The sequence below is a fragment of the Lepidochelys kempii genome, chromosome 15 (assembly GCF_965140285.1).
Source record: "Lepidochelys kempii isolate rLepKem1 chromosome 15, rLepKem1.hap1, whole genome shotgun sequence".
Classification (NCBI taxonomy): Eukaryota; Metazoa; Chordata; order Testudines; family Cheloniidae; genus Lepidochelys; species Lepidochelys kempii.
This window is the reverse complement of record NC_136394.1, coordinates 3,729,864-3,874,042: the sequence shown is the minus strand read 5'-3', so window position 1 is coordinate 3,874,042 and position 144,179 is coordinate 3,729,864. Positions and strand designations below refer to the sequence as shown.

Genomic DNA, 144,179 nt, shown 5'->3' with positions numbered 1-144,179 from the left:
TAAAAAAATCCCCCTGCCTTTTTTTTTCTTAAAAAAGGAAAACAAAAAAGCTCTGATGCCATCTTCGCACATTACGAAGGGGGGAGAGGATGGAAAGAAAATACCAGTAGAGTAAGGCAGAACAAATGGCGGGAATCTGAAGCCAGATAAATTCAAATTAGAAAGAAGATGCAAACTTGTGCCAGGGAGGATGATCAACCATTGGAACAAACTCCCTAGGGAAGTGGTAGATTTCCCAGCTCTTGATGTTTCAAATCAAGACTTGCTGATGCCTTTCTGGGAGATATGCTCACAAGTTATTGGGCTCAACATGGGAATAACTGGGTGAAATGAAAACCCATAATGGCCTGTGCAGTACTGGAGGTCAGACTAGCTGATCTAATGGTGCTTTCTGGCCTGAAACTCTATGAATTTATGAATACTGTGGGTGGCGCAGGTAGAGACACTGTACTGAAGGGTGCCCACCATTTTCTATTATAAGACCATGTTTCAGTGGCTTATAACTTTGCCAAACATGAACCATTTAGGCTGAAATCTTCCGTATGAGGTGTGTGTCTCAGGCTCACTTTAAATGTCAGATAAAGTGGTTCAGGCATTTCAACTAACAAGGGGGGAAATGCATTGTTTTGTCCATGTTAATTGTTTTTTTTACAATCATTGGGTTGAAAAACTCTAGTGCCACTCTGCTTTGGACCAGGGACATGAAATTGGCAGGAGGAAATGCAATGGTGCCAGGGATGTGTCTTTTGCCGCTCCTGTGACAAACCACCCAAATTTGGTCAAATTTTAAGTCTTTGAAAAATCTGTTTGCCCATACTCAGTTGAGACCAGTTAGATTTGTGCAGCTAAATTCTCCAAAGATTCAACGTGCACTGAGCATGCTCCATCCCCTCCCTGCTCCTATGTACACCCAGACTGTGAATGAACCATTCTCACAAAGTGATGGAGTGTGCTCCACCCTGGCCCGCAGAGGCCAAGCAGGACTTTCCCTGTGATTTCCTGTCCTGGCTTCCAGAGATTGTTGTGATGTCAGACACTGGACCAGAGGAAATCAGGGACACCATCTCTCCTGTGCTCTCAATGCCTCCCTGCTGGTGTCCGGACAGTGAGGAGGAAGAGGGGAAGGAAGAAAGCCCCTTATTCAAATGCAGCGGGGTGAGGGGGGTTTGGGTTGATAAGGGTGGGAACAGGAACCAGAAGGCGGGACAGAGGCAAGAACAAGGGGGAAGAGTCAGAGACAGAGGAGGGAAGAAGATCAGAAGGGGGACAGGAGCAAGATTGAGGAATGGGGGAAGGAGAAGACTGGGGGAAAGACAGAGACAGGGGTTAGGGGAACCATGGGCTCCACCCCAGAAGGGGGAAACATGCACAGTGACCTGGCAGAAGGGCCAAGTCACAGAGAGGGAACACCCTGTGCCACAGAGAGTGAGAGAGAGCGCAGCAGCAGGGTGTGCAGTGAGCAGCAGAAGATGGTCTTGGGCCTGGAAAGAACTAATCCCCAGAGCAGCCAGGAAGAGGCACCACCTGTGATGAGTGGACCCCGTGGCAGGGATCAATCTGTTTCCATGTGATATTTTTTTTTAAAATGTTAAAGTTTTATAAAAACCTTAGGTTTCAGAGTAGCATCCGTGTTAGTCTGTATCCGAACAAATGACTGGAAAGCTTATGCTCTAATAAAAACCTCAGAAAACTACATCCAAAAAATTTACATTAAAAGAACATTAAGGTTTCAAAGTCAAACATGCAAAAGTTAGTTAATACCAGAATTAAGGTTTGCCCATTCATATCCCTCCATCTTCCTTCATTTTCCACCTCTGTCCCATCAAAAGAATCTTTTGGTGACCATTCCCTTTGGTCACAATCTGATTGGGGTTCCTGAATCTCTCTTTCAGTGACTTCAATTTCCCTTCCACCTTTCCTCCAGAACAAATACCACTCACATGTTGTATTTATGAAGCCCTCAATCTTTGCTCATAAACAGAATACTACACACATACTACCCAATCAGATTGCCTTGGGTTTCTTCAGGAGTGTCACATTGTGAGCTCTTACATACCCAAAATAAAGAGCTGCCCTTCCAGGAAACAAATCTCAAAATACTCAGTCTGAACAGCCCACTCTCCCCTCTGGCCACGGTAGCGTCTTCCTCACTCCGCTGCTGTCTTCCTCCTTAGCAAATGAAGCAGCTGGGCCTGGTAGACTGACATATTCCAGCTGCCTTGATTTTCCAGGCCTTTAACTCTTCCTTGCCTGGCCCATAAATAGGGCAGACAAGCCCAGGAAAGATCGTGAATCTGACTTCTCCCAGGTGGTCTTAGCTCAAGGTCATCACACAGGGCCATTCCACATAGCAAGCACTTTGCAGAAGAGTGAACTCCCCGTTGGTGTGTCCACCCATGGCAGGGTGTGGTGTAGCAGATTTGCCTCATCTAGCACTCCCCTGCCAACAGCCACTCCGATTGTGCAGTGGTCTGTCTCTTCTCATGACTCAGCCTTCCCATCAGGTCACTGGAAAGTCTCAGCCCTTCTGATGTAACAATAAATGCCAATAAACAGAAGTCCAACGACGTTGTGTCAGGTCTTTGGTCCCTGACTCTGGGCCCAGATTCTCAGGTACCCCCTTGTCTCAGGGCTTCATGACTATCCTCCCAGGCTCCAAGGTCTGTCTAGGTTCATCCTTCTTTCAGGGATCCTGGAATACCCCAATAAATCCCGAATGAAAATATAAATTTTAAACCATGACTACCCTTCCTCAGTCTTGAGCCTTCATCCCTCTTGCATTTCTCCCATGCTCTGCTCCTCAGATGAACCGCTCCCATGGGTTCTTGCCTGGAGGCCTGGCCCCTGCCCTTTAATCAGGGCTCACCACCAAAGGTTGCTTCATCTCAGTGGCTTTTCCCTGTCTACCCTGGCTCCACTCTCTACTGCCAAGGGAAGCACTGAAGAGTTCTTTCCCCCTCTCCCTGCAGCTCCCTTCTGTTCCAGGCTTCCTCTCTTTATAGTAACCACCCAGCTCCCCCCACAGCTGGGATTCATCTTTAATTGGGCCTTATCCCCTAGGTGTAGAGTTGCCAGTTTTGGTTGGACGTATTCCTGGAGGTTTCATCACATGATATAATCTTTAAGTAAAGATTAATCTTTAATTCCTGGAGAATCCAGAACAATCCCGGAGTGTTGGCAACCCTATCTAGGTGCCAACAGGAGTGCTAATGGAGCTCTGTAATGATGCTGGTTCTGGCAGGATCCAACTGAGAGTGCCAATTCAGGACAAATTGCTTAAAGCAGGGCAGTTACAGCCCAACGCTGGGGTTTCTATGCACACCAAGGCAAACCAAACCAGCCAGACAGGGAAGACTTTGGTTTTACCCCACTGGCTAACCACAAGTCGCACAAGCAATTCCCCCAGACACTCCAGTTTCCCAGTATCACCACCAGTGCCACTTGTTATGGGGATGACGGGTTATAAAAACCAATACCCCAGTAAAAGCAAAAAGGTTTTCTAGATCCCAAAGGACTAAGCCCCAGACCCAGGTCAATATACAAATCAGATCTTTCCCACAAATCACGCTGTTGCCAATCCTTTAAAATCTAAAATCTAAAAGTTTATTCATAAAAGGAAAAACATAGAGATGAGAGCTAGAATCGGTTAAATGGAATCCATGACATACAGTGATGGCAAAGTTCTTGGTTCAGGCTTGCAGCACTGATGGAATAAACTGCAGGTTCAAATCCAGACTCTGGAGAACATCCACAGCTGGGATGGGTCATTCAGTCCTTTATTTAGAGCTTCCATTTCTAGTGAAGTCCCTCCAGAGGTAAGAAGCAGGATTGAAAACAAGATGGAGGAGCTGCAGCAGCTTTTTATAGTCTCTTGCCATGTGGTCCGTCTTTCTTTGTTCCAAAGACAAGCCGTCCAGCACGTGGCCTGGAAACACCTCAGAGTTCTGTCCATAGGCATGTCCTCGTGTCTGCCTTCTCTCAGTGGGTCAGTTGAATAGCTGACGGTCCTTAATGGGCCATCAAGCAGGCTAGGCAGAGCTGACACCAACTTGTCTGGGGTGTCACCAGGGGTGAAAGGAAGGTGGTACGGGCCAGTACGGCGTCCCGATAAAAAGTAGCCGCCAGTACTGACCCGTACCGTGACTTTAAAGCACTGTCACAGCAGCGCTTTAAGGACTGTGGCAGCGCTCTAACGCTTTAACTGGGTTCCTACCGGCAGGGCCACCGACATGGGGCGCAAAAGGCGCAGCGACGTTAAAGCGCTGCCATGGCAAAGGACCCCGCTGAAAGCGCTGCTGTCGCTTTAATGTCGTTGCCCCTTTCAAAAGAAGTAGCTGCCCCAGGCCCACAATTTAAAAGGGTGCGGGGCTCCAGGCCCTTTAAATCACCACTGGAGCCCTAGGTGGCGTGGGCCAGATGGGCTGGCTGGGGGACGCTGACCCCAACCCTGCCCCTTCCACCTGAGGCCCCGCACCTTCCAGGGAGGGCGGGGGGCACAGAGCCGGCCCCATATCAGTAAGAGCTCAATTTTACTTTCACCCCTGGGTGTCACCCAGAATCATAGCATACATTTGAAATACAGACAGTATAGAGCCAATATTCATAACTTTAACTACAAAAACGATGCACACATATAGATAGCATAGTCATAAGCAGCAAACCATAACCTTGTCTGAGACACCTTATTTGACCCCCTTTATACAAGTTTTGGTGCCATTACAGGACCTTGGTTGCAACAATGATCTATATGGTCCCAGATTATGTCAATGTCACAAGCTCTCTCAGCCTTTTGTGCAACCCTCTCACTCTCTCAGCTAGTTCAGATTAGCTCGAGATCAGTGGTCACTGGCAAAGCTGAGCCTCATTCCCCTTAAAGGGCCAGCCAGCGACACACTTCTTGTCTCTTACTACATGATGTTGCTTTGCTTTATTGGGGTCTACAAAGTGTACTAAGTTAACCTGCCTAAAGGCACTTTTACTATGCAGTGAATGTCCACACAGGAACTTGTAACAGGGTGGGACTCACCTCTTGCAGTGTGTACGTGAAGCACAAACCAAAACACCACTTCTGGGATAAACAGTCCAAGTTCCCAGATAAACAGTCCCAGTTCTGGGGCCTATCCTAGTACCCCTCAGTTGGTGTTGGCCAGCAACCCTCTCTGGGCTCAGGTTCTTAAATAGTCCAACAAGGGCCTGTCCCAGTACCCCTCTTCCATTGGTGTCTTCCTGAAGCCCTCCCTCGGCTCAGTCCTTATTCAGTCCTGCAGCCCCTTCTGGGCTAACCTTCTAATAGTCCCTTGACTTTGGTATGGGCTATGCCCACAGGGCTTCCTCCCTGGAGACTCTTCACCCTTTCTGGGCCTTTCTGGCCCCAGCTCTCCAGGTAGGACAATAAATAGTTCAGGGCCCCTTCCCCACGGCCCCAGCACCTTCACAAACACTTCACCTTTACCGTAGGGCTGATGTCTTGTACTCAGTCCCAGCAGCCAGCCAGAAGCTCCTTCTTGCTCCCCGGTCCCTGCCAGCAACTGCTCTATTCACAGTCCTGCCACTTCTTCAGACAGCCAGCCAGGAACACCATCCTTGCTCCTCTGGCTCTAGGCAACAACTGATTATCTCTCGCCCTGCAGCTCCTTTTATGTGAGTTTGCTGGGCCCTGACTGGCTGCTCCTCACAGCCTCTCTCTGATTGGCTGTTTCTCCTGCAACCTCTCTATGCAGCTTGGAGGACTTACCTCCACTGCTCCTTTCTGAGACAAGGTGTGGCAAGACCAGAAAGCTTTCAGCAGACGGCTTCAGAGGGCCTGGTTCACCCCATCACAGGAGTTCACGTGGAGAAACTAGTGTGCTGTAAATTCACACCCTAGCCTGCTCTGCACTAACTTCCCTGTGAAGACAAGCCCTAAGTGTCCAGATTCTACTCCACACCTACAGCTCTTATCTGCATTCCCCTGTTGACTTCCATACAAACTTCAGAATACTCTGCATTTCCTAACACTCACTTTTGGCAGCCTCTATCTCAATTTTCCATTCCTAGACCAACACTTTCCAACCTGGCTGAATAAAGTTAGGCACTTACATACCTCTTTAGGGACCAAAATCAGTGACCTGACTTTCAGAGGAACTGAGCACCTCTAGCTCCTAACTAAGTCCACACTCAACACTGTGGAAAAGGCCCTCAGGCTTTTATTTAGCTGCTCAGATATGGATTTAGCCATCAAGTTTGTACATTTTGAGCTCAGTGTCTCATGGAGAGAGGTTCTCTTACCTCTTTGTTAAATCAGGCTGTTCTAGAGAGTAGTAAAGCACAGGAAAGAAGCTCCCTGAGTAAGAGAAAAGAAGACAGTTCCATAAAAAGGGGGTTCATGGTATTTCCCCTTTGAACTAACCTGCAAATATAAACTGCTGCCTGAGGCAGGTGAGGGCAGCAATGAGCAATGTTCTTTAGGGAGTGGCTGGGCAGACATGCCTACAGATAAAAGGAATGGGTCCACATTCACCCAGCTGGGGCAAAACACCCCATTAGCAACAATTAGGGGGAAAATACTTGACTCTTCAAAATTTCTGGGCTCACATGCAGCAAATCAAACAAATCCTCAGAGATTCCACATATGTCATGTAAACTACAGAGTGTTTTCACTGAATGCTGTGGTTCATTTATGGGCAGGAGGGATGAGCACTGCCCATTTAAATAATACAAGGCAATCTGGGGTGCTTTGTGGAGTACAGAGAGCTGAGTTGCATGTTCCACTCTAGAGAAGAGTCAGATTCCAAGAGGAAAGCACCCAGAGGGAATCTTTCAGTGAAGAGCCTGGAGTGTGGCATGACATCACTGGAACAAGTACAGCCAGAGCACTGTGAACCAACACAAGGCTCTCAGTCTTTAATTATGCTCCTTATGGGAGACTCTTTGAAGTTCCTTGTAAAAAATCAGGGCAATGGAAAAACAGAGCCCTACTACTGAGTTGCCTGTGGCTGTGCTATAATTTCTCATGGGAAGGACCTTGTAAATGAGGTCAGCACAAAAACAGTATGGGACCGTAACTCTTGCAACACCTACCCAGGTTCTTCCAGGGGCTCTTACGCCCAAAGCCAGAGGCAGAGTATTGCTCAATAATCACACTTGTGGAGAATGTTAAGTAATGTGTTTACCTAATGTTATTTTACATAGGGGGTGCGGGATGTAAAACCTGTGGTTGGCTACGAGATGGTGATTTAACATCGGGGGATTCTGTAAAGGCCCATTTGGTTGCTAGGAGCCACCATGGAATGTCTGTTCAAATGCCAGCAGCTGAGTGAGGATTGTTGGAGGGGAGAGTTGAAGCCAGCTGGCTGGAGGTGGGTTGTTCCAGCATCTCAGTGAAGGTGCCAGGAATGGGGTCTCAAGACACCAGAGATCATCCAGTGGCATTGGGGACTGTATGAGTCCAGGCTACTGGGAAAGTGGCTTTGAAATTAGTCCAGAGGAAGCAGGACTCAGCAGCTTCTGCGAAGGAAGTCTGAATTAGGATCTGCAATAAAACATTCCTGTGCTTGAGAGGGTAAAGAAGGCACCTCTAGATGAACAATAACTGATGTCATTCATGGGTTTATCTGTAAGTAACAAAGTAAAGAGTTTGTTAACCAAGTCTTGCTTTTCCTGCAGTGGAAGAGCACCTATCATATGTACCAGTGAACACACACTTCTGGGGACCAGCTCCTTGGAAGAAGTGCATAGAGTGAGTGGGGACATGATATAAAATTTCAAAATATGAAGCTTAGTGGTGGCAGCAGCTACCCAAGCCTGGGACACTAGATACCTGGAGTTGTGACCACACTGTGTTCTCTTTCTGGAGAAGTTGTGGGTCACTTGCCAGGGAGGTGTTCCAAGACATTTTTACTTTCCTAACCATGCTGCAGGTTTCTGAGTGTGTTCGTCTGTGCACATACACAGCACAACAGCATCTGTAAACAACTCAGGAAACACTGTACCAGGGTTGGACACACTTTTCTCAAGATTAAATATGAGTCTCTTAAGAGGGTCTGGTTACTCACTTGCAGGCTGAGACTTCTACCTCCATGGGATTCCCACTTGAAATAGCTCCTCTGGGAGATACCTAACAGAGGGTCAGCTGTGACAGGTTCAACCCCCTCATTGGTTTGGCTCACCAGCCTACAAGTAGTAACATAAGGTGAAAAACTAAAGTGCTGGTGAATCTAAACTAAATCTAAACTAAACTAAATCTCCGTTACCTGAAATTGCCTTTGTCAAGTGGCAATGAAGCCAACCTTGCCTACTCCAATACTAGGCCTTGGGATAGGGCCTCCATCACGCAACCAACCCCCTTGACTGCTTAGGCAAAGCCACTCATATCAGTGGCACTCAGATGGAGTGCCCTGACGTTACCAAAGGCGAGGGGTGTCCCACCATGGGGACCCGGCAGACAATGAACACTGCAGGGCCAGGCAGTAGTGCTACTATAACACAGACTAAGGCTGTGTAGTTCATCCCAGTCTCTTTCATGGCGATTTACAGCTAGGGGTTTGGTGAGTCTGCGAGGCTCAGCATATATCCTAAATCTTGTGTCCAAACAACTCCTGCCATGGAGAAGGAGGGAGCTATGGGCTGTCCTGTAACTGTGGCAGACAGAATTGATGACAGTATCCCCACAAATTTTAGCAGTCCCTGTTCCACCCTCATGGTGACAGGAGAGGAACATGAGAAAAGGGCACAGCCAAAGGTTCTGGTGCATTTGCCTGATCATAACTGAGTGTGCCCCTTCTGTGGAGAACACATGGAAAGACAGCTGCTCTGAACAGCCACCTCAAAGTAAACATGGTAAGGAGGGTGTGGAATTTCAATGCTCCCTGACTGAGATGACTAATAGAAATGTTCACATCAGCCTCTGTAACATCCTAAAATACCATGGGGTGACACCACAGGTGCCAGCCAGCAACTGGATCTGAGAGGTATGTGCAAACAATTTGGTACCAAATCTAGTCTTTCCCAACATAAGAGATGGCCCATCCAGAGGCAGAGCACATCGAAGCCAGTCATCCTAAACGAAATTCGCAATGTGGAATGCACAAAGTGGTCAGCTGAGGAAGTTTCCTGATCTCAACAAAAGGCTGCAGTGTCAGAGTAACATTAGTATCTTGATTTCAAAAGAAATCAAAGGCAAGATGCCAAAACAAGTTAGTGACAAATGAAGGGAGCTGAGCCTGGTGAACAACAAGGACCAACCTGGAGCTCATCGACACGGGATTCAGAGGGAACACGCACGCAGCCGACTGTTATCATCATTGAACAAGAGCAGAGCACCACACCGGTAGCTACTGACAACAAGGAAGATCACCTCTGAAGGACTGGGAGCATCTAGAGTTTGAAAGTGAGGTCCTGCCCACGTGGGTTCAGGGAGAGCCAAATATCAGGTTTAAGGAGCCTGAGTCCACACAGGGACTCAGGAATGCTCTAAAGTGAAAAGGGGTGTAGTAAGAGGAGGCCCTGAAACAAACTGTTGTATCAGAGGCCCAGTCTGACGCCTGAAGCCTGAACCAAAGTACTTCCAGGCAGTGATAAGCAAAGCTGGGCTGTGAGCCAGAGGCAGGTCCCACCCACAGAAGTTGGCAAGAAAAGGTTGTTAGAAGCACGTGCACACACACATAAGGGCTAATGAGAGGAACTTGCACCTAGACGGCATCAGAACACTCCACAGACATAACAAGGAACAGGCAGGTGCATCTTAAAGACAGGGTCAAAAGGACAACATGATGGATAGATTCGTTTGAAGTATGATGAGTAATCTGTCCTGCAACGGTATAAACGTAGGTCCAGGAGTGCACATCCTTGTCCAGCCTAGGGGGCAGTGAAGTGTCCCACCACTGACTGAGCTGTGTCCATTGCCAGGGAGCACAAATTCGTAGTATGCCCTGTAGAGTCTATATGGAACTATCACTGTGCTTCATTTGACAATAAACCTAGCCGGGTGCCTTCATACCTTACTAGAGTCTGTGGTCATTGGGGGTTCTCTCAGAGTCTGCTGTGCCAGTGATCTGCGAAGAGCCGGGGGAGCACACAAAGGGAACACGCATGCAGCCAACTGTTATCATCATTGAACAAGAGCAGAGCACCACACCGGTAGCTACCGACAACAAGGGAGATCACCTCTGAAGGACTGGGAGCATCTAGAGTTTGAAAGTGAGGTCCTGCCCATGTGGGTTCAGGGAGAGCCAAATGTCAGAAACTTTGATGACACTGTTTCCATTTCCTCTCAAAAGATCCCAAGCCAGCTAAGAGACTGAATGAGAGAGCCAGCAGGGTCAAGGGTGGAAAGGAAAAATCTTGGATGAGAAAAATACCAACCAAGAGGGGCACTTACCTGCTACTGTGAAGGAGCATGACCTCCCACTGGCCAGGAAGGAGGCTAATGAGCTCCTCTGGGCCTGTGCTGCACTAACTGCACCTTCACAGCTTGTTCAGCCTGGAGGGGTATAAAAAGGAAAGCTTACCATAGAAAGGGTGGTGACCAGGAAGAAGACTGCTCCACACAGAGACTGCTAATAACAGAGGTAGGCCAGTCGAACAGGAGATAGCTGTCATAAATATAAAGGGAAGGGTAAACCCCACAAAGGGGCATTGACTTTCAGAGGCTGAGCCTGTGAAGTCCTATCCAGGGGCTGTCTGAGAGGCAGACCCCTGTTCCAGCCAGACTCTCCTCTCCCGCAAGAAGGAAGGAAGAACCAGTCCTCTGCCAGGGTGCAACTGCTCCAGAGAACTCCCCCAAGTGCAGACACTGGGGAAGTAGAGGGTAAAGGGCAGACAGTGGGACCTAGGGACAAGTGGCCATCTCTGTCTGTACAGTTAATGACAGTGGTCACCAGACAAAACACTTAAGAGTGGACAAGACACGTATGGGTCAGACAAGCCACCCAAGACAACCAGCCACAAATAACTCAAAACACCAATTTGCAGAAACAGGGACCTGCTATCTATTATATCAGTTATCTCAACAGAGCCACACGTCTGACTGTCCCACATTCCAGACATTTGGGAAGTTATTCTGCCTTAACGCTGCTGAGGGTACTGCTAAGGATTTGCGTTAAGAGTGCAAGTTGGATGAAGCTGGGGTAAATATTGCTATTGGGTATCTGTTGGAGATGGAAGTACAAACCCTGCAGAGTGCTCGAGTGCGAAGTCAGTACATAAGAACAAACATAAGAGCAGCCATACTGGGTCAGACCAAAGGTCCATCTAATCCTGTATCCTGTCTTTCGACAGTGGCCAATGCCAGCTGCCCCAGAGGGAAAGAACAGAACAGGTAATCATCAAGTGATCCACTCCTTGTTGCCCATTTCCAGCTTCTGGCAAACAGAGGCTAGGGACACCATTCCTGCCCATCCTGGCTAATAGCCATTGATTTTATATGAATTTATACAGTTCTTTTTTTAACCCTGCTATAGTCTTGGCCTTCACAAAATCCTCTGGCAAGGAATTCCACAGGTTGACTGGACGTTGTGTGAAAAAATACTTCCTTTTGTTTGTTTTAAACCTGCTGCCTATTAATTTCATTTAGTGACCCCTAGTTCTTGTGTTATGAGAAATAATTAACACTTTCTTATTTACTTTCTCCACACTAGTCATGATTCTATAGACCCCTTAGTCATCTCTTTTTCAAGCTAAAAAGTCCCACTCTTATTAATCTCTCCTCATATGGCAGCCATTCCATACCCCTAATAATTTTTGTTGCCCTTTTCTGAACCTTTTCCAATTCCAACATATCTTTTTTGAGATGGGGGAACCCTAGCTGCACACAGTATTCAAGAAGTGGGCATACGATGGATTTATGTAGCGGCAATATGAACGTAAGAACGGGTCAGACCAAAGGTCCACCAAGCCCAGTATCCTGTCCTCTGACAGTGGCCAATGACAGGTGCCCCAAAGGGAATGAACAGACAGGTTATCATCAAGTGATCCATGCCCTGTCACCCATTCCCAGCTTCTGGCATCAGAGGCTAGGGACAGCATCCCTGCCCATCCTGGCTAATAGCCACTGATTGACCTATCATCCATGAACCTATCTAGCTCCCTTTTGAACCCTGTTATAGTATTGGCCTTCACAACACCCTCTGGTAAGGAGTTCCAGAGGTTGACAATATGATATTTCCTGTCTTATCTATCCCTTTCTTAATGATTCCTAACATTCTTTTTGCTTTTTTGACTGCCGCTGCACATTGAGTGAATGTTTTCAGAAAACTATCCACAATGACTCCAAGATCTGTTTCTTCAGTGTGTAACAGCTAATTTTGACCCTGTCATTTTATATTGTGACGGGGCAAGGCCAGATGCCTATAGTAAAGTAGTGGGAGAAAGATATATTAGCCACAGTCTAAACAAATCCCTGTTACCAGAATAAGCAAATGGCAGCTTTCCAGGTCAATTAAGACACCTAGGGCCAATTATGATCTTTCCAGAAGGCAGGAAAGACAGCTGATTGGGACACCTGAAGCCAATCAGGGGCTGGCTGAAACTATTTAAAAGCCTCCCAGTTAGGTGGATGCGCATGTCAGGAGCTGTAGGAGGAAGCCGCGCTGTGGGAGAAACTGAGCAGTACCAGCCATGGCAGCCCAGCAGGTTCAGGTAATGGCGCAACAGGAGTCTATGAGGCTACAGCAGGAAACCAATCAATTATTAATGGGCCAGGAGACCCAAGATCATGCCCCCTTTGAAGAGGTGATGGACCAGCTGAAGATCCTCACCAGTCAGGCCCGGGGGTCCGGCGAGATGTGCACCCTGAGGGCCACTGGCTATCTGCCAAAGATGACATTGGAAGATGACGTAGAAGCATACCTCCTCTCATTCGAAAGGACTGTTCAGTGTGAGGCATGGTCCCAGGAGCAGTGGGCCAGCATTCTCACCCCTTTTTGGTGCAGAGAGGCCCAGAAGGCCTACTTTGACTTGCCTGCCACAGATGCCACTGACTATAGAATCACAGAATATCAGGGTTGGAAGGGACCTCAGAAGGTCATCTAGTCCAATCCCCTGCTCAAAGCAGGACCAATCCCCAATTAAATCATCCCAGCCAGGGCTTTGTCAAGCCTGACCTTAAAAATATCAAAGGAAGGAGATTCCACCACCTCCCTAGGTAACGCATTCCAGTGCTTCACCACCCTCCCAGTGAACAAGTTTTTCCTAATATCCAACCTAAACCTCCCCCACTGCAACTTGAGACCATTACTCCTTGTTCTGTCATCAGCTACCACTGAGAACAGTCTAGATCCATCCTCTTTGGAACCCCCTTTCGGGTAGTTGAAAGCAGCTATCAAATCCCCCCTCATTCTTCTCTTCTGCAGACTAAACAATCCCAGTTCCCTCAGCCTCTCCTCATAACTCATGTGTTCCAGTCCCCTAATCATTTTTGTTGCCCTCCGCTGGACTCTGTCCAATTTCTCCACATTCTTCTTGTAGTGTGCGGCCCAAAACTGGACACAGTACTCCAGATGAGGCCTCACCAATGTTGAATACAGGGGAACGATCACGTCCCTCGATCTGCTGGCAATGCCCCTACATATACATCCCAAAATGCCATTGGCCTTCTTGGCAATGGCACACTGTTGACTCATATCCAGCTTCTCATCCACTGTAACCCCTAGGTCCTTTTCTGCAGAACTGCTGCTGAGCCATTTGGTCCCTAGTCTGTAGCGGTGCATGGGGTTCTTCCATCCTAAGTGCAGGACTCTGCACTTGGCCTTGTTGAACCTCATCAGATTTCTTTTGGCCCAATCCTCTAATTTGTCTAGGTCCCTCTGTATCCTATCCCTACTGAAGGCAGAGATCCTAGCATGATCAGGGGTGAGAGCAGCAGTATGGGCCCAGAGGTTCAATGAGTGGAAATACCAGGAGAAGAAACCCCCAAGCTCCCATCTATTCGACCTCATACACCTTGTGTGAAAGTGGTTACAGCCTGAGGTATGCAGCCTGGAGGAGATTTTGGAGACCCTGGTCATGGTCCATTACATGCGGGAACTACCACCAGATCTCCAAAAATGGGTAGGCCAGAACGAATCGTCCACCTACGACGAGATGATCACGCTGGTACAAAGATGCATGACAGCCAGGGAACTGACCCGACTACCCAAGGAAGGCCCCTTTCGAAGTAAGCACCCGACCCTAGTCCTAGAAGGTCCTAGAAGGCAGCCAAACGCCCGAGGAGTCCTAGGTGGAAAAAGGGAGAGGGGAGGGAAACCAGCGGGGACCCCAGAAGGAAGGGATTGGCCTGAGTGGGGGGAACCCTGGGACTAAACCCCCTAACCCCCGTGATAGGGGAGTAATTAGAAGCAGTTATAGAGGTTATGCACCTGGGGAGTGGGTACACATAGCAGCACAGTGTCCCAGCACCGAGGAGCCTATGCAATGTAACTTGGGGTATTGGGGGGTCCCATGCTCCCTTATCCACCTTGCGGGGGTCGCATTAGCCCCGCATAACTACACCAGGCCAGTGAGAATACAGGGAGCAGAGACTACAGCACTTTTGGACTATGGGAGTGCTATCACCCTCATATTGGGTAAGCTGGGAAAAAGTAGCCAGCTTCTACAAGCCAAACACGTAGCAGTGACGTGCATGCATGGGGCCATGAGCCATTACCCCACAATCCCGATGGAGACAGAGGTTCAGGGGAACTCCATTGACGTGACCGTGGGTGTAGTTCCTAAACTCCCATATCCTGTAGTCATTGGGAGGGACTATCCAGGATTTGATTGTTTACTCCCCCCCGGAAAGGCTGGAGGGAGGTGAGGACCCTGAGGGGAGCAACTCATTGCCGGGGGAATGTCAACCCCTGATGTTCGCTGAGATTTCTCAGGAACTGTTCTCAGCCCCCCGAAAGACAAAAAAAAGAGACGAAGGCCACAAAAGCCTTGGGAACCCAGATCCTGGCCCAGGGCCAGAAGGCTGCCCTAGTAGGCAGATGGATACAAGCAGCCATCAGAGAAACCACCACAACAGAAGGTGAATCAGAGACTGGCCCCAGCTGTGACAGTGGCGAGCCGTTGGAAGGAGAAGCTGACCCCTGGGAGCTCGGGCAGGTTAGTCCCAGAAGAGAGATTTTCAGGTAGGACCAGGCGGAGGACCCCAGATATGATAACTCCAGGAAAGAGGTGGCTGAGATAGATGGGATACCCGTGGATGGGAAGGTCCGGGGTCCCGGACCTTACTTTATAGTGAAGAAAGATCTGTACCGCATGGTGCAAATGCAGGAGCAAGAGATACATCAACTCCTGGTGCTAGGAAAACATCAAAAAGCCATATTGAGCCTCGCCCACAGTCACCTATTTGGAGGACACCTAGGGGTAGAGAAAACCGAGGCACGGATCCTGCGGAGGTTCTTCCAGCCAGGAGTACATGAAGATGTCGAGCGATACTGCACCTCTTGTCCGGAGTGTCAGCTACATAGCTGTCGCCTGCACTTGCAGGCCCCTTTGATAGCTGTTCCAATAATAGAGCTATCATTTGAACGCATAGCCATGGATCTGGTAGGGCCCGTAGAGAAGAAAGCTCGGGGCCACCACCATGTGCTTGTTGTACTAGATTATGCAACCCGACCCCCGGAAGCTGTTCCCCTACGCAACACAGCTTCCAAGACAATAGCTCAGGAGCTAGCACAGATCTTTGCCTGGGCTGGGCTACCCAAGGAGATATTGACTGATCAAGGGACACCTTTCGTGTCCAAGTTGATGAAAGATCTGTGTTCGCTACTCCACATACAAGCCCTACGGACCTCTGTATATCACGCACAAACAGATGGCCTTGTGGAAAGATTAAATAGGCCATGATCAGAAAAGTGGTGAGCCGGGATGGGAAAGATTGGGATACCCTATTGCCTTCCCTCATGTTCGCCCTCCGGGAGGTTCCGCAAGCCTCCATGGGTTTCTCTCCATTTGAACTACTATACAGGTACCACCCTCGGGGCATATCGGATATAGCCAGAGAAGCCTGGGAGGAGGAGCCAAATCCCGAAAGGAACATAGTCGAGCATGTACTGCAGAGGAGGGATCGGATAGCCCGAGTTACGCCCATTGTATGGGAACACTTGGAGAGAGCACAGGACACTCAACAAACCCGTAATAAGCACTAAGCAAAGCTCTGATTATTCCAACCAGGGGATAGAGTGATGGTACTGGTTCTCACAGCAGAAAGTAAACTGTTGGCCCAGTGGCAGGGTCCCTATAAGTGATCAAAGCCGTAAAACAGATGAATTATAAGCTGCGGCAGTCACGCCGCAGGAAACCGGAGCAAATTTACCACATCAGTCTTCTAAAACCTTGGCACGTTGAGAGGCAAGCTTAGTCACCTAGGAGACCCTTCCCCAGGAGAATAATTTACACGAGCAAATGAGGATATCACCCGACTTGATGCCGATCCAAAAGATCGAGGCAGCCGACATGATTAGTTGCAACCAAGATATGTTCTCCACAAAACCGGGGCGGACAACTGAGACCTATCATCATATCTGCATGATCCCCGGAGCCAAGGTAACACTGAGACCCTACCGAATCCCAGCAGCCAAAAGAGAAGAAATCAAGGCCAAAGTAAAGAAAATGTTAGAATTAGGGGTTATTGAAGAATCTTACAATCAGTGGTCCAGTCCAATTGTTCTAGTGACTAAACCTGACGGTACCATGAGATTTTGTAATGACTTTCAGTGATTGAATGAAGTATCCCAATTCGTTGCATACCCCATACCACGCATCAACGAACTGGTTGACCGACTGGGTAGAGCCCGATTCTTGACTACACTGGATCTGACAAAAGGGTATTGGCAGATTCCCCTGACCAAAGAAGCTAAAGAAAAGACAGCATTCTCCACCCCGGACTCGCTATTCCAGTACTCCGTCCTCCCTTTTGGACTACATGGGACCCCAGCCACATTCCAGTGCCTCATGGATAAGCTGCTGTACCCCCATTCTAGTTATGCAGCCGCGTACCTAGATGATGTCATCATCCATATGCCAGACTGGGGAACCCACTTGGAGAAAGTTGAAGCAGTACTGCACACCTTAAGGCAGCGTGGTCTCACCGCTAATCCTGCTAAATGTGCCATAGGGCTAGCAGAGGCTAGGTACCTGGGATATATTGTAGGAACGGGCATAGTGAAACCCCAAACCAATAAGCTAGAGGCGATTCAAAACTGGCCCTAGCCGATCCGAAAGAAGCAGGTTTGCGCATTCCTAGGCGTGGTAGGCTATTACCAACGTTTTAGTCCCCATTTTGCCACTAAGGCAAGTCCCCTAATGGACCTGGTGAAGGCCCGACGGCCAGACATGGTGAAGTGGACCGACGCAGCAGAGGGGGTGTTCACAGACCTTCGGACGGCCCTCTGTAATGACCCTGTACTCATAGCCCCACACTTTAACAAGGAATTTATTTTACAAACAGACGCTTCCAAGGGGAGGTTGGGGGTGGTTCTATCACAAATGGTGGGAGAAGAGGAACACCTGATCCTCTACCTAAGCAGAAAGCTGCTCCCAAGAGAACAGAAGTATGCAGTAGTTGAGAGAGAATGCCTTGCCGTCAAATGGGCCATGGAAACACTGCATTATTATCTCTTAGGCCGGCGATTTACTCTTGTGACATACTGTCAAGGTTCCTTCCCCACTCTGAACTCCAGGGTACAGATGTGGGGACCTGCATGAAAGATCCCCTAAGCTTATTCTTACCAGCTTAGGTTAAAAGCTGCCACCACCAAAGTGATACACAAAGAACAGGGGACATGCCCACTTGGAAACATCTCCCCCCCAAAAATATCCCCCCAAGCACTACAGCCCCTTTCCTGGGGAAGGCTTGATAAAAATCCTTACCAATTTGCATAGGTGAACACAGACCCAAACCCTTGGATCTTAAGAACAATGAAAAAAACCAATCAGGTTCTTAAAAGATAATTTTAATTAAAGAAAAAGTAAAAGAAAAACCTCTGTAAAATCAGGATGGTAAATACCTAACAGGGTAATCAGATTCAAAACATAGAGAATCCCTCTAGGCAAAACCTTAAGTTACAAAAAGACACAAAAACAGGAATATACGTTCCATTCAGCACAACTTAACACAAGCACTGCCTTCCAGGCCTCCACAGGCTCTCTCCACAGGCTCTATATAGCGAGCATTTAATGCAGCATCCAGCCCCTTATCCACTGAATACTCACAGAATTACCAGATTTGCCATTCCCAAATGAACAGTACACACCAGTTTGTAAGATTCAACTCAGGCCAGCACTTAACACCACAGCACTGAGGTATATTTATAGTGAAAACAAGAGTAAGTTTATTATCAAAGAACAGAGAGTCAAGTGATAGTGAATAAGGATATTGGAAACAAAAGGTTACATATAAAACAAAATCATCAACACACTTCGTAGAGAGTAACTTTAACTAACAGGTTAACCTCCTGTCTAAGGAAATGTATCTCACCCAAAGTTCTCTTCAGTATGTTCAAACAAGGTTGGCTGAGGCCCCACTTTCATGAATGCAAACACACTGTTTACTTCCTAGATGCTGGGTGCCAGGATGTCTGCCTTCTAGAAATATCTCCAAAGTTCATTGTCTACTTACAGACAGGATAACCTCCCATGGATTGTTTTTTTTCCTGTGTTCCTTTCCTGTTAATTCACATCTCTACATTAACATTTGACTTTGTATGTAAATGGATCTCTATTGTGTAAGCTTACCATGCGTAATTTACATATCGACAGAGATCAGTAAACATTTTTGTCTGACAGAATACCTGTTTTTCACCTCCGTTCGTAACTAGTACCATGATACAGACTCTAAGCACATATTTTAGTCTCTTTCTCTCTCTCTCTCTTCTTACTTGGTACCTGTATGTACATTTCACAATTATATTCATAATCAGCATGAGCCTGGCTTTCATTTGCGACCTCACATGACATTCTGTGGTGAACCGGAATGTACATGCCAGCATCAGCATATTCCTGTAACCCCCTTGTCAACTGGTATTAAGAGATTCTTAAATTACACAACCTTTGGACAAGTGTTAGTATCAGTGAATGAGACTCCACTAGAACCTGCTAAGACCATTGACAGACTCCTGCCTTGGCACTGCCTGTGTGTAAACTGAAAGGCAATAAGTATCAGATCTTAGCAAAAAATTCAGAATTTTTCTCATCCCACCTGCCACCAAATTCTTTAGTTGTGCAAATGGTTAACGAATGTGGCAGGCCACACCATGCAAAATCTGTGCCTTACTATAAAGGCCAGAAATGAATTGATCTCTTTGGGTGTAAGATCTACTCCTCAGCAATGCTGTAATTCAGGATTGCAAATTATCAAGTTCTGATGGTGAAGTAAAACCACACTAATTATAGTAAATTCAATAATTTTATTGAACAACTTCCCAGGAACTTCAAGAGCAGTTCAAGTATATCATAGCTGAGAGTCAGCTCTTAGCGAGGATATCATTGCAAGCTTTCCTATATAAAGTTGACCGTGCAGCTCAATCAATTTCCACTGTCAACATCATAGATTCATAGATATTAAAGTCAGAAGAGACCATTATGATCATCTAGTCTGACCTCCTGCACAACGCAGGCCACACCCACCCACTCCTACGAAAACCCTCTCACCCATGTCTGAGCTACTGAAGTCCTCAAATCGTGGTTTAAAGACTTCAAGGAGCAGAGAATTGTCCAGCAAGTGACCTGCGCCCCATGCTACAGAGGAAGGCGAAAAACCTCCAGGGCCTCTTCCAATCTGCCCTGGAGGAAAATTCCTTCCCGACTCCAAATATGGCGATCAGATGAACCCTGAGCATATGGGCAAGATTCACCAGCCAGATACCCAGCAAAGAACTCTCTTTAGTAACTCAGATCCCACCGCATCTAACATCCCATCACAGGCCATTGGGCCTATTTACCATGAATATTTAAAGATCAATTAATTGCCAAAATCATGTTATCCCATTGAGTACATTAAGTGTCATGGCTGCAGCTGTCTGGTTTTCCTAGGGAGCTCCAAAATACCGTGGAAGAATTCCCCTTCAATGGACTTGAATTTTTTTTCAGTGTACAGACAAATCTCTTTGTAAAGCTTTAAGGACTCAAGGGACACACTCAGGTTGCTCAGTATCTACATACCTGCAAATAAGAGTAAATGTAGTAGATCTCAAACTGGACAGAGATCCTGACTGGTTTGGTTCTCTAACTATCATAGATCTATTGAACCATGTAAAGAAAAGCTGAGGTTTCAAAGGAAAAAACTTCCTATCCATGCGTGCTACCACCACCCAACCATCATTTGTGACCAACTATCAATTTTGATGGTTTAGTCAAGGGCCTAGAACATATCTGCTTTAGGAATCTTCAGCTGCAGTCTACCCACCTTCCACCCTTTGGAGATCAATTTTCCCATGGGAACAGATTATGTCTGATAAATGGTTTCTGGAAGTTATAACATCAGGTTACTCTGTCCATTTTACCTCTATCCTTCCTCCAGGACCCATCTTGCATAGAAGGGCAGACGTAGGAAGTCATCGCCCTTCTATGCAAGGGGGTCATAGAACCAGTTCCAGTACAGCACCAGGGGAAGCGATTCTATTCCCAGTATTTTCTGGTCCTCCAAAAGAACAGGGAATAGAGACCGCTATTAGAGCTCAGATGCCTAAACACCTTTGTGAGATCACAGAAATTTAGGACGGTAACTCTTGCAGCTGTAATTCCTACATTATATTCTGGAAATTGGTTCATGACCCTCGCCCTTTGGGATGTGTATTTTCATGTTGCAATTTACTGGTCTTATAGGAGGTTTCTTAATTTTACTGTTAACAGGATCACTTTCAGTATCGATGCCTTTTGGCATCTCCTCTGCCCCCTAAGGGTGTTCTCAAGGGTCATGGCAGTGGTATCTGCTCACCTACACAAGCTATAATCATCTTCCCTTACCTCAACAACTGGCTGCTCAACAGCCGGTCGTAAGATGAAGTTCCTTCCGCAGTACAGACATCCATGTCCCTATTCTACAGGTTAAGTCTTCAATTTAGTATAACGGATAGATTTCATAGGGGGCTTCTCTGCAACCAAGGCTTACCTACCTGTGGACAAACTTCTAACAAACTTCATTTCCAAGGTTCAAATAAGCACCCAGATGTTGACAAATTGTCTTCAACTCCTAGAACATATAGTAGCTTGTACTTTCATAACACAACATACCAGGTTTCATCCTTGCTGCTTCCAGGGAGGGCTCAGAACAGTCTATCACAAACAAACAGACTGGACAAGCTGGTGTCTGATTCAGGCTGAGTACTGAACTCACTCAAGTAGTGGACAGACTTGTCTAAAGTCTGTGTTTTTCACACCCTCCCCCCATTCGTTTCACCCAACCTCTTCCTACCATAGCTATAATGTGGGATGGGGAGCACACCTAGCCATGCACAACGTTCAGGGCAAACTAACTGCCCAAAAGCCTGTTCTGCGAACCAACCCCCTGAAACTAAGAGCAGTCAGGAACACATAAACCTATATATATATATCTTTCTTCCATTAATCAGGGGAAAATTTGTCAAAGTCATGACAGAAAATATAGCCTGCATGTTCTACATAAATCATTTGGGGGCGAGGGGGCAGGCAAGATCCTCCTCCATTTGTACTGAAGGAATACAACTATGGAACTGGTGTACAGCCAGTTACATCCTCATCTCAGTTTCTTACCTTCCAGGCGTACAAATCACCATAGCTAATGATGTTAGCAGATGCTTCTCCCAGGATTATATGTGGAAGCTGGACCCTTGCATTCTGAAACCTATTTTCCTGACCTGGGAACTTCCAGAAATTAATCTCTTTGCCACCACCATCAATAGGAAATGAAGGAAATTCTACCTGAGAAGAGGGCTGGATTGCCAGTCCATGCCTTCCTCATTCCTTAAACAGTCTTCTTTATGCATATCCACTGACATCATTGGTCCTCAGAGTGTTGAACAAGATCAAACAAGATAAAGCCAGGGTCATTCTCGTTGTATCAACTTGGTCAAGACATGTATGATATCCTTACCTGATTCATCTACTTCTCGTCCACCATTAAGACTTCCACCCATTTCCTATCTCCTGTCTTAGGACCCTGGTCGGATTCTTCACCCCAACCTGAGAATTCTTCAGCTCAGAGGTTGGCTCCTCAATGATTCTCACGGACACAGACTTCATATTCAGCAGAAGTGTAACAGGTACAGTTAAACATCAGGAATATATCTATGCAAAACACCCTAACAAATGGAAGCAATTCCACCACCGGTGTGTCAGGCAACAGTTTTTGCCTGTTGGGATTTCTCTCTCTTTGCTGTTCTTGATTGCATGTTGGAATTAAAAAAATCAGGTCTTTCCATGAGTGCCGTCAAGGTTCATCTGGCCACTATCAACACTCTTCATTCACAAGTAGAAAGATCCTCAGTGTTTGCCCACTCCACGACAAGAAAGATTCGTCAAGGGAATGACAACCTTCTTTCCTCAAATTAAAGAGCCCACCCCAGTATAGAACTTCAACTTGGTTCTTAATTGCCTCCTTTTGAGCTATTGGCTATGTATTCCCTGCTTCCACCTATCTGTGACTTTCTGGATGGCCATCATTTCTGTCTGGAGAGTCGGAGAAAAGCGGGCTTTAATGGCAGATCCTCTCTTTACAGTATTCTTCATGGAAAAAATTTCATTGCAGCCACATCCTAAATGTCTACCTGAAGTATCTTCTGAATTTCATATTAACCAGGTTATTCATCATCCCCCAAGCCACACCCACACCTGGGAGGAAGCTGCTTGCCATACCCTGGATGTCAGAAGGACATTAGACTTTTGTGTGGATAGAACCAAATGCTTTAGAAAGTTTCCCAGATCTTTTCCACCCAAAGACTCTCAAGGTAGATCTCTAGTTGAAAATCTCTTATTATGAGGCTGCCAATGTTCAACCTCCTTCTAGAGTACTAGCCCATTCTACAAGGTCACAGTCTACTTCAATGACACTATTGAAAGATGTTCCAGTTGTTGAAATTTGCAGAGCTGCAACCTGGACCTCAATACATACTTTCTCTAAACTTGATTATCTTGATTCATACTTTCAGATCAGATCCTATGGCTGGCAATTCAGTTCTCTCTTCTGTGTTAGATACAACTCTGAAGCTCCCTCCTCCTCCTGGGGATACTGCTCGGGAGTCACCCAAAGTGGAGCACCCACAGAAACACTTCTTGAAGGAGGAGAAATTAATAATCTTGTGCGGTAACTGGAGTTCTTTGAAACATTATGGGTCCCTATGGGTGCTCCACTACCAGTCCTCATTCCCCTGAGCTTTGGAGTTTCGGCCTATGGGACTTTGAAGTAGAGAAGGAAATGATGGTGGTTTGCTGGTGCACCAGTATATATATATATATATATATATATTCTGTACTGGGCACAAGGATATCTGGAGTACAGACGTGGGCCAAAAAGGCATTGCTACTGAAAATCTCCGAACAAAGGTACATGGGGTGCATGCGCACTTGAAGTGGGGCACCCAGAGAGCCACATAACTCAAAGAACTCCAGTTACTGCACCAGGTTAGTAGCCTCTCCTTTCAAAAACTTATTATTTGTCTTGGGATCCGTTTATTTTTTTTATCAAACCACCATGAAAAACTCAAATAATGCTCAACATATGGTATAATTTGCTTTTTGCCCTTTTGGTGAGATATTTACAAAACTGTGAAAACTGAACTCTGTGACAATATTAACTATAGTTAGGCTTGGCAGAATTCAATTTTTTTTTTTTTACAATTTTGATGGATGTTTATTTTTAGGCTTTTTTCAAATTTTTATCAATTTAAATTTTCACAGTTGAACAAAATTATGGGCTTTAAGCATTTTTAATTTTTAAATCTTCAGTTGTGAGAAATGATGGGCGATCAGACAATTATTTAACAGCAGACACTGAGATTCAAAAAGGTAAAGCTTTATAACCATTAAAACACAAATTGTCAACTAAACATCACATCAAAATATACAAAGTAAACCTCCTTACATAAAACGCTAATAAGTTCTCAAGCAGCATTCTTCTTACTTTGCCTAAAATATGATTTATTGGTGGAAATATTTTTTCATCAGTTTGGTACATACAGCAAATTTGACATTTACTGACAGAAAAATTGAATCCTTCCAGACCTAATTATAGAGCAGGTACCAGTAAGGAGTCACCTTTGTCTGGCAAAATTTGTTCTTCATACATCTATGCTGGCCAGAGTTCCTTTACTCTCCAAAGGTTTAGTGATTGTTTTTATGATTTTACTAGAAGTAAGCAGTTACAGGAAGAGAACGGCCAGAATCACCCTGCCAAAGGTCATTACGTTTGACTTTCTCTTATCTTCTTGTCCCTTTCCAGTTTCCTACCACTTTTCAAAAAATTATTAGTAGGGCAGTAGTGTTAATATCTTCAGATTCCTGTCATGGGGCTGATCCATGTATGCTTAATTTCTTCAATTATGTCCTTACCATCTCTTTCTCAGTAGTTTTTTTTAATAAAAGGGATCTTTCACTTCCTAAATTATCCAAACTCTTCATTTCTTGTTGCAGACTGAATGACAGGAGCCATGGGGTAGGGGGTGATGCAAGTGAAAATGTTTTGTAGCAAAAGTTGATCTCTTCCATCAAAGATGACAAATAAATGAAAACTTGGTTCCTTGACTAGTCTGGACCAAGCTCTTTTCTGTCCTTTGGCATCTCTCTCCTATTTGAATGGCTGTTAAAATCTGTTTTTACAGCAGTAGATTCATTAAGCGATAAGGCCCAAAACTTTTGCCATTAGATCCATGGTAGCTTTGTCCTGGACTTCAACAGTTGGTAAGAGCCATATAGAGAAGAGACACTGCAGCCGATGAAGTGAGCTGTAGGTCACGAAAGCTTATGCCCGAATAAATTGGTTAGTCTCTAAGGTGCCACAAGTCCTCCTGTTCTTTTTACTGTTTTTAGGATCAAGTTTGCACATTGTAGCCTGCAGAAATTACTATAGTGAGGGTGGCAGCATAGCACCAGGGGTGGGAGGCATTTGCAGAGGCAGCAACACACAGCAAGGCACATGGGTGTGTGTGTGTGTGTGTAGGGGCACCAGCATATTGCCAAGCGTTGGGGGGGGGGGGGAAGTTGCAAGGGCAGCAGCGAGTAGCCACGCATGTGTGTGTGTATGGGGGGGGGGGTGTTGCAGGATACCAGCATACAGCCAGCCACGTCATGGGAGGTTGTAGGGGCAACAGACTTTGGAGGCAGATGCAGAGAGGGTGTTGCAGGGGCAGCAGCTCGCAGCCAGACACGCGGCGGGGGGGTGGGGGCAGCCAGACACGCGGTGGGGGGGGCAGCCAGACACGCGGCGGGGGGGGGGGGAGATGGCGGGGGCAGCCAGACACACAGGGAGGGGGGGGGCAGCAGCGCGCAGCCAGACACGCGGGGGGGGGCAGCCAGACACGCGGCGGGGGGGGGCAGCCAGACACGCGGCGGGGGGGGGAGATGGCGGGGGCAGCCAGACACACAGGGAGGGGGAGGGGCAGCAGCGCGCAGCCAGACACGCGGGGGGGGGCAGCCAGACACGCGGCGGGGGGGGGCAGCCAGACACGCAGCGGGGGGGGGGGGGAGATGGCGGGGGCAGCCAGACACGCGGCGGGGGGGGAGGGGCAGCAGCGCGCAGCCAGACACACGAGGGTTGCAGGGGCACGCGCTGGGGCGGACGGTATACGGGCGGGGGGGGGCACCTGCGGTGGCTGGCGCTTGATCCCAGCCAATCAGAGTGCAGGAGCGGGTGTCCCCCCAAGCAGAGGCTCCGCTGCCGCTGCTACGCCCCACAGCCCCGTGCGCGCGCCAGGCGGCCAGCCCCGCCGCCGCGCTGTCTCGAAAGGACGGGTTCGTCACGTGACGTGAGCGAAGCCGTTACGGCTGGCGCCATGCCTCACCTGTCACGTGCTTCCGGGCCCGGCCAATCATTGCCGAGCGGCGAGGCCCCTCCCAAGGGGGAGGCGGGGCCGGTGCGGGCGCAGCCTGCGAGCGCGGCGCGCGCGAGCGAGCCAGCCCAGAGCAGACAAAGCGGGACCGGCGGCGGTGGCAGCAGGGCCTGGCCCGCTCGGCGAGGAGCAGGCGGAGGCCGCGGGGAGGGGCGGCGGGGGACTCGGGCACGTGCTGCCGGGGGCGGCGAGCGGGAGCGGGAGCGGGGCTCCTACGCGGCGGCGGGGGCAGGGGGGGCCTGCCGGGGCGTTGGCCCCAATCGGCGGCGAGGCGCGGGCTCGGGGTCCGCAGCGGCGTTGGCGTGGGCGGACCCTCCCCGCATGGCGGCTCCGCCCGGGGCAGGTGGCGCCCCCTGCGACGGGCCGTGACGGGCGGCGGGGGAGGGGCGGGCGCGGAGGCCTCGAGGTTCCCGCCGAGGTGCGTTGATCGGGGAGCGGGAGTGGGGCCTCGCCGCGGCGGCCGGCGCAGGGAAGCCCCGCAGCTCGCCCCGGCTGGGAGGCCGTGCCAGCGGGCTGGGGGCCCGGAAGAGCCCGCTGGGCGCTGCGCTGTGCCCGCCTGAGGTGGGGACCTGGGGCAGGGGCTGCCGGGCAGCCCGGGCCAGCCATGGCTTTTACCAATTATAGCAGCCTGAACCGGGCCCAGCTGACCTTCGAGTACCTGCATACCAACTCGTGAGTATCCTGGCGAGGGCAGAGCCCTTCCTGCCATTGACCAGCTTGGGCCTGGAGGTTTCTTTTCGCCTCTCGGTTGCCCTGTGGCGGCCCACCCACAGCCACTCGCGGCCAGTCTTGAACTTTGGACACTCATTTTACAAAGAACCGATGCCAAATTGCCTTGCTAATCCAGAAAGGGTCCCCAGAGTCTTCCCGTCTCCAGGCTACTCTACAGTGTTTGAACACAGGCTTCAGCTACATAAGCATGATTTGTATCTTCAGTATAATTCAAGTCAGCTGGAGCCATTTATATCAAAACCAGATGAAACTCGACGGTGGATCTTAAGGAATGAAATATTTATGCTGCTGCCGGTTACTCTTCTTGATCAAAGAATCTTAACAGCAACAGAAAGGCAGAATCCTTTAAAGGTGTCTTCAGGAAAGGAAACCAAACAGTTGAAGGCAGTTTGCAAGAAGGATGTTCTTTGTGTTTGGTTTTCTCCCAAAAATAACTTGTCTGCTGAGGAAACTGATATTTGTCTTTTCCCTGAAGGATCTGTAGATCACAGGGTAAGGAAGACGTGCAATAATTTTTGCACATGCATTGTGCCTTTCACTCAAGGATCACAAAGCACTTACCAATATTAAGTATTACAACACCTCTAAGAGGTAGGTAGGTATTCTACCCATTGTAAAGATGAGCAGACCGAGAGATGACATGACATGTCTGAGATCATACGTCAGTAGCAAAACTGGGAATAGAATCCAAGAGCCTTAACACCTAGGCCCCTGCTTTAAATACAATATGCACTCTCTCACTGGAGCATTTATTAACAAAGGGACTCTTTTTGTGTATCTGCTCATGTGTGCATTGTTTTAGAAAAATATAAGCACTTTACCTAAATATCTGATATTGTAGGATAGCTGTTGGAAAGTGTAATACGTGGAGAGAGATTGGAAAAAAGTGGACTTCCTAGAGTTTATAGAATGTGCTTTTGTGTAGAGTAATTTGAATATGAGAAGTCATTCTCTTGTTGCCTCTTTCTTGATAATGGCAGTTTTTCCTTTAGAACGTTTTGTTTGGTTAACACTTGCATGTTTTATTCAGTTGTATTTTTGAATATGCTAAGTTTCCTTTCTGCCCCCAATTGGCTTTCAGGGATTGTTGTGTTTTGGTACAGTGTATTGGAAGTCCACAAAAAGGAAAATGTTCTGATAGAGCTGATTCAGCTATTTTGAGTTTGGCTATTTTCATCTAAGTGTCAGAACAGTGGTTCTCAACCTGTTTACCATTGTGTGCTGCAACCAAATACTACCTCAATGGCCCTGAGGATGTCACATGGGTCGCAGCTCTGTGCTGATTGGGCCGCATGTTGAGAACCACTGGTCTAGAACTGGTTCTCAAAGCTGGTCTGCCGCTTGTTCAGGGAAAGCTCTTGGTGGGCTGGACCGGTTTGTTTACTTGCTGCATCTGCAGGTTTGGCTAATCGCGGCTCCCACTGGCACGGGCCAAGGGACGTGCTGGCCGCCCTTCCTGCAGCCCCCATTGGCCTGGAGCAGCAAACAGCAGCAAGTGGGAGCTGCGATCAGCCGAACCTACTAATGTGGCAGGTAAACAAACCAGTCCGGCCCACCAGGGGCTTTCCCTGAACAAGCAGTGGACCGGCTTTGAGAACCACTTGTCTAGAACATACGCAGTGTTGCTCCTGGAGTCAAAGTGACATTGGTATTTTAGGAAAATCAAATTTGGTATACTGACACCTGTCAGAAATCTGCAGATTGCAAGTAATCAGCTGTGTAATGCTGTCTAGGAGGGAGGGAATTCCATAAAGCACGAGGTTTTGTTATCCTTACAGTAATGTTTGGGCATAACAATACAAACTAGTGATGGATTCTCTGCATTTTGGTCAGTTGGCCATTGGAGGAACCATACCTCTTTGTCTTTATGGCCGCTTTGTAGAAGGGGGAACAAGTAGAAGAATTGGCTATGTCTGCTTGTGTTAATAGGAGAAATATAGTGCAAACGTAGGTTTTGATGGTTTGTCTCATCTGTTACCTTTTTTCAAATACTGAGGCAAAATGGGAGTGAGGGAGCCTCAATGGTATGCTATGGCATCATCTGGCTCCTTTAGACGTCTACGGATAGAGCCAGAGCACAGAACCTTGACTGACTTTTACCTTAAGTTTAGTTCTAAATTAAATTGTGAAGTTTTTTATTAATAGTACTAGATATAGAAGAGAGATGGATTACTTGGCAAAGTTTTGAGTCTCTATAATGATTGCTCTTGGCAAACGGTAATTATTTCCAACCCATGGATTGAAAAAAATAGCAGTTATACCTCTTGGGCACAGGAGAAGATAGTGCCACTATGTCATTTGAGGGACAATGGTGCTGTGGTTCCAGTCATTGCTTTGCCCTATAAGTGGTACAGTTACTTTAAATGTTGTGTTAGGTCTTCTGGTTGGTGTATGAAGACCGGGAGTTGAGACTCTTGAGTTCAGTTCCTGGTGCTGACATTGACTGACCAAGTGACCATGATGTCAAGTCGCTCTACCTCTATGGCTCAAGTCTTAAATATCCAACTCCATGGCAAACTGGATCTAAATTGTGCTTTGAGGTCCCAAGATTCTGCAGTGCTCCAGTATGGCAGATTGGAAAGTCTGCAGCATCTGCATTTCAGCTACAAAATGTAGATTTCTAATAAATGAGATAAACTAGTACAGTCATTATAGTGATGCATGTTTATTTTTATATTAAAGTAATTTTATGTTGTCATCACAGTTTCAGTTCTTCATGGATTTTGCATCGCATAATTGCATGATAGAAGTTGTTTGGAGGGAAGATGGAGGTTTTGGAAAATAGGTGAGGCACAACTAGGGCGTTTGACATCCAACAAGTGATGAGAAGCATTTTGAGATTGTGGAATAAGTACCTTAGTTGGTTGTTTCTCTTCAAATGATCAGTAGTAAAATTAAGAAGTGACATTTTAAATTTTAATCTGTTTCAGAATTAACTCTGAGATGAGTGAAGTATTCATCTTTCAGAACCATAGTCTCAGGCAATTGCAGATTAAGGAAGACACTGTCATGTTTTCATGGTTGTTTTCACAGTCATGAGAGCTAGAAACTTTTTAAATGACAGATTACGTTTTGAAGCACAATCTCTGGCTGTGGAACTGAAAAATACATAGTTCCTGATTATAGCTGTTTACTTCTTAGGTTTTGTCTACTGGGAAAATGAGCTGTGGTTTTAAAAAAAACCTCAACCCGGCATGAACTAGTATGTTTTAGTTAGCACGTTGCTAAACACTATTTACCAGTTCAGGTAGATTCATGTTTTTTAAAAGGGTTAGCTGGTCGCCATTAGTCATGACACTAAAGGTCAACCTTAGGGGTCATGGCTAATGGACGAACTTGTTTTCAGACATTATCTGGTGTGTTTGACAGCTTGCTAATTAAAGCATTTAAATATAACTCATTTTCCTAGTATAGACAACCTAAGAGTTGTATTAAGGCATGTAAAAGCCCTTTGTGATCCTTTCATGAAAAGCTCAATGTAAGGTTAAAGTATGGTTATTATTAACACTTAATTATGGATCCCTAATACAACAGATGCTTTAAAATTAGCTGGTCTTTTTTCCTTTTTGAGAAAAAGTTAAACTGTATTAACTGTTAAAAGCTATTGAGTAACCTGGTACAAAATTATATTTTAAAATGCTTGAAAACTTTTTAAAAAGAGATGAACACAAAAATGCACATGGATCTGGCTAACTTGTCTCTCTGTATGCTTGAATGTGTTTGCTTCAACCAACTATGCATTACAATTTGTTAAAATTTGTACCACTAAATTTATCTTTGGAAATAAATCTTCTAATGACAGCCTGCGGTCAAGAGTTAATATTTGTGGCCAAGTTAAAACGAAAGCTGGCCCTTTAACTAGAACTGACCTGTTAGACACAGGTAGAATGACAGATGTATATTTAATTGGAACAGAAGTTTTATTTTTTTTCTCCGATAGCTGCTCAATAGATTTGAGAAATTAAAAAAAAAAAAGCAGCTTCTTTACGTGTTAAAAATATTTTCTGCCTACAAGTGAAGGATACAATAAGCCAATGGATGAAGGTTTTGTTACAGTAATAACAAGAGAAGACAGCTCTGTTTGCTAACAGGATGCCAAACTTCCAAAGTAGAATTTGGTGCATTGCTGGGACCTCCTTTGCTACAGAGAAGATGACTTATCATGATTCTGTGGTATTAATTAGGTGTCCATTGCTTTTACATACCTGTAGGATCAGGAGTCAGATTGGTTGTTGGGTAGGATAGGCTACCCTTCCAAGCTCCACTCACAAAATAAGTCCTGTTCACTTCAGATGTTGCTCTCAATAGACTGTGCAGATGTTCAGAATATAATCACACCCGCTTTCCGGGTTGCTTGAATTTGGCTTCCGTTCAGTGTGGTCTGAATACATCACACCCATGGCATTGTTGTGTTCCTTAGGGCTTGGCTCCCTCTTGGTGGTGCTCATTTTTGAGTGGGAGGTTGTAGTAATAGTACTTTCCCAAGCCCACCTATTCGTGCTGTCAAAATGAACTATGCCTCAGAGTAGATTTTGTAGATCTTCACAATATATTTCCTCTTCTTACGTGATTTGACTGAGCAGTGAAATAGCAAATAATGAAGACACTTAAAGTAGAGACATCTGAGTAAATATATACACTGAAATGAAAGGGAGAGTTTACACCTCTCAGAGCTACTGTTTCAGACTCTTATTGCAAACTTGGGCAGATATTACTGCATTAGTTAGATTTGATTCATGTTTTTTGACATGTTTACAACCGAAACAGCTCATGGGCTTTTTTCTGTACAACAAGAAAGCATCTTGTGAGAGAACCATTACACTGTCAGGCCTTGCATAGGATAGATGGAAGTTAAGTACTTATTTGTCAGGTAGTTTTGACATGGAGGAAGTAGGTGTGTTGTTGCTATGAATGAAGATACTTAACAACAATGCAAATCAGCTTCTTGGCTTGGTTTTTGAGTTAACATTCGACTCTGATGATCTTTAAGATCATTTTGAGAAGATGCCATTTCTGAGAGTAAACTTTTTGATACATACTCCAAAGAAACATACATGTTAATATGCCCTAACTAGGGATAAATATTTTTGGATTTCATTTCACCTCAGTTTTAGCGAGGTTTCGTCTCTTTGCCTCAGTTGATATGAGGGGACTACATTGTTGATAGGCATTCAGATACCACTGTGATGAGTGCAGTGGGAAAAAGTTATTTAGAAAAGGGTTAATCATTTTGTCGCTCCTTAGATTATGGTGTGATGGATCTGTTTTTTCAGCCCTTTCATTCCTGTGATCGTTTTGTTTCTAAATCCATATTTATCTTTTTTCATAACACAGCAAAGCATATTCTTAAATATTTGATTCACTAAGTTTTAGTTTGAAGTGTTTTGGGATGTAGTGTCAAAGGTGCAGAAGTATAACGTATATTAATTCTGACTCATCCGTTTGCTTGCGACTATCCACTCTGTGGAACATTCTCCAGATACATTTTCAGTGGACTGTGTTTGTGGGTTTTTGTAATTGTCTTTAAACTGATTGGAGTACTAGAAATCTGTGCATGAGGGAATTTCCACACTTTCTGTGGATTTAGCGATTGTGGTACTGGTATTCCTGTGTTCTGTGCAAATTTTAAGCTTTCATTCTAAAAGAAAATAAAGTTTCTAGCTCTTCTGGTTATGAAGAGAACCTTCGAAATGTAAACTGATACAGGGCTCTCTCATCCTTAGCCTGCAGGTGAACTGAAACAGTGTCTGAAAGATGTGAAGGGCTGCATTCGTATAAATGGAGTGATTCCTGAAAGCTAATGTCAGCTTCTTCATTGCTGATTACTTTACCAGAAACATCCCATCCTTCTGAACCTATGGGTGCAGCCTGAATACTACTACTTTTATTTTAATCAGAGTTCAGATGATAGGTCCGTTCTAATGATTTTTGTAGTGGATATGAAAGTTTAATTATAGTTATATATCTGACAGGCTCATTTGGACAAAGTACCTTTATAATTAGGTGTTAGTATTAGGGCTGTCGTTTTAATCGCAGTTGACTCATGTGATTAACTGAAAAAAATCGTGATTAAAAAATTAATTGCGATTAAGTGCACTGTTGAACAATAGAATACCAATTGAAATGTATTAAATATTTTGGGATGTTTTTCTACTTTTTCAAATATGTTGATTTCAATTACAACACGTACTCACTTCGTATTTTTTTATTACAAATATTTGCACTGTAAAAATAAACAAATAGTATTTTTTTAATTCACCTCATACAAGTACTGTAGTACTGTAACAAAAAAAGTGACATTTGTAAGTTGCACTTTTACGATAAACATATTGCACTACAAGTACTGTAGTGCAATATGTTTATCGTAAAAGTGCAACTTACAAATGTCACTTTTTTTGTTACATAGCTGCACTCAAAAACAAAACAACAACGCAAAACTCTAGAGCCTGTAAATCCACTCAGTTCTACTTCTTGTTCAGTCAATCACTAAGACACACAATGCTGCCCACTTATTATTTACAGTGTCACCAGAAAGTGAGAACAGGCATTTGCATGGGACTTTTGTAGCTGGCAGTGCAAGGTATTTATATCCCAGATATGCTAAACATTCATATGCCCCTTCATGCGTGGGCCACTATTCCAGAGGACATGCTTCCATGCTGATGACACTCCTTGAAAAAAAATGTTAATTAAACTTGTGACTGAACTTGTTGGTGGAGAATTGTATGTCTCTGGCTCTATTTTACCCACATTCTGCCATATGTTTCATATGTTAGTAGTCGCAGATGATGAGTCAGCACATGTTCAATTTAAGACTGCTTTCGCTCCAGATTTGACAAAATGCAAAGAAGATACCAATGTGAGATTTCTAAAGAGAGCTACCGCTCTTGATCCAAGGTTTAAGAATCTGAGGTGCCTTCCAAACTCTGAGAGGGATGAAGTGTGGAGCATGCTTTCAGAAGTCTTAAAAGAGCAACACTCCGATGCAGAAACTACAGAACCCGAACCACCAAAAAAGAAAATCAACCTTCTGTTGGTGGCATCTGACTCAGATGATGAAAATGAACTTGTGATGCTCCACACTGCTTTGGATTGTTATCGAGGAGAACCTGTTGTCCGCATGGACGCATGTCCTCTGGAATGGTGGTTGAAGCATGAAGGGATATATGAATCTTTAGAGCACTTGTCATGTAAATATCTTGCGAAGCTGGCTACTAAGAGTGCCATGTGAACATCTGTTCTCACTTTCAGGTGACGTGAACAAGAAGCGGGCAGCATTATCTCTTGCAAATGTAAACAAACTTTTCTGAGCGTTTGGCTGAACAAGGAAATAGGACTGAGTGGACTTGTAGGCTCTGAAGTTTTACATTGTTTTGAGTGCAGTTATTTTTGTACATAATTCTACATTTGTAAATTCGACTTTCATGATAGAGATTGCACTACAGTACTTGTATGAGGTGAATTTAAAAATACTATTTATTTTTTACAGTGCAAATATTTGTAATAAAAAATAAATATAAAGTGAGCACTGTACACTTTGTATTCTGTTATAACTGAAATCAAGATATTTGAAAATGTAGAAAGCATCCAAAATATTTTAAAAAATTAATCACAATTAATCACACTGTTAAGTGATTAAATTATATTCGATTATTGTTTAACAGCCCTACTTAATGTTCTTGTAAAGTTCAGAGTCAATAAACGTGCATTTTTAGCTCTAGATGTGGCCCAATCTATACTGGTCATTTAATTTAACCTGGGAAGGAACACCATTCATCCAGTTTCTGCATTTCCCATAGTTTAGCTGAAGTTATCACAGGGTCATAGCTAGTCTGCATTTGAAAACCGATTAGCTTTTGAAGATGCAACACCATGTTGGATGTACAGCAGAAATTTTACATCTATTGGTCTTTGACAAAAAAAGAAACGAAGGTTTTAAAGAAAACGGAACAAGAGCCAGTAAAAGGTTTTGCTGGAAAAGAGTACCGCAGAGCAACCACGTGGAATGTTACAATTTTGGATTGGGCACCTCTTACGAATTATGACAATTAAGAACTTTGGACTCAAATATTCTTCAGGATTATAGTGAACTGGGATTCAGTCAGAGAAATTTTGACATTGAATTCCTAAGATCATACGATTAAACATACCATGCTGGCTCATGAGCATCTTTTTCTGGATTAGCAACAGCTGCAGCTACTGATTTCTCTGGCAAATATCACCTGATTTGTGCAACAGTAGTAAGCATATGAATGCATACCAAGTTCATATTTATCAGAAATTTAAATCTTGGAATTTGAAGAGATGCTTTTAAGGAAAAGAAACCTCCAATTCTGTGCAGTGTAGTCATTGCCAGGGCATCTTTTATTAGTTAAAATGATTTAATTAGTTAATTTAAAAGAACCAGTCAGTATAGTAAGTAATCAAGGATTCACATGTATTGATTACTTCTTGCTAGAAGAGTGCCAGTCAGTGATTCACTGTTTTGACACCTCGTAATAAGGGGAACTGGAATATAATTTTCCCCTTAGCTAATACTCTTAATGCCACTACACAAAGATCACAGTTTGAATCAAGAAAATCTAAACTTAATATTATTTAATCAGTAGCTGTTTTATTTGTCCCCTGTTTTTGACAGTACTAGATGACCTCCTGAGGTCTCTTCCAACCCTAATCTTCTATGAATAGTGCACCACTAATTTCTAGTTTTGTTATATTGATTGGCGAGGAAGTATGTTACAAATTAGTTAGAAACTTGATAAAAATTAGTTTGACATACATATTAAATTGAGAGATATAGTCTCCTTCAATATTGCAGTAACCTTCCTGACTCTCAGTGTTTGACATTTCAGAACCACTCATGAGTTCTTGTTTGGTGCCCTTGCTGAGCTTGTAGATAATGCCAGGTATGTATTTGAGATTGTGTTTGTATTGGGAGCTAATTAAGTTGCTGTGGTTTATCTAGCCTACATATTTAGGGTAAGCAGCTGAGTGACCTTCACTACCAGTAGATCTTAAGAAGAAAGATGTAATGCAGAAGCTTATAGCTGAATGGTGATGGTGCACCTGTGTCCTACATAAGATACAGGCCCTGCCCAAGAGGAGGACAGGGTCCCATCTTGAAAAACTGATAGTATAAACAGCTAGAAAACACGAAGTGTGTTGGGAGACCAAGAAGGATCAATCTTACATCCTTTTTTTCCTTAGTCTTTTGATGTGGTTTTGCATTCTTGTGCTTTGTAAAAGTGAATTTTATGGCAGTTTGAAGAATAGGAAGGGCATCTGGTGCATTGGGATAGGGAGGGGGGTTCCAGACATGAAGGGGAGCACAGACTCTGAAGAACTCTTGCTTGAGTAGAAGGTAAGTGATGTCTTTCAAAAGCTGAAAGAATCTTGAAGTTGCAGGCTTATTCCATCATGATATACAAAGATATTTTTTTTCTTCATGTACTTGTTTCTCTCATGAAATGAGTGTCTGTTACAGAATAGGTATTTGCATTGTAACCAGGTTTAATTAGTATGCAGCATCAGTGTCTTGTGGTGGAGTTTGGATCTGAACAAGGGAAGGCCAAAAATGCAATGGTACACCAAAGTCTCTTCGATTTCTTTTAGGGGTGCTGATGCTTAGCCTTAGAGAGACATGGTGTGTGAGGTAATATCTTTTATTGGATCAATTTCTGTTGAGAGACAAGCTTTCGAGCTTACACACAGCTCTTGAAGAAAAGCTTTGTGTAAGCTCGTCTCTCACCAACGGAATTTGGTCCAATAAAAGATACTACCTAACTTGCTTTTTCTCTCTAATGTCTTGGGACTGATGCGGCTACAACAACACTGCATACTTAGAGAATTACACAGTTTTTGATCCATAATGATCGCTCCTGTTGAAATTCCCACTCATACATGCAGAATCCTCTCGGGCTCCTAGAATGTTTCACCTTCATTCGCTCTTTGGACGCTGATTGTGTTTTTGTTACTTTGTAGAGATGCTGATGCCACGAGAATAGATATTTATATAGGTAAGTCAGACTTGTCTTTCCTTCGATGCCAGCAGGACTGCAAAATACACCCAGCAAATTACGGATTTACAAGTAGATAAAATGGTACTGGACACACTCCCTAAGGTCAAGTGTCCCATTAGTAATGCCTTCAAATCTATTACATTTCTAATATCAAAAAATCATTCAGAAGGAGAGGTGAGGTGTAGGAGGGTGGTGAGGGGAGCCTTGCATTGTCTTTAGATGGGTCTTGAATTGAATCTACTAGAATCCTGTACCAGAGTAAGGGAATCTTATAGAATTTAAGGCCAGAAGGGACCAATAGATCATCCAGTGTGACCTCATGTAGCACTGGGTACCAACACCACCCAGCACCCGCCCACTAACCCAACAACTGAAATGAGACCAAAGTATTACAACCCACAGGAGACCAGAGTATTATGTGATATAGGCAGAGAATAGGAGGGACCAAGATGTACCAGTGCCAGAGCCCTCTGCACTGGCAGGGAAATGATTCCTTGAGATAAACCCAGATAATCCTGGCAAGTGACCTGCACCCACATGCAGAGGAAAGTGAATAACCTCCAAGCTCACTGCCAGCTCTGACGTAGGGTAGAATTCCCTCCTGACCCCACATATGGTGATCAGTTAGACCCTGAGCATGTGGGCAAGAACCAGCCAGTCAAGCACCTGAGAGAATGCGCAGTGTCACCTCTGAGCCCAGGGCCTCTCCCAAGGTCTCATTTCCAGCTCATTTCAAGGTCTCATCTCTTAATGTTGTTTGCCCCCACAATTTCTGTTTGGAGACTGTTCCAGAACCTCATCCCTCTGATGGTTAGATACCTACTTCTAATTTCCAGCCTGGATTTGTTCATGGCCAGTTTATATCCATTTGTTCTTCTGCCTATGTTGTCATTTAGCTTAAGTAGCTATTCACCCTTCCTGGTATTTATCCCCCTAATGTATTTACAGAGAGCAGAAAACCCCCTGCAGCCTTCTGTTAGCTTTACTAAACAATCCAAGCTCTGGGCCCTTCATTCCCCTGATCATCCTAGTAGCTCTTTTTTGCACCTGTTTCAGTTTCTCATTTTGGAACATAGGTGACCACAATTATACACAGCTTGATTATTTACTTCTCAGAAATTTAAGATGTAAGCTTCCTCTGCTTGCCTTGATTTAGCATGTGAGCTTAGACTACCTTTCTTTCCTGATGAAAGAGAGTAATAATTTTTCTGTAATAAAAACACCCACAATGTCATCTGCTCCTGTTTTCTCTACTAAGAGATGTTATTGATGGTGACTAACCATTTTGTAGTTGTACCACACAAAAGTCAGCTTGAAGTTTGAGTCCTACTTGCTGTACTACTCCAGTCATGAAAACTGTTTGGACGCTTTCAAATAATTTTTAATTCCCCTTCCTATTTGCGTGTAATGGTTCTGTTAATTCTTCTCTTGTTGTAGAAAGACGAGAGGACCTGAGAGGTGGCTTCATGCTATGTTTTTTGGATGATGGAGCAGGAATGGATTCAAGTAAGTGACAGGAAGTTGTATTTGCAGTGTCAGGCTGAGGAAAAATAACTTTAATCCTTACAAGTATTCTGCCAGTGTCACATCCCTATGGTTTTGGTGGGCGCAATGAGTGATGCATGTGGTATAAAAACTTAGGTCAGACAATTAAATCAGCAGTGGCACAAGACAGAAATTGAAACTGATTGTCACACGGAGTCTATACAAATCCATGTCACATCTGCAAGGGAGACTAAGAGCCACCTTTGCCTCTGCCATGGAATCAGCGAAACGGTGACGAGAATAATTAAACCACACTTCCTTCAGTCTGTCTTGGACCCAAATATGTCCTGCTGAGGAGTTCTCTGCCTGCTTTGCAGAAAAGTCTGGCTAAACTCAGGAAGCTTTTCCAGGACCAAGCAGATGGATTCTGAAGACCCTCTTTCACAAGTTTGACTCAGGCACATCACTACTGGACCTCTAAGAACTATGGGAAGTCCATGCCACCAGATAAATGAATCCTTTACTCTCATGATTAGTGACACCCACCTAGATCATCTGCTGATCCGAAGCATATGAATACCTTATCCCAGAATGGTATTGGCTGCCATAAAATTTGCAATAGTTTAACATGGGTTGCAGAAGATCTTACCAATCAAAGCCCTGTCTGTCTTCCCTTCTTTGAGTAAGGTTATTAAGAAAGTGGGGCAAAAAAGATTCCAGGAGCACCTGATATATCAATAACTTAGAAGTTTCTCAGTCATTTATTTGATTAATTGAGGTTTGTACTAACTACATAAGGGCATCTATCCCAGGCTCTGGGTACTCTTGGCAAACTATACAGTTAATAGCAGACTCAGCAGTTGATTTAGTGAGAGCACAGTTACAGCAGCAACCTATCAGCATAACTACCTCTGAAGTGCCAGCCTCAGCCTTTCCCTCAACTTCCTGTGGGCCAGGGAGACAATTTGGGTCTTACAGTGTGTCCTGAAGGTTAACACATGTTCGTCTTTTGGTCTTGGACAGAAGGCAGACATCCATCTTAATATTTTAAGACTTACCAGCAACTTTTGACACTGCCTCTCTGTATTACAGCCTTGTCGGGGTGACCTGGCAGGATGGGTGGAGTCACACTGAATTGGCTAAGTGTCATTTCTTGTGGACCTATCCGACAGGGTTATGGTGATTGGTTTCTAGTCTTCCCTGAGCGCTCTCATCTGTGGAATCTTGCAGTATTCAGACCTGTGTCTATCTTTCAGCATGTATATTGAATTACTAGAAGATATTAGAGGATGATATGGGCTTCAGTAGTAACAGTTCATGACAACGCTGTGCATCAGAGATGAATTATGTCCTTTGCCAATTGACTTGGTGCTTGAGTGAAAGTGTTGGTTCATCCTTGGTCTGGGAAGGATAAATGCGATGCTTGTAGGAAGGGGGAGGGGAGGTGCTTTGAAGAATTGGATGGAACCAGGTCTTTGCTCTTTCAGATCATCTGCCATTTAAGTTGATATGCAGCTCTTACTGACTCCTCAGCAGGCCAGAAGAGTGATTCTTTGTGATGCAGACCTAATCACAGTGATCTGTGTCTTCATTGCCTCCAGGCTGGATGACCACAATGGGTTCTGCCAGTAATGAAGGCCACATAGGAGCCATGTGGAAGCTCTACCTCGTTCATTATGCAGCACCAAACTTGAACGGAACTGCTGAAAAGAGCATGTCGCTGTGCATGCTGCACTGGATCCCCATCCAATTCCAGATCTTCCTGAAGGTCTCAGCTCTTGTATGTGATGGTTTAGGATCTAGCAATCTCAGAGATGATCTCTCTCTGATACCCGCTCAGGGCAGATGTTGCAGCCAACTGACTTCAGGATGAAACTTGCAAGGGCCTGTAGAAGGTCATCTACCAGACTTTTCTACCACCAGAAATCAGGCTGAGCCTTGTGTTCAGTGTAAAACACTTCTCTGTACAAGCCTCCCCTCCAAAAATGTGGTCTTAGAATGGCTTGGCAATGTTTGCCCTGTAGACAGACCAGAACAATCTCACTTAAACATGGAACTCAACAAAGGAAGGATGAAATATATGAAGTGTTGGAACAAATGTTTGCTTTCCCTGGCTGTTCATGTGGCTCTTTGCTACAAAAGAGATGAGCATGTTAGAAATACCTTCATAACTCTCCATACTTATGGCATTGCAGCCCAGATATACTCATAGTATCTTCTAGTAGCTTCATGTACACATTGAACAGAACAGAACCCTATGGTACTCTTGTTCTCAGCTTGAGCTCTGGCTTCAAGTGCCATTGTGGGAAGGCATTGGTCTTGGAAAACCGTTCTTGAATCCAGTGAGCTTGCAACATCGTAATACCTGGCAGATGTTTGGTGAACACTTGGCTAAGGCAGTGGCAGATGCATCAAAAAAAGGGCCAAGAAATCTTGCCTCCCTTTAAACAGACAAGAGAATACAGGACATTCCAAAAGAAGAGTCTGTTCCTCTAGAGCCTGTTCTTTTCCAGGTACCATAGACAGTGTGGCAGTTCTCAAGAAAGATTAAATAAACCTGATAGGTGAGGTAGAGGTTAGGGGAGACTTCAAACCAGCTCCCTCCTCCAGAAGATGTCAAACACCTAGTTTTGACGCTCAGTGTCTGAGGCCCAAAGCCAATTTGAGGAGAGACTTCTCTTTATGGATTGGTGGGTGCAAATGTCTTTGACAGAGCAACCTCAGAGAATGAACCAATTACTCTCTATCTTAGAGCCGTGTTTAATCTTTCCTTATGGCTAGGAACATCCAAGACAGTCAGGATATGCACAGGTTTGTTACCTATCTTTTTAAAATTGAGCTATAGAAGGAGTTTCCCAAAAGAGGCTCTACTCAATTTTATTCTTAATCACTGGATGTTTAGTGGCATCTGGGTGGTGGTGGACCTCAAAGACATGAAGCAATACCTGCAGAGACAAAGGGCTAGTCTACACTGAAAACTTTTATCGACATTACTGTGTCTCAAGGATGTGAAAAATCTACACCCCTGAGAGACATAGCTATGCTGATTTAATCCTTGGTGTGGACAATGCTAGTCCAATGGAAGAATTCTTCCATCTGTCTAATTACTGCCTCTCAAGGAGGTGGAGTCACTACAGTGACGGGAGAACCCCTCTCATTGCTGTCGTGTCTACAGTGAAGCGCTACAGTGGTGCAGTTGCAGTGCTGCTGCTATGCCACTGTAGTGTTTAAGTAGACATTCCATATGTAAACCCAGAACCCACTCTCCTTGCAATCTCTGAAGAAGGCATATTTACATATTCCAATCAGGGCCTCCGACAGAAAATGCTTGAGATTTGCAGGGCTCAACCCACTCATATTGCTACCTCCCTTTAAGTCTGTTCAGAAATTTTCCAGTGTATTGATACCTGCCTGGACACAAAATGGTATATATGTGTCTGTCCTTTCTCAGATAACTATTGATCTGTGCTCCTTTAAAAGAGAGAGCCTTCAGGACACCCTTGTAACTGTTCATCACTTGGTGCATCGTGGTATCTTAGTTGAGAGTTGGTCAGCCAAGAACAGGTTCTTGCAAGGGCAGGCGAGCTCCGATCTAGTATTGACAGAGGAGACCACAGATGGCAGCCTATATGGCTGGGAGCTAACTTCTAACAAGACCTGTACCAGTATTTAGAAAGCCATAACACTGATTACAAACACAACAGCTGATCCACACATTAACAGACAGTGCTCTTCTACACAAAGAAGCTCATTCCCTCGTAGTTTGGGTGGGAAAGTTGCCTGTCCTTGTGTAGCCTCTGTCAGGGGTTCTCGAACTGGGGGTCGTGACCCCTCGGGGGTTTTGAGGTTATAAAGTGGGGGGTTGTGAGCTGTCAGCTGCTACCCCCAAATCCTGCTTTGCCTCCAGCATTTATAATAGTGTTAAGTTAAAAACACTTTTTTTTTTAAATATTTATCAGGGGAGGGGGGTCACACTCAGAGGCTTGCTGTGTGAAAGGGATCATCAATACAAAAGTTTGAGAACCACTGCTCTATTTGAAGGGTAATCTCAATTTCCTGGCTAAGCTGGTAGCAAGTAGATCCTGTAGAGTGAAGCCTTCACCTATTCCTCTTCTCAACAAGAAAATATGGAGAGCCAAGGAGAGGGGCAGGTAGCTGTTTCACCCCCCCCCACCAAAAAAAAAGAAACAACTTTGTTCCCAAGAGACCCATATTTTTTGCTCACCTATAAGGTTTTAGAAGCAGCAGACATGGGTGGTCATATGCAAAATATCACCTTTAAGTCTGTCGTCTCTTCCTGCTCATGAACTAGGGTTCTCCGTAAGCTCAGGGGAGATTGGGTCTAATCATTCTCATCTCATTATGGCTGAGAAAGCTGTAGTTCTATGACATAACAGACTAGGCCATGGAACATCTAGTGTGCTTAACATACAGAAAAGCTCCTCTGGCTTATCCAGACCTCAGAGGGCTCAGATTTCAGAGGAAATGGTTACAGAAAAGAATATTCTGAATAATTTCTGTTCTTCTCAAGGAACCATTCTACCAATAGACAATATTCTCTGCATGTCTTGACATTTAAACACTGAGGCAGAAATAAGCAAACCTTAGACTAATGCATGCCTCTCAATGGGCCTGAAAATTCCTCAATAGGCATGTGTCCTGAGAATTTGTAGACCAGGCAAGATTTACTCCCATACAGTCATCCAGAAGGTTTAGAATCATTCATACTTAAGATGGTCACAGACCTCCATAATAAACTGTTATCAAACTGTTAACTTTACCAGATGCCTAGTTAAGCCATTCCATTGGTCCCTCCTGTCATCTAAGGTTATGTTCATGTCTTCCATGCTGAGGCCTTATTCAAAGAATGCTGATAGAAGCACTTGCCACACCAAAGAAGCGATACTTTAATTTTGGAATGGATCTGATTTTTTTTTTATTCGAACATCAATTTAAAGGAAGGGTTTAGACATCTAAATCCTTCATGACCACATGGCTATGGTGTTGTGTGTTGGAAGCATGTAAAGCTAAGGTTTCCCTCTGAAGGCTAATTTGTTTATCCTTCATCTTATGATTCATGAGGTTGTATCTCTTTTATGAAGAAATCGGCAAGGTGACTACATGGTCCGGAGTTGTACCTTTGCTACACTTGAAATTAGACATCCAAGTGTGTTCCAGTTTGGTCTTGGCAGGAAAGTGCTGGATGCCATAGCATCACAATGAACTCAAGCCTCTGTTGTGCCTAGTTCTTTTTTCTGTGCGTAGATACCAATGAGCCTTAGAAATACCATGGATCAATGGGTAAATTCTGGCTCCAAACTAATACCTTCCCTGTACAACTGCATTTCTGATTAAAATCCCGTTATCGGGATCAGTGGACCTGAATATGAAGAATGGGAAAAGGCGTCTATCTGAAAATTTTCCTTTCTTCAATAATTCAAGTCCACTAACTCAACCACTTGCTATGTGGTTCTAGGTACTGGGATATTTGTTCAGTGGTTCTTTGCTCTGTGCCCTGTGGACAACAAAACAACAACTAAGCTACAAATAATATAGCTAAAGTTATAGTATAAACAAGTTCTATCGTTACTGCTCACTCCAACTAGTTTGTGCTTCAGTGCCAAAGTTACAGCACTCACCCTGTGATGTGTAGGTCTGTCTGTCTCTTCCCTCAATGCTTCATGGAATCCAAAAGCCTATTGAGGATTAGTAGACAAAACAAGGAGCCTTGTTAGGTTTTTCAGACGTGATTCAAACACTCTGCCCGTTTGCTTTGGCTAATGAGGACCAATTAGTGGACTGGTAGCTGGTCCCTAGAGGTAGATCCCTGAGCAACTTCCTTTAGAATACAGTGCGGTCAGAAAGCAATGCAGCTATACCATTTATTCACCAAAAACTTGCATGAAAAGGAACATGAACATAAAGCTTAACTAAAGATATTTGTCATGCAGGCTGGAAACTTAATTTAAAAGGACAGGCAAAGAACCATACACACAGATGGGGTCTCTACTGCTATGACCACAATAAAGCATCAGTCTGTTTTCTTTGGTCACGCATTTAGAGATTTCAGGGTTCCTGGCAGGTTGTTAGGGGCAGGGAGATGAAGGCACTCTTTAGCCCCCTCTCCCAGAGGAGAGAGATCACTGCAGCTCTTAAAAGCTGCTCTGAAGTGTCTTCCCCTATTTAGTTTGACTTGACACAAGATGGAATTTCCATGAGTAATTAGACCTTTAGAGCCAGTCATATTGATCCCCTTGGCATTCCAGTCGTCTTGTCTGAACTAAGGAATTTCACATAGTCTTTGCATTTGTAGATTTTCTTCCCAATAGATTCTTTGTGATAACTCTGTTCTTCTTTGAGTGATGGTTCCTATATGTATTCCAAACACAGGTGCACATATGCGCTGGAGCTGGAAGTTTTTTTCAGCAGTGTCAGTTGGCCCGCATGTGCATTGTACATAGCCTCATGGTGCAGGCAAGGTTATATGAGACTGTGCGGGACAATGCCCCCTCAGTTCCCTCTTACCGCTGCATGGTTGGAGTTGGAATCCTTGTTCCTCCATACTCGTAGCTTGCCTGCAAACATGCTTGTTCGTTGTACAGTGTTAGTATTTCTGTCTTTTTTCTATAGTTTTAATCCTCACCACATCTGGGGCCAGGCTATTCCCCTGCTTCTCCCCGGGACTATGCCCCACGTTCGGCAGTTCAAAAACTGTTCGTCGTGCCCTTGCTCATACTCCATGAGTCATGAGTACTACCACTCCCTTTATTGCCTTGGGGAAGCCCATCTAGCTGCCCATTGCTAAATCTGCCACCCCTTCCTGCTGTGGGGCTCAACTGTTCCGCCTCCATATGTTCCTCATGGAAGAGACTCCCTGGCTGCGTGCCCAGTCTGACCAGGAACTGTCAGTTCTGATGGTGCAACACCCTTCACCAGTGGTGAGCCCCCCACCTAGCACTTCTCGCGCCTCGGATCCAAAGTTGCCGCCGGTGCCAGAGAAGTCCCAGTGGGAGTCGCAAACACTCTCATGGGCATTGTAGCAGCCCCTGTCACAGACTGCTGCCAAGCTCAGTGTTCCCTCTCCAAGCAGCGCCCGGTCAGGTGAGATATCCTGTGCAGACACATGGTGAGCTTCCCCAATCTGAGAGCAAAGCTAAAAAGAAGCGTGAGGTGTCAGTAACATCGAATGCACCACTGGCCTTATTTACCTTCTCAGGGCACCTAACCTTCGGTCTGGGCCCCTGCACCCCAGACCCAGACAGCTCAGACTCAGAAGTGGAGCCGGTATTGATGGGTTCCAACAGTCCCTACCATCACCTGCTCCTTGCTGGATGATACCCTGATTTCCCCCCACCCTCTCGCCTCCTGACAGTCATAAGTAGTATCAGGAGCTGCTGCAGAGGGTTGCTAGTAACTTGGGCATACCCCTGGAGGAGCTCCAGGACCACTACCACCACCAGTTGCTGGATATCTTCCAGTCCCAGGGACTGGCTTGCACTGTGGTGCCCATCAACGATGCTGTCCTGCGGCCAGTGTGGATGGTCTGGCACATGCCGCCTCCCATGCCCAAATGGGCAGATAGCCGGTTCTTTGTTCTGTCTTAGGAAACAGACTTTCTCTTCTTCGCCCCCCCACCCCACCCCTTTCCTTGGTGGTTCACACGGCGACCAAATGCTTGAGGCATCATATGCATGGCCAGCACACAGGGTGGCCAAACGCCTGGCCCTTCTGGGCCAGAAGGTCTACTTTTCCATGGTGTTGCGGTTTTGCATTGCTAATTACCAGGCTTTGCTAGCAAAGTATGGCTTTAACAATTATGCCAAGCTAGCAGAGAGTTCCTGGATGACTTGCCATTGGACAAATGGCAAGGCTTCCAGGCCCTTGTGTAAGAAGATCACCTGACTGACCAGATGAGCCGCCAAGATGTGGTCGATGTCGCAGATGCATCCTCCTGCTCCCTTGCGACTGGCGTAGGCATGCACAGGGAGTCGTGGCTGCCATCCTCTCGCTTCCAACAGGAGGTCAGGACCTCCCCTTTGATGAAGACAAGCTGGTCTCATCAGTCTTTGCCAAGTCCCTTCGCTCCCTGAAGGACTCAAGGGTGACGCTTTGGCCTCTAGGCATTTACATCCCAGCACCCTGGTGGAGACCAGCAATAACAACCCTCCCAGCCCCAGTCCTGTGCACCATACCAGACCACTATCTCCACTGTGAGGATGCTCCACCTTGAAGACACTGATCCCAGTGGCCCCAGACCTCTGCTCCTGCCACAGCCACCTCTTCCTTGCCTCATCAATCACATTTTTTTTTACGCACAAGTTTGACGCTGAGAGTCCCCTGCATCACCACCCTCGTCCTCCCATCTCCCCCGTTACCTTTGGGGCTGTCTTTCCCCTTTTCCCCACAACAGGAGCAAGATCACCATGGACTGTTGGGTGCTGGGGGTTGTACAGCATGGTTACTCTATCAGGTTTCTCACCTCCCGACTTCACTGGGCTCCCACAAGGGAATCCCTGCCACAAAACGAGGCAAATGCCGTCATCACCAAGGGCATGATAGAACCGGTGCTCCACCCCTTCATTAGCTAGGATTTCTACTCTCCGTATTTCTCATCCCGAAGAAGGGTGGAGGGCTCCGCCCTATACTCAATGTCCAGATTCTCAACACCTTCATCTGCAAGACAAAGTTCTATACGTTCATTTCACATTGATTATTCCCTCCCTTCTCTGAGGAGTCTGGTTCACAGCTCTCAGTATGAAAGATGCGTACTTTCATATCAACATCCACCTGGCTGACCACACATTTTTTCGCTTCCGTGAGGGCCCTAACACTACCAGTTCAGGGCCCTCCCTTCGGCATTGCGACAGCCCCCCACGGTCCTCACAGAAGAGTTTGCAGTAGTGGCAGCACAGCTCCGGAGTCTGGGATGCTCCATGTTCCTGTATTTGGACAGCTGGCTTCTCGTCACGCCTTCCTGCACCAGGCTACATCCGCCATTCACGCTCTGCGCTCTCTCCTCGCCACTCTGTGTCTGCATTAATGAGGAGAAATCGGTGCTCATCCTGACGCAGACGATCCACTTCCTTGATGCTCCTCTCGAGTCCATGGCAGTTGGGGCCTTTCTCCTGGCAGGCCGCCTTGCCGCCTTGATGGCTGTAGCTGTGGACCTTCACCGCAACCCCCGCACCACAGTTCACCTACGTAACGATGTATACCCAATTACACATGTGCTATCTACAGCTGTAGCTCCTGTCAGTTGCCTGACGTCATGCAACCCACTTGGATGACACACTGCTTGTTCCCTGCTCGGTTTGGGCCTCCCTGATCTGGTGGATCGACTCTCCAAGGTGTTCTTCAGCACTCCCTTCACCACACCTGTCCCAGCTGTCACCTTGACCACAGATGTCTTCCTCACCGGTTGGGGCATTCTCTGAGTGAGCACATTGCCCAGGGGTTTTGGATTCAGCATGAGGCACACGAGTGCATCAATGTCCTCCAGCTTCGAGCAGTCCGCTTGGCTTGCCGCATGTTCCTGCTGCTCATCTGTCAGGTCAAATCCTCTGACAAGATCACGGTGGTGGCTTACATAAACAGGCATGGTGGCACCAAGTCTCTGTCTCTTTGTACAGAATCCATCCACCTCTGGAACTGGTGCATCCGCCATCATGTCACGCTGAACGCAGCATATCTCTCAGGCACGCAGAACTCCATGGCCCATGTGCTCAGCCAGCACAGATATCTCAATCACGAGTGGGAACTCCATGACCCCACTCTCCATTCACTCTGCTATGCCTGGGATACCCCTTGCTGGGATCTTTTTGCCATGTGTGAGACCCACAAATTCCTCCTTTACTGTTCCTGGGGGGCCACGGAGCCCAGCTTCCAAAGTGGTGCTCTCCTGCCTTGGGGTGGCAAACTCCACTATGCCTCTCGCCCCATTTCCCTCCTTCCCAAGGTGCTACAGAAGATCTGCCAGGACACAAGCCACAATACTGCTGATCGCTCCATTTTGGCCCGGTCAGTTGTGGTTTCCCAACCTCCTCTGGCTTTCTGCCTGATCCTGGACCTCACCCCAGACCAGGGTACTGTCCACCACCTCAATCCTGGCCCCCTTACTCTCATGGCCTGGTTTTTGGATGGGGCTTGTGTGTGGTTAACACCTGGTTGGCACCAGTGTGCCTCATCCTTACCCACAGCAGGCGGGCCTCCACCAGAGTGTGCTATATAGTGAAATAGGCCTGTTCCATCTTCTGAGCTTGGCGCCATAACCTTTCCCTGGATGCTTTCTCCATCACCTCCTTGAACCTTAGGCCTTGGGCCTTTCCCTTAGCTCTGTCCTGGTCCACCTGGCAGTCTTCCATAAGGACGAGGTCTCCTTATACCTTCAGGAGAAATTTGGTGAAGGTGGTTTCAGATTTCCACATCAGGCAGTCGATTTACCTACCAGTCTTACATCCTAAGCCACATGCCAGTCTGGGAGATAGAACTTGCACTCACTTGATGTCTGTTGCAACCTCACCTTCTACCTCGACAGGACCCGTGACTTCCGTGCTTCTCCACGCCTTTGCAGACAGATCCCGAGGTCAGGCCCTCTCCTTCTAGTGTGTCTCGAAGTGGGTCTTGGCCTGCATACGTGCATGCTCTCTAATGCCATGCCGCCCAGCTGGATTATGGCACACTTGACATGGACATAGGCGGCCACTTCCACCTCCTTGGCAGATGTATCCTGGCATAACATCTGCCAGGCAGTGACATGGCATCCTGTCCTTACCTTCATGGCCTGCTATGCCATAGCCCAGGGGGCAGTAGCAGATACAGCCGTGGGTTGTGCCTTCCTTCAGACTGCAGTACCTCTTGCATCCTTGCAACCTTCTCCACATTGATCACTGCTTGGTACTCAACTGCATTTGGAATACATATAGAGACCATCACTTGAAGAAGAGGAGGAGGTTACTTATCTGTAACTGAAGGTTCTTCAAGATGTATAGTCCCTATTTGTATTCCAATACTCACCCTCCGTCCCCTCTGTTGTGGTCCATGTTGCTCGATGGTGAGAGGGTGACTGTGGTGGGGTGTCATCCCTCACAGCTTCATATAACTTCGCCTGCGGCATGTGCAGGCCAATGGATACTGATACAACAATCTTCTGTCTCTGGTGCACGGCGCACATGCACACTCGTGTTTTGGAATACAAATAAGGACCATGCATCTCAAAGAATCCCCTGTTACAGGTAAGTAACCTCTTATCTCAGTAAAGAATTTATTGAGGATTCAGTTACCTCACAAAGGAATCATTTGCTGAGCCATTATCCCTTGGACTTACAGAAGCTTAACACTTTGCGTGTAGTTTCAAATGCTGGCTTCCCATCTCACATATAATGGAAGACCTGAATTAATGTGGTGGAAAGCAAATAAAAAAATAGTCCCCAAAACCTACAACCTCAGAATAATCATATTCTCTTATCACGTCACATCCTTTCCATTGTGATTGCACCATGTATCTAATGCTAATACAACTGTAATATTTAATACTCTTTGTTTACATATTGGAATGATACTACTTTAATACCATTTAAGCATTCTTGAGCCAATGCTCTAGAAACCTGCCAGTGAATTTACAATTGTTTTATCAGCATATCTCTGGTTAGTAGTGCTATTTTGTTAAAATGATCATTGTTTCATTAGAGGAAAGACTTGGAAATGGGTGCAAAGACTTATGTGGAGTTTTATGCTTTTGTATTTTACAAAATGTTGATGATATTGAATAATGTTTGCAGCAGAATCTTTGCTGTAGGTGTCCTGCTGGGTTCTTTTAACCTGAAGGTATTTGGAATTGTTTTGGACCTAAGAACAGAAGAAGATTTCCCTATTTTGTGAGAGAAGAACAGTATCTCTGTGGAATTCTGAAGGGTCCTGGGTCTAGTCTACACTAGAAAAGGTTTGCTTGTATAACTATATGAGCAAACCATTTTAAAGTAAATGCAGCTTCAACTAGCAGAATAGTTTATACTGTTTCACCGAATGAAGTAAGCGTTACTCGCAAAGGTTCTTTTGCCATTATGATTGAATCTGCATTATTCCTTTTGCTGGTATTAAAATATCTTTTAAAAAATCACAGCCATAACCAACCTTTTTTCTGGCCTCCAGTGTTTGGACTGTGTAATGTAATCTGTCACTGTGTAATGTAATCATGATAGTCTTGTAAAAAAACTGTGTGTGTGAGAGAGAATATATGTATAAAATATTTTTTACATACTTTTTCTGTCTGTCATTCCAGGTGATGCTGCAAGTGTGATTCAGTTTGGTAAATCGTCCAAACGATCACCAGAGTCTACTCAAATTGGGCAGTATGGGAACGGCTTGAAATCGTAGGTATAACAGAAGCCAGCCTTCTGAGATCTTGAAGTTTGGCTTATAGAGGGCCAGCAAATGTTGAGCTTCATGTTCTTCTATAAAAAGGAAACACTTAAAGTCCCATTTAAAAAGCTACCATAAGGGAGTTATGGGTGGCTTTATTTGTTAGCTTTGGATACACTCTCTGTATGTCTGTCACTTTCCTTGTAACTCTTTCTCAGGCAATGAAGTTGGTCCTAGGGCTATGACATCACAATAACTTACACTACATGGCAATATCATAATGAGGTTTGAATTGACCATTTGCTAATAGGAGGCTATGGTGGTGACCTCTAAAGATGAATCCTGTAGATACAACGTGGCTACCAGTGCTGGATTCCCAAAGACTTTTCTGGGATGATTGTGAATCTTTATTGGGAATGAAGTTCTGATTTTCTCAGAATTTGCTCTTTTGGTTTGGGGCACATACTACTGGGAGAATTCTGTGCCAAAAAAAATAAAAATTCTGCAAAAAACCTAAAAATTCAGTGCCAGAAAATTAAAAATTCTGCATGTTTTAGTTGTCAAAATAACACAATAATGCCAGTTTCAATTATTTTGGTAATTTATTTCAAAATATCTGTTAACAAGTATGTCTAACAATACAGACCAAAAAAAAAAAGATTCAGGTAAAATTTTTTTGACAAATAATATTAATACAGAACTTTGACAGGTCTCAGAGGAGCAGCCGTGTTAGTCTGTACCCGCAAAAAGAACAGGAGGACTTGTGGCACCTTAGAGACTAACCAATTTATTTGAGCATAAGCTTTCATGAGCTACAGCTCACTTTATCGGATGCATGCAGTGGAAAATACAGTGGGGAGATTTATATACACAGAGAACATGAAACAATGGGTGTTACCATACACACTGTAACGAGAGTGATCACTTTGAGTAATTCATTTAAATTACAATACAGAACTGTATTTCCTGCATTTGTCAGAAGCAGTGCAAAGACTTGGGGGTGTCGGGTAACTGAGGAGCTGAGGGAGAGGGAAGGAGCCTGGGAGTGAACCTGGAGGGTATTGGGTGTGGTTGTGAGAAGGTTTTTTTGGTGGGGTGGGAGGGATTGTTAGGGAGTTGGGAAGCCTCCCCCATGCAGACCCTAGCTGACCACAAGCCTTTCCCATTCAGTCAGACGCATCTGCCCTGTCCCTGGATCCCTCCATCCCCATGGGTCTCTGCAGCCTCCTCCCCCATCCCCAAGTGTTCCTGCAACCAACCTCCTGTGGCTCAACACTGTCACCCCACAAGCTCCTAAGCCCATGCCCAGTCTGTCTCCCCTCCCACCCCCACTAGCCTTTCTGAATCCCAGTCTGTGACACACGCACCCCCAACAGTCTTGTGTGCCACACTCTGTCCTAACCTGACTCTGCAGGCAGGGTGCTGTGATGAACTTCTTCTCCTGGGGGAATTCTGCAACACTGGGCACTCACAGAAATTTTTTTTCCCCATAGAAAATACATTTTGCCCCAGAAGTGCTGCAGTTCTGCCTTTTGCACACCAGGGGCTGTTGGGGCACGAGAACAGCTGGCTGTGTCCATGTGGCTGGCTATTCTGGGCTAGAGCAGCCTCTGGTGGGCAAAAGGTGGAAATGCAATACTTCTTGGGCAGAATGTATTTTATGCGGAGGGGCGGGGGAGGGACGACATGACAAAATTTATGCGGGACGGATGAATTCTGTGTATCCACAGATGTGCAGAATTCCCCCTGGAGTAACATACCAAAATGAAAGCTTATTTTGGGGACACCAAGACTTTAAAAGTGACTATTGGGTGTCTCAATTTTAGGTGTCAGCTGGATATCTAACATCACTAGTCGCCTCTGAAAAGTGTGGCCCGGACCACTAATTTTTCCACTTTTTTCCTCTTTTAAAGTCTGGTGAATTTGGGCAATTGGACAGGGGGAAATGTCTGACCCAGAATTTAGATTAATGGGTTTCTGTATTCCAGTAGTTCCTAGAGGCCCCAACCAGGATCAGAATCCCATTGTGCTAGGCACTGTACAAACAAAAGCAATAGTAATAGACAGTCCCTGCCCTGAAGAGCTCACAGTCTAAATAAACGAGATGGACAAAGGGTGGATAGTGCACAAAGAGAAGTGACTCACCCAGGGTTATGCAGCAGGTCATTGGTAGAACTCGGTATAGAATCCAGGTATCTTGAGTCCGGTCCAGTGCAACATCTGCCGGAGCATGCTGCCTCTCAATTGAACAGTTTTCTAATGCAAAGGCAAGTTACAGAAATTCTAGTTTTCTTCAAGTGATGGTCCTTATTTGTATTCCATATATGGGTACACAAGTGCACTGTATGTCTGAGTCCAGAGATTTTTAGTAAAAAGTGTCCACTGGTTCACACATGCAGTTACTCTCCTTGTGTTCTGAACCAAGAGTACAATGGGCGGTATGGACCAACCCTCTTCCAATTTCTTTTTACTGTCACATGACCTGAGTCAGAATCTTCTGGGTCTGCAGCTGCTTCTGTCATTTTCTTTAATCTGTACTTATATATTGTAAATAGTAGTATTTTAGTATTTTCACTATTTGTTCCCTGCCTTGGGAAAATTCTCTCCTGAAGGCAAGGACTATGCCTTGTGTCCTGGGGTTTAAGAACTGTTTCCGTGTTTCCTACCCCTGCTTCTTTTCAGTGTGTGACTAACACCAGCACTGCCTTTACTGTCTCAGTGAGGTTCACGTCTCTGCATCTGCCATTGCTTCCCTCCTCAGACTTGGGGTTGAGAGCTCAGACTGAAAAAGCCATGAGACCCCAGTTGATCTGGGCCAAGGAGCCCCCTCTGTACACTGGTCTCAATAAATTGGCAGTGCCCCTCTGAACATGAGCTCAGGAGCTGAGACTACAACTTCCAAGCCTAGAGAATGAAAGGCTTCTTATTAGAGTAAGGGGCACTGTCACAAGCATCGGTACAGATCCTCTGTAAAATATGCTCTGAAAAGATCCATCCCTGATTCTGTCCAAGTCAGGCGAGTCCGTGCACATGGATGATAAGGACTTAGGCCCAGGTAAACAGCCACTGCAGGAGAATGTGGCCCATAGGAGTATGGATCCATTGGTACCAATCTTGATGCTGATGTATAAGCCAAAGGACACATCCAGATCAGACTCTGTACCGATACCAACAGAGCCCCAAAAGGATTCAATGTCCACTATATCCAGGGAAGTCTCGGGTCTAGCGGCCCAACCACCCATACACCTAGCACCTTGAGGTGGTCTGAGACCTATGTTTCCCTGGAGTACATTTTTGCTCTCCCTGTCCTCAATCCCCTCTCCTCTTAAGTCCAACTTTATTTAGATATAGCATCACACCTGGAAGAAACCACCTCGAAGACACTGGGGTGATCTCTACCATCCACAAATCTGAGTATCCATCTGTTGGTACTGATGGTTCTGCTTGTCAGTTGGGAACCTACCTTCTGATCTGATGAGTCAGAGGCTCCAGATGAACCTCTACCCTTCATAGGGAGATGAGTCTGATCAGAAGTTCCAGTAGATCAGGGTCCTGTCTCTGCCAAGATATGACTTCCCAGTGCCATGAGGTTGGCTCCAACTGGTTGACTGCTCATGCTGGCATTACTGGAGTCATAGAATATCAGGGTTGGAAGGAACCTCAGGAGGTCATCTAGTCCAACCCCCTGCTCAAAGCAGGACCAGTCCCCAATTTTTGCCCCAGATCCCTAAATGGCCCCCTCAAGGATTGAAGTCACAACCCTGGGTTTAGCAGGCCAATGCTCAAATCACCGAGCTATCCCTCCCTCCCTGGGACCCTTACTCTCTAGGCACCTCAGATCTGTGCATGAACCTTATCTACCCTCTCTTGGCTGACACCAACTGGCTTCATCAGAGTGTGAAGAGGAGGAAGTTGCGCCAGATTCAGGAGTTTCAGTGGCCATTTCATTGTCCTTGCCAAATGAAGTAGTCACCCCATCTTCACCAGCTCTGCCTGATGATCACAGGCAATATCATGAACTCTTACAAAGAGTGGCATCTGAGCTCCAGATCCAGCTCAAGGAGGTTCCAAGAGCCTCAGAATAGACTATTGAACATTTTACAACCCTTGAGTCCCAGTCGAGTGACCCTCCCAGTCAGTGAGGCCAGAGTAGTGTGATGAACTCCTGCCTTGTGCATACCCTCCCCAAAAAGGGTTGAGAAGTGCTACTTCATTCCACCAAGGAGTGACGTTTTGAATGATGGTTCCTATTGGATTCCACTCAAGGTTATGTGTCTGGAACCTGAGAATTTAAAAGTAGTAGTTCTGTTGGTCCGCACATGTGCCCTTGCTCCACCTCATGGCTTCATCCGAGGCAACAAAGGATTGGGCAGGCTGACTGTGCCCTCAGTTCTTTCTCACCACCACATGATCCGAGTCAAAGCTGCTGCTGTCCTCTCACCTTTCTCTGATGCACTTAAAAAAAAAACAAAAAACCACCACCTGTTTTTAGAATTATACATAGTTTTGGTTGCTTTTTTTTTTTCAGTAGTTTTAGTCTTTGTGTTAGTTTTCAGGATTAAGACACTTGGGGACTCCATTTCTCTGGTTCCCCACCCCTCAGCATCCATGCCTGGATTATGCTGACAACATCGGGATTCAAGATCTGCTCCTCCTGTCCACATTTGTTCTTGGTCAGTGATGAGCAATGTTGCCTGTACTGCTTGGGAGAAGCCCACATTTGATCTAGGTGCAGTATCTGCTTGTCCTTCCCAAACTGTACCTGGGAAGACTAGGCTCTCCACCTCAAGAAGCACCTCATAGAGGTTATCATGAGGCTGCTGTCAGATCCAGGCTGGAAGCGTCAGTCTCTTCGCGCCCCGCCCCATACATCAGCCTGAGAAGCCCAGGAGCGTGCCTCCTGCCATGGAGATTGTCTGGTTCTGCTGGTACCAGTATTACGGACCCTATGCTGGGGCCCGGTAGGGGGGCAAGGAAGCATGGCCGTAAGTCTCCCTCCAGGCTCAAGAAGGATGATGCATCTTCTATGAGTTCTAGCCACAGAGAAACAGGTCATAAGCACGATAAGAAGTTTAACAAACTGCCAGATCCACCCGTTATGTGCCCAGGGAAGTGCAGAATACTATAGAGGACCTTCCTTTCAGTCCCTCGTGGATTCCAGAGCCACTTTATGGTCCCCAAGGTATCTACACCCAAAGTACAAGTTCTTCCCTCAGGCACCTGCATGTTGGTTCAGAGCTCCTCATTTCTTCCATCAATGGCCCTGTGAACCTCCTCACAAGCAGCAGAAGACTCAAAGAGCTCGTCCTTCAGGTCTGTCATCACAGTATTCAACATTACATGCTCAGCCTTTGCTGAAGAAATATTTCTGAGTGCACCTAGAGAGCTGCCAACCACCTTGTCTCCTGCCTTACACCTGACCCACACCCTTTAGGGGGGTGTCTAGTACTCTTTTTACCAGATTGGAGTATAACAATGGACAAGTGCATCCTGGATGTCGTTTGACATGGCTATGCAATCAAGTTCACAACGCTTCCTCATCACCTGCCCTGATCCTGCCTCAGGGACCACTCCCATGACAGTATCCTCACCCTAGAGGTGGACTCCCTACTGAAAAGGGGAGTGATAGAAGCAGTTCCTCCGACCTATCGGCGCAGGATTTTACTCCATTTATTTCTTTGTACCCAAGCAGAAGGGTAGGTGGAGACCAGTCTTAGACCTCCATCTCAGTCGGGTCATATGCAAAACAAGAAGTTTTGCATGGTCACCTTAGCAGTCGTCATCCCTTCGCTAGAAAAAGAAATGTGGTTTACAGCTCTTGATATGCAGGACACCTATTTTTACATAGACATCCATCCAACCCACAAGAGGTTCTTAAAGTTCACAGTTGGCCTTTGGCACTTCCAATACAGGGTCCTACCATTTGGACTCACCATGGCTCCATGAGTCTTTACCAAAGTTTTGTCTGTACTATCAGCACACCTCTGGCATAAGGGGGTCCTTATATTCCTGTATCTTGGTAACTGGCTCTTAGCAGAATGATCCACAAGGGAGGCTTGAACCTCGACCTCCATGTTGCTTATACTTCTCTCTCTTCCCTGGGGGTGAATGTAAACATTGAAAAATCAATTTTGGACCCCAACAGTTCCTAGAATTCATTGGGGCATCTATTGATGTAGTTTTGGCACAAGCCTGCCTACTGAGGGACAGATTTCAGATGCTGCAGGAGCTGATTGCCAAGTGGTCATCAGTCCTTTTGTTCCAGTCAGTACTTGCCTTTCTTTCCATGGCCATATGGTGGCCTCACATATATCACTGCCTTCGCCCATCTGTACCTTCACCTGTGGCTCCAGAAGGTCTATTCTCCCACGTGACGTACCATGGACCTTCTGCTGACAGCTTCCCCCAGATGTACTATCCTCCTTCCAATGGTGGACAGACTCTCTCGTCAGGTCTGCAAGAGATGCCCTTCCTTCCATCCTTCCCGGCCATGAAGATCATCGTAGATGCATCACTTGCCAGATGGGGTGCCCATATGAGCGAGCACATGACGCAGGGGACTTGGACCACTTGGGGATCCAGAGTGCATATCAACAGTCTGGAGCTTTGAACGGTACAGAGGGTGTCATGTATTTCTCCCATCGGTTTGCTCCCATCATATTCTCATTATGTTGGACAATAATACTATTCATCGGAATGCATCCGATTATTTGAGCAAGCTTTCATGAGCTACAGCTCACTTCAATTCATTAGTCTCTAGGGTGTCACAAGTCCTACTTTTCTTTTTGCGGATACCGACTAACACGGCTGCTACTCTGAAAATAACACTACAGTTTATTATGCCAACAAATGGGCATGTGGTCACTGGCGCTTTGTGCAGAAGTGCTCTGGTTGTGCAATTGGTGCATTGCCAACAAGATCTTGTTGTTGGCGGCCTATCTTCCAGGGACTCAGAACATGATTGTTGGCTCTCTCAGCAGGAAATTGGTGACTGACCATGAATGGCATGACACCGTAGGTCAGCGACATTTTCAACCAGACCAGATCTGACTAGGGATCTCTTTGCCTTCTATGGCAATAGCAAATCATCACATACTGCTCCAGAGGGGATCTTGGCACGCATTCCCAAGGCGAAGCCCTTGTCATCCGCTGGTCAGACCAGATCAATTACACCTTCCCCTCCTCAACCCCTGCTTTCGCGTTTCTTCTGCAAGATCAGGAGGGAGAGAGCCAGAGTTACTCTGATAACCCCATTCTGATCTTGCCAGTTCTGGTTTCCCCACCTTCTCTGCATGTGAGCATCTCCCCCATGAGACCATTACCAATTCAGACTCCTCCTGTTCAGACTAGCTATGGCACCTACCGTCTTGCAAAAGTCTTTTTCAGTGGTGGCGACCTGGATGAGAAGAAACAGCTTTATTGTCTTTCCAGATTTCAGCGACTGGCTACTGATGGGCAGATCCAGCATGGAGATCCAGTCAGCAACCCCATTTCTAGTCTATTATCTCTCCTGGGAATCTGTATCAGCGAAGAAAAGTCAACTTTGATTCCCACAAGGACCACATATTTCATAGAAACTATTCTGGACTTGACTACAGCAAGAGTCTACCTCTCCTGATGGAGAGATTCCGCACCAAGAGCAATATGATAAAATAGGTCTGTATCAAACCTCAGACTCCAGTCAGTGTCTGCCCTTCCCTTCTAGGCCATGTGGCCTCATGCACTCACGTAACACCATTTTCCAGGCTCCACCTCCACTGTCTACAAACCTGACTTCAGTCCGTCTACTTACCAGACGACAGGGCTGGGGCTTTGAGCAGGAGATTGGACTAGATGACCTCCTGAGGTCCCTTCCAACCCTTATATTCTATGTTTCTATGACAGTGCCAGAATAACAATCCCGGCCAAGATGATGGCTTCTCCTGCCTGGTGGGCAAACCCAGAAAAAGTTTGTGAGGGTTCTTTTTCTCACACCCTTACCCGAGGTGACTGTTGTCATGGATGCTTCCCTCTTATGTTGGGGAGCCCACATTGACAATCACATTGCACAAGGCACCTGGACCCCTTGAGAAGCCAACATGCATATCACCAACCTACTGGAATAAAGTCCACCTCGCAGCAGTGAGCGCCTTTCATCCTGTGTTTGAAGATCATACGATCTTCACTCCTCCAAAGACAATTAGATTTCTGATTGGACTAATTAGAATTTTCCCACCAGTGGTTAAACCAACATTACAATGGGATCTTAATCTAATACTTTCAGTATTTACCACATCTCCTTTTGAACAAATAGCCACTTGTTCCATGTCCCACCTGTTGATGAGAGTTGCCTCCCTAGTTGCCATTGCATCAGCCAGAATGGTGAGCGGGCTGGGAGCACTCATGGAAGATCCATTATATACCATTTTTCATAAAAAGGTCTTTCTTCACTTCCACCAAAATTCATTCCTAGAGTAATTCCTGAATTTCACATAAATCAAACCATCCACTTATTGGTACTTTTTTTTTTCCAAAGCCTCATACTTCTGATGAGGAGAGAAGACTTCACTCTTTCTCTAGATGTCCAGCGGGGCACTGGCATTCTATCTGCAGAGAACAAAAGCAGTTAGGAAAACATGTAGACTATTTATTTATTGCGTCAGCAAAGTGATCAAGGGTCAAGCATTATCATCTACCCAGAGACGCTCTCTGAATGGAGCTCAAGCGGCATCATCCTTCTTTACCAACTAGCAGATATCCTTCCTCTAACCCTGGGAGGGCATGAGAATCCACTCCATTAGAGTACAAGCAACCTCTTGAGACATACCTCTATTAGATGTGTGTAGGGTGGCTATCTGGAGCTCTGTCCATACTGTCACAAAACATTATGCATTAGGCCAAACCTCTGCTGCAGATAAAGCTGTGGGAATGGCAGTACTGCACATATCCATACCATCTGCATCCTTGCACCCACCTCCTGTTTGACTCCTGTTTGCTAATCTCCAGTCCATCTCGAAGAAATGGGGGTTGGTTACTTGTAACTGGAGGTTCTTCAAGATGTGTGGTCTGTATTCCACTATCTGTCGTCCATCCCCGCATTGCGTATCATGACTGGATTCATGGTAAGAGGAGGAACTGGAGTATCATCATTCCACACTTCTCTTCTATCCTTGGTTCAGGGCACGAGGAGAGCAATTGTGCATGTGCGGACCAAGGGACACGGCTTACTAAAAATCTCCAGACTCGGGTATACACGTACACAATGCACCTATGTGTGGAATCACAAAGGGACCACACATCTCAAAGAACATCCAGTTACACATAAGTAACTTCCATTTTCCTTTACTGGGGGAGTGCTTCAGGGGAAGCAAATGGTGAAAGAGTGGGGGAGAAGGAAACTGGCAGAGAGAGGTAGAAATGGGAAAGGAGAGTAAGGTTGGGCAGGGCTGTTCAGGAGGCCACTGGGTCCAGTGCCCTGGAGCTAGTGCTGGCCACTGTGGGCAAGGAGCTCTGAATGTTGTAGTGATTCCATAGTTTGCACCCTGTAAGCTCTTCTGGTTGCCGCTGCTGCTGCCCACATGGCTGGAGAAAGTGATGCCCACTTGGCCTTATGCTGTATATGCATCCACGTGAGTCTGGAGCAGGTTTTCTGTGGAGCTAGAAGATCCTACCTTTGGCTATAGCTGGTGCTGGATGTTTTGGGGAACAAGCCCACAGGCCTCCATCTAATCCTACGAAAATATGTCCTTTTCTGGATTGTCATTTTTGTGGGGTGAATCAAGTTATTTCGGGCCTGAATGATTTTTGTTTGTATAGCATGACAAGATGTTTGTCTTAAACCATTTTGAGATATTCAGATATTATCTCATGTTTGTTGCATTTCAAAATGAATATAGTTGAGGGGAAGGGACCCTGGTAGCCCGGGACTTGTAGTAGGAAGTGTTGAGTTTTTCAGACTGACTTTCCACACGCTCTAAAATCTGCCTCCAGGGGTTCCATGCGGATTGGGAAGGATTTTATCCTCTTCACTAAGAAAGACACCACCATGACCTGCCTCTTCCTGTCGCGCACGTTTCACGAGGAAGAAGGCATCGATGAGGTTTGCATGCCCTTTGTCAGTCTAAAATAGAATGCTGGGTATTTGCTAAGATGAACCTTCTGTTGTTCTCTGTACCTCATCTGAGCTTCTAAGAGGAAAAGAACCTGTTCTGAGGTTGATTTTTCTTGTGGTTTCCATTGTACTTGGGGTAAAATATCTTGGTCTGAGAAGATGAACTGTATAAGAAGGTAACTCTGAGGGGATGGGAAACCATGGTTTTTGGGTGTTGGACACTGAGTTAATACCCCCTCCATTAACAGCTGAGTAGGAAGGGGATCAATGCTGTAGGTAGAGGCCATCAGAAGAAATAACTTAACCCAAGCATGGGAGCCAGTGAAGTGTGCCTTTCTCAAGAGAAAGGGTTGGAGCTTTATCTTAATCCCCATCCAATCCTTTCCACAGGTGATTGTCCCACTGCCCACCTGGAACACACGTACCCAGGAGCCCATGACCGACAACATGGAGAAATTTTCTATTGAGACTGAGCTCATTTACAAGTATTCCCCCTTCAAGTCGGAACAAGAGGTGATGGAGCAGTTTAAGAAAATCCCTGGGGAGAAGGGTAAGTGTAAACTGGTGCTGGGCATGTGGCAATTGGAGATGAAACAGGAGAAGAAATTTGGATGGCATTAGATGGAGCTAATCTCAAGTTTGTCACCTACTCAGGGACCTTGGTGATTATCTTTAATCTCAAACTGATGGATAATGGGGAGCCAGAGCTGGATGTGACCTCCAACCCCCGAGATATCCAGATGGCAGAAACACCCCCTGAAGGAACGTAAGTGCAACAGATGCTGGGGTTGTCTGTATGAATGGCTTGTGGTGGTTGTAGGTTGATGTGTCCTGTTTATGTGGTGAGTTGATGAGAATTCTGCATTTTGGAGTGCATCAGGTTGGGATTTCAGACTTTCCTTGGCTCTCCTGCTCAGTGTTCCCTCTAATTTTGTCCAAGAATGTGCAGAATGAAATTCATTGGGTGGGGGTGGAGTGGAGGGATTCGGCGTGTGGGAGGGGGCTCAAGGCTGGAGTAGAGGGTTGGGGTATGGGGGTGGGAGAGGGCTCCAGCTGGGAGTGTGGGCTCTGGGGTGGGGCCGGGGTTGAGGGGTTTGGGGTGCAGGCTGTCCTGGGGCTGTGGTAGGGGGAGAGGACTCCCCCCAACTCTCTCTCCCCATATTGGGCTGTGGGGGGAGAGGTGCCGCAGCTGGGTTGGGTTGGGGCCGGGGGAGGAGCGCCTCTCCCCTAGCTGCGGCAGGTTGGGGCAGGGGCGCCTTTCCCCAGGCTGGGGCCGGGCTTGGGGAGGGACGCCTCTGCTCCAGCTGCAGCAGGTCCGGGGCTGGTGGAAAGGCATCTCTCTCTGCCACAGCCCTGAGCGCCTGCCTGTGTGGTGCTTAATAGGCTGCTATGCAGCCATGCATCTTAGATGCACTTAACAGCTCATGTAAGTTATTCTTGTGCTTTGGATGCCCAAAGAGGACAATAGCACATTAGCAAATGTGGCACTGATACTTGGTTAATTCAGATGTGGGGAGGGAGGGACGGACCTGGGGTACAGAGTGAGTTTTATAATCATTTGAAAGAAGGGATTCCTGGGACGGAAGGCAAATCTCTAGCCCTCCCCTCCCCCCCCCGCCCCCCGAACTGTTTGAGTGTGACTGAGTTGGGTGGCTACACCTACATTGTGACCAGACATGGAGTTCAGGTGAGGCTAGCTGCCTAACCAAGATGAGGGGGCAGTAGGACTGGATTTGAATGTTGGGTTCTCTGTTCAAAGGACTGCGGGTGGAGCCTTTTTGGGATGTGAACCGTCTGTTCAGTGTAAGGGAGTCTGGTTCACTGGTCGGACACGCACAGTTAGAGCTCTTTGCTCAGTAAAGGGGAGACTGATATGGATGGGCAAAGGCTTTCTCAGTGAAGGGGAACCTGGGACAGTGCTCAGGGTGGCTCATCATGGTGGAATGCAGACACGAGCCAGGTAGGCTGTTTTGTCCACCCTTCAAGCTGGTTTATAGCAAGAAAATAAACAAATTGGTCCTAAACCAATTAAATAGATCCTATCCAAACCCTGAGCAGCACCCCAACACTCTCCCCATACCAAGTCATAAACTTGGTATGGGGAGAGTGTTGGGGTGCTGCTCAGGGCTGGGTAGGATGGGCTGTCTTCTCTGGTAAGTGGAGTAGAGGGCACTGCTTGGGTTTGACTAGACTATCTCGTTTCTGTAAGCTCCCTCCTCTTGCAGGAAGCCGGAGCGTCGCTCCTTCCGTGCCTATGCTGCTGTCCTTTATATTGATCCCAGAATGAGGATCTTCATCCATGGACACAAAGTGCAAACCAAGCGACTTTCCTGCTGCCTCTACAAGCCCAGGTAGGAGCCATGACTTAGGGGACCATGTTGACCCGCAAGGCCCCTGTGGTCCCATTATATCCCTGGTAGCTTGCTGGGTGTGTTTGCCATGTATAAGACCCTGTAGAAGCCATAAAAATCAAGAGACGGTGGCTAATTTGAAGTCCTGGAGCAAGATTTTCAATAGTGATCAGTGTTTGCCTACTTCTGTTCCCATTAAAGTCAAGGAAAAGGCCAAGGCTTCTGAAAATCCTACCTGGAACCCATGGGGTTCAGTTCCATTTCAGGGAATACAAAGGAGTGAAGGTCATGTTCTTGGCCATGTCACAACTTTGTTTCAGACAGCAATAACCAGTTTGGTATGGCTGGGAAATTCCCACCTGGGGTATTATGAAAATTATATCACGTGGAAATGAAAGTAGGCCGAATGTCTAGAAACACTAAGTGTGTGGTGGTGGTGTTTTTAAGATACAAAAGTTAAAACTGCTGTATGATGTCTGGGCAAAATTGGTTTTTCCTCATTTTAAACTCACTCAGACATCAACTTCCAAATCCATGGAATCAGACTATGGGGGGGAAAAGGTGATGTCATGGTAGGGGTCTACTATAGACCACCAAATCAGGAGGAGGACATGGATGAGGCATTTCTAAAACAAATAACAAATATCCAAAACTCAAGACATGGTAATAGTGGGGAACTTTATTTATCCTGACATCTATTGAAAAGGTAACACGTCAAAACACAAAATATCCAATAAGTTCTTGGAGTGTATTGGGGGCAATTTTTTGTTTAAGAACATAAGAATGGCCATATTGCCTTCCGACCTTGGCTGGTGCTACACGCATCAGAAGGAACTAACAGAACAGGGCAATTTATCAAGTGATCCATCCCCTGTTGTCCAGTCCCGGCTTCTAGCAGTTGGAGGTTTAGGGGCACCTAGAGCCTAATTTAATACCAGGCGCTCAGATTCATCCTTCTTAGTATTTATACTACTTGCATTTGTATACAAACATTTATAAAATTTGTCAATATTCAGATGTCTGCCTTCATGTGATATAATTGAATAGCACTCTTTTTCATTTGACCATTTCTCTTCAGTTCCTATGTGTATTTTATCCACTTCTATCCTCTCTTCCTCACTAGGACATAGAGTATTCTCTTTAATGAATCCTCCACTAAGGGATGTGTCTGTCTGAACCATGTGCTCCTCCACACTTTTTGGCTTTCCCCCAGCTCTTAGTTTAAAAACTCCTCTATGACCTTTTTGATTCTACATGCCAGCGTTATGGTTTCGGTGGAGCCCATTCTTCCTGTATAGGTGCCTCCTTTCCCAAAATGTTCCCCAGTTCCCAATAAACCTAAGTCTCTCCTCTGAGCATCATCATCTCATCCATGCATTGAGAGCCTGCAGTTCTGCCTGTCCGTCTGGCCCTATCCAGCTGGAACTGGAAGAATTTTGGAAAATGCTATCCTGGCAGTCCTGGACTTTAATCTCTTGTCTAGCAGCCTAAATTTGGCCTCCTACATTTTCCATATGTCATTGGTACCTACCTATACCATGAGCCTCCCCAGCACTGCATGTACATCTGTCCAGATGGCTTGAGAGGTTTGCAACCTTTTCACCTGGCAGGGAGTTTACCATGCAGTTCTCCCGGTTATCACAAACCCAACTATCTTTATTTCTAATAATCTAATCCCCCAATCCAAGTCAAAAACATGGAGACCTGGGAGAAGGTTCGGAATCTGGGGGTAGCATGGGCCATTATAGCAGGGTTAAGGGAGAGACGAGAGAACATGGGGGGGGAAATCAAATCAGTATCTTAGATGTCTGTATACTGATGCGAGAAGTATGGGGGATAAGCAGGCGGAACTTGAAATACTAGTTAATAAACACAACTGTGACATAGTTGGCATCCTAGAGACTTGGTGGAATAATACACATAACTGGAATATTGGTATAGAAGGGTACAGTTTGCTCAAGAAGGACAGGCAGGGGAAAAAGGGAGGAGGTGTTCCCTTCTATATTAAAAATGTATACACTTGGACTGGGGTTGAGATGGAAATAGGAGACAGACTTATTGAAAGTCTCTGGGTAAAGATCAAGAGTAAAAAACAAGGGTGAGATCATGGTACTACAGACCCCCTAGCCAGGAAGAAGAGGTGGAGGAGGCTTTTTTTAAACAAGTAACAAAATCATCCGAAGCCCAGGATTTGGTTGTGATGGGGAACTTCAGCTACCCAGAAACCTGTTGAGAAAATAACACCGCAGGGCACAGATTATCCAACAAGTTCTTGGAATGTATTGGAGACAACTTTGTATTTCAGAAGGTGGAGAAAGCTACCAGGGGAGAGACTGTTGTAGATTTCATTTTGACAAATAGGGAGGAACAGGTTGAGAATTTGAAAGTGGAAGGCAGCTCAGATGAAAGTGATCACGAAATGGTAGAGTTTATGATTCTAAGGAATGGTAGGAGGGAAACCAGCACAATAAAGATAATGGATTTCAAGGAGGCAGGCTTTAGCAAACTCAGGGAGTTGGTAGGTAAGATCTCATGGGAAGCAAGTCTAAGGGGGAAAATGATTGAAGACAGTTGCCAGTTTTTCAAAGAGACATTATTAAGGGCACAAGAGCAAACTATCCCACTGCGTAGGGAAAATAGGAAGTATGGCGACAGAGCATCCTGGCTTAACCAGGAGATCATCAATCATCAAACTCCAAAAAAAAAAAAAAAAAAAAAAATCCTATGAAAAGTGGAAACTAGGTCAAATTACAAAAGATGAATATAGACAAATAACACAAGTATGTAGGGATAAAATTAGGAAGGCCAAAGCGCAGAATGAAATTAAAATAGCTAGAGACATAAAGGGTAACAAGAAAACATTCTATGAATACATTAGAAGAAAGAGAGAGACCAAGGACAGGGGAGGCGCATTACTTAATGGGGGGGAGGGGAGAATAACTGAAAATGGCAGAAATGGTTAATTACTTTTTGTTTCAATTTTCACCAAAAAGGTTAGAAGCGGTTAGACATTGAACATAGTGAATGCCAGTGAAAATGAGGTAGGATCAGAGGCTGAAATAGGAAAAGAGCAAGTTAAAAATTACTTAAAGTTAAATGTCTTCAGATCACCAGGGCCTGATGAAATGCATCCTAGAATACTCAAGGAGCTGACTGAGATGATATCTGAACCATTGACTCTCTTTGAAAAGTCATGGGAGACAGGAGAGATTCCAGAAAACTGGAAAATGGCACTATATTTGCCCATTTATAAAAAGGGAAATAAGGAAAATCCGGGGAATTAACCAGTTAGCTTAACTTCTGTACCCAGAATGATGATGGAGCAAATCATTAAGCAATCAATTTGCAAACACCTAGAAGATAGTAAGGTGATAAGTAACAGTCAGCATGGATTTGTCAAGAACAATTCGTGTCAAACCAAGCTAATAGCTTTCTTTGACAGGGTAATGAGCCTTGTGGAGATGCGGGAAGTGGTAGAAGTGGTCTATCTGACTTTAGTAAGGCTTTTGAAACCGTCCCGCATGACTGTCTCATAAAAATACTACGGAAATACAGTCTAGATGGAGCTACTATAAGGTCGGTGCATGACTGGTGGGGAAACTGTTCCCAGAGAGTTGTGGCTCTGTGGCTCACAGTCAAGCTGTAAGGGCTTATCAAGTGCAGTCCTGCAGGGATCAGTTCTGGGTCCGGTTCTGTTCAATATCTTCATCAGTGATTTAGATAATGGCATAGAAGAGAGTACACTTGTAAAATTCCTAGATGATACCAAACTGGGAGGAATTGCAGGTGCTTTGGAGAATTAAAATTTGGACAAACTGGAGAAATGGACAAATGCAAAGCGCTCCACTTAGGGAGGAACAATCAGTTTCACACATACAAAATGGGAAATGACTGCCTAGGAAGGAGTACTACAGAAAAGGATCTGGGGGGTCATAGTGGCTCACAAGATAAATATGAGTCAACAGTGTAACACTGTGTTGCAAAAAAAAAAAAAAAAAGCAAACATCATTCTAGAAAGTATTAGCAGGAGTTTTGTAAGCAAGACACAAGAAGTAATTCTTCTGCTCTACTCTGCACTGATTAGGACTCAACTGGGGCATTGTGTCCAGTTGTGGGCACCAAATTTCAGGAAAAATGTGGACAAATTGGAGAAAGTCCAGAGAAGAGCAACAAAAATGATTAAAGGTCTAGAAAACATGACCAGTGCAGGAAGATTGAAAAAAATTGGGTTTAGTCTGGAGAAGAGAAGACTGAGAGGGGACATAAGTTTTCAAGTACATAAAAGGTTGGTACAAGGAGGAGGGACAAAAGTTGTTCTCCTTAACCTCAGGATAGGACAAGAAGCAATGGGCTTAAATTGCAGGAAGGCAGTTTAGGTTGGACATTAGGAAAAACTTCCTAACTGTCAGGGTAGTTAAACACTGGAATAAATTGCTGAGGGAGGTTGTGGAATCTCCATCATTGGAGATTTTTAAGAGCAGGTTAGACATACACCTTTAGGGGTGGTTTAGATAATACTTAGTCTTGTCTTGAGTGCAGGGGACTGGACTGGATGACCTCTTGAGGTAACTTCTAGTCCTATGATTCTCTGATTACTATTATTTCTCTCTTCCTAATAAGAGGTGGTCCCTCCCCTGGAGAGAAATCCTCAGCGCAAGAGGATACCATGACATCATCTGGAAGGATGGTTCCAATTATGGGATCAGTTCCCTCTGCTGCTGCATGATATTCCTCCTTCCCTGAGACTTTCATCCTCTTGAACAGCACAGAAGCTATCAGACTGTGGGTGGGATTGTTCTGCTGTGTTCAAGAACATCTTGTCTGTGTATCTTTCTGTCACCCTTAGTTCTTCCAGTTCAGCCACTCTGGTCTCAAGATCCTGTACTTGGTCTCTAATGTCCATGAGCCTCTTTCACCAAATGCAGGGGGGAAAAAACCCTTTGGAAGATGGAGGAAGTAGCCAGGACGGCAGCCATTTTAGACTTGATTCTGACTAAGAGGAATTGGTTGTAAATATGGATGTTGAAGTCCTTTTGAGTGAAAGTGATCATGAAATTATAGATTTCATAATTCTAAGGAAAGGGGAAAGAGTGAGAGAAGCAGAATAAGGATTTCAAAAAAGCAGACTCTAGCAAACTCAATTTTCTTTCCATGGACCTTACCTATTAGTTCTAAGGGATAAAGGAGTTCTGTAGAGCTGGTAGTTCTTCGCGTAGATGCATGTATTCCACTCAGGTGTGTGCATGCCCACCATGCTGGAGCTGGAGGCTTTTGTTTAGCAGTAACTGTAGAGGGGTGATGCTCATGACTTTGACTCCTCCCCTGGCTATATGAGGTGGCACTGCCCTGACCCCTATGTTTTCTCACCACCTGTAGCTGGAATCGGAGCTTTGTATGGTTGTAGTTGCACAACCTTGCATTTAGTCTTAACTTAGTTTATTGTATCTTTAGTAGTTCGTCGATAGTGTTCCCCATTGATGCCCTCACCGTGGTCCCTCATGTGGAGGGACGATCCCCAACAACAACCCCCGCACACTGTGCCTGCTTTGGCTTGGTGAGACCCACCTTAAAAAGCATTGGCCGTTCTGTAGGTTGTTCAAGAAGTGGACTCAGTTGGCGTGGGACCTTCATCTCAAGCAGCACCTGATTGAACAGGCCATTCAGCCTGATCCGGTACTGAGGCCCTACTTGGGTCGAAGATCACCCTTGGGTTCAGAGAGTGCTGCTGCCTCTTGGTCCGGGGCAGGCGACTCTCCCAAGATGTTGAGGAGCTGTTCTCCATTGTTGGCGCCGAGGAATAGATGTCATAAGACTAGTGGGGACCACTCCAGGTTGCGGGCAGACTCCTCTGCCTCCCCAGAAAAAGCACAGACCAGCACAGGACCAGTTCCGGCATGCAGGATGGTGCAGGTTCCTCTGACTCTTCCCAAGAACCAAGTGGCAAGGGCAGAAATCCCATATTGTTGACTATGGTTCTGGCCTCCGGGCGTCTGTTGAGTCCGGTATCGACGTCTGCAATGCTGGTATTGACTATGCACTGTGTCACTGTATCAGGCTGTGGCGGACATGCTCTGCCTTTCCCTTCCATCCTCTCCGCTGGTCCAGGGTTTTCCAAGGCTTGTGCCATTGGCAGCCCCTCCAATATAGCGTGCCACTGAACCTTTGTTCCTCTCGGCACCGTACCTAGATGCTTCTCTTCCTGTGATGGGCATGAAGCTAGTATTGGAATCAGTGCAGGGGACCTCGGCACGGGGACTATCTTTGGACCTGCTGCAGTCAACACCAAAGATACTCCCATGGCAGCTCACACCACTCTCAACATAGATGCACTCGGGCACTCCAGTACCGGTGTTTGCGCTGGGACTGACGCTGCCTTTGGCACCAGCATGGTTGGTGCCAATAGTACTGCCATCACTGGGGGCACCAATTCCCACCTCATTCTGGACAATGGATGAATCAGAATGCCTGTTGACGCCCTTAGGCATCGCTCCTCCCAGGCCGCCAAGATCCTGGGTCTCTGATTCCAAGTTGGAGGCGTTATCCTCCCACTCTGCATTACACGATGAACTCTGGGGACTGCCAATGGACCAATATGACTCCTAGAGTTGGCACGTGCCCCGTGGCTGAGACAGAGGTCCATGTCTTGGTTCCTACTGGCCACCGTATCAGTGGCCTCCTTGGACTTGGTGGGATGCTCCTTGCTTTCAGAGATCCTGCTCTTGGTCCTGTTCAAAGCTGAAGTCACGTGGATTAGCTGTAAACCCAGGTATCAATGGTCTTCCCCTCTGCTGAGCTGCCGGGGTCCTCCCGGGTCTGTCTTCCTGGGCACGAGAGACTGTTCTGGCTCAGCCAAGACTCTCGTCCTTGTCTCCAGATGATGCCATATTTCCTTATTCATCCTCCCCTTCTATTCCGGAAGACTTCAAGGTGTATCAGGACCTTTTACGCTATGTAGCTGCATCCCTGGGCATCCAGGAGGAGTTTCTCCAAGAGAACACACCAAACCGGTGGACATTTTACAGCTCGCCATCCCTGGGAGAGTGGCCCTCCCAGTCAGCGATGTGCTCCTTGAGCTGGTGAAAGCCCTGTGGAGTACACCACCGGCCTGACTAAGTGCATGAAAAAGTGCTATTTTGTTCGCATGCAAGGATTTGGGGTGTTCTATTCCTTTCGGGCCCTGAATTTCGTGGTGGTAAGAGGTTCCAGCAGAGTAGGTTCCAGTCTATGCCCAAGGACCGAGACTCCAAGCGATTGGTTCTTCTGGGCAGGAAGATCTATACCTCATCATCCCTGCAGATGAGGATCATAGATCAACAAGCTTTGCTGTACAAGTATGATTTCCTCAATTTGTCAGCCATGTCTAAATTCAACAACCATTTGCTCAAGGCCTCACGTGAGGAGTTTTGGGCATTCATTGTGGAAGACTGCTTGGTAGCCAGAACATCCCTGCAGTCCACCCTCAACCTTGTGGACTCCTTGGCCAGGGTGATGGCCTCAGCGGAACCTATGAGGATGGCTTCTTGGTTGCAAAACCCTGGGATTGCTTTGGATATCCAGCAAACCACTGAGGACTTGCCCTTTGACAGCTGAGTCTTATTCCCAGACATGACAGATGGGTCATGCTGCTGCTTTAAGGGTTCCTGGGTTCCTGTGAGATCCTTGGGCATGTACGTGCTATCTGCACAAAGACACCACTATGGGGTGCAGCAATAGTATTGCCTGCAGCATTCCTTTGCGCAGTCTTTTCCCCCGAAACAGTGGGAATACCCTAGAAGAAGGGATAGATCCCAAGAGAGGATGCAATCAGGCTCAGGCTTCGGGCACTCAACACTCTCTCCCCCTGGTGCTGTCTGAGTACCCATTTTGACTCTTTTTATCCAGAGCACTGGTCCAGTCATTACCCCCACCCTCTCTGTTCCTCCATCCCTTTGAGGACAGGCTGGCCCACTTTTTTACAATGCTTGGGACTTGATTACTTCTGATAGCTGGGTCCTAGACACTGTCATATCGGGCTACATAATCAAGTTCCTCTTCACAGACCCTTTTCACACCCCTCCCCATCCCTCTTCAGGGACCCCTCTCACAAAACACTCTCATCGAGCAGGTCAGCTCTCTGACGTTGGAAGCGGTGGAGGAAGTTCCGCCAGAACACTCTGGCCACAGCTTTTACTTCTGGTACTTCCTGATACTGAAATCCCAGGCCAGGGTGGAGACCTATTCTTGACCTTCGCAGCCTCAGCAAATCCATCAAGTATGTGAGTTCCGCATGATCACTCTATTAGCTATCTTCCCTGTGCAGTTTCAGAATGACTGGTTTGCTGCTCTGGATCTACTCTCATGTGGCAATTCTTCTGAGTCACAGGAAGTTTTTGTTTTGTGGTAGGAGAATGACACTTTCAGCATACAGTTCTCCTGTTCAGCTCCCACTCAAAAAATCGAGTTCATTGGAGCCCTGTTAGATTCCATGAGGTAGAGGGCGTTCCTGCCAACCGACTGATTCCAGGCAATGCAACAGCTCTTCCTCAGTCTGCAATCTCAGCCCTCCACGACAGTCCCCATGTGTCTGAGCCTATTGGGTCGCATGTCCACCAGTGGTCCAGTTTTGCAGGCTATGCCTTCTCCCTCTTCAGATGTGGTTCAGGACAGTCTACCACCCTGCCCTGCATTCTCTGCACAGTTTGGTTCACCTGCATCCACCAGTCCTAGATTCTTTGCCTTAGTGAGAGTCCCCACACAACATGTGCCAAGGAGTCCCCTTTGCTTGACCATCTCCAACTGACACTTCCCTTCTGGGTTGTGGGGGGCGCATCTGGACTTGTTGAGGTTGCAGAGCCTCTTGTTGGAACAGGAAGCCTCACTCCATATCAACGTGTTGGAACTTTGGGCCATCCACAATGTATGTTGTGCCTTCAGGGACCGCATAAGACACTCAATGGTTCACATGTTACCACTATGATGTACTATGTGAATAAACAAGGGGGAGCACATTCCAGGTTACTCTGCCTGGAGGTGACCAATCTGTAGCAATTTTGCGTTGAAGAAGACATCTCTCTGGTAGCAGTCCACTGGCCACGGGTGCAAAATCATCTCACCGGCCATCTCAACAGGGTCTTCTCCCTAAACCAAAAGTGACTTCTGAAGGAGCGTGTCCTCCAGGTCATCTTTGCAACATGGGGGCGCAACCTGTTTGTGAGAAAACAAAACAAAGGGCTGGTCTACACTACACAGTTAGTCACTACACTACACTAATTATTATGTCAATGTCTACACTCTAGCCTTGTTCCCACTGATGTAAGTGTCCTCCTACACTGACATCATAACTCCACCTCTACCAGAGGCATAGGGCGTATGTTGGTGCAGTTAGGGCAACGCAGTGTAGACACTGCATTACTTACATTGGCTGCTGGCTGTCTTGTCAATTTGTGGTCAGTTCACTAAGTGTGTTTGGCAGCAATATCAACGTTTCATCCCCCTGTTCAAGAGAAGTCCATTTTTTCCAGTGCCATGGTTGACGGGATTTTGGAAAGTGTTTCTCCGCTTTCATTCTCCAGTCTGAAAACCGGTGCCCCTTTGGGACCTAAATATGGTTGTGGCTGTTCTCATGGGCCTGTCATTCACGCCTCTTAAGTCCTGTCCACTGCCTCTCCTGTCTCAGAAAACTGTGTCCCTGATAGCTATCACATCTGCAAGAAGGGTGTGTGAATTGCAAGCGCTCATGGCCAAGCCAGCCTACACGCAGTTCTCCAAGGACAAAGTGACACTTCAACTGCACCCAAAGTTTTTGTCTAAGGTGGCATCTCAGTTACACCACCTGATTCAGTTGAATTTGCGACTTAGGGAAAAACACGGGTCCTCTTCCCCTGAGGAACAGCCTCTCCATAACTGGGATGTCTGGCGATGTCTGACATTTTGTCTAGACAGGACTTAAATTGTTTCATGCTTTACCTTGCCTGTTTGTCCCCTATACGGACTGCACGAAGGGGCAAGCAGTCTCTGCTCAGACCATCTCTAGATTGATAATATCTTGTATCAAGACTGCGTATGAAATAGCTTTGGCTATGCCTCCTCAGAGGATATGGGCTCACTCCATGAGGGTGCAAGCGACGTTCATAGCATTCCTCAATGACCTTTCCATACTGGACATTTGGAGGCTGGCTGCATATATGTTTACGGACCATTATGTTATTACTGCATTGTCCAGAGCAGACGCAGGCCTCAGAAGTGCAGTTCTGTGATCCCTATTCCAGAAGACTCCAAGCCCTGCCTCCAGATTGGGGTACTACTTGAGAGTCATCTAAGTGGAATACATGTCTGCATCTACTCAAAGAAGAAGAAATGGTTACTTACTGTAACTGTGGTTCTTTGAGATGTGATGCAGTCATGTATTCCACAACCCACCCCCTCTGCATGAGACTTTCAGTGCAAAGGAACTGAGGGAGGTTGGGGTGGCACTGCCTGATATAGCCAAGTGAAGAGCCACAGCCACGAGGCGAGAGTGCCATCCCTTTGTGGGTATAGCTAGACAAAAGGTTCCAGCACGCTGGGCGCACACACTCCAAATTGGAATACACATCAGGGACACTTAAGGAACCAGCTGAAGCAATCTCAAAACTGTCAGCAGTTATCTTTGAGAACTCATGGAGGATGGGTGAGGTCTCAGACGGCTGGATACATGTAGGATACATTGTAGACCCTATCTTTAAAAAGGGGAATAAAAAGCACCTGGGGAATTTTAGACCAGACATCCTAACTTTGATACCTGGAAAGATACTGGAACAAATTATAAGTCAATAATTTTGTAAGCACCTAGATGAAAATAGGGTTATAAAGAAATAGCTGGTTCGGATTTGTCAAAGAACAAATCATACCAAACCAGTTTAACTTCCTTCTTAGATAGTTACTGGCCTAGTTACTGGGGCGAACGCTGTTGACATGATATATCTTGATTTTAGTAAGGTGTGACAAAGTTCCTGCTCTACCTTGGTGGGTCTTGTGCTTCTTGGCGGATTTGCTCGTCTTGGTGCTTCACGGCAGCCCTCAGCTTGGCCGTTTTTCTGAATTCACAGTCCAGGTAGACTCCTCCTGGGTCTGACCAGGAGTTGGGAGGATTTGAGGGGAACCTGGGCCTGCCCTCTACTCCAGGTTCCAGCCCAGGGTCCTGATTAGCCTGCCTGATTTTAAAACCCAGGTGCCCTGATTAGCCTGCCTTAATTGATTCCAGCAGCTTCTTGATTGGCTGCAGGTGTTCTAATCAGCCTGTCTGTCTTAATTGTCTCCAGAAGGTTCCTGATTGTTCTGGAACCTTCCCTGTTACCTTACCCAGGGAAAAGGGACCTACTTAGCCTGGGGCTAATATATCTGCCTTCTATTATTCTCCTATAGCCATCTGGCCTGACCCTGTCACATATCGCCTCACCCCGTAGTGCTGGGGGGGGGGGGGGGGAATTGGGACGTCAGGCAGTGTACTCATGACAAGCCATCTGCATTGCCATGGTGGCTTCCAGCCTAGTGTTGTATGGTGAATTGGAAAGGTTGTAGGGACAGGAACCATCTGGTCACCCTTGCGTTCTTCTCTTTATTTCACTGCATCCACTGGAGGGGTGCATGGTCGGTCACAAGGGTAAACCGTCGTCCCAGAAGATAATAACATAGTGTTTCCATGGCCCGTTTCGCAGCTAGGCACTCTCTTTCAACCACGGCATACTTCTGCTGTCTTGGGAGGAGTTTCCTGCTGAGGTAGAGGATTGGGTGTTCTTCATCTCTGACCATCTGCGATAGGACAGCTCCCAATCCTCCTTCAGATGTTTGTAAAACGAATTTTTTGTTGAAGTCTGGGGCTATAAGCACGGGGTTACTGCAGAGGGCTGTCCGTAGATCCATGAATGCTTTCTCTGTGGCATCTGTCCACTTCACCATGTCTGGACCCCAGGCTTTTATCAGGTCTGTCAGGGGACTTGCTCGGGTAGCAAAATGGGGAATAAATCATCGGTAGTACCCCACACACCCAGGAATGCCCGGACTTGCTTTTTCCAATTCGGCCGGGGCCAATTTTGGATAGCCTCTAGTTTGTTTAGTTGAGGCTTGATCATAGAATCATAGAATATCAGGGTTGGAAGGGACCTCAGGAGGTCATCTAGTCCAACCCCCTGCTCAAAAGCAGGACCCATCCCCAATTAAATCATCCCAGCCAGGGCTTTGTCAAGCCTGACCTTTAAAAACTTCTAAGGAAGGAGATTCCACCACCTCCCTAGGCAACGCATTCCAGTGTTTCACCACTGTTCTCTGAGCTCATGCAGTCCTCCCACACTGAAAGAGCCCAGCAGAATGTGCGGAGTCAGACAATGGCAGAATCCAGGAAAGCACAAAATGAACGCGAGGAGGGATGCACGAGAGGACAGATGGCTGGAGCAACAAGAGAGGTGGTGGGATCAAGAGGAAAGGTGGTGGCAGCATGATGAAAAGAGGCAGGATGCAATGCTGAGGCTACTGGAGGATCAAACTGATATGCTCCGGCATGTAGTTGAGGTGCAGGAAAGGCACAGACCGCCACTGCAGCCCCTGTGTAACCAACCCCCCCCACCCAAGTTCCATTGCCTCCTCACCCAGATGCCCAAGAATGCGGGGGGGCCCTCCAGGCACTCAACCACTCCACCCCAGAGGACTGCCCAAGCAACAGAAGGCTGGCATTCAATAAATTTTGAAGTGCAGTGTGGCCTTGTGCTTCCTTTCTCCCCCACCCCTCCTGGGCTACCGTGGCAGTTATCCCCCTATTTTGTGTGATGAATTAATAAAGAATACATGAATTTGAAACAATAATGACTTTATTGCCTCTGCAAGCAGTGATCGAAGGGCGGTGGGAGGGCGGTTGGCTTATAGGGAGAGAAGTAGCATTAACCAAGGGGGTGGGTTTTCCTCAAGGAGAAACAAACAGGACTGTCACACTGTAGCCTGGCCAGTCATGAAACTGGTTTTCAAAGCTTTTCTGATGCGCAGCACACCCTGCTGTGCTCTTCTAACCGCGCCAGTGTCTGGCTGCATGTAATCATCAGCCGGGCAATTTGTCTCAACTTCCCACCCCACCATAAACATCTTCCCCCTTACTCTCACAGAGATTGTGGAGCAAGCAGCAATAACAATGGGAATAGTGGTTTCACTGAGGTCTAACCGAGTCAGTAAACTGTGCCATCATGCCCCTTCCTACAATGTAGCCAAGGTATTTAGCCTCGGCTAGCCCTATAGCACACTTGGCTGGGTTGGCTGTGAGGCCAGCCTATCTTAGCGTGTCCAGAACCACTTCCACCTTTCCTAAGTGGGTTTCCCAGTCGGGGGTGTGAATAATCACATCATCCAGGTTTGCTACTGCATAACTGGTATGGGGCCGTAGGAGCTTGTCCATAAGACGCTGGAAGGTGTCAGGTGCTCCATGCAGTCCAAAAGGAAGAACAGTATGTTGAAACAGACCCTCTTGTGTTGAGAGTGCCATCTTTTCTTTCGCATCTTTGGCAAGGGGAATCTGCTAGTATCCCTTTGTTAAATCAAGGGTGGTCAAAAATCGGGCATTGCCCAGGCAGTCGGCTAACTCATCGATATGGGATATGCATCGAATTTGGATATCTCATTCAGCCCAGTGAAAGTCATTACAAAACCTAGTGGTGCCATCGGGTTTGGGCACCAACACAATCGGGCTTTACCACTGACTGTGGGACTCTTCGATGACTCCCAGCTCCAACATCCTTTTTACCTCTGCCTTGATCTCCTCCCTTTTTGCCGCTGGGACCAGATAGTGCCTTAAAGTTACCTTTGTGCCAGGGTTTGTGATAATGTGGTGATATGCTTCAGTGGTCCAACCTGGTTTGGTTGAAAACACATCCTGGTATCGGTTGATCATCTCAGTTACCTCCTTCTTCTTCTGGTTTGGTGTCAGATCAGTGGATATCCTGATCTGCTCATTTAGGTTATTTCCCTGGAGCGGGGTCTCTTGGGCCACTACACACGTCTCTCGTTGGTGCCAAGGCTTTAAGAGGTTAATGTGATAAATTTGTTTCTGGCGTCCTGGCTGCTGCATCTTGTAGGTTACTTCTCCCACAGGTTCAACCACATCATAGGGCCCCTGTCATTGGGCCAGAAGCTTGCTTTTTGCCATGGGTACCAACACCATCACCCGATCCCCTGGTTGGAACTGTCAGACTTTTGCCTGGCGATTGTAATGGGTTCGCTGGGCCTCCTGCGCCTTTTCCAAATGTTCCCGTACAATAGGGGTGACCCAGGCTATCCGTTCTCACATCTGCTACACATGGTCAGTTATATTTCTTCCCTCATTGGGTTCCTCCTCCCAGATTTCCCTTTTGCGATATCTAGTATGCCACGGTGGTGGCGTCCGTATAATAATTCAAAGGGGGAAAACCCAGCTGAGGCCTGAGGTACCTCCCGGATTGCAAAAATAATGTAGGGTAGTAGGGTGTCCCAATCCTTCCCATCTCGACTTACCACTTTCCTTATCATTGCCTTGAGGGTTCGGCTAAACCTTTCTAACAGTCCATCGGTCTGCAGATGGTAGACTGAAGTTCTCAGGGTATGTATATGGAGTAGCGTACAGAGGTTCTTCATTAGCTTCAACAAAAATGGGGTACCTTGGTCTGTTAATATCTCCTTTGGTAGCCCCACTCAGGCAAAGATCCCCACCAACTCTTTAGCTATCGTTTTAGAGGCCGTGTTCCGCAGGGGGACGGATTCTGCATAGTGAGTAACATAATCCAGAACGACAAGTATATATTGGTGGCCCCGGGCTGTCTTCTCCAGGGGTCCCACAAGATCCATGGCTATTCGCTCGAAGGGGACCTCTTTAATGGGAAGGGGTACTAAAGGTGCCCTCAAGTAGGGACGAGGACTGTGCAGCTGACACTCCGGGCAGGACACACAGTACCTCCGCACTTCTTCATGTGCTCCGGGCCAGAAGAATTGTCGCAGGACCGTGTCAGGGTCTTCTCTACCCCCAAATGCCCCCCCAAAAGATGAGGATGGGCCAGACTTAATACGGCATTCTGGTGTTTGAGGTACTAGGATCTGCTGTACCTTCTGCCCCTGTACTGGTGCAACCCGGTATAAGAGATTCTTTTTCATTATGAAGTAGGGTCCTGGTCCCTGGGTTTTCCCTTCCACGGGGACCCCATCTATTTTGGTCACCTCCTTCCTAATGTTGTCGTACCTTGGGGCTTCAGCCTGGTCCTGTCCAAAATTTCCTCTCCTGGGGCTAATCTGCCAGAGAGCTAGGGGGCCAGTCTCTGTTGCATCTACTGGTTTAGAGGCGTTAGGGTGTGGGTCAGACTCGGGTGCTTCTCCCTCCTGGGTGGCCTCCTTTTCAGCTTCTCAGGTCCGCCTACATACGAGACAGACCCTCTGGCTTTGGGCCAGTATTCAGGTTCCCAAGGCCTTAGCTGCCCTGCTTTCCCTTTTCATCTTTCTATGCTGTCTGGGAGTGGAGAACAAATCTGGGGTATTTCAGAGAAGGTTGGGGGTTGACAGTCTACTGTGGATGCCTCACTACTTTCAGGGCTTCCCCTTTTCTCCAATTCCCCTACCGGGAGTAAGTCTCCAAACCCTGGGAAGTCTCTTCCTGTGAGCACCAGGTATGGGAATTTAGGGACTATACCTGCTGCTACCTCAGTAGTGTTCCCCTGAATCTCGATTTTTACTGGAATGGTGGGGTAATAACCAACTGTCCCATGGACGCATGTTATCCCCGTAAGCTTAGCCCACAACAGCTGACTACGCTTCACGAGCTTCCCCGAGAGAAGCGTGATAGCACTCCCCGAATCAACCAGTGCTGTGGTCTCTACCCCATTTAGCTTCACTGGTCTAGTGTACATATGTGGGGTTAGTGAGACCCCCACAAGGTGGATTAGGAAGCATGGGTCTGCCCAGTTCCCCAGGTTACACTGCATAGGCTCCTCGGTACTGGGACACTGTGCAGCTGTGTCCCCCCACTCCCCACAGGCGTAACGTCTGTATGGAGTCCTAGGCGTTCCCCCGGTCTCTTGGTTTGGGTAGTCTAACATTACAGTCCTCTTCCCCCTTAGTGCTCCGACTCTTTGTGGCTTCTGGTGGGCCTTCAGCCCCTCTCTTTTTCCACCTGGGCTCTCCTGGTGGCCCAGTCACCTGAGCTCTAGGGCTAGGTGCTGCTAGTTTAACCCGGGGTGCTGCTTAATTGGTCGGGTCAGCTTCCACGCCGTCCTTCGCCTTTCTACCAGCACGACAACCTCGTCATAGGTGGAGGGTTCGTTCTGGCTTACCCAGGTGCGAAGGTCTGGCAGTAGTCCTCTCATGTACCGGTCGATGACCAGAACCTCTAGTATCTTCTCCAGACTCCGGGACTCAGTTCGTAACCACTTTCATGCAAGATGGATGAGATCATATAATTGGGACCGCGAGGTTTTGTTTTCCTGGTACCTCATATAATTGGGCCCGCACTGCGGTCGTTACCCCAGATCTGGCCAAGATCTCTGCTTTCAGCTGGGGGTAGTCTGCCGCAGCCTCTTCAGGCAAATCATAGTAGGCCTTCTGGGCCTCCCCACACAGGAATGGAGCGAGGAGGACAGACCACTGTTCTTGGGGCCAAGCCTCCCGCAGGGCTGTCCTCTCAAAGGCCAGGAGGTATGCCTCTACATCATCCTCCCGTGTCATTTTCTGCAGCCAGTTACTGGCCCGCATGATCTGCTTCCCATCATGGCCGCGGTTCAGCTCTGTAAGGGCCTTTACCTGGTTTACCAGTTCCCACAACATAGCCCGGTCTTGAGCGGCCTGGTCCATCAGCAGGCGATTAGTCTCTTGCTGCAGCCGCACGGCCTCCTGTTGGGCGGCTGCCTGTACACGGGTAGCCTGCTGCTGGGCAGCCGTGGCTTGTATCAGTGCCCGCACTACCTCCTCCATTGTGGTGAGAAAAAATAAAAATAGATCCTCTTCCTTTTTTTTTTTTTTTTCCCCTTCCAAACATCCTCCTCCTCCTGCCACGCTGTGGACACCAGATCCCACTTCCAACACCAGTTGTGACAAAGTTCCTGCTCTACCTTGGAGGGTCTTGTGCTTATTGGCCAATTTGCTCGCCTTGGAGCTTCACGGCAGCCCTCAGCTTGGCTGTTTTTCTGAATTCACAGTCCAGGTCGACTTCTCCTGTGTCTGACCAGGAGTTGGGAGGAACTGGGGGGAACCCGGGCCCGCCCTCTACTCGGGTTCCAGCCCAGGGCCCTGTGGAATGCAGCTGTCTAGAGTGCCTCCTGGAACAGCTGTGCGACAGCTACAACTCCCTGGGCTACTTCCCCATGGCCTCCTCCCAACACCTTCTTTATCCTCACCAAAGGACCTTCCTCCTGGTGTCTGATAATGCTTGTACACCTCAGTCCTCCAACAGTCCGCGTTCCCACTCTCAGCTCCTAGTGCCTCTTGCTCCCTGCTCCTCACACGCATACCACAAACTGAAGTGAGCTCCTCTTTAAAACCCAGGTGCCCTGATTAGCCTGCCTTAATTGATTCTAGCAGCTTCTTGATTGGCTGCAGGTGTTCGAATCAGCCTGTCTTAATTGTCTCCAGAAGGTTCCTGATTGTTCTGGAACCTTCCCTGTTACCTTACCCAGGGAAAAGGGACCTACTTAGCCTGGGGCTAACATATCTGCCTTCTATTACTCTCCTATAGCCATCTGGCCTGACCCTGTTACAAGGGCTTTTCATACACTTCTAAGTGACATTCTGATAAGTAGGGAAATAATGTCTAGATGAAATTACTATATGGTGGGTATAAAACTGCTGAAAGATTGTACTTCGTAGTTATCAACGGTTCACTGTCAAAATGGGGGGATCTATTTAGTGGGGTTTCACAGGAGTCTGTTCTGAGTTCAGTACTATTCAATATTTTTGTTAATGGTTTAGATAATGGAGTGGAGAGTGTGTTTATAAAATTTACAGATGACACCAAGCTGGGAGGGATAGCTTGCGGTTGGAAGGACGTGATTAGAATTCAAAATGACATTGACAATGAATACCATAAGATGAAATTCGATGAAGTACAGATTACTGCAATTGGGAAGAAAAAATCAGATGCTCCAATACAACATGGGGAACAAGGATCTGGGGGCTGTAGTGGATGACAGATTGAATATGAGCCAACAATGTGATGCAATTGCAAAAAAGGCTTGTGTCATTCTGCAGTGTATTATCAGCAGTATCATAGGTAAGACAGGAGGCAATTGTTCTCCTCTACTCAACTCTGGTGCTGTCTCAGCTAGAGTATTGTGTCCAGTTCTGGATGCCACACTTAGGAAAGACGTGGACAAATTGTTGTCCTCTGGACTCTCCAACAAAAATGATAAAAGGCTTAACAAACTTGACCTATGAGGAAAGGTTAAAAATAACTGGGCATGTTTAGTCTTGCAAAAAGAAGACTGAGGGAGGACATGTTAAGTCTTCAGGTACGTTAAGAGCTGTTATAAAGAGGACAATGATCAATCCTCTGTCCACTGAAGAATGGACAAGAAATAGTCAACTTAATCTGCAGCAAGGGAGATTTAGGTTAGATACAATGGAAAACTTTGTAACTATAAGGATAGTTAAGCACTGGAATAGGCTTCCAAGTGAGGTTCTGGAATCCCTGTTGTTGGAGGCTTCTAAAAATAAGGTTTCAGAGTAACAGCCGTGTTAGTCTGTATTCGCAAAAAGAAAAGGAGTACTTGTGGCACCTTAGAGACTAACCAATTTATTTGAGCATGAGCTTTCGTGAGCTACAGCTCACTTCATCGGATGCATACCGTGGAAACTGCAGCAGACTTTATATATACACAGAGAATATGAAACAATACCTCCTCCCACCCCACTGTCCTGCTGGTAATAGCTTATCTAAAGTGATCATCAGGTGGGCCATTTCTAGCACAAATCCAGGTTTTCTCACCCTCCACTCCCCCACACAAATTCACTCTCCTGCTGGTGATAGCCCATCCAAAGTGACAACTCTTTACACAATGTGCATGATAATCAAGTTGGGCTATTTCCTGCACAAATCCAGGTTTTCTCACATCCCCCCAACCCCCATACACACACAAACTCACTCTCCTGCTGGTAATAGCTCATCCAAACTGACCACTCTCCAAGTTTAAATCCAAGTTAAACCAGAACATCTGGGAGGGCGGGTAGGAAAAAACAAGAGGAAACAGGCTACCTTGCATAATGGCTTAGCCACTCCCAGGCTCTATTTAAGCCTAAATTAATAGTATCCAATTTGCAAATGAATTCCAATTCAGCAGTCTCTCGCTGGAGTCTGGATTTGAAGTTTTTTTTGTTTTAAGATAGCGACCTTCATGTCTGTGATTGCGTGACCAGAGAGATCGAAGTGTTCTCCGACTGGTTCACGAATGCCATAATTCTTGACATCTGATTTGCGTCCATCCATTCCCCTACGCAGAGATTGTCCAGCTTGACCAATGCACATGGCAGAGGGGCACCGCTGGCACATGATGGCATACACCACATTGGTGGATGTGCAGGTGAACGAGCCTCTGACAGTGTGGCTGATGCTACTAGGCCCTGTGATGGTGTCCCCTGAATAGATATGTGGGCACAATTGGCAACGGGCTTTGTTGCAAGGATAAGTTCCTGGGTTAGTGGTTCTGTTGTGTGGTATGTGGTTGTTGGTGAGTATTTGCTTCAGGTTGTGGGGCTGTCTGTAGGCAAGGACTGGCCTGTCTCCCAAGATTTGTGAGAGTGTTGGGTCATCCTTTAGGATAGGTTGTAGATCTTTAATAATGCGTTGGAGGGGTTTTAGTTGGGGGCTGAAGGTGACGGCTAGTGGCGTTCTGTTACAATGTGGTGTATGCCATCATGTGCCAGCGGTGCCCCTCTGCCATGTGCATTGGTCAAGCTGGACAATCTCTGCGTAGGGGAATGGATGGACGCAAATCAGATGTCAAGAATTATGGCATTCGTGAACCAGTCGGAGAACACTTCGATCTCTCTGGTCACGCAATCACAGACATGAAGGTCGCTATCTTAAAACAAAAAAACTTCAAATCCAGACTCCGGCGAGAGACTGCTGAATTGGAATTCATTTGCAAATTGGATACTATTAATTTAGGCTTAAATAGAGCCTGGGAGTGGCTAAGCCATTATGCAAGGTAGCCTGTTTCCTCTTGTTTTTTCCTACCCCCCCCCCCCAGATGTTCTGGTTTAACTTGGATTTAAACTTGGAGAGTGGTCAGTTTGGATGAGCTATTACCAGCAGGAGAGTGAGTTTGTGTGTGTATGGGGGTTGGGGGGATGTGAGAGAACCTGGATTTGTGCAGGAAATAGCCCAACTTGATTATCATGCACATTGTGTAAAGAGTTGTCACTTTGGATGGGCTATCACCAGCAGGAGAGTGAATTTGTGTGTGGGGGGTGGAGGGTGAGAAAACCTGGATTTGTGCTGGAAATGGCCCACCTGATGATCACTTTAGATAAGCTATTACCAGCAGGACAGTGGGGTGGGAGGAGGTATTGTTTCATATTCTCTGTGTATATATAAAGTCTGCTGCAGTTTCCACGGCATGCATCCGATGAAGTGAGCTGTAGCTCACGAAAGCTCATGCTCAGATAAATTGGTTAGTCTCTAAGGTGCCACAAGTACTCCTTTTCTTTTTTCTAAAAGTAAGGTGGATAAGTACCTGTCAGGGATGGGTTTAGGTATACTTAATCCTGCCTCAGCCAAGGGGGTTGGACTAGATGGGCTCTCAAGGTCCCATCCAGCCCTAGGTTTTTGTAATTGTTACATTCGTGTTCAGTTTAGAGAGTATCAGGTAGGAGGAGTGTTAATGAAAAGAGAATCTGTGCCATATGTAGGGCGCACACACCGGTCCATGTGTGTGGGGGGAAGGGGGGGTTCTGTCACTAATACAAAGCACAGGCTGCCCTCTAGCTAGTAAAACATGCTTTGTTCTATAAATGGAATCGCCATGTGATAATAATAAAATACTTAGCTTTGATTTCTCGTTTTGCATGAGAAGTGCTGTGCAAGGGAGGCCAGTAGTATTATCCCCATTCTGCAGGTGGGGAGGAGGATGCACAGAGGCTAAGACCCAGACTTTCAGAAGTAGCCAGTGGTCTTGGTGCCATCTGAGAAACCCTAGTTCCCATTGTCTTTGGAGTTGTGGGTTCTCTGCACCTCTTAAAAACCAGACCCAAGGGGTATCAACTTAGGTAAAAGCCAAAAATCCATGACTAATTTTGAAAATGGACTCCTTAGAGATTTTTGCAGGTCAGAAAGTGAGTCAGTGGGAGAGCTAAGAATAGAACCCTTTTTCTTGATTCCCAGTCCTGTGCCCTGGCCACTGGACCATGTTGCCAAATGGGATGGATTTAAATGACAAGAAATGAAGTTCACAAATTCTGGTTTTGCCAGGTCAGAAATTTGTTTGAAGTTCCCAAACCTCCATGTTTGCAATGTTTGCCCAGCTCTACTTTAAATATGATATAATAGCATATGAAATGCAAACTTTCGGGGGGAGGACTGCTTGAGAAGTCAGCATAACTTGGTCAGGGGGCTCTGGGTTCGGTGGGGAAATGGCTGGATGAAGGATCTCCATTCTCCACACCAAAAGGGAATGCGGAGACCTTTAGTCTCCGGACAAGATAGTTATTAAGGCTGATGGTGGCCTCTGGCACATTGCATAACCTGTGGACTGTTTTGCCATTCCTGCTACATGTAGCCTTTGTATAGTTGTGCCTGAGCTGGCTGATGGGATCGCTAATGAATAAATTCTGTTCATCACAGGATGTATAAATACACTTCAAACCGCTTCAAGACCCGTGCGGAGCAGGAAGTGAAGAAAGCAGAGCACATGGCTCGGATAGGTGAGTCCCGGGTGTGTGCATGGGTCCTGCATTAGTGCAGGAATGATGAAGCCAGGATTGCCCCCCTGACTTGCCCTATAATGGCAACTGCTGTGGTGAACACCATGATTGCTCGGGTGCCCTGCCTGTATGTTTATGATAGTCATATGGATAAGCCTAGCCTTTTCCCTCTGTTGCACAGAACTAGCTTTCCAATTGATTCCTTCTGTGAACATTCTATATAGAGCTCAGAGATCCAGAAAATAACACTTTCCTTAAGCACGAAACATTCTCCTCTTTCTGACACTAATTGTCTAACCTGTGCATGTATTAGAATCATAGAATCATAGAATATCAGGGTTGGAAGGGACCTCAGAAGGTCATCTAGTCCAATCCCCTGCTCAAAGCAGGACCAGTCACCAACTAAATCATCCCAGCCAGGGCTTTGTCAAGCCTGACCTTAAAAATATCGAAGGAAGGAGATTCCACCACCTCCCTAGGTAACGCATTCCAGTGTTTCACCACCGTCCTAGTGAAAAAGTTTTTCCTAATATCCAACCTAAATCTCCCCCACTGTAACTTGAGACCATTACTCCTTGTTCTGTCATCTGCTACCACTGAAAACAGTCTAGATCCATCCTCTTTGGAACCCCCTTTCAGGTAGTTGAAAGCAGCTATCAAATCCCCCCTCATTCTTCTCTTCCGAAGACTAAACATCCCCAGTTCCCTCAGCCTCTCCTCATAAGTCATGTGTTCCAGTCCACTAATCATTTTTGTTGCCCTCCGCTGGACTCTCTCCAATTTTTCCACATCCTTCTTGTAGTGTGGGGCCCAAAACTGGACACAGTACTCCAGATGAGGCCTCACCAATGTCGAATAGAGGGGAACGATCACATCCCTCAATCTGCTGGCAATGTCCCTACTTATACATCCTAAAATGCCATTGGCCGCCTTGGCAACAAGGGCACACTGTTGACTCATATCCAGCTTCTCGTCCACTGTAACCACTAGGTCCTTTTCTGTAGAAAGGCTGCCGAGCCATTTGGTCCCTAGTCTGTAGCGGTGCATTGGATTCTTCCGTCCTAAGTGCAGGACTCTGCACTTGTCCTTGTTGAACCTCATCAGATTTCTTTTGATCCAATCCTCCAATTTGTGTAAGTCCCTCTGTATCCTATCCCTATCCTCCAGCGTATCTACCACTCCTCGCAGTTTAGTGTCATCTGCAAACTTGCTGAGAGTGCAATCCACACCATCCTCCAGATCATTTATGAAGATCTTGAACAAAACCGGCCCCAGGACCGACCCCTGGGGCACTCCACTTGATACCGACTGCCAACTAGACATGGAGCCATTGATCACTACCCGTTGAGCCCGACAATCTAGCCAACTTTCTATCCACCTGTTAGTCCGTTCATCCAGCCCATACTTCTTTAACTTGCTGGCAAGAATACTGTGGGAGACCGTGTCAAAAGCCATCAGGCTTTGGATGTGCTATCGTCAACACAAAGTAACCACATTGGCTGTACATATTCCAGGGATCAGCAGTGACCTAGCAGACTTGCAGTAACCTACCATCCAGTGGCTGCTGCAGAAGTCGGGCCTAGAGCCAGTATTCCATCAGTGGGGACTCCAATAATAGATCTGTTTGCCACAGAGGACAACACCAAATGCTCATACTTCTGCTCCAGAGCAGGTGTGAGCCCTGGGTCTTTGCTAGATACCTTTTTCCTTGGGTGGGCTCAAGGGCTCATTTCCTTCTCTAATGCATCCCTTGATCCCCAGGATAATATCTCAGATCAGGCTGGATAAGGCTATGAACTTCTGTTACCCCATAACCTCTTACTGGCTGAGACAGTTTTGGCTGGCTGACAGACTGTTGCAGATGTCCAGGCGGCTTCACATACACCTCCCATTCTGCCCAGACATAATATCTCTATAAGCAAGGTCAGATCTGCAGTCATTGCACCTGATGCCTTGAATGTTGACTGGTTGAGCACTAGTGACAGACTGCTCTCTGCAGGTTCAGTAAATTCTCAGACTAAGCATAAAACCTTTTGCTAGAGAGACCTACTCTTCAAAATGAGTGGATGGGGAGGAAATATCCACATAGGCAGCCCAACACAATCTGGACCCAGTAGAGGTTCTGATATTGAAAATGCTCGACTACAAACTGCACATGAAATATGGTGGGCTAGCATTGAACTCTCTCATGGTTTACCTTGCAGTAATAATGGTGTGTCACACTCCAGTGGAGTCATACTATTTTCCCATGCGACAGTAACAAAATACCTTAAGGGCCTCCGTCATATCTCCCTTCAGTTAGAGAGCCAACTCCCATGTGGGAACTCAATGTTGTCTTCCTAAAATTCACAGAGCCTCCACCGCTGTCAGATCGCTCAGTACACCAGTGACCATCAAGAAAGTCTTTCTGATTGAGTCAGTGAGCTCCAAGCCCTCAAGGCTGATCTGTCTTACACATCCTTCCATAGGAACATGGTGGTGTTGAGACCATGTTCTAAGTTTCATCCTAAGATGGTTTCAAAATTCAGCCTGAACCAATTACTTTGCAAGTCTTCCTGAAACCACACTTGATGCTGGGAGAAAGAGTATGGCCAGAGTTTGCTCTTTTACCATAACAGGACCAAACTTTTCGCTCTTTGTGGCCATATCTAGCCTATCAAAAGGACAACCCATCTGTGGAGCATTTTTGTGTGCCATCGTGTTCAGACAGCTGGCGAGCCTCTGTCTGAACACCGGGGGACACTCCACCAGAGCACAGGCAGCGTTTTCTGCCTGCTTTGGGAATGTGCCAGTCTCTGAGAACTGCAACGCTGCAACATGGAGCAATTCACTGACTTTTCTTGTTTTTTACCTTGACATGGCAACCAGGTCAGATGCCACGGTCAGAAGAGCAATACTGGAATAACTGTTTGACTGATAGAGCTGAAATTCCTTACTCTCGCCATCCAGGGAGGATGCTCTTTTCCAGTCGCTTGCGGTGGGATCCACACTGATACACATTTGAAGAAGGAATGGTTTCTTACCCTACATTAATTGCAGCTCTTCGAGATGATGTCAGTGTGGATCCCATGACCTGCCCTCCATCCACACTTTCTGGAGTTCTCAGAAACACGGGCTTTGAATTGCAAGGGAACTGAGGGCAGGTCGGCCACCCTGTCCTTCATGCCTTTGTGTGGGAGTATGTGCAGCTCCTACAGACACTGCTGTTCAAAAAACCCTCCAGCCTCACATGCGTGAGGCACATACACACACACCTACAGTGGGATCTACATTGATTACCATAGGTACTGTAATAAACAGTTCTCTTTTGAATGCTTGTCCATTTGCATGTTTCACTGTAGGTGCTTGCAAAACTGGTGTGGAAAGCACCAGCATTTGTGACTTCCTCCTCATAGTGTCAAGTCCGATAGTGTCAAGTCCAATCTCTAAAGGGGTCAAATTCTTTTATATCTACCCAATGCCCTCTTCCCTGCTGATGAGAATGGACAATGAGAAACCATGCCAGATTAGAGCAACACCAAAGACTGTGACCAAAGAAATTAGATTTACTTGGGAGAAAAGCTTACTACTTGGTGAGGTTGCAATTTAGGGTGTCATACTACCAGGCCCTTCTGGCCAGGTGTGACCTCAGGATCCCTGAGAAATGAATGTGCTTTAGAGACAAGGTCCTGCCATAAATGAAAGAGGAATTCATGCCTCTAGTGTCAGATGGTGATGAGAACCAGTCTTCCGGCGGCCCTAGATGCAGTGGACTCTGCTACAAGATCCATGGCTATAGCTGTAATCATGAGATGATCGTCGTAGTTGCAGGGCTTGGGCTTCCCTTGCAAGGCACAGACAATAGTAGAGGGTCTTCTATTTGGAGGATCAGAGCTCTTCAGTTCAAAGACCAGTAAAAGTCTTAATAGCTTGAAGGATTTGCAGGCTACCCAATTGTCCCTCAGGGTCTACACACTGACCCCAAAAAGCAAGCACATGAAACAGCCATATGTGCCTCCGAAGGTCACCCCTGCCTACATTTATTAGTCAACTCCCTGCTGAACACCCCCCCCACCCCCACCCCGGTCAATTATTCCAGTGACAGACTGGCCACATCACAGACCTCTCAACCTGCTGTGTTCCAGAAACTTAACTTTTGACGGGACCTTTGAGAGGTCTGAATTCACTCCCATAGCTCCAAAGACTCCATTCTCACACTTTGGAAATCATTTATCCCTATTCCTGGTGGTTAATCACCACAGACCTATGGGTTTTGGATACTGTGACGTCAAGGTATCTTGTCCACTTCCAAACAACGCCTACCCCCAAATCACCTTCTCTGTCCCTTTTCAGGGACCTTTCTCCCAGGGCTCTTTTACAAGAGGTTCTCTTGCTACTTTCTTTTGGAGGGATCAAGATGGTACGTCCTTGTTATCAAAGGAAGGGAGGTCTACCGAAGAGATGTCCTTCTTCCAAAAAAAAAAAAAAAAAAAGGGAGGTGTGAAATATATTCTGGATTTAAGAGACCTTGATGTGTTCACACTCAAGTTTGAAGTTCAGGATGGTCACCATAGCATAGATAATTCCTACGCTGGAGTCAGGAACCTGATTTCCATCTGTCTATCTACAAGATGCATACTATCACCTATTAATCATTCCACAGCATGGGAAGTACATGATGTTCACGGTTGGCCACGAGCACTGTGTGCTATCCTTCGGACTGTCTCTCAAGAGTATTCACCAAAGCACTAGCAACAGTAGAGGCATACTTAAGAAAAAAAGGTATCGTGGTATAACCCTACCCAGGCAATTGGTTGATTTGAGAACAATCTTATCAGACCTCGGAATCATCTGCTTCACATTCAGTCTGTTCCACACACTAGGCCTGAAAGTCAACATACAGGAATCAAACTTGAGTCCAATCCAGAGAATCATATTCATCGGCGTGATCCTTGACTCCACCAAATCCATGGCCTGCCTTCCGCAAACACATCTGAGAATCTGTCAACCTTGGAATCTGTTGATTTGGAATCAGACTTACCACTGTAAGGATATGTCTTGCCCATCTGTGTCACATGGCCTCCTGTTCCTTTGTGACGCTGCATACCAGACTTCACTTTCACTGTATGCAGGGTTGGTTCAGGCTGGTCTGTGTGCCCGCCAGAGCCTCAGCATGTGTTTGTGTACTCCCTCTAGTACTGTCATCTCAGAGAAGGTGAAAGGATCTAGCAAATGCCTGCCCCCTTCTAGCTGCTTTTCCATCCCATATTATGCTGACAGAAGTATCACTTGTGGTATGGGGAACACACATGAAAGACTTTTGGGTACAAGGCTGCACTACAAGAGAAGCAAGGATACACATCAGCCTCCTGGAACGCCGAGCCATGCACAAGGCTTTTGAGTCCTTTCTCCATCATATCAAAGGGCAGATGGTCCAAATAATGACAGACAACATAACCACCATGTTCTACACTGAACAGGTCAGTGTGAGGTCTTCCCTGCTCTGCCAAGAAGCTGTCAGACTTTGGAACTGGTGTATCAGGCAACAGTTTTCCTGTAAGTGTACAGCTGACCAGATCTGCAGAACACCTTGGCAGACAACCTGAGCAGACACTTCTCTCCCAATCACAATGGGAGCTGAAGAATTCTATTGTTCAGAACGTCTTCTCACGTTGGGATCACCTCCTAAGAGACCTATTCACAACACAAGATGGCAAAAAGTGTTTGATGTTCTGCTCCAGGGGAAAATAAAACCAGATTCCCTAGCAGATACATTCCTAATCCAGTGGCTGGGAGCCTTGATACATGCCTAGCCTCTGGCCCCTGCTCCAAAGGTCAGATAGGACTCAACCAGGTTGCACTTGACAGCCCCGACATGGCCAAGATGATTCTGGTTCCTAGGCCTCCGGAGGCTATCAGCTGTTCAGCCCAAGACTTTACCTCTGCTTCTGGGTTCTGGTGTTGCAAACTATGGGAGAGAGCCTGCATCGAGAACTGAGATCCTTCCATCTCGCAACTTGGGGCCTCAATGGATGTTGGCTATAGAGTAAGCCTGCTCTTCTCCAGTCAGAAATGTTCTCATGAATAGCAGAAAAGACTGAGACAAACTTACCTGGCGAAAAGGATGATAGATTTTCACTGGCATCAGTGAGAAAACATCATTTCTCATCACTCTTCTGTGCCTGTGTTACAGGGTGACCGTTCATTTTGAGAGGAAACAAGTCCAGTGCACCTCTGATTCATCTGCTCACTCCAGTTGGGGTGTAAAAGAGGTAACTGGGCCCTAGAGGGGGAAGAGACTTTAGCACGCCAGTGGAGTCAATCAGGAAAAGCCCAGGTGAGCGCTGTATGGGAGTGAGAGTTTTGGCAGGTGATTCCTGCTTTCAGATACCCTCTGCTTCTTTCAGGGACCTTCTGCAATCTCCTGGTCTCAGGCAGCAAAGTAGCAAAGAGTGGTTTGATGACTGATCCTGAAGCCAGAGAGTGAGGGCTGAAGTCAGGAGAGTAGCAGAGGGAGTTGCTTGCTGCTGGCTTTTAAACTGGAGAGAGAGCCAAGGGCAAAAGAGGGCTGAAGGCAGGAGAGCAGTGGAGGGGCTGGAGCCAGAGGACCAGAGAATACTGAAGCTCTCCTAGCCGAGGGGGTAGTTCCTGCTGGGAAGAATGGTGTGACACTCCAACTGGAAGGGCTGGGGTGGCTATCCTGGTAAAGGAGAAGAGCAATAAAAGAGCTGGTGTATAGTGGAAGATGCTGGAGAATGGCAAGGAAGCACTCCCAGTAGGAGCTTCTTCCTGAAAGAGTGGGGTTTTAAGGACTGTATGCTCTGTGTGAGAGAAATTGATTGTTTGGGATTTTTGTTATGGGTCATTTGAACTGTTTTTGTAATAAACTATCCCCTAAGGAGGGTATTACCAAGTCAAGAAAGCTTGAGTGGAGTCACTGGGGACTCTGAAGGAGGGAAACTGAGGCAGACGTGCCTGTTCTGCCTCAACCTGCTGCTAGAGGGCACCTTAGGACGGGCAATCTTATCACACTCAAATCCTGGATTATCTTCTGGAGCTGAAACAGAACAGCCTGTCCTTGAACTCAGTGAGGGTACATTTCTTAGCGGTTTCAACCAATCACTCTGACAGAAAACCAGCGTCTCTTCCTATCCAACTAAATACGTTTTTAAAGTTTCTGATTAAGGTATTTCCACCGGAACCTGTTTCCCCATGGGATATTAATCCAGAACTTTCAGCTCTCATGGGTACATCCTTCAAACCAGTGGCATCCTGCTTTCTATTACGCTTGTCTATGAGGACGACATTTCTGATTGCCATTATTTTGGTGAGAAGGGTCGGTGTGAGATCTAGGCACTGATGGCTCAACCCCAACCTCACACATTCTCCCTCTCCATTATCTGGACAAGGTATCTCTGAGAACACATCCCAGATTTCTACCTAAGGTGGCCATGAAATTCTGCTTAAACCAGCAAATCAACTACTGGTGTTCTTTCCTAATCCTCGCACAAAAAGGGTGGAGGTGAGACTTGACACCTTGGAAATAAGAAAGGCTTTGACCTTCTACTTCCAGAGGACAAAACTATTCAGATCTTCACCTAGACTGTTCATCTGCATGGCAGAGAATGAATGTCTCAATTATATCAATGCAAAGATTGTCAAACTGGATCTCTGTGTCAATGCCTGCTACAAGGTGGCCAAAGTAAACTAGCTTACTACACTCAAGGCTTTCTCAACTAGGGCTCAAGAAGCATCACTAAGGAATGTGCTTACCTCTGACATCTGCATGGGCAACCTGGATGTTGGTTCACACATTCACAAAATGTTCTATCTGGCCTGAAGCCCTCCAGTTCCGATGTTGCCTTTGGTGAAGTGGTGCTGCAGTCCTTGTTTTATTGAAGACTCCAAGCTCCATTGCACAGGGTCCCTGCTTGGGAGTCCCCATTAGTGGCCTGTGTATATGGACAAGAACCTGAGAATGACAAGTTACTTACCTTGTAGTAATTTGAGTTCTTCAAGATGTTTTGACTGTATGCATGTTCCACTGCCTGTCCTCCTTTCACTCTACCTCAGAGTCCTTACACCTTGGATTCTGAAGTTGAGAGGAAATTAAGTGGCAGTTGGCTTGCACTGCCCTCGTATGCCTTTGACCTGGAGCGTGAGGACTCTTGGCACATTTGCATTTTACAGACACTGCTGGCCAAAAAACTACAAATTGCAGCACACGAAGTGCACGTGCACCCATTAGTGGAATATGCATATGGACCGCACATCTTGAAGATCTCCTCTTATTGTACTTATTTTTCTAACTGAGGTATGCATAGAGACAGCTGTGGCTTTGATTGGAGTGTCAAGTAGATGGTCTGAATTTTGATACCACGAGCTAGAGTCTGGAACTGTCCTGTCTCTCACTCTTCTCACAATTCAGTCTCTAAGGCTACAAAATGGGCTTTGAGTAGATGCGAGTGTCAGCTTCTTCATGGACAATGAAGGACAAAAACGCTCTGATTGCTATTTTAGATTAAACTTCATGCTTTTGGGTTCCTTGTGCTTTGTACATAACACAAATTTGAGCCTTTCCAGGCAAAATCCCCTTAATTCCTCTAAGATTCTCCCCTCTTCAGTCTTTCTAAGAAATTACTGTTACAGTAACATTTTCCCACCCCACCATGTGCCCCCTCCACACACATACAACTCAGGTCTCTTCGCTAACTTCTTGCCTCTTTCCACGTCAAGTTTTTAAACTCTTCGCTTTCACAACATTGCACAGTTCTGCCTCTCAGTCCTTCTCTTTCCCTGCTCACCTGCTCTCTGCCATCCTTCACACTTTGATGTTCCCTTTGTCTCCTACTTGTGCTGTTGTGCCTCTTATTCTTTCTACTTCTTGCCCTCACTCCCAGTGCCCCAAACACCCTTGTGTCTGATTAGGGATCCCTCCTGACTCACTGGTGGCTGGCTTTCCTCCACTCTCCTTGGGTCTAGCACTAGCTTCTCCTCCTCTGCCAGCCTTAGGCTCACATTTGGTAGTCTGACCTCTCATGTCCAAGATTTTATTTTGTACCTTCTTATGTCAGCTTGTCATCTCTCCCTTGCCTGTATTAGTGAGATGTAGACTGTAAGCTCTCTGGGGTCTATATTTCTGGGAAGTGCCATGCATGCTTGTGGTGCGTTCTTGAGTATTCAGTATTAATATTACTTCTTTGTATGTCTTCCAGCGGAGGAGAAGGCTCGAGAGGCAGAGAGTAAAGCCCGTGCACTAGAACTTCGCCTGGGCGGGGATCTCACACGAGACTCCAGGGTGAGATTTCTGCATTTCTCTGTCTGTTTGCTGAGGGTTCAGAGCCACCCCTCCCTAAGCTAAGTGGAGTTGGCAATACCAAGTACTAACCAGTGTTTCAGTGTGGACAGGTGGCCATTCCTGCTGGAGATGCTATTGTGCTGATTCTGTGTTCAGTCTTCCCAGGCATCCTTAATGTCTGTTTTCTTCAACAGATGTGCTTACATTTTGCAAGGTTTGACAGCGGCTTGTTTCTACTCAGTTGAGGGAGCCATGTGAGCATTGCTTCTGCCTGGGGTGAAGTACCCCAGGATGTATGTGCAGTGGGCAGGCGAGACTCTGGCAAAGTGTCAGTATAGGGTCCTGGTGAGCTTGATTGTAAAGGTCCTTTGTTCAATGCCATTGCTCTAAAGAAGAGAGCCTGGATAGTAGTAAATTTCCAGATGTTTTTGTGGCTACCACTCCTGTTGGGCTTACGGTTTGGTCCTAAATTTGCCCTCTTCGTAGCTAGAATTTTTTTTTTCTTTTCTCACAAGCGGTATTCCTCCGAAGCCACACCTTGTGCAACTTTCATGCCAGCTCTGAAAGCTAAGCTAAGCAAGGCTAGGCCAGTCAGTACTTGGATGGGAGACCTTCAGGGAAATACCAGGTGATAAGTAAGGTGGCACTCAGTATTAAAAATGCATCAACCTACTGCTAGATGTTGCTTTGATTTTTTCATGAGAAATACTGTAAAACCACATTCCTTAACCCACAGCACTATTTGTATGAGTTGGCGTATTAGTCCCAGTGTCTTACCCAAATTCCATTTTGTCTTCCTAAATTCCCCTACTGTTTCAGTTGGATACAGGATTCTTTGTTTCCTCTTCTAATCTGTCGTGTAATGTTGCTGAGGGTGGTTAAACAATTGTTGTGCTTCACCCCAGAGGTAGCTGTTTTCATTGATTTACTGTGGCTAGTGAGAAGATTTCTGTGTCTAAGTCTGTAAAATGCTTTGGGATCCTTTGGAAGGAGAGGTGCTACAGAAATGTTTAATTTTGGTTTTACTGTGAGGTGCTTTGTGTCTGCAGGTGACTCTACGGCAAGTCCAGAACACAGCCATAACCATGCGTAGAGAGGCTGATGTCAAGCGGCGGATCAAGGAGGCAAAGCAGCGGTGAGTACAAGGCCGCTTGGGGCTTCAGTTGTCCCGAGCTGTTGCTCTGTAGCCCTCTCAGGCTTGAGCAGGTGTCTGTTATCTTGGCTCACCCCCAGGGACCACCCAGTTGACCTTGTTGGAGGAACATAGCCAGTTCTACTCTGAAGCCCATGTAGGTGAAGCTATTCAGAGCTTTGTACCTTTGACCTTGCAAGGTGACCTTGAGAGGAGTTTGCTGTTCTGATAGCTTGGGGCTCTCCAGGCCCCTCTTCCTTACTGAACTTGCTAAAATGTATTTGTTGTGGCTTGCGAGCCTGGTTTTCTAGAAACCCACACTGTTTTGTAATCCATATAGTAATCAATTGGGATGGGCGATTTTGATGTTGATACCAAGCTACTTAATTGTCCAGCAGTGAAAGGAATAGTGGACTATTTGTTTAGACAATACTGGCATCCTTTCAAATGAATGCAAAGTCAGGACCTGCAGAGTCCATGAAGCCATTCTGGATAAGCATGTAAGCTGGGCGTTTTCAGTATTATGATACCGCAGAGGTCATCCTAAGTGTTCATAATTAAGTTCACCTCCCGTTGAGGTGAATGGGGGGTTCCCTGCTCTCTTGGTGATACTTCTATTATGTCCTGAAGGCTTCCTTTACTACCAGAAGATGAGGTTAGGGCTGCACTAGCATGATCAGGGGGTTGCGGTGTAATGCAATAGCTACTCCAGCATGACTTGGCTTTGCCTGAGTGGATGGGACCAAATCATACTATGACCAGGCTACCCAGTGGTGGCACTAGGTCTGTAATAGGACTCAGGCACAGCTATGGCACTGCAGCTATGCCGTCGTAGCTCCATTGTGTAGAAGGTTCCTGCTTTGACCAAAGGCATTTTTCCATCAATGTAATTTATCCATTTCTGTGGGCGGTTGACTGAAGAATTCTTTTGTTGAACTAATAGAATCTACAGTGGGAGTTAATCGACCTAACTACGGTGTACGGGACATGAAATTTTTCACAGCCATGAGCCATATAGCTATGTCAGTCTTAATTCACAGGTGTAGACATGGCCTCAATAACATGTCACAGCAGGATTGGGTGACTGTTGTCCTATAACCTGACTTATGGCTGACTTAGAACAACGCTTCCTCAGCTCTCATCCCCTAATGCCCCTACTCTACTTGCGCTACATTGATAACATCTTCATCATCTGGACCCATGGAAAAGAAGCCCTTGAGGAATTCTACCATGATTTCAACAATTTCCATCCCAACATCAACCTCAGCCTGGACCAGTCCATACAACAGATCCACCTCCTGGACACTACGGTGCTAATAAGCTACGGTCACATAAACACCACCCTATACCGAAAACCTACTGACCGCTATACTTACCTACTTGCCTCCAGCTTTCATCCAGACCACACCACACGATCCATCGTCTACAGCCAAGCTCTACGATACAACCGCATTTGCTCCAACCCCTCAGACAGAGACAAACACCTACAAGATCTCTATCAAGCATTCTTACAACTACAATACCCACCCGCTGAAGTGAAGAAACAAATTGACAGAGCCAGAAGGGTACCCAGAATTCACCTACTCCAGGACAGGCCCAACAAAGATAATAACAGAACACCACTAGCCATCACCTTCAGCCCCCAACCAAAACCTCTCCAACGCATCATCAAGGATCTACAACCTATCCTGAAGGACGACTAATCACTCTCACAAATCTTGGGAGACAGGCCAGTCCTTGCCTACAGACAGCCCCCCAACCTGAAGCAAATTCTCACCAGCAACCACACAACAGAACCACTAACCCAGGAACCTATCTTTGCAACAAAGCCCATTGCCAACTGTGTCCACATATCTATTCAGAGGACACCATCATAGGGCCTAATCACATCAGCCACACTGTCAGAGGCTTGTTCACCTGCACATATGCCATCATGTGCGAGCAGTGCCCCTCTGCCATGTACATTGATCAAACTGGACAGTCTCTACGTAAAGAATAAATGGACGCAAATCAGACGTCAAAAATTATAACGTTCATAAACCAGTCGGAGAACACTTAAATCTCTCTGGTCACTCGATCTCAGACCTAAAGGTCGCAATATTAAAAAAAAAAAAACTTCAAAAACAGACTCCAACGAGAGACTGCTGAATTGGAATTAATTTGCGAACTGGATACAATTAACTTGGGCTTGAATAGAGACTGGGAATGGATGTGTCATTACACAAAGTAAAACTATTTCCCCTTGTTTATTTCCCCCTCTGCTCCTTGGACATTCCTGTTAACTGCTGGAAATGGCCCACCTTGATTATCACTACAAAAGGTTTTCTCCCTCCCTTCCCCCCCCCCCCCCCGCACTCTTGCTGGTAATAGCTCATCTTAAGTGATCACTCTCCTTACAGTGTGTATAACACCCATTTTTTCATGTTCTGTGTGTATATAAATCTCCTCACTGTATTTTCCACTGAATGCATCCGATGAAGTGAGCTGTAGCTCGCGAAAGCTTATGCTCAAATAAATTGGTTAGTCTCTAAGGTGCCACTAGTACTCCTTTTAGTCTTATAACCTGATTAATCTTGGTAGTTTCACTACTGTAGATGAGCCCAGAGAAGAAAACAGTAGTATGCCGGTGGGAGCTTTGTTGACCTTTTTGCCACTGCAAATTCATATGACGAGATCAAAAGCTGAGATTCCTTCAAGAAAATGGATTCCCCCTGCGACTCCACAAGGTGGTGTTAGACTTAACCGACTTGCTTAATGTGCATACCTTCTGTGCTCACACATCCTGATAAATTGCCTTCCACTTTGGGAAATGCAGGTATAGATCTTAATATACCTTTCTTACACGCTTTCATAAGCAGTGAAATACTTTTAAATATCATTGTTGTTAATGGTCATCATTGTCATTGAGTAAGCATCCATATAAAATGACCGGAATAGGCTGTGCTAGGATCTGTTGATTCAGGCTTTCTGCAAACTCAGGCAGATGTCTATGAATTGGTTATACTCACTTCACATTTTGAAGATTTTTTTCATAACCATAATAGCTAGAGACTCAGCAATTTAGAATGAAAGCTGAGACTTTGAGAACAATTGAGAGGTCTGTCTGCCTGCCCCTCCTCCCACACAAATTCTCTTGTACGCCCCCAGGGTACTGCACTTTGGGAAGCACTGACCGAAAATCTTTGCTAGATGTGGACCTAGATAGACTCTCCCACAGACAGCAGGAGGAGAGAAAATAGTTTGAATTTAAAATTGATCTTAGAAGAGTTGACTTCAGGGATGCAGAAATCCATGTGGGAGACAGTTTTCCTCCTATTCCCATGTACATAACGTCTTTTCCTTATTAATTATTTCTTCATTCTGATGGAAGTGCTGCATAAAATAGAATCCTATGAATGGGGCCCAAGGGGATGTTCTACTCTCCCTTATTAATAGACATAAAACACCTAGTGAATTCCAGCAAACAACTCCTCTTGGAAATGCATCATCCCACTATTAAACAGCAAATGTGAAACTATAAGAACTAAAATTCAAGAAATCTTTAGGAACAGCAACATTGCACTTACCCCCGAGTGTAGCTGGGAAACCTTTAAAGCTAACATACATGATTATACTTCCCTACGTAAAAAAGTTTTAAAGAAATATTGAAATCAACTTCAGAAATCAAAAATAAATACCTTGGCTGTAAAATCTAAGCAGACATTAAAGCTCTCAACTGCAAAAACAAACTTAGCTCTAGTAGATAGCCTAACCCTGGCTAAACATGTCTGAAAAGTTTCAGAGGGTGGGGAAATGAATATGTGAGACAAAATGAAAACTCCCAGCCTGATTAACCAGACACAACGATTTGGCCAAATTTATTTCTGAGCTAGAATTAGTGAATTGTCAAGTAACTTCAGGTCTGCAAATAATAGAGCATAAAACCCTATGTGCTGTTTCTCTCTCTCCTCCCCCCAAGTCCCCAGGTAAGCAAAGACTTTTTAGACAGGGCAGGACTCTCCCTAACTGAAGAACTATACAAGTCTAGAAAGCGAGATACTGAGCAATGTCCCAGGATGTAAAGGGAGCCCTATTGTACAAAACAACACCTTTCCCAGACTCCCAACAAACTCTTCGCTTAAAAAAATGGAATTATAGGTGACTTCTGAACTCCTGCTAGATAATCTTCCTACTGTTAACTTGCTTTGGTTCTGATTTCGTTAATATACTAAACCCGATGCACCTTCTCTAGCACAAGCCCTGATAGTCTTATGAAATGTCAACAAAAATATAGCAAATGGGACAGAATTGATATTACCAACAATAACAGGCTTTGTATGATGAAGTCCACTGTCTGTCTGGCAAGGTAAGTCAACCTACTCTGGCCCCTTGTAACAGGGAAGGAGGAGGAGTTCTGTTGGGAGCTCACATTGAAAGAGGTTTCCATTAACCTGCTTACTACCCAGTGAAAAATGAAACTTTCTCTTAAATTGGTACAGTGAGACAACTACTGCATACCCCGTCCAGAAGCCTTTTAGAAACTGGAAATAACTCTCCTGCCTTTGAGCTCCAGAGGGGAACCAGGCAATGGAGGTGCACTGTCCCCCTTCCTTTTGTCACAGAAGCTCACATCTGCATAAATTCTCAAGTCACAGGAGTCCAACTGGCAAAGTTTTAACACCAAAACTCTTTGTGTGAATTACCTGTTTCTGTGTTATCCTAACCCTGACATCTCTGCCTGCAGTATTCAAAATGTTGGCTCCCTTCAATAAATGTTCAGGATTAAAAATCAATTGGGACACAGATATTCCAGGTAGTCTCCCAACAATTGGTTCAATCAAAACTTACCCCAATAAAGAATGTTCTGTCTCTTAAATATCTGGGCATGAATGTGACAATGAGATCGATCCAATTTACAAAATGAATGATCACTTAACACTAGATAAAGTCTGTCAACTGCTAGCCAAGTGGGCACTTCTTCCGATATTCCTTATCTCCAAAGTTAACGTTCATAAAAATGTTCATCTTAGTAATGTGCACTTCTCTTTGAAAAAGTTGCTGTCTCATTAACAAAGAATTTCTTTAAAAGGCTGCCATACCAGCTTTGCTCTGGGCCAGCAGAGTCCCAAGTAATGACTACAACACAGGAAGGAAGAGATTGCTGTCCCTAGCTTCTGCCTTTATTACTTAGGGTACATCTACACAGCAAAAAAACCCCAAACCCTCTGCAGCAAATCTCAGAGTCCAGGTCTACAGATTTAGGTTCGCCGGGCTTGTGCTACAGTGCTAAACGTAGGTGTGTAGTTGCTGCATCTTAGCCTGGAGCTTGGGTTCTGAAGCCCAGGGAGGGGGTGTTTCAGAGCCCTAGCTCCAGCCTGAACCAGAGCGTCTTCATGGCTATTTTTAGCACTGTAGCACAAGCCTCATGAGTCCAAGTCAGTAGATCCAAGCTCTGAGACTTACTGCCGCAGGTTTTGTTGTTGTGTAGATGTATCCTTAGCCTCCCAACTGTGATATCTTGATTCTAGGACAACCCAAAACCTCCAGAAAGTGAACTTAAAAAGGATTTAATGGATTGGTTTTGTTAGGAGATATTTTGTGCCTTTGATCTATCGGGCCATGAAGCAGAGCCCTGCAGTTAAAAATATCTCTGTATCTCCTAGTCTGGCTACACCTAGGAGCATAGAATCACATTAATACAAATAATAAGAGAATGGACATTGACTAGATCAACTTGTCAGGCATTTATTCTAAAATATTTCAGCAGCATAGGATAACCTTCCATCTAACAACTGCAAATCATCAGAACTGACACATACATGGCACATTTCATACTCTTAGGTCTGGTCTACACTAGTTGGGGGGGGATTGATCTAAGTTACGCAACTTCAACTATGTGAATAGCACCGCTGAAGTCGACGTACATAGATCTACTCACTGCGGCGTCTTCACTGTGGTGAGTCGACTGCTGATGCTTCCCGGTCCACTCTGCCCGCACCTCTTGCTCTGGTGGAGTACCAGAGTCGATATGAGAGCACTCGGCAGTCGATTTATGGTGTGTACACGATTGACTCTCTCTGGATCGATCACTGCCAGTCGATCCAGCAAGTAATGTAGACAAGCCCTTAAAGAAAACAAGAGAACGTGAATTAAGATTATGAACAGATAGTTGAATAGCTCCAAAAAAGGCTTCCATCTTTTCACCAGATTAGGCATGAAATGATTAATCTGGGTGAAGCACATGAGAGCTACAAATCTTGATGTAAACTGGGAAACAAAAATTGGATACATTATGCTCTGTAACTATTACTGATGCAAGTGCTGATATAGCAATCAGTGCTGTACAAGACCCAAAGGAACACTCAGTCTGATCCTGGATCTACCAGTCTAAATTCTACAAGGTGCTAAGTATGGATTGCACAGATGGCTCATCACTCTGCATCATTGGACAGTAATTTACAATTTAATTTAGAGAACCATAGTTTATGTAAAATGTAGACAAGTACTTTTAAATATTTTGCACCAAATGTACATCAGTACAACCATGGTGGTTCTTGGAATCCATTCCAATCAGGTGAGTGTGTGTGTGCTGCATGCACGCCAGTTGGAAGATTTTTCCCTTAGCAGCATCTGTAGGGTCGGCCTGGGCGCCGCCCTGGAGTCGCACCTTCATGGTGCCCAATATAGGGCCCTGCAGACCCACCACCCCGAGTTCCTTCTTACCATTGGTGACGTCTAGCTGGAACAAACTGTTGTTTTTGCTTTGCAAACGCGTTTGGGCAGTGTCCACTCTTTGTGTTCATAGTTTGTAGTAGTTTCTAGTGTTTGTTAGTTAGTTAATAGTATTAGTAGTTCTGAAGTTTCCTTTTGGCCTCCCCCTCACCCCCAACAACTCTTCCCCAGTACCGGGGTATGCTCCAGTCCCCAGGGTTCAAGCTCTGTAAGGACTGTGCCTAAGAGTGACCCGCACTCTTCCTGTCTGTGGTGTCTCGGGGAGAGCCACCAGAAGGAGAAATGCAGAATTTGCAAAGGATTCCAAAAATTAGGACCTTAAAGGACCAGGATCAAAGACTTACGATCCTTCTAATGGAAGCGGCACTCTGGCTGCAATCCGGGGTCGGCAGAATCCACGCCCAGCACCTCCTCGTCGGTGCACAATCCAGTACCGAGGAAGGACCCCAAGGAGTCACAGCTCTGCCCATAGACAGTCTTCTGTGAGGCACCGGTCTCAATCCTCAGTGCCCCAGAAAAAGAAAAGCCTGGAGAGCCTCCCCCATCCAAGCCCAAGGAGCCTGCAGCAGGGAGACCTGATTCGGGCAACATCACCTCAGCTCCTCTACCTCCTAGGGTCTCATCGACTCTTGCCCTCCTCTGGGTCCAGTTGAGTCTGAAGCCTCATCGCTTTCCGGACCGACCGGGCAGGCAGCTACAGCACCCCTCAATGTCAGAGGCATTCAGTGCAGCTCAGGACTTTATGCATCTCATGGCACTGTCCTCCCTGCAGAGGAAAAACAAGTTGCTGCTGACTCCCCGGCCCCTGTTCCCATCAAGGGGCAAGCTGGCAATGATGGCACATTGATTCCCATCTCCAGCACACCTCTCCCCGGCACGGTCCACCCACATGGGGGGGCCACACTCGGAACAGTTTCTCTGCATTGTTCGTCAGCACGGCGGAACATTGCTCCTCTCTGGTCCTCCTTCTCGGAGACCTTGGAGTCGGAGGTGGAATCCTACTGCTCTGATAGGACCAGGAACGGTCCAGGTCCCACCGTGACCACCAGCCCTATCCGGCGCTGTGGCCACCGAAGTGGCAACCCTCAACTAAGTGGCATTGGACCCGGCAGATGTGGCTTCCTGCACAATGATCACAGGGGTTGCAATGAGGAGTTGTTCCTGGTTGCAGGTCTCAGGTCTCCCCTGTGAGGTCCAACAAACCATCCAGGACCTCCTCTTCGAGGATTCAACCCTCTTTTCTGATAAAATGGACAAAAGACTCCACAGTGTAAGGGACTCAAGAGCCACCCTCAAGTCCTTGAGCCTCCACACGCCCGCCACTCTGTGCAGGCACTTCTGGCCGCAGCCTCCCTCGTGGTTCTACCAACTGCAGAACCGTCAGGATTCTCCTCGGAGTTGGAATAGGAGCGGCATGAAAAGACAGCACCCATCCTCAGGCCAGGGCTCTGGCCAGTCCAAACCACGTCCTGGCCCCAGACCGGCCTTTTGAGGGTGATGTCGAGGGCGACGCACCAGTGCAAGAACTGGATCTACCCAGCCTTACCTTTTCATCCTGACTATCCCCTTTCTACCATGCATGGTCCCGTATCACTTTGGACCAGTGGGTACTCTCCATCCTGCCCTTCCAGCCCCTTTCCCCATCCCTCTTCAGGAACCCCTCTCACAAGCAAATCTTTATACAGGAGATTCACTCTATGAATCATAGAATCCTAAATGATCTGGAGGATGGTGTGGATTGCACTCTCAGCAAATTTGCGGATGATACTAAACTGGGAGGAGTGGTAGATACGCTGGAGGGGAGGGATAGGATACAGAAGGACCTAGACAAATTGGAGGATTGGGCCAAAAGAAATCTGAGGTTCAATAAGGATAAGTGCAGGGTCCTGCACTTAAGACGGAAGAACCCAATGCACAGCTACAGACTAGGGACCGAATGGCTAGGCAGCAGTTCTGCGGAAAAGGACCTAGGGGTGACAGTGGACGAGAAGCTGGATATGAGTCAGCAGTATGCCCTTGTTGCCAAGAAGGCCAATGGCATTTTGGGATGTATAAGTAGGGGCATAGCGAGCAGATCGAGGGATGTGATCGTCCCCCTCTATTTGACATTGGTGAGGCCTCATCTGGAGTACTGTGTCCAGTTTTGGGCCCCACACTTCAAGAAGGATGTGGATAAATTGGAAAGAGTCCAGCGAAGGGCAACAAAAATGATTAGGGGACTGGAACACATGAGTTATGAGGAGAGGCTGAGGGAGCTGGGATTGTTTAGCCTGCAGAAGAGAAGAATGAGGGGGGATTTGATAGCTGCTTTCAACTATCTGAAAGGGGGTTCCAAAGAGGATGGCTCTAGACTGTTCTCAATGGTAGCAGATGACAGAACGAGGAGTAATGGTCTCAAGTTGCAGTGGGGGAGGTTTAGATTGGATATTAGGAAAAACTTTTTCACTAAGAGGGTGGTGAAACACTGGAATGCGTTACCTAGGGAGGTGGTAGAATCTCCTTCCTTAGAGGTTTTTAAGGTCAGGCTTGACAAAGCCCTGGCTGGGATGATTTAACTGGGAATTGGTCCTGCTTCGAGCAGGGGGTTGGACTAGATGACCTTCTGGGGTCCCTTCCAACCCTGATATTCTATGATTCCTCTCGCTAGGGGCAGTGGAAGAGGTTCCTCAGGAGCAAAGGGGCAAGGGTTTCTACTCTCAGTATTTCCTAATACCGAAAGCCAAGGCTGGGCTCAGGCCCATCTTAGACCTGCGAGAACTCAACAAGTTTGAAGAAGCTCAAGTTCTGTGTGGTCTCTTCGGCCTCCATTATCCACTCATTGGATCCAGGGGGCTGGTATGCTGCCCTCAACTTGAAGGATGTATACTTCCACAAAGCAATAATTCCACCCCACAGAAAATACCTCAGGTTTGTGGTGAACAGCAACCGCTATCAGTTCGCAGTCCTCCCTTTTTGCCTGTCAGCAGCTCCTCAAGTGTTCACCACCTGCATGGCAGTTGTGGCAGCGTTCCTGCACAAATGGCAGGTACAGGTGTTCCCATACCTCGACGACTGGCTGCTCAAGGGCTGCTCCAGGTCTCAAGTGGAGGCACAGGTCGGCTTCATAAGAATGACGTTTGGCAAACTGGAAAGGAGTACTTGTGGCACCTTAGAAACTAAGGGAAATCAGCGCTGTCCCCCGTTCAGAGGATAGAGTTTATAGGGGAAGTGCTGGACTCGACACAAGCCAGGGCATACCTCCCAGAAGCGAGGTTTTGGTCCCTGGGTGACGACATACAAGGTCTCAGGCAGTTCCCCACCGCTACACCAAGGAATTGCCTGAAGCTCCTGGGATACGTGGCGGCTTCTACCTACATAGTACAGCAGGGATCAGCAGCTACCTTTGGCATGCGGCCCGCCAGGGAAAGCCGCTGGCGGGATGGGCCAGTTTGTTTACCTGCAGAGTCCGCAGGTTTGGCTGATCACAGCTCCCACTGGATGCAGTTCGCCATCCCAGGCCAATGGGGGGCTGCGGGAAGCAGCATGAGCCGAGGGATGTGTTGGCCACCCTTTCCGCAGCTCTCATTCATAGAATCATAGAATATCAGGGTTGGAAGGGACCTCAGGAAGTCGTCTAGTCCAACCCCCTGCTCAAAGCACGACCAATCACCAACTAAATCATCCCAGCCAGGGCTTTGTCAAGCCTGACCTTAAAAATATCGAAGGAAGGAGATTCCACCACCTCCCTAGGTAACGCATTCCAGTGTTTCACCACCCTCCTAGTGAAAAAGTTTTTCTTAATATCCAACCTAAACCTCCCTCACTGCAACTTGAGACCATTACTCCTTGTTCTGTCATCAGCTACCACTGAGAACCGTCTAGAGCCATCCTCTTTGGAACCCCCTTTCAGGTAGTTGAAAGCAGCTATCAAATCCCCCCTCATTCTTCTCTTCCTCAGACTAAACAATCCCAGTTCCCTCAGCCTCTCCTCATAACTTGTTTGCCCCAGACCCCTAATCATTTTTGTTGCCCTCCGCTGGACGTTTTCCAATTTTTCCACATCCTTCTTGTAGTGTGGGGCCCAAAACTGGACACAGTACTCCAGATGAGGTCTCACCAATGTTGAATAGAGGGGAATGATCACATCCCTCAATCTGCTGGCAATGCCCCTAAATATACATCCCAAAATGCCATTGGCCTTCTTGGCAACAAGGGCACACTGTTGACTCATCCAGCTTCTCCTCCACTGTAACCCCTAGGTCCTTTTCTGCTGAACTGCTGCCTAGCCATTCGGTCCCTAGTCTGTAGCGGTGCATGGGATTCTTCCATCCTAAGTACAGGACTCTGCACTTGTCTTTGTTGAACCTCATCAGATTTCTTTTGGCCCAATCCTCTAATTTGTCTAGGTCCCTCTATATCCTATCCCTACCCTCCAGCGTATCTACCTCTCCTCCCAGTTTACTGTCATCTGCAAACTTGCTGAGGGTGCAATCCACACCATCCTCCAGATCATTTATGAAGATATTGAACAAAACCGGCCCCAGGACCAATCCTTGGGGCACTCCACTTGATACCGGCTGCCAGCTAGACATGGAGCCATTGATCACTACCCGTTGAGCCCGACAATCTAGCCAACTTTCTATCCACCTGATAGTCCATTCATCCAGCCCATACTTCTTTAACTTGCTGGCAAGAATACTGTGGGAGACCGTGTCAAAAGCTTTACTAAAGTCAAGGAACAACATGTCCCCCACTTTCCCCTCATCCACAGAGCCAGTTATCTCGTCATAGAAGGCAGTTAGATTAGTCAGGCATGACTTTCCCTTGGTGAATCCATGCTGACTGTTCCTGATCACTTTCCTCTCCTCTAATCGCTTCAGAATTGATTCCTTGAGGACCTGCTCCATGATTTTTCAGGAGACTGAGGTGAGGCTGACTAGCTTGTAGTTCCCAGGATCCTCCTTCCCTTTTTTAAAGATGGGCACTACATTATCCTTTTTCCAGTCGTCCGGGACTTCCCCCGATCGCCATGAGTTTTCAAAGATAATGGCCAATGGCTCTGCAATCACATCCGCCAACTCCTTTAGCACTCTCGGATGCAGCGCATCCAGCCCCATGGACTCGTGCTCGTCCAGCTTTTCTAAATAGTCCTGAACCACTTCTTTTTCCACAGAGGGCTGGTCACCTCTTCCCCATGCTGTGCTGCCCAGTGCAGTAGTCTGGGAGCTGACCATTGGCCTGGGACAGTGAACCGCGGCCAGTGGCAGCTGTGATCGGCCAAACCTGCTGATGCTGCAGATAAACAAACCGGCCCTGCCCGCCAGTGGCTTTCCCTGGCGGGCCGCATGCCAAACATTTCTGATCCCTGTAGTACAGTGTGCTAGACTCAGATTTCTACCACTTCAGTTGTGGCTAGTGTCAGTGTATTGGCCAGTCCGGACAAGATTATAACCCTGCCTCGCCCAGCACTTGACTCCCTCCTGTGCTGGCTCAACCCACAGGTGGTAGGTGCAAGAGTCCCCTTCACTAGCCCTGACCCATCATTCTTGTTAGTGACAGACATGTCAGACTTGGGCTGGGGGACACATTTGGGAGACCTCAGAACACAAGGCCTCTGGTCTCAGGCGGAACTCGCTCTACACATGAATGTCAGGGAACTGAGAGCAGCGTGCCTGGCATGCCAGACTTTCAGAACCCACCTAGCAGGGAGATGTGTGTCTGTCAGGACTGATACACAACACCACGGCAATGTTTTATACCAACAAACAGGGGGTACACGCTCCTCTCCCGTGTGTCAGGAAGACTTGTGCTGTGGGACTTCTGTGTAGAGCACTCAGTACACCTCCAAGCATTGTACCTCCCTGGAATACAGAACGAGCTGGCGGACTGTCTTAGCAGGTCGTTTCATGGCCACGAGTAGTCCCTTCACCTGGACGTAGTAAACTCAATCTTCCATCGATGGGGCTTTTCCCAAATAGACCTGTTTACTAAGTGACACAACAGGAAGTGTCAGCAATTCTGCTCCTTCCTCAGTCACAGCCCGGGCTAAATCACGGACGCATTCCTCCTCCCATGGGGAGGTCATCTCCTATATGCGTTCCCAACTGTCCCTCTTGTTCACAAGGTGCTCCTCAAGATTCGCAGGGACCAAGCTTTGGTGATATTGATAGCTCCAAGCTGGCCCCACCAGCACTGGTACACATCACTCCTGGAAATGTCCATGGAAACCCCGGTCACCCTGCCGCTGTTCCCGGACTTAATAATGCAGGAACACACCTGCCTCCAACATCTGAACTTAGAGTTGCTCCACCTCACAGCATGGAAGCTCCATGGCTGAACACAGTGGTGCTCTCTTGGTCTGATCAGGTCAGACCAGTTCTCCTTGGCAGCAGGAAACCCTCCACAAGAGCTCTCTACCTTGCCAAGTGGAAGAGATTTTCAATCTGGTGCAGCACCTTCCATCCCCGATGCTCGCCTCGGTGCAATTTATACTGGACTATATTCTCCCTCTCAAGCAGCAGGGGCTGTCCATGTCGTCCATAAGGGTTCATTTGGCGGCCATCTCCACTTTCCACCCAGGCGCAGAGGGCTTCTCGGTCTTTGCTAACCCAATGGTCAACCGTTTCCTTAAAGGTCTCGACAGGCTATATCAGCAGGTCCGACAGCCTGTCCTAGCTTGGGACCTCAATCTGGTCCTTTCCAGACTATGGCATCGCCATTTGAGCGCTTGGTGACATGCTCCCCATTCTATCTCTCAGACAGGGTGACGTTTCTGGTAGTGATAACCTCAGCTAGGAGGGTGTCTGAGTTCAGGGCCCTAAGATCAGAGCCCCCTTACGCTGTATTCCATAAGGACAAGGTTCAGCTCAGGCCTCACCCGGCTTTTCTCCCAAAGGTTGTCTCACAATTTCACATCAACCGGGACATCTTCCTCCCTGTATTCTACCCTAAGCTGCACTCCAGGGATGTCCGCAGAGTGCTAGCCTTCTACATGGAGAGAATGAAGCTGTTCAGAAAATTGGAGCAGTTATTCGTGGCAGTGGCGGACAGAATGAAAGGTCTTCCTGTCCCCGCTCAACATAGCTCTTCATGGATCATGTCATGGATATGGGAGTGTTACCGCTTGGCAAAGGTGCCCGTTCTTTCAATCACCGCGCACTCCTGCAGGGCTCTGGCCTCCTCTTCAGCATTCTTGACGCAGGTTCCCACCCAGGAAATCTGCAGAGCAGCAACGTGGTCCTCCATACACACTTTCACCACGCAATCACCCAGCAAGCCAGAGACGATGTGGCCTTTGGGAGAGCAGTGCTACAATCAGTGGATGACTCCGACCCCACCTCCTAAACTTGGGCTTTTGAGTCACCTGATTGGAATGGATGGGAACAAGGACTCGAAGAAGAAAAAACAGTTACTCACCCTCTTGTAGCTGTTGTTCTTCAAGATGTGTTGTTCATGTCCATTCCAATACCCACCCTCCTACCCCTCTGTCGGAGTAGCCGGTAAGAAGGAACTAAGGTGGGTCGGTAGGGCCTAATATTAGGTGCCATGAAGGCGTGACTCCAGGAGGCACCAAGGCTGACCCTACGGATGCTGCTAAAGGAAAAATCTTCCGGCTAGTATGCACACACCTGATTGGAATGGACGTGAACAACACATCTCGAAGAACAACAGTTACGAGAAGGTGAGTAACCGTTTTTTTTCTACATGCCAACCGGTATAATCCCCAGTAGTCAAAGATGTGGGGTCACGTTTTCAAAAGTGCTCAGCAGTTACAACTGGAGACAAATTTTCACTGAAGCTGCTTGCTGAAAATCTATGCATTTTATTTAAGTACCTATATGGAAGTGGAATTCTCCTGAAAATTTGGCCCATAATGCCTAGAAAGGAGCTCTGCTCTGTGTGCTGTGTGGGTATGTCTGCAGCTTAAAATCTGTTGGAACGGTATTCCAAAATAAGTATCCATAATAATGTAAGCTCTCATCCCCAGGAAATCCAAGGGCTATGTACTAAAATTGTCGGGTATAATGCTATGTATGTACTGAAACATTTGAGTCCAGTTTTGCCTTCAAAGCACAGTTAGCATGTTCTGCAAGCCACAAATCATGAAACAATGAATGTGTTACCATTAAAGGGCATAATCTGCTACAAAACATATAGACAAGTTGCAGACTCTGATCAAATCTAACTCCTTTGCCTTGACATCTTAAAAGAAAAATACTTGGACCAGAAGCTAGAACCATGACCCCTTCAAAAAACGTCAAAAAGTATGATGTGCCAGTTCTATAGTTAGCTCAACAAATGTACGTGTCAGTGTTGCAAAATGTAACCTGTAATTTGAATTCAGTAAATAATTTTTAAAAAATGTAAACAGTGACATCAGGAAATACATAAGGACAGAAGTAGTGGGCATTTTATGGCTGTTGGTTTAGCATCCCTGGATGTTGCAAAGAGCTGGTCTAGGTCACTTGGGCTGGGGGTAGGGGGGGTTTCTTCTCTGTATACCATGGAGGTTTCTGATTCTTGCTGCCTCTTGTTCCAGGGCACTGAAGGAGCCTAAAGAGTTGAACTTCATCTTCGGGGTGAATATCGAACAGCGGGATTTGGATGGCATGTTCATCTATAACTGCAGTCGGCTGATTAAGATGTATGAGAAGGTTGGCCCACAGCTGGAGGGTGGCATGTGAGTTCCTTTCAGAAATCATCAGAGTTCCCTTGGCTTAAGACTGAAATTAGCTTATACAACAGAGCTAGGGAGGCAGCATGAACCATTCCCTCCGTATACAGTACAGTCACTCAGTATCAGCCACAGTCATAGTCTGTTTTGTTTTATTATGTAATTTAAAGCCCCAGATTTCCCAGTAAAAATGAAGTTCTGCATGCAGAGACAGGAGTTTGCCCTGCAGTGACATAAGGTTTTTCTGCTCTGCCAGCATTTGGTACTGAGCCCTTCCCAGAGGTGCCAAATGAAAGTTGACAATTCCTCACTACTTACTAACCACTTCTCTGTCACTAAGAAGACTAACCCTTAGGGCAAGGCAGGATTATTGGGGCTAGTTGAACATTCAGTACTTGAAAGCAAAGATCCCTTTTTGTGCACAGTGAGGAAAACAAAGACGTTTACTCCTGCTGGAATTCTGCGCAATGCAGAATTTGTGCAGAATTAATGTTCCCCACAGAATTTTATTTTTTCCTGCAGAATTTGATTTCTATGTGGGGGAAAAAATAATGGCAACCCACGCATGCAGGGAACAGTAATGGCAGCCCAGCCATATTCCTGCTGTTAGCCCCACGGTGACTGGGACTCCTGATGATTATATTGTGTTATTTTTGACAAATAAAATATACAGAAGTTTAAAATATTGTGTAGAATTTTTAATTTTTTGGCACAGAATTCCCCCAGGTGTGGACATTTCACACTAGAAAACTTTCTTCAGAGTACAGCCCTAAATCTGTGGTGTTAAGGGGTTGATACCATATTAATATTGGAAAAAGCAGCACCAGGGTTTCACTGTCTGAAACGCATATTGCTGCAGGAGGTACTCAGTGAGCCAACTGGTTGCAGTCGGTGATTGGTACTGGTGGTGGTTCAATGCTGCTCCCTTGGACAAGTATCTTGGTGGGTGTTAGCAGTGTACAGTGTTACAGTTGTTTCTCACCCCCAGGGCATGTGGTGGAGTGGTAGGAGTTGTGGACATACCCTACTTGGTTCTGGAGCCCACCCACAATAAACAGGACTTTGCAGATGCTAAAGAGTATCGACACTTGCTGAGGGCGATGGGGGACCACTTGGCTCAGTACTGGAAGGATGTTGCTATTGGTAATGAGGCTTCACAACTTGACAGGGATGGGGAGGGGACTCTGGGTGGCTGGTGGGACAGGGGGTAGAGCTTACCAGAGAAGGAGGACTTCATTTTCATGCTGCTGATAGTGGCAGCATGATGAATGTTCTTGTTCTGTTTTTCTTCAGCCCAGAGAGGTATAATCAAGTTTTGGGATGAATTTGGCTATTTATCAGCAAACTGGAACCAACCTCCCTCAAGTGATCTGCGCTACAAACGCCGACGAGCCATGGAGATCCCCACCACAATTCAGTGCGGTGCGTCTCTACCAGGCAGAGGGAGCAGGGTGGCTGGGATTAGGAGATTGTTCTGCCATGTGGGCTAGGGAATAGAAACTACTGTTCAGAAGGCAAAGCAGCTCATGGGCAGGAGATAGCTAGTTAGTTTTTCTGCTACCCAACAAAGCCAATACAGCTCTGGGAGCTGGATGCTTTTCTGACTCATGCTTCATAACCAGATATCTTCCTGGTGACGATGCACAAGCTAGACATTCAGAGCCCAGAGAGATTTTGAGGCTGGCAGTTTAATTTTTTTTTTTTAATAGTCTTATCTGTAAGCTGGGAATACGGAGTAGTCATCACAGAGGGGCTGAACATAAAGCTGCACAGGGCCATTTTTACAATCCCTCACTAGGACAGAACTGCACTTCGGTTCTCGCCTTCCTCCTCCCCCCCCCACCCCCCATGCTACATTTTCTAGGACCTTTGGGAGTGTTCCCTCCCTATAAGTGGGAATAGCCTGAGTATCAAATGGGAACATCCCACACAATTGTCTTTCTTCTCACTAAAGGAGACCTTGGGCATTAACTGGTCTCAGCCTTCTTGATCACCATTTCAATTATTTTTATGGTTTTGTTTTTTAAAAGAAAACAAAACTTTGCAACACAGTGGAGTGTCTTGGAGGGAGATGGAAGGTGGTCCCTGATGCCAAGTGCTCCAGCAGCTGGAAAGGGTTGTTGTCACCAGACTAATGCCCTGGGAAGTCGTGAGGTCCTCAACAGCCAAATGTGCTTGCTGTGGACCCAGAGGACAGGCTATGTGGATGGCTTAGAATCTGTGTGCTGACTGTGTAGTGTGTTCTGTGTAACAGATATGTGTTTGAAATGGCGGACCCTCCCATTCCAGCTGAGCTCCGTGGAGAAGGAATACCCAGATACTTGGGTGTGCTCCATGAACCCTGACCCTGAGCAGGATAGGTGAGTATGAATGCGGGCCATGGTAGGGAATTGGCATTAATGTGCCTTTGCCATGCTGTTCTGGGCACTTGACTGGGTAGCTAATGGCATTCTGCCTACATCAGAAGATTCTGCTCACAATCCCAGTGAATCCGGATGCTTCTACTGAAAATGAGCCTCAGTGAGCCAGTTGATGTCCCTAATGGCAACGCTGTTGTTCGTTTGAGTCAACGCAAATGAGGGATTATCTTCTTTGATGCTTTCTTCCTCTGGGGGGACCTTCCTGCTTTCCCCCACACACACACACTTTGTTGATTTCAGTTGGGATGTCTGAAGCTAAGAGTGGTGTTGGGCTAATGACTGGGGACATCCACAGAACAAAGCTGAGGCTACAAGTTAAGGGTTGCAAAATGTTGGATAAATTCAATTAATTTTAACGACATGGAAAGTTTGAAGTGTCTGTGTAATTCTGTTAACATCCAGGAAAATAAAAGCCTGACGTAGGTGCTAAATTTCTTAAAGGACTAGTTTTCAATTAATTCATTCTGTACTCAAAGTAAGCACACAAATTTGGGGGGGATGGGTTGTATTTTTTCATAAAAACAAAGTCTGAATCTCTGCTTTAAGTGCAAAATGGAACTTAGCCTTAGCTATGGAGTTGGTCAGCACCTCCATAAAAACACTAACACACACAGTCTCAATGGTAGATTCACTTTCCAGGGAGGAAGAAAATTCAGAATCCCTATTAGAGGGGTGGTGGATAAGAGAATTCTGAGATGTCTTTTAAAGAAGGATAAATTACTTACCTGTAATTCTGTTTCCTTAAATATGCTATTATCATAGGATTCCCAGTCTTGGAAAATAAGTAGGTCAAGGGGTGTTTCAAATGGAAACAAAGAACCACACAGGCAGTGATAAAGGCCATATTAAGTAAGCCAGAATTTAGCTTTATTGGTGATTTGTTTGGGGGAAGGAGAGAAACCTCCAGACAAGCATGAAGTCTAAATACAGAAATACTTGAGGATTAGTTGAACAAAATAGCCACCTTAGCTAGCTCAGAATAAGAAAGTTCCTGAATTAAATAAAAACTTTAGGAGGTGAGAGAACTTGTGCTACCCTATTTTGTGGAAACTTAAATGGAGACCCATTCCTTTTATGTAGGGTGAATCATCGCTAGAGTGCAAACCTCTATACACTGCAGCATCCCTGAGATTGGCAGGAAAAAATGTTTATGATATGAGGGAAACATGAGTTAGGCCATAATAGTGAGGAATGCGATAGAAGTCTTCATACACTAAGAACTGGTATCTAGTAAACTAAGAGTTGCGTGAACTGTGGTGCTTCTAATCTGTTTCAAGTAGAACTCTTCAGACTTAACTGCTTCTGACAGTGTGGAGGAGGGCCTCGCTGGGATAGTCCTGTGGCATGAACAGTTTGTTGACAGTATGATAGGTTTATTAAGGTTAGAACACTAACACCACCATGTGGATAAAACTTAGACATTGTGATGAATCAGACTTATCCTTCTAAAATCTCCTCTAAGGCTGGTTATTAGTACCTGAAACTTAGCAGCTCTTAGAGCTAAAGATGCTGCTACTAGGAATAAGATCTGTTTGTACCCTGCTGTAAACCTTTACATGCACAGTGGAGGGACTTGCAGGTTGGCCTCACTTATTTGGAGGTCTTTGCCTTTTCATGAGCCGAGTTCTTCGAGTGATTGCTCATGTGTATTCCACCAGAGGGGTGTGTGCTCGCCACATGTACCGGTGCTGGAAGTTTTTCCCCTAGCAGTACCCATAGGGGAGCACCCCTAGCAACCCCTGGAGTGGCACCTCCATGGCGTGGTATAAGGGGTGCTGTGCGCTCCCCCCACCCTCAGTTCCTTCTTGCCCCCAGTGTAGGTGCTCCGGAACTGCTCTGCTTTGCTGTAGCTCGTCCCCAGAACTGCTTGTTCATTCAGTGTGTGGTACCTGTAGTTGGTTAATTGATTAGTTTAGTTTAGCTAGAGTGCCCGGGTTTTAAGAGTTTTAAGTCGTGCGACACTTGTAGGCAACGTATGCCAGTAAAGTGATCCGCACGCAGACTATTTGTACTGTTTGGGGGAAACCCATCTCAGTGATAGCTGCAAGATTTGCAAGTAGTTTAAGCCTCGGACCAAGAGAGAAAGGGACAGTAGGCTCCGGGCTACTCTGATAGAGTTGGTGCTGACCCCAGTTCTGGAGGACCGCTCCGAGTCAGCACTGTGCTCCGTGGTGTAGGTGTGCAGCGACCCTTTGGAGCCATCAATTAGTCGGCACCGCTCCCTGTCCGCGGGGCACGCCAAGAAGGCTAGGAAGAGGCCACCTTCGCCGCAGCACCGGAGTAAACCTGGGACAGAGGCTAGACCCATGTTGGACAGTCCTCGATCCCCCACCAGCCTCTAGGCCTCTGACTCAAGTCGAGCGAAGTAGCCCGGCTCATTTGGAGCGGGCCTCCCCAGATGTCCGGATGCCCTCCACACCGGAGGCCTTGCAAGTGGCCTAGGATGTCATGTCCATGCCGGTACCAGGAGCACCGCTGATGTCGGCCCCACGCTCCATAGGCAAGCCACCGCTGGGATCTCCGCAGTTGCCCTGACTCGGTACTGGTCTCGGTCAAGGGAATGTTCCTGACGCTGTTTGCCGCCCAGCAACCGTTCTGTGCAAAGTCCACATGGGTTGTCCTCAACTCCCACCAGATTGTCTGGCTGGGTTCCATTTGTCAGAGACTCCCAGCACCACTCCGCCTCGAGGAACGAACACCGATGGGACTGAGGCAGATGACGCCAGAGGTCCTCGTCTTGGAGGGGCTATTGCAGCCAGTCATGACACGAATGTCGACACCGTTCCCGTTTGTCATCCCGCTCCAGGACCCCGCCATGGCACTGCCCCGCAGCCCCAGGCGTCAATTGCCGGCCCGCCCGCCGGAGCCGATCGCAGAGCAGCTATTACCAACAGTACTGGTCCTTCACGTTGGGATCGCGGTCCCATGGTCGACATCGCTCCCAGCACCGCCTCTCCTCCCCGTCCAGGGACAGTGGCAGGTCGTATGTCAGCCCGGCCTCCATTCAAAGTTTTCTATTGATGGGCCAAGCTGAACAGACAGCTCCGCCGCTGCCACAGTAGGTGTAGTGGCACCGGGCCCCGTGGCCGGCCCAGTGGTACCAGTGGGCACCGTGGCCCCCGATGCAGCCCCCGGTGGGGACTCACTCGGTGATCGGAGCCTCAGAAGGACCATCGGCCTCCCTCTCCAGACCTATGAGGAAGGAGTAGGTGGGACATACATCCTCGGCACCGTGCCCGGAGACTGAGCAGGTGGTGGATCCTCCGGTGCTGGTGGACACACAAAGTACCCCATCAGCCTCCTCGCCCTCTCCTGATGAGGCAATTACGGCCCCTCTTCCCTCCATCCTGTAGGAGGACTTTTGGGCCCACCAAGAACTCTTTAAGAGAATGGCATCAAGCCTCAACCTCCAGGCAGAGGAGGTGGAGGAACCCTTGGACTCCGTTTAATGTGCTGTCCACCTCGGCACTGGGCAGGGTGGTCTTACTTTTCCATGAAGGGGTGGCAAAAATTTCAAATGCCCTGTGGCAAACCCCAGTCTGATTGGCCCCCATCTCTAAGAGAGTGGAACGCAAGTATTTTGTGCCCGCCAAGGGTCATGAATACTTGTACACCCACCCTGCTTCTAACTCCGTGGTGGTCGAGTCAGTCAACCACAGGGAACGGCAGGGCCAACCGGCCCCTACCCCAAAAAAAAAAGATTCAAGGAGGCTGGATTCATTTGGAAGAAAAATTTATTCATCCTCGAGCTTCCAGTTACGGGTGGCGAACCACCAGGCTCTCCTGGGCCAGTAGGAGTTCAATCTATGGGGCTCCCTGTCCAAGTTCGAGGATTCTCTCCAGGAGTGCGACAGGAAGGAGTTCAAAGCGCTGGTGGAGGAGGGTACAGCGGCTGCCAGGGCAACCTTGCAGGCAGCTTCGGATGCAATGGACATGGCCTCTGTGGTGTCCATGAGAAGGGCACCATGGCTCCTGCTTTCTGGGCTGTCCAGCAAGGCGCAGACCTCCCTGCAGGACCTTCCATTTGACGGCAAAGCTCTGTTTGCGGAAGAAACGGATACAAAGCTGCGTGGCCTGAAAGACTCCCGCACGCCGCTCCAGACTCTGGGTCTCTGTATTCCGGCTCCGGCTAAACCTAAGTTCAAGCCACAGCAGACTCCTGCCCAGGCCACCCGCTCAAAATACAAGACCACAAAAAAGTCACAGGACAACAAGAAGCGCCTACAGAGGCAGTCTCGACCTGCCCCCCAGCCTGGGTCCTCCAAGGACAAGTAGGTGGAGAAAAGGCAGTTTTGATGGGACGCCCAGGGGCTCCTTGCAAGTTCTCATCAGGGATCCACCCTCAGTAAAGTTTCCTTCTCCAATCAGTTGTGTGTTTTCCTCCCAGAGTGGTCGTAGCTGACCTCAGACTGATGGGTCCTCAACTCCATCTCCCGGGGCTACACCCTCCAGTTTACTTCCACCCCTCCCAACCACCCTCTGCCCCCGTCCCTCCTGGAGGACCCCTCTCACGAGGCTCTGTTTGAGTAGGAGGTGGGGTGGCTCCTGGGCCTAGGAGCGGTGGAAGCGGTGCTGGGGGAGTTCAAATGCAAGGGGTACTACTCCCGCTATTTCCTTACGCCAAAGGGGGGCTCAGGCCCATCTTGGACCTGCAAGGTCTGAACCAGTACATGGTGAAGCTCAAGTTCCGCATGGTCTCCCTGGCCTCCATCATCCGCTCCCTGGATCCCAGGGACTGGTACGCCGCCCTCGATCTGCAGGACGCGTACTTCCACATTCATATATTCGAGGGGCACAGATGCTTCCTCCATTTCACGGTGGGGCAGGAACACTACCAATTTACGGTCCTCCTCCCATTTGGCCTGTCCACTGCCCCCAGGGTATTCACAAAATGTATGTTGGTGGTAGCGGCCTACCTCAGGCGCCGGGGGGTCCAGATCTTCCCGTATCTGGACAACTGGTTGGTCAAGGGCAGCTCCTGGTCGCAGGTGCGGGATCATGTGGCGCTCTTTCTGTCCATGTGTACCACTTTGGGCCTGTTGGTAAACAACACCAAGTCCACATTAGTCCCGGTTCAATGCATAAAGTTTATCGGGGCGGTCCTGGATGCCTTGACAGCCAGAGCCTTCCTCCCACCAGACAAGTTCGAGACCCTGAGGGGACTAACCAACACGGTCACAAGGTTTCTGGAGACCACATTCAGACCGTGCCTCCAGCTCTTGGGTCACATGTCGGCGTGCACATGTGTGGCCTGTCACGCCAGACTGAGGATGAGGCCCCTCCAGCTCTGGTTGGCCTCAGAGTTCTCCCAGGCCAGGGACAGGATGGAAAAGGTCCCCACGGTGCCCAAGCCAGTGATTGCCTCCCTATGATGATGGTCCTTCCCAGGAAACATACTCCATGGGGTCCTGTTCAGGAGTAGGGCCCTGTCGCTGAAACTGGTGTCCGACATGTCGAACTTGGGATGGGGGCCCATATGAGGAAAGTTCAGACCCAGGGTCTGTGGTTGGCTCAGGACCTGACCCTCCACATAAATGTCAAGGAGCTCAGGGTGGTACAGCTGGTGTGCATGGCCTTCCACTCACACCTGGAGGGCCGTGTGGTCAGGGTTCTCACAGACAACACGGCCTCTGTTTTACATCAGTAGGCAAGGCGGGGCCCGATCGTCTGCCACGAAGCCCTCAGGCTGTGGGACTTTTGTATAGCCCACAGCATCTGCTTACTGGCCTACCACCTACCGGGCGCCCAGAACTCACGGACAGATCGCTTGAGCAGGGACTTCTCCTCTCAACACGAGTGGTCTCTTCACCCAGAGGTGGTGCATGGACTTTTCCAAGTGTGGGGAATTCCCCAGGTGGACCTGTTCGTGACTCGGCAGAACTGTTGCTATCCCCGGTTCTGCTCCAGGGGGGCTGGGACGGGGCGCTATCTCAGATTCCTTCCTCCTGTCCTGGTCAGGCCAGTTTCTCTATGCCTTTCCCCCATCCCGCTGATCGGCAAGGTCCTGGAAAAGATAAAGACAGAAAAGGCCTGGGTCCTTCTGATTGCCCTGGCATGGCCCAGGCAGGATTGGTACGGGATCCTCATGGGGCTGGCAGTCACCTTGCTGTGGCCATTGCTGTCCCGCCCAGACCTACTCTCCCATTGCTGCCTCCTCCACCCCAACCTAGTGGCACTCCACCTCATGGTGTGGTTGCTCAATGGTTAGGCCAGGAGATAAGGATGTGCTCAGAAGGGGTTCAGCACGTCCTCTTGGAAAGCAGGCGACCCTCCACGCGCCGAGCCTACTTGGCAAAGTGGACTCAGTTTTCCAGATGGGCGGATGAGCAGGGTGTTTCTCTGGTGGCTACCCCAATCCAGCTGATTCTGGACTATCTCCTTCACTTAGAGTCAAGGCGCACCTGGCGGCCATATCAGGCGGCCATATCAGCCTTCCACCCACCGGTGCAGGGCCACACTGTATTCTCCCATGCTATGACTGGCCGATTCCTTAAGGGATTGGATCGTCTCTTCCCATATGTTAGGCCCACAGTGGGACCTAAACCTGGTGTTGACCTGCCTCACGGGCCCCCCATTTGAGCCACTAGCTATGTGCTCCTGGTCGCACCTCTCATGGAGGGTAGTCTTCCTGGTAGCAATCATGTTGGCTAAGCGGGTCTTGGAACTCAGGGCCCTGACCTCCGAGCCCCCATACACAGCGTTTCATAAAGATACGATCCAGTTCCTGCCACACCCTTCGTTCCTCCTGAAGGTGGTCTCCGCCTATCAGATGAGTCAGGACATTTTTCTGCCAGTCCTCTACCCCAAGCCCCATGTGTCCAGTGAGGATTACCGCCTCCACATGCTGGATGTGAGAAGGGCTCTGGCTTTTTACCAGTTACAACCTGGCGAGAATCCCTCCGCCACCAATTGTGAGGCTACGCTCCATTAGGGTTCAGGCCTCGTTGTCTGCCTTTTTGGCCCATGTCCCCATTCAGGACATTTGTAGGGCTGCCACATGGTCTTCAGTTCACATGTTCACCTCACATCATGCGATCGTCTCCCAGACCAGGGAGGATGCCGGGTTCGGCTTCGGCAGGGCCGTGCTCCGTCCCGAGAGTTTATGAACTCCTACCCACCTCCAACAGATATAGCTTGGAATCCCCTATTGTGGAATACATATGAGCAATCACTTGAAGAAAAGACAGTTACCTTTTCCATAACTGGTGTTCGAGATGTGTTGCTCATGTCTATTCTACATCCCACTGTCCTTCCCCTCTGTCAGAGTTGTCCTGCAAGAAGGAACTGAAGGTGGGGGGAGCGCATAGCACCCCTTATACCATGCCATAGAGGCGCCCCTCCAGGGGTCGCTATGGTGGCTCCCCTTCTGGTACTGTTTGGGGGAAAACTTCCAGCACCGGTGCACATGGCGAGCATGCACAGCTATTGTGGAATAGACATGAGCAACACATCTTGAAGAACACCAGTTATGGAAAAGGTAACTGTCTTTTCTCAGGGATGGAGCTGCTAAGCTGGGGGCAGCGAGGTGCACTGGCTTTGATTGAGGATCTGAGGCTAGACTCTTTGCCTGATAAATTCGTCTTTGGGTATCTGCCACAGAATTAGGAACCAGACCTCCTTGGCCCACGGAAGGCTGTTGGGTTATCGGATCCTTCAGTTCCTCCTGAATTCTTTCCAGGATCATTGCAACCTAATCACGGATGGAAAAGCAGCAAGGAGTCTCCTTCCCAATGGAGAGAAGTGTTCCATGCTAAAACAGTCTCTTCCTAAAGCCAAGAATAGAAATCTGCACAGGCAGCCTAGGAGATCCATCTCTTGTATTCCCACTGGAGAAAGATTTAATCCAATACTCTCCGATTAAGAAAGTATTCATGAGATTATATCATTAATGGACTCCAACTGTCTGCAGCCATGTTTTCCTTATACACAGTGCAGTGGGCTGATTGTCCATGTTAGTGAGGGGATCGCTCTCTGGATTATCCAGTGTCTGAAAGTCCTTAGAGCACCGGGGACTGCCCTCCTCTCCAAAATTTGGGGTGTTCTCATTAACAAAGCTGCCAGGATCCCTGGGTATAGCGTATGTCTGTGTGGGCTCTGCAGCACAGGTGAACACATCTGATCACTGTAATCTGGATGGGCAGCGTTTGTAAACCCATTCCTAATTGGATATTTTCCCTGGACTGCTTGATGGAACACCTTTTGCATCCGCTGGGGAAGACAACTTCCATATGCTTTAAATACAGTACCTAAACTAGGAAGGCCCTAGCAGAAGTTCAGGAAAGAGAAGGATCCAGGAAGCTATAATAGCTTTACACTGGCCTGTTTATCAGAGAGGCCTAGAAGTCGCCTGCAGACGTCCCAGTGTTGCTTGCTTCCACAAGGATTTCTAGGGTCAAAGAGATTTTTCTAATGCATGTGTTGGGTATTCCCAATGCATTTATGGCCATGGGACAACATCCATAGTATGGTTCAAGCTACTCATCACCCTTCCCCTTTGTTCGTTAGCATGAGGGAGGACACTGATCTGTCCACCACATTGACCACTTTCTGCTACCCTCTCCTCAAGGGAGACTGCCTCAGCACAGGTGTTTCCTTAATGCTGTTCCTTCAGTGCACTGGCATAGGGAAGAGGAGTCCTTACCGTCCTCCCATGGCAGCTGTTCTAAGGTGTTCTCGGTGAAGCTCAGTCTCCACAGCTTGTAAACTCCAGCGCAAACCACGACACACACATCAACACCAGTCAGGTTGCAGTACGAATTAAGCCGCTGGAGTCTGGCATATCATAGAATCATAGACTATCAGGGTTGGAAGGGACCCCAGAAGGTCATCTAGTCCAACCCCCTGCTCGAAGCAGGACCAATTCCCAGTTAAATCATCCCAGCCAGGGCTTTTGTCAAGCCTGACCTTAAAAACCTCTAAGGAAGGAGATTCTACCACCTCCCTAGGTAACGCATTCCAGTGTTTCACCACCCTCTTAGTGAAAAAGATTTTCCTAATATCCAATCTAAACCTCCCCCACTGCAACTTGAGACCATTACTCCTCGTTCTGTCATCTGCTACCATTGAGAACAGTCTAGAGCCATCCTCTTTGGAACCCCCTTTCAGGTAGTTGAAAGCAGCTATCAAATCCCCCCTCATTCTTCTCTTCTGCAGGCTAAACAATCCCATCTCCCTCAGCCTCTCCTCATAACTCATGTGTTCCAGTCCCCTAATCATTTTTCTTGCCCTTCGCTGGACTCTCTCCAATTTATCCACATCCTTCTTGAAGTGTGGGGCCCAAAACTGGACACACTACTCCAGATGAGGCCTCACCAATGTGGGGCCTCACCAATATGCACAACAGGCCAAGTGTGGAGTCTAAAACTATCAGTGTAGAGTACGTTTGAGGACAGTCTGAGGCGAGCAAGGCTACCTGCCTCAAGACGCTACCAGCAGAAGCACCACAGAGACCTTTCATGGGGTTTGTGGTAGCCAGGGCAAAGTTTCTGTACGGAAAATAGAGAAATACCAGATCATTAACCCATAAAGTATCACCCTCTGCAGTAGAACTGATGGGCAAGAAAATTGGTGCCAGTCAGCTTTAAAATTCAGGAATAGATGGAAAACCAGTTAAAAGGGGCTCTGTAATGGTAGCCAGAGGGATCTCCTCAGTTGTCAGCAGTAATGAAGGAACTGACAGTTGGAGGCATCATTGGCTGGAATAGTTGCCTGTGGCATTTCCCTGTGTGGCTCCTGCTTTCTGAATGGGCGGCTCATGCCAGTGGGCTCCCAGCGTAAATAGGTTTATTTTAAAGACTTTTTTTAACCCTTCAATTGTAAAGCCAGTAAGCTTCTGTGTATGCATTTCTGCCTGGCTACAATGTGTGAATCTTTCTGATTGTCCTTGAGATTAGGGTATTGCAGTAATAGGGAAACAGCTAGGTTTCCTTGAGGCCGATATTGCTCTCCCTAACTGTAAAAGTTTGTTGTAACTCACGTTTTGGTCTCTTGCTGAGCTTGGCTATTATCATTTTCTCTACTGTAGGTGTGAAGCTTCAGAGCAGAAGCAGAAGGTACCCCTGGGAACACTGAAAAAAGACATCAGATCACAAGAGGAGAAGCAGAAGCAGCTGACGGAGAAAATTCGCCAGCAGCAGGAGAAACTGGAGGCTCTGCAGGTGAATCTAGAGACCTAGAGCTGAGCATGGTGGAGAGAATCTGAGATGCCTCCTTGGGCAAACGAATTTTGCTGAGTTAAATGTCTTTCTCAACCCTCTCTCATTTTATTTGTATTACTGTAGTGCTTAGGAGCTCTAGTCATAGCCTCGCCCCCTTGTGCTAGGCTGTGTAGAAACAAAACAAAAAGACATTCACTTCCCCCAAGGAAATTCCCATCTAGGTATAAGACAAGACAACAGATAGATGCAGATAGACTAGAGAGTACAAGGAAACAACAACAGTAGTCGTCAGCATGATAGGCAGTAGCCTCAGCATACCAGCAGACTAGCCACTGTAAATTTTTTTTGTAGGCATAATGGAAAAAGAGAATGTTAAGGAGTGTTTTGAAGGAGGTTAGTGCATTCGTTTTGTGGATGTTTATGGGGAGCTCCTCCCACGTGTGAGGGTCAGCACAGGAGAAAGCATGAAGGTGCTTATTTGAAAATTTAATAATTGGACGATGGAGGCATCATGGACGAACTGGAGAACATATGCTGCCTAGAGTCCAAATCCTGTTCCTCACACCTCTTGGGGTTTATTTTAGTTAAAAAAATGAGCAGCAGTAAAACAAAGTTTAGCTCAGACTTCAGGCTTCACTTCTTTTTGGACTCCTCCCTTTGGACTGCTCAGCCCACAGCCTATGTCCTCTCTTTATTGGGCTGCTCCCCCTTTTTTTTTATGGTTCGATGCGGGGTGAGCCACCTGCCTTAGTGAGCCAGCAGAACCCGTTTAACATTCCCCAGCATGATCACCACCTGCTAATGTTGGGTTTTAGGGAAACACTGACAGCTTTTAAAATGACTGTGTTCCTGTTTTTACCACAGAAAACTACTCCAATCCGGTCCCAAGCTGACCTGAAGAAATTACCTCTGGAAGTGACCACGCGGCCTGTCGTGGAGGTAAGTACCACAGCTCCTGTACTGCTGCAGACCTGTATGCTCCAGTGCCATACTGAACTATTCTGTGAGCAATTCCTGTCTCTTTATTCTTCCTCTCTCCTGTGCGCTCTCTCTTCTCCCAGGACTCCCAATCACTGAGCAGACCTCAACGCCCGCGATCTCCTCCTTTACCCGATGTAATTAAAAATGCTCCCAGCAGGCCGCCGCTGCCTCCCCCCAAGTCCATCAGCCAACTGCGAAAGGCCCCCCTGGCTCGGCCAGCCATCAGCACCCCCAAACTGGCAAGTGTGCTGTCCAGGGAGGAAGCTAGTACTTCCAGGACACAGCAGCATATTGTGACTGCGGGAAAGTCCAACAGCACAGTTGTCAGGACTCCTGCCAAACCGATCCATGTTGGGAGGCCACCCCCCATGCTTCTGCAGAACTCCATGAGCCAGCGTGAGACTCCCAGCCCCAAAATTATAAAGACACCGGTGCTGAAAAAACCTGCAGCACTCAAACCTTCACAGGTGAGTCCATTATTTGGTAGGACGGGAAATCATCAAAGCCCTACCCCTCAACCTGGACAAACCCAGTGTTCACCCAGCATCTTCCTCACCTTCAGCTGTGAGACACCCCTCCCCCACACACTATAGTAACTGCATAGGTTGGAAGAACTGTACTGTGCTAGGTGAGAGCTCAACGATCTATCCTTAGTGGGATCACTTGCCCCAGCTGCTTCGTGTGAGACCCCAGTGATTTCCCTGCATGGGGTAGAAACATGACAACAGGTTCATGGTGATGGATACTGGTGGTATTTGTGGCTATCCCTTGTGGCATGGGATGGATATATGTGTGATATATATGTGCTAGGACCTTCTGTAGAAAGTCTTATGGTCAGATTTTCAAAATGGCTCTGCATCCAGCTGCTCCCATTGTTCTTAACCGGAGCTGTTGGGTGCTGAGCTCTTTTGAAACCCTGGCTCCTTTGTTTAGGCGGCTGTACAGGCACTGAGCTCGTCTGAAAGCCTACCCCCTTGAAATGGATGGTTGGTGGCATTCTTGAGATTCAGCCAGAAATCACTTGCTCTCAGCAGGCCTCCAGCATCCGCAAGAGGACATTTAACACCATGGAGGATGGAGCTGAGGAGGAAGCGGAGCAGAAGAAGGAGAAAACGAAACGGGGCAAATTAGTGGTAGTGAAAGAGGAGAAGAAGGACTCAAACGAGGTGGTGGTTGAGGTGAGGATTGCAGTGAGTTCCCTCTGGCAGGAAGGGAGCTAGTGAGCTCTCATGATCTTCCTGGGAGATGGCTAACACGAGCTCTTTATGCTTACAGCTCACAGACAGTGCAGGGGAGGAGGAGCTGGCAGATCTGAAAAGAGCCCAAAAAGGTGAGGAACAACCCATTAAACTCGAGTTACCATGTTTGTGCCAGAAGTGACCATGTTTTTTCCAACCCCAAGGAATTTACATACAGTTTAACTGATCGTGGCTAAGGTTGCTTTGATAGTGCTGAAATATGGCATGCTGGGACCTGTAATCTCTGGGCTGCACATTTATATTAATGGTGAAGGAGGCTTTGGGCCTCATTGCATGAATCCGTGAGTCTCCCTTGTTTGTGGTGTACTGCAGCGGAGAGTCAGCAGGGCTGTCTGTGGAGTATAGCCCCCTCACTTGTTCCCAGGCAGTCCCATCCCTGTTGTGGGTTACAAGAAAAACTTCCACAAAGGGGAGTGACTCATGTCCCATTCCCAGGACACGTGAAGGGTGGTGACAACTCTAGGTTCTTCTTTGAGTGATGGTCACTGTCTGTATTCCATATGTGGGTGTGCATGCGTGCCATGTGCCAGAGCCTGGAAGCTTTCCTTAGGAGTGTCCGTTGACCCGCACATGCGTCGTGTGTCCCCTTGTGCTCACTGCTGAGGGGATAATAGGTTGTGCAGGTTGGTGCTTCTCCAATTCCCTCTTACCGCTGCGTGGCCTGAATAGGAATCCCTGTTCCTTAGCACTTTGAGCTTGACTAAGAGTGTGACCTTGTCCGTTTGTGTAGGTAGGTGTATGTAGTTGTTGCTAGTGTATATAGTAATTATAGATTAATTAATTAGTAAGTTAGTTAGCATTAGTTTCTCTCTGGGGACCTTTCTTCCGCTGGGACTATGCCCTGCATTCTGGGGTTTAAGAACTGTGTTTCCTGGCCGTGCTCATTCTCTGTGAGCGACAAGCATCAGAGATGCCTTTACTGCTCCATCTGTAAGTCTTTCCTGCCCCACACCTGGGAAGCTCGGGAGCTTAGCCTCCGTAAATTTAGGTTCATTCCCAGCAGAGTACTGAGGAAGCATGAGCTTCCCTCTGGAAAAAGCTGAGTGAAATGTGCTTTCAGCGTCAGTCCAAACCCCCTAACACCTGCCCTTCTGTGTCTCAGACAAAGGGCTGCATGTGGAGGTACGAGTGAACAAGGAATGGTTCACAGGCCGTGTCACAGCTGTGGAGATGGGCAAGCATGCCATACGCTGGAAGGTGAAATTCGATTACGTACCTACAGACACCACACCAAGAGATCGCTGGTAATTAACCATTATCTTTGGCTGCGGGGGCTCTGGAGATGCTCCCCCTTCAACAGGAAGGAGAGGTGGGACCCTGTTAGCTTTTCACAGGTGCTGAGGAGAGGAATAATCCATTCTTACGTTGGGAAGGTTGTGTACACGGGAATGTTTGGAGAAGGCTGCTCTGTGATTGTGAAGGGAACAGGCATCTGTATGTAGGGGATGGCTCTGGAAGAAGAAGTGTAATCTAGGAGCTGTTGTCAGAGTGACGGGGGATCTGCGGCAGGGGCTACTAACAGGGTCTGGGTAGTCTGCAGAAGGCTGTATGTGACTCCCTGCTACCCCCCTAGGGTAGAGAAGGGCAGTGAGGATGTACGGTTGATGAAGCCTCCCTCTCCAGAGTATCAGAGTCCAGACACACAGCAGGAAGAGGAGGTTGCAGCTGAGCCTTCTACCTCAGACTGCGCCCGAATTGAGCCAGACACCACCGGTCCCAGCAGCAACCAGGAGACTGTGGATTTGCTAGTCCAGACACTCCGGTGGGTTTATTTGGTGCTCACAGCAGTTATGATTTCTGAGTATTTCAGTCTCCAAACAAGACTTTAAACTCTATTTGTGGCTGCTTGTTTTCTCTTGGGTAGGAATTGTTTGCGGTACTTCTTACCTCCAAATTTTCCCATCTCCAAGAAAGAGCTGAGTTCCATGAGTTCAGAAGAATTGATGGCTTTTCCTCTGGTGAGTTCAGTGCTTCTCTTTTACACTAAACTTGTGCTGGGTCTACAAATGGAAAATTTTCAGATCCTGGGTTTCTCTGCTTTGGGAATAGAGGGGTCAAATGGATGTTTCTGGAATCGTAGAATATCAGGGCTGGAAGGGATCTCAGGAGGTCATCTAGTCCAACCCCCTGCTCAAAGCAGAACCAATCCCCAGGAGTGTTCATCCTCTTGAGGAAATGTGGACACAATGTTTATTTTATCAAATCATAGCTCTTCAGAGATCTGTTGGGATGCCAAATGGTGAACGATCATGGAGTTCTGCTGATTTCTTCCTCTCCTCATCCCTCTGTCAGTGGATGGAGTGTGAGCCAGCAAGTGCCTCTTGTGATCCACTGAGGGTCATGCTGCTCAAGTTTAGAAATGCTAGGACGTTGTTGTCACAAGGCAACCTTAACTAGCCTGTGAAACAAAGTTTTCGGTTTTATTACTGGATTTGCTCAGGGTTTTTCCACCCATCTTTTTTCTTTCTTTTTTTTTAAATCAGGCAAATGAAGGCACAGTTTTTATAATGCAAACAAATGGGATGGATGGTGACCAGATGCTAAAATAAAAGGAGTGGTATCCTTTGAGAGGCAAATCAACTTCATTTTAGCTTTGCCTAGATGCTTCTACCAGTAAATCAGGGAGGAAACCATAATGGAGTGGTGGGAGCAGGGTGTATGGGACTCTGTGGCCGCAGACAGAGGGAGGGTACACGTTAGAGTCCATCTCTGAGCTTTGGGCTCTGCTCTTGGGGGACAGGGCAGCCTGTCTGTCTAATGTTTTGTGGTAAAAGCCAGAAATGAACAGTCTAATTGGTGACTTTCTGTTGTTTTCCTGTCAGTATCAGAGGTTGGCATCTGGAGTTCCCTTCATTACTATTGGCAGATTGCAGCTGTTGGGGGAATGCTGCTGGGGGTGGGCCTTTGGTGTTTCTTGATCTTGCCCCTTGTCACAGGGTATTGACTCACTTTTTCGTCTACCCACAGAAAGAATATTTCAAACAGTACGAGATGGGTCTGCAGAACTTGTGCAATTCCTATCAGACTCGTGCTGACGCCCGCGCCAAAGCCTGTGAGGAAAACCTCCGCAGCTCAGAGAGAAAACTTAAGGAGACAGAGGAGAAACTGCAGAAGCTGAGGACTAATATTGTGGCACTTCTGCAGAAAGTGCAGGAGGTGGGTGAGACCCCAGGTGCAGATTAAAATTACTGAGTGCCACTGGATTGGGGTCAGCTGAGACACTGAGGAAAGTTAAGACTTCACTTTGCCCACAACTTGACTTCCAGCTTTGTCTTTGGTCCTCAGTAACTCAGGGCATGGCTACACTTGCAGATGTCGAGCACTTTGAGTTAAACGAGCCTTCGCAGAGTGCAATAGGGAAAGCGCTGCAATTGGTTCAACACTGACAGCTACAAGCGTACTGGCGTGGCTACAAGTGTATGTGAGGGGAGAGAGTGAGTGTTTTTGAGGGGCTGAGAGCATGTCAGCACGCTGTCTTGCAAGTTCAGACAGCATCACACACACACCTCGCCCACCCCACCCCCCTCTCTCTCACACACAGCATTCCACAGTAATGGTTGCATTGTCCTGGAGCAGATAAGCATGCTGGATGTCAGAAACAGAGCTTTCAAAGGTAATATCCGCATTCCTGCAGCGATTCCAAAACCATGAAAAGAGTAGCCACTTGACTTAAGGGGATTATGGGGTGTTTCCGGAGGCTGATCAAAGCGCAGTAATGCAACACCTCATTCACACTGACCCCCGGGTATTTCAGCCAAGGCGCAACAAGCGTTAATCTTCTCGCCAAGGGGGAGTACCAGGTTGTGGAGTCAGAGCGCTCTACGTGCCTTGCCAGTGTGGACGGGTAGTGAGCTAGGGCACCTGGGGCTGCTTTAATGCGCTCTAACTCGCAAGTGTAGCCAAGCCCTCAGTGTTCTATGTTGCAGGTGGGGTTAAATTCCCAGAGCCTGATTCTTCACTGCTTTATACCTTGTGTGTGGGTGCGTGATGCTGCCCCTTGTGTGAGTGATTGGGGAGTTCTGATTTACACCCCACTGTCCTCCGGTGTCAATGACTATACCAACAGCTAGGCAGAGGAGAAACATCCCTTGGCTTTGGCTTTCTGTGCCACCAGAGACCACGTGTGTAGAAGAAGCTCTGTGCACCACTCCTGGGGAAAGAGAGTACTTCATGTCTCTCAGTAGCAATCCTTGGGGCTGGTTAAGAAGTGGTGATGTGCTCTGGAGGGAATTTCTGCCCAGTTCTAAAGCAGGATGGTGTCTGCTGTGGAAACTTGAGCGTAGGGTTGTACGGTGGGAGCGGAGCCTCAGGGCTCCAATAGGGTTTGGGGGATGGCTGGCTATTAATAAGGCCACAGATAGGAAAGCTGGCAGTGCTACCGGTAAGTAGCACTGCCAGCTACAGTGTAAACATCTGCAGTGTACATCACATCTGCACATGTACATATCACATGTACATCTGCAGTGTAAACATGTGAAGTTCTTAGCTCCTGGAATAGCAATGAATCCTGCAGGCCGGGCTTGAGGGGGATTGGCAGGAGTGTTATGGCAAGGGTTGCTGCAGAGATTTCCGAAGAGAGAGATCACAACATTTCTCTCCCTGCTTCCCGTCCCCTGCTCCTGATGTATCTGCTGTAACATCTCTTCTTCTTCAAGTGATGGTCCCTATTGTATTCCACTGAGGGTTTATGTATGTGCTATGCGTCCGGAGCTGGAGAATTTGAAAGTAGTGTCAGTTGGCCCATGCATACGCCCTTGCTTTGCCTTACGGTTTTGTCTGAGGTGACAAAGGGCGAGGCAGACTGACCGCATCTCCAGTTCCTTTTCACCGCCACTTGGTCTGAGTCATACCTACTAAAAAAAGAAAAGAAAAAATTAGAACTGTACATAGTTGCCTTTAGCCTAGTTTTTACTGTAGTTTAGTGTCTAGTAGTAGTTTTTAGGAGATAAGAGACTGGGGAATCCATTTACCTGTCCCTCCACCCCAACCCAGCACCCATACCTATACTGGATTATACCAAAGACGCCAGGGTTTAAGGTCTGCACCTCCTGCCCACGCTTGTTCTCAGTCAGCGACGAGCAACAACGCTGCCTCTACTGCTTGGGAGAAGCCCACGTTTCATCCAGGTGTAGCATCTGCTTGTCCTTCCCAAGCAGTAACCAGGAAGGCCGGGATCTCTGCCTCAAGAAGCACCTCATGGAGGTCTCCATGTGGCTGCAGTGAGATCCAGGCCAGGGCACCCCCGCTGTACATCAGCCTGAGAAACCCAAGAACGCGTCTCTCACCACCGAGATAGAGTCCAGTTCTGCCAGTACTACGGACCCCGTGCTGGGGCCTACTCAAGAGGCAAGAAAGCATACGCCATATGCACGCAGTAAGTTTTCCTCCAGGCCCAAGGAGGAGGATGCACCCTCCACAAGTTCCAGCCACAGAGAAGCAGTGCGTTCCAAGGCTCACAAGCTTGACAAGAAATCACACAGGCTAGCAGATTGGCCAGTACCGAGCACCGAGATTCCCACGCCTTCTGAGTCAGCCCGCCCTAAGTCAAGAGAACTGGCGGCTTTGAAACTGTCCTCCGCTCCAGCTCCACTTCCAGCTACAGAGCACATGCCACTGACTCTGGAGTGGTTGGAGATGGCGTCTGGGCCTCATGAACTCTTTGCTCTAGGGGAAGCAAGATCCTAAGCCTTCCTCTACAGTCTGTGCCTAGGGAGGTACAGTTTCCAACCCAGGACTTACCTCAGTCAGATCGTGCTTCTGTCCTTTCCCCTGTAGTTTATAGCAGGGGTTCTCAACCATTTTCTTTCTGAGGCCCCCACAACATGCTGCAAAATCTCCACGGCCCGCTTGTGCCACAGCTGTTTTCCTCCATATAAAATCTACAGCTGGCATTAAGGGGGAGGAAGCAGGGCCATTGCCCGGTGGCCCATGCCACAAGCAATTGCGAAACTAAGTTGCTTAGGCTTCAGCTTCAGCCCCAGGTGCTGGAGCTCAGGGCCCCAGGCTGCAGTCCTCCATGGTGGGGCTTCAGCTTTCTGCCCTGGGCCCTAACAAGTCTAACGCCAGCCATGCTTAGCGGACCCCCTCAAACCAGCATGCGGGTCGTGTCCCGTCCCCCCCACCCCCGCCCCACAGGAGCCCCAGACCCTGGTTGAGAAGCACTAGTTTATAGGGTTCCAACAATACCAGCTTTGGAACCGGAATCCTAGTTTTCATCATCAGAGGATATGGATGGAGCACAAGGGCCACCCATCCACTGCTGCCACTACGAGTTACCCGAAGGGGCCTCCTGGCAGTACCCTCCTCTCCCCCAGCAGAGAAGCCACTGGTAACCCACTCCATGGGACCCTCTGCAGCATCTGCTGGATCCATCCCGTTGGCCACACTGTGGGTCCTGGCCTCAATATTATCCCCCGCTTACATGAATTCTTATGGGGAAATTAGATTTCCTTAACATTGTTTCACCTAAAGTAGCATTATTCAGGAACATAACTACAACGTTAAGCGAGGAGTTACTGTACCTACAGCTAAGGGGTCTGAGTTTCTATTGTCCCACTCCTCACCCAATTCCATTGTGATCCAAGTGGCAATGGAATAGGCCAGGCAGCAGCACTCACACTGCACCCTGGCAGACGAGGGAAGCAACTGGACCTTCTGGGTCGCAAGGTCTTCTCATCAGCTAGCCTCCAATTTCAGATCTCAAACTACAAATATGACTCTCAACTATAGTAAATTGGAAGACTTTACTGACAAACTCCCCCAGCAAGGTCAAGCCCATTTCCAGGCTATCCTGGAGGAGGGCAAACTGGTCATGAGAATGGCGCTGTGGACACGGTGGATACCTCTTTGCATGTGATGGCTATGGGAATCCTAATGCAGAGGAAATCACAACTACATTCATCTGGTTTCCCCAGGGAGGTACAGAATACCATAGATTTCCCCAGGGAGGTACAGAATACCTTTCGATTAGTCTCGCCTGATTAACTAGAAGACAATTCCATCCACTCCTTCAAGGATTCCAGACCCATGCTACGATCTCTGGGTAACTACACACCTGCACCCAAGCGAAAATTCTGCCACCTGCAGAGCAGTTCAGGACTCCCCAGTTCTTCCAACAACAACCCTATGAACCACCTCACAAGCGACAGAAGACCCAGCAATCCCATCCTACGTGACTGCCTTCACAGCCTTCAGCATCACATGATCAGTCCTCCCAGAAGCGATTTCTCTGAGTGTACTTAGAGAGCCACCAACTGCTTTGCCTCCTCCTGCCATGCACTCAGCCCACCCCCTTTGGGGGTTGTCTAGCGCTCTTTTTAACAACTTGCAGTGCAATAACAGCAGACAAGTGAATCCTGGATGTCATTCAACATGGCTATACAATCAAGTTCACAACACTACCTCCTACGCATCCCTCGCCCCAATCCGTCCTCAGGGACCAGTCTCATGACAGCATCCACGCTCTAGAGGTATACTCCCTACTGCAAAGGGGGGCAATAAAACACATTTTGCCGGACTATCAGGGCACCGCATTCTATTCCATGTATTTTCTGGTATCCAAGAAGAAGGATGGGTGGAGACCAATCCTGGACCTCCAATGGCTCAATTGTTTCATATGCAAGCCGAAGTTTGGTATGGTCACCTTAGCAGCCATCATACTGTCACTAAAAAGAGGCATGTGACTTACAGCACTTGGTATGCAAGATGCCTATTTTCACACAGACATCCAACCAACCAACAGAAGGTTCTTGAGATTCACGGTGGGCCCTCAGCTCTTCCAATACAGGGGCCTACTGTTCGGATCCACCATTACTCCACGGGTCTTCACCAAAGATTTTTCTGTCATAGCGACCCACCTCTGGCATCAGGGGGTCCTGATATTTCCATCCCGATGACTGAATGGCTGCTAGCAGAGCAATACAGGGTCAAGCCTTGAGCCTCAACCGCCACGACACTCAGACTCCTTTCCTCCCCTGGGGGTGAGTGTAAATGTCGAAAAATAAACTCTGGTTCCAACACAGTCCCTGGATTTCATAGGGGCCTCCATCAGCATGGTCTCAGCATGGCCCTTCTTACCGAGGGACAGGTTCCAGACTGTGCAGGAACTCGTTGTCTGAGTAAACGGTCCTTCTGTTCCAGACAGGAATTGCCTATCCCTCCTTGGCCACATGGCAGCTTGCACATATGTTATCACCTTCGCTCACCTCCGACTTGGCTGTCTTTAACTGTGGCTCCAAAGAGTCTGTTCACCCACGCGACGTACCATGTACTTTCCACTGTCAGTCATAGAATAATAGAATATCAGGGTTGGAAGGGCCCTCAGGAGGTCATCTAGTCCAACCTTCTGCTCAAAGCAGGACCAATCTCCAACTAAATCATCGCAGCCAGGGCTTTGTCAAGCCTGACCTTAAAAACTTCTAAGGAAGGGGATTCCACCACCTCCCTAGGTAATGCATTCCAGTGCTTCACCACCCTCCCAGTGAAAAAGTTTTTCCTAACATCCAATCTAAACCTTCCCCACTGCAACTTGAGATTCCTTGTTCTGTCATTTGCTACCACTAGAACAGTCTAGATCCATCCTCTTTGGAACCCCCTTTCAGGTAGTTGAAAGCAACTATCAAATCCCCCCTCATTCTTCTCTTCTGCAGACTAAATAATCCCAGTTCCCTCAGCCTGTCCTCATAAGTCATGTGTTCCAGTCCCCTAATCATTTTTGTTGTTCTCCGCTGGACACTTTCCAATTTTTCCACATCCTTCTTGTAGTGTGGGGCCCAAAACTGGACACAGCACTCCAGATGAGGCCTCACCAGTGTCGAATAGAGGGGAACGATCACGTCCCTCGATCTGCTGGCAATGTCCCTACTTATACACCCCAAAATGCCATTGGCCTTCCTGGCAACCAGGGCACACTGTTGACTCATATCCAGTTTCTTGTCCACTGTAACCCCTAGGTCCTTTTCCGCAGAACTGCTGCCTAGCCATTCGGTCCCTAGTCTGTAGCTGTGCATTGGGTTCTTCCGTCCTAAGTGCAGGACCCTGCACTTATTCTTATTGAACCTCATGAGATTTCTTTTGGTGCAATACTCCAATTTGTCTAGGTCCCTCTGTATCCTATCCCTGCCCTCCAGCGTATCTACCACTCCTCCCAGTTTAGTATCATCCGCAAATTTGCTGAGAGTGCAATCCACACCATCCTCCAGATCATTTATGAAGATATTGAACAAAACCGGCCCCAGGACCGACCCTTGGGGCACTCCACTTGACACCGGCTGCCAACTAGACATGGAGCCATTGATCACTACCCGTTGAGCCCGACAATCTAGCCAGCTTTCTACCCACCTTATAGTGCATTCATCCAGCCCATACTTCTTAAACTTGCTGACAAGAATACTGTGGGAGACCGTGTCAAAAGCTTTGCTAAAGTCAAGAAACAATACATCTACTGCTTTCCCTTCCCTTGGTGAATCCATGCTGACTGTTCCTGATCACTTTCCTCTCATGTAAGTGCTTCAGGATTGATTCTTTGAGGAGCTGCTCCATGATTTTTCCAGGGACTGAGGTGAGGCTGACTGGCCTGTAGTTCCCAGGATCCCCCTTCTTCCCTTTTTTAAAGATTGGCACTACATTAGCCTTTTTCCAGTCATCCGGGACTTCCCCCGTTCGCCACGAGTTTTCAAAGATAATGGCCAATGGCTCTGCAATCACAGCCCCCAATTCCTTTAGCACTCTCGGATGCAACTCGTCCGGCCCCATGGACTTGTGCACGTCCAGCTTTTCTAAATAGTCCCTAACCACCTCTTTCTCCACAGAGGGCTGGCCATCTATTCCCCATGTTGTGATGCCCAGCGCAGCAGTCTGGGAGCTGACCTTGTTCGTGAAGACAGAGGCAAAAAAAGCATTGAGTACATTAGCTTTTTCCACATCCTCTGTCACTAGGAGTATCTTGCCTCCCTCATTCATTAAGGGGCCCACACTTTCCTTGGCTTTTTCTTTTTGCCAACATACCTGAAGAAACCCTTCTTGTTACTCTTGACATCTCTTGCTAGCTGCAGCTCCAGGTGCGATTTGGCCCTCCTGATTTCATTCCTACATGCCTGAGCAATATTTTTATACTCTTCCCTGGTCATTTGTCCAACCTTCCACTTCTTGTAAGCTTCTTTTTTATGTTTAAGATCCGCTAGGATTTCACCGTTAAGCCAAGCTGGTCGCTTGCCATATTTACTATTCTTTCGACACATCGGGATGGTTTGTCCCTGTAACCTCAACAGGGATTCCTTGAAATACAGCCAGCTCTCCTGGACTCCTTTCCCCTTCATGTTAGTCCCCCAGGGGATCCTACCCATCCGTTCCCTGAGGGAGTCGAAGTCTGCTTTCCTGAAGTCCAGGGTCCGTATCCTGCTGCTTACCTTTCTTCCCTGTGTCAGGATCCTGAACTCAACCAACTCTTGGTCACTGCCTCCCAGATTCCCATCCACTTTTGCTTCCCCCACTAATTCTTCCCTGTTTGTGAGCAGCAGGTCAAGAAAAGCTCCCCCCAATTGGCTCCTCTAGCACTTGCACCAGGAAATTGTCCCCTACACTTTCCAAAAACTTCCTGGATTGTCTATGCACCGCTGTATTGCTCTCCCAGCAGATATCAGGAAAATTAAAGTCACCCATGAGAACCAGGGCGTGCGATCTAGTAGCTTCTGCGAGCTGCCGAGTAAGTAAGTAACCTTGAACCTTCTCTTCCAATATGGAGACCAGCTTGCACTTTGTACAGACAAAGTAGCTTCTGTCCTGTGGAAGAAAGACAAACATGGCACATCCAGTGCAGGTCACAACAGCTGAACACTCTCCATCCATATTATCGTCCTTCTACGAGCTTCCACAGGAGTTGTAGTAACTACTCAGAAAAGCTGGCAAGATGTACACCTCAGTGGGCTCTCCCCAGGCAAACTCCCTCTGTTAGCCTGTCTGCTGTTCGCCGCTCAGCTGATTCGCAGCTGGCTGGCTTTTTATAACAGTCAGGCCTACTCAAGGCTCACCTGGAACAAAGCACTCCCAATTCACGCTTTTCAAACAACCAATCAAGCACACGGTCAAACTGTCCTCACAACAGACACGCAAGATACTCACCAACACAGCCTCCCTAATGCAGCCCTTAGTGTACCTCCTCTCAAACAGATCCCAGGCAAACTCCTTCTGTTAGCCTCTCTGCTATTTGCCGCTCAGCTGGTTCGCAGCTGACTGGCTTTTTGTAACAGTCCCCCGAGAGGTGCTTTCCTCCCTCCTCTGGTGGATGGACCTGAGCTAGGTCTGCACTGGGATGCTTTTTCTCCCATCATTCCTTGACACAACAATCGTCACAAACACATGGTTCGCCAGGTGGGGCGCCCACATGGGCGAGCACATGACACAAAGGTCTTGGACCCCTCGGGAATCCAGAATGCACATCAATATCCTGGAGCTTCAGGTAGTATGGAGAGCGTCTCGCATTTCTTCCATCCATTTGCTCCCATCATGTTCTCATCATTTCTGACAACACCACCAGTGTTTGTTACATTATCAAACATGGGGGCACGAGATCAACTACACTCTGTGTGGAAGCAGTTGATCTGTGGGATTGGTACACTGCCCACAAGATCCTGTTGTCAGCAGCCTATCTTCTGGGGACTCAGAACATGATTTCAGACTCTCTCAGCAACAAATACATAGTCTATCACGATTGGGAGCTTCACGACACCATAGTTAACGACATTTTCAGCCTATGGAGGACTCCAACCAGGGACCTTCTTGCCTCCCACACCTACAGCAAGTGCAGCACATACTGCTCGGGGGCGGGGGGGGCTCTGCACCCATTCCTGAGGCGATGCCCTTGTTCTCCACTGGTCAGACCAGATCAATTACTCCTTTCCCCCTCTACCTCTGCTGCCACAAGTCCCCCACAAGATTAGATAGGAGAGGGTCATGATTATTCTGATCACCCCTTTCTGGCCAGGCCCGTTCTGGTTTCCCCACCTTCTTCTCCTGTCAGCTTCTCCCTCGCTTCCTCTGCCAACTTTCCTGGAGCTGCTCACCCAACATGGCAACAGGATCAGGCATCCTGATCCACAGATGCTTCACCTCAGAGCTTGGTTTTTGGATGGGCATCTTCGCTAGAATGAGAATGTTCGTTGGCAGTACATCATTTGAGATTTCTAAGAGCAGATTAGACAAACACCTGTCAGAGATGGTCTAGATAATACTTAGTCCTGCTGTGACTGGGGACTGGACTACATAATCTCTTGAGGTCTCTTCCTGTCCTATAATTCTAAAACATCCTCTCAAGCAGCAGGAAAGAGTCCACAAGAGTCCACAAAGCTCAAGCTAGTGGGCCAAATGGAAGCGCTTTGCCTCCTGTCCCAACAGAGGGGCCTTGTCCCTGTGGACTTCCCCCCCATGGAAGGGCACTCCCTATTTACGTATCCATTGGCTACCAGGTTTTGAAAGTGTCTCCTCAGAACCTTCCCGCCCATTCAACTTATTGATCCCCAATGGGACCTCTACTTTGTTCTCTTGACATTTAATGAAATTGCCCTTTGAGCCACTGGCTTCATGTCCCTGTCCCTCCTTTCCATGAAGGTTGCCTTCCTGGGGTTATTACTTCCCATGAGAAGGATAAGTGAACTGAGGGCAATGAGGGCGGACCCCCCTTTCACCAAGTTCCATAGTGACAAAGTTGCCCTGGGCCAGTACCCCAAGTTTCTGCAAAGGTTGTTTCTTGCTTTCATCTCACCCAACCAATGCACTTACCTGCTTTCTTGCCGAAGCCTCATGCCTCAGCAGAGGAGTGGCGCCTTCACTCCCTTGATCTCTGTAGGGCCTTGGCCTTCTACCTGCAGAGGACGAGACCATTCAGGAAGTCCTCTAGACAGTTTGTTGAAAGGATTAAGGGGCAGGCAATCTCCACACAGAAGATGTCTAAGTGAATTTCAGGGTGCATTATGCTCTGCTGTTGGTTATTGGGTCAGCCTCCACTCCTTGGGGGGAGAGCCCATTCCACAAGAGCTCAAGCATCTACTATGCTCTCCCTTCACAATGTACTGCTTCCAGACATATGCAGGGCATCCACGTGGAGTTCAGTATGAACGTTTGTTGCTCATTACACCTTGGTGCAAAACTCTGGGATGGATGCCTTGTTCGGCACAGCTGTCTTCTGGACCACCATTCCATTCTCTTCCTTGCACCCGCCTCCAAATTAGGTACAGCTTGTTAATCACCCTCAGTGGAATACAGTAGGGACCATCACTCAAAGAAGAGGAGGCGATTACTTACATGCAACTGGAGGTTGTTGGAGATGTGTGGTCCCTATCTGTATTCCACTTCCCACCCTCTTTTCCCTCTGCTGTGCATCTGTTCAGTTTGTGGTGAAGGAACTGAGGCCAGGGTCAGTCCACCCTGCCTTTTATTGCCTTGGACAAAACGATGAGGTGTGAAGCAAGGGCCCATGAGCCTACCAGCAAACATTACTACTTTCAAATTCTTGGCTCTGGGCACGCGCTTAAACCCTCAGTGGAATACAGATAAGAGACCATACATCTCGAAGGGCCTCCCATCCACGTAAGTAACCTCCTCTTGCGCCTTTGGTTTCAGGACATCGATATTAATACTGATGATGAGCTGGATGCATATATTGAGGATCTGATCACCAAGGGAGACTGAGCAGTCCAGACCCCGCACTGGCAAGCAGCATGGAGGAGTTGGTCCCTGTGATCTCTGAGATGTGGATTCCTGCAGTGGAGGGGACCCAAGCAGCGCATGAAAGGGGAGGGCCATTAGACTGTGTATCATATTGGTGTGTCGATGTACAACCTGTTCTTGTGATTTTACATGCAAAAGACATTGGTGCTGTTGGCAGGACAGTTTTTAACATTGTAGTTCTTCAAATCTCTTCCCTTTGTTTATAAATATTTATTTTTTAAAAGAAACAGGAACTGTGCCTGGTATGACAGGAGGGTATCTGTGTTTGTGTTTTGTTTGTGTTTTTTGTTTTTTGTTTTTTCCCCCTTCAGTGCAGTAAAAGTGCAAGAACCTTTTTCCTTTGGCGGTATGCTGGTAATCTGTGCCCAGTTCTTGGCACCAGAACATCCTCTCCAGCACCTTGTTCCTGATGCCTCTTCAGATAAAGAAAGGAAAAATCTAGCAACAACTTAATGGAAACACCTACTCTGAGGCCTTGAGTGACTGAGCAGAAGCTGGATGGGGCTTGGACCCTCAGGCCTATGGTAACTGGGTCATAGGAGGCTCAGAGCTAGGGATTCTAACTACACAAGGAGATCAGTGCACACATTCTTCATTGATGGGATGGGGTGCGAACCTTAAGGACGCTGTAGCTGAGCATGGATGGTGGGGTCTTCAGAGCCCTCATTACACAGCCATAGGATCAAACAGGGGGAATGGGGCTCTGTTAGCAGGCCTAGGAAGCTTAGACCTACTGATGCTTTAATGGGGGGTGGGTGGGGGGAGAGGCTCTCAGTGCTGGGACTGAGCCTGCTGGGGTCCTGGTACCTTGTGATTTCTCAGGGCAGGGAAGTGCAAGGGTTAGAGTGCAAGGTTTCTACTACTTCTACAGCCCCATATTGCACATTCTTCACCAGTGCTGCCATTGTTTGAGATGTGAATTGTGAGGGGCAGATGGACTCCCTGACTAGCTCAAAATAAACCTGACCCTGTGTTCTAAGTGCCACTCCCTCTGCTCTTTCTTGCTTTGCTCCACTTGGTCTCTTCCAGTTGTTTTTAACTAGAGCACTGGAAATGGAGCTGTTCCCCCTTTAAGTCATTGGATTGCACCCAGCCCCAGCTCAGCAGGAAGGATGAGCCCTGTCCTCTCTAATGTGGGGGTTGGAGGCTGTATTTAAAACTGGTAGGGCAGTGGCTCTCAACCAGAGGTCTGGTGCCCCGTGGGGGATCACATGAAGGCTTCAGAGGGTCTGCAAAGCAGGGCCAGTGTTAGACGTGTTGAAGCTTGGGACAGAAAGCCCCACCCCTACCTCATAGGGCTGGAGCCCTGCCACTTGGGGCTGAAGATGAAGCCTGAGCAACTTAGCTTCATGGGGCCCTCTGTGGTACGTAGCCCCAGATGGTTGCTCTGCTTACTCGCCCCTAAGGCCGGCCCTGGCTTTTCTATGTGGAAAAAGCTGTTGTGGCACAGGTGGGCCATGGAGTTTTTATAGCATGTTCCGGGAGCCTCAGAAAGGAACAAGTGGAGAACCCCTGTGCTAGGGCCTAGGGTCTGTCACAGACATGGGGCACAACAGGCAGGCTCGTGGTGTGTTTATGCAGTAGCCATCCATGTTCACCAAGGGGGCTGACTAAGCCTCATCACTCCCCTTCTCTCTGTGCCAAAACTGCTCTAGGAAATGCCCCTTCGCTTTGGGAAAATGCAGATTGTGTTAACCGAAAAAGCTCTTGGTATAGGCACTGGCGTTCTAGCAAGAGTGGCATGCTCACGGTGACCTCTTCCCACAAGCAAAAGCTCAAGAGGGGAGCTTATGTTATAACCCTTAGGGCACTGAGAAGTGTGTTAACTCCCAGCACATTCAGCCTCCCTTTCTCTCCTGCACCCTCACCTTACTCCAAAAGCTTCAGCTGCCCTGCCCAGCCTCCCAGCTGACTTGCGTGTCTGCCTCTGAACTGCTGCTGCCTCCCTTGGCCAAAACCCTTCCTCTTCCTTAGCACAGTGTCGCCAGTAGACTCCTATCCCTGGGCCATTCCCTGGATGGTGTCCGTCTCATTGGAGGGATGCTACTTTGTGCCTCCCCCAGTTAACCAGAGGGCGGCTGGTTTCCAAAGGGTTAGATTAAGTGCCCAGTCTCCAAAAGCTTGTTTGGCCTCAGTACGCACTGCTGCAATACGAATAATTGGACGGCCATCATTTTCCTAGCTAACAGCTACTTCCTGCTGGGCAAACTACTGTTCTAATGGCCTCATGCCGTGTAGCAAACAGGAGCAGGATATACTGCCCTGCTCAGACTCTTCACTGTGATTCCAGTAATAAAGCCTACAGGCCCCTCATCCAACAGCTGGACAACACTAAAAGATGTCAGCAACAGAAACCTCTCCAGGGAAAGTACTTAAATCCAGCAGATATTAACAAGGCCTGTAAATAATATGAGGCCAACACTGTGGCTCTGTGAAGCTGAGGGATCCTTTGCATTAGGGAAAATTAAAGCTTTTGTTGCGGGGGAGGATTTGTACACACAACCAAACACAGCCTGGATTGCTGAGGAATGCACAAAGAAATGTCCGAGAGGTGCAGAGCCCTCTGACCCCACAGCTGTAAGAAATGTTCAAGCAAATACTAGGAAAAATGTTTTCCTCTGGCGTAGAGGAGGTTCTGCCAAACTGACGCCAAACCAGAAAGGGAACAAGAGATCCATCTTCATTATATAGGGTCAGCTATTTAAACCCCTCTAAAATCTGAATCCTCACCAGCCCATTTGTGAAGAGGTGTAAAGAGTTAAACTCATGTAAACCGATGACCAATGGTGAAAGGAAGAAGCATCTGTGTGCTGCTTTGGTCTCCTGGGTCCATAGCCATTGCTTTCACAGTTGGTGGCCTGTATCCTCTGCCCTTCAGGTAGGTTAAAAACTAGCTCAGAAGTCAAAGCTGAGTGAGTGCTGCACACTGGCTAGCCGGGCAGTTCTGTGGGGAGGGGAAGCTAGTGCTGCTCCTGGCAAAGACAGGGGAGGCTTCAAAATGCTGGCGGCTCTTCGAGAGCAGTCAATAGTGTGGGGTCTCTACTAACCCTGGGCATGCGCTAGACAAGTACTCACCCTGGACATTCTGCACTATGTCTGCAAGGGTGGGTGAGTTCCCATGGGCATTTCGGCTCCCTGCACTGTAACCTCCAGCCTCCCTCCTATCCAGGTTCTTATACCGCCTTCAGCCTTGTGTCCCAGCTCCTTCCAGTGGTGACTGACATCTGTCCGGTTTGCTCCCTCCCTTGCGAAGGGAACTCGCACACAATCTGCTCTCTGGTCACTGTCCTCTTAGCTCCTGGACGTACTGGCAACGCACTGAGCCACCTGGCTTACTGAGAACCTAACATTACAGTAGAACATCAGAGTTATGAACTGACTGGTCCACCACACACCTCATTTGGAACCAGAAGTACACAATCAGGCAGCAGCAGAGCCAAAGAAAACAAATACAGAACAGGACTGTGTTAAGTGTAAATTACTAAAAAATAAAGGGAACGTTATAAAAAGGATTTGACAAGGTGAGGAAACTGTCTGTGCTTGTTTCATTTAAATTAAGATGATTAAAAGCAGCATTTTTCTTCCATATATTAAAGTTTCAAAGCTGTATTAAGTCATTTTTCAGCTGTAAACTTTTGAAACTGTATTTTGTTCAGTTACAAACAACCACCATTCCCGTGGGGTTTGTAACTCTGAGGTTCTACTGTACCAAAACACCAAGCAGCTGTTGTGAGAAAACAGCCCGCAGGTGGCGCCCAAGGCAAGAAGCATGACACGGCCCCTTGGCCAGGAATTTACTGACGGTGCAGGACTGCTCTCTTACCCAGAGCGCTTCTGCACCAGCCGTTTTCACACAGACTCAGATTTTCCTAAGGCCAGAAGGGACCATTGCCATCATCTAGTCTGACTTCCTGCACGTTGCAGGCCCCAGAACCTCGCCCACCCACTCCTATACTAGACCCCTGAGCTCTGGCTGAGGTACTAAAGGCCTCAAATCCTGATTTAAAGACTTCATGTTACAGAGAATCTGCCATTTACACTAAACCTGCAAGTGACCTGGGCCCCATACTGCAGAGGAAGGCAAAAAAACCCAATGTCTCTGCCAGTCTGACCTTCCTGACCCGAAATATTCACATCAATTAAACCCTGAGCATATAGGCAAGACATGGTCCAGAAGGCACAGCAGAAGGGAGGGACTGGCGGGTGGGTGACGATCCAATGCCTCTGGCTGGGTGTGGTAGTTTTCAAGTGAATATAGTGCTAAGGAAATTTCAGCCCTGGAGGCTGGGCGCCTAGCCACAGGAACCATTCTGGGAAGCAGCAGTGCTGCGAGTTGTCCCCACCCTCCCCTCAAGCGTCAGAGAGTTTAAGAGGAGAGGAGACAAACGAACCATCCAGTCTGACCTGTATAGCAGAGGCCACTAGCCTCAGCCAGCACCCACACACTAACCCAGCAGCCGAATCGAGACAAGGTATTACAGCCCACAGGAGACTTGGTAGGTGCCACAAGCTGAGACTAGAGGCCCCCACGCTGGCCAGGAAACGATTCAGTGAGGAATACCCAGATAATCCTGGCAAGTGACCCACACGCTGCAGGAGGAAGGAGAAAAAGCTGAGCTGGGGGGAAATTCCTGCCTGACCCCACATATGGTGATCAGTTAGCCCCTGAGCATGGGAGGAAGAACCAGGCAGCCGAGAGAGAGAGAGAATGCTCATACCCTGTCAGTGCCCTGGCCCACCCGCCATCCCTGATGCAGCCGAAGACTACACTGGGGTGGGAATCCCTTCCTGGCCCCTGTAGGTGATCTGAAGCATGAGCTTTTAGGATCATAAATCATAAACTGCGACTGAGCCCCAGGGCTGCTGAGCCCTGCTCCCCACCATCACAAGCAATCGGGCTGAGGGGCAGTGCACTCTCGATGGCCCATTCAGTTCTTGCAGTGGAGGTAAATAGTGACAGCTGGGGCTCGTGTACAGCAAACACCTC

The 144,179-nt window shown here is 47.3% G+C and overlaps 1 protein-coding gene across 4 annotated transcripts; it reads left to right on the top strand.

Moving 5' to 3' along the window:
- The first annotated feature begins 26,220 nt into the window (after positions 1 to 26,220).
- On the top strand, positions 26,221 to 139,419 carry MORC2 (MORC family CW-type zinc finger 2). Of its 4 annotated transcripts, none has more exons than XM_073313587.2 (26): positions 26,223 to 26,651; positions 35,564 to 35,617; positions 36,693 to 36,727; positions 38,168 to 38,236; positions 50,493 to 50,583; positions 60,542 to 60,650; positions 61,053 to 61,212; positions 61,317 to 61,428; positions 62,888 to 63,013; positions 84,801 to 84,880; positions 94,075 to 94,157; positions 95,207 to 95,292; positions 110,519 to 110,659; positions 111,642 to 111,796; positions 111,947 to 112,075; positions 112,908 to 113,013; positions 123,098 to 123,230; positions 124,095 to 124,169; positions 124,292 to 124,678; positions 125,246 to 125,389; positions 125,487 to 125,541; positions 126,573 to 126,714; positions 127,044 to 127,232; positions 127,335 to 127,428; positions 128,438 to 128,626; positions 139,085 to 139,419. In XM_073313587.2, the coding sequence occupies exons 1-26, from the start codon at positions 26,584 to 26,586 to the stop codon at positions 139,151 to 139,153; spliced, it is 3,081 nt and encodes a 1,026-aa protein (XP_073169688.2). In that variant the 5' UTR covers positions 26,223 to 26,583; the 3' UTR covers positions 139,154 to 139,419. The 4 variants fall into 4 exon arrangements, with proteins under 4 accessions (XP_073169690.2, XP_073169689.2, XP_073169688.2 ...); XM_073313586.2 differs by having other exon boundaries at positions 26,224 to 26,651; positions 125,243 to 125,389; XM_073313588.2 differs by lacking the exons at positions 128,438 to 128,626; positions 139,085 to 139,419 and adding an exon at positions 127,954 to 128,416 and having other exon boundaries at positions 26,222 to 26,651; positions 125,243 to 125,389.
- The last annotated feature ends 4,760 nt before the right edge of the window (positions 139,420 to 144,179 follow it).

Excerpts from the sequence above, each read along its gene's own strand:
- MORC2 (XM_073313586.2), top strand. The coding sequence starts at position 26,584 with ATGGCTTTTACCAATTATAGCAGCCTGAACCGGGCCCAGCTGACCTTC. Across the intron at positions 63,014-84,800 it reads TGCTGCCTCTACAAGCCCAG|GATGTATAAATACACTTCAA; the intron begins GTAGGAGCCATG and ends TGTTCATCACAG. Across the intron at positions 110,660-111,641 it reads CCACAGCTGGAGGGTGGCAT|GGCATGTGGTGGAGTGGTAG; the intron begins GTGAGTTCCTTT and ends TCTCACCCCCAG.